Genomic DNA, 115,172 nt, shown 5'->3' on the forward strand with positions numbered 1-115,172 from the left:
GCTCGGTGCTCAGCGAGGCCCTAGAAGGACAGGACAGTGTGGTGCAGCCCAGGGAGCTCAGCTCGGTGCTCAGCGAGGCCCTAGAAGGACAGGACGGTGCGGTGCAGCCCAGGGAGCTCAGCTTGGTGGTCAGCGAGGCCCTAGAAGGACAGGATGGTGGGCATGGGCTGCGGGCAGGCCCAACAGGGAGGGTGTGTGTGTGCATGTGGCTGATTCACTCTGCTGTACAGCAGAAACACAGCATCGTAAAGCAACCAAACTCCAATTTAAAGAAAGACCACACTGTCCTAACCCCTGTAGTTTCCTGGGTCAAAATGGATATTGCGACTTTTCTAACTTTATTTTTCTGTGCCAAATTTGCTTTAGCTATTCCAGCACCTTTACTTTTCACGTAACTTTTAGAATCAGGTGGTTGATATCTACAGGAATTTTGATTGAGACCATGTTGAATTTAAAAGTCAATTTGGGGAGAGATGACATCTTAATAAATATTGAACCTTCTAATTATGAATATAACTCTTCATTTCACTTAGGTCTTTATCTCATCGGTGTTTTATTATAGGTTTGGCATATTGATTTTGCATGTATTTTGTTAGATTTATACACATATAGTTATTTTTGCTACTGCTATAAATGCTTGCTTAGTCGCTCAGTTGTGTCTGACTCTCTGCGCCCCCATGGACTGTAGCCCGCCAGGCTCCCTGTCCATGGGATTCTGCAGGCAAGAACACTGGAGAGTGTAACCGTTTCCTTCTTCAGGGTATCTTCCCGACCCAGGAATCTGCATTGCAGGCGGATTCTTTACCATCTGAGCCACCAGGGAAGCCGCCAATACAAACGGTACAATTTTTTAAAGTTTCAAGAGTTTATTGCTAGTATATAAAAATAAAATTTGTGTTTGTAATTCTGTAGCTTGTAATAATATATAATGGAAAAGAATCTGAAAAAGAATATACGTATATGTGTGTATCATATACATATATGCATATGTAACAGCGTCACATTGGTGACCACCTGAAACGTAGTGAACTGCACTTTAATGAAACATAAGTGAAATGAGTGTTTGTATACTGATGTTGCACTCTGCAGCCCTGGTTAGCTCAGGCGTTAATTACAGCAGATTTGTGGTATATTCCTTTAGGACTTCTGCCTTGCGTGCCGTTCTTCTCTCCTGATCTGTGCACCTGCTCTCTCCTCATTCGCCTTACTGCCCTGCTTAGGAGCTCCATTACCTTGTTGAATCGGGTGATGAGAGAGGGCGTCCTTGTCTTGTGCCCAGTCTAAAGCGTTAGGTCTTCATTTTTTGCTGTTAAGTACGATGCTAGCTTGGGCTTCCCAGGTGGCGCTAGCGGTAAAGAACCCTCTCGCCAGTGCAGGAGACACGAGACTTAGGTGTGATCCCTGGGTCGGGAGGATGCCCTGGAGGAGGGCATGGCAACCCACTCGAGTATTCTTGCCTGGAGAATCCCATGGACACAGGAGCCTGGCGGGCTACAGTCCATGGGGTCACAGAGAGTAGGACACGACTGAAGTGACTGAGCACTCACACACACGATGTCAGCTATACATTTAGTGCAGACACGCTTTTCCACGTTAAGAAGTTATCTTCTATTTCAAGTTTTGATGAGCAACGAGTATTGGATTTTCATCAAATGCTTTTTCTGCGTCTATAGAGATGATAATGTGATTTCTCCTTTGTTAGCTTAAGTGAATTAGAATGATTAGCTCTTGAGCTGAGCTTGCATTCCCAGCATAAACCCAACTAGGCCATGGGGTCCTAGCCTTTCTATGTACCCCAACATTCAACTTGGTGAAATGTAGTGTGTGTCGTGTGCTGCGTCGCTTCAGTCGTGTCTGACTCTCTGTGACCCCACGGGCTGTAGCCTGCCGGGCTCCTCTGTCCATGGGATCCTCCAGGCAAGAATACTCGGGCGAGTTGCCGTGCCCTCAGTGAAATGTTACTGAGGGTATTTGTTTCTATGTTGAAGGAGGACACTGGTCTATGGTTTCACGGAATGTCTTTGTCCAGTTTTAGTATAAGGTAACACTGACCACGTGAAAGGACTTGAAGTTGCCTGGGCGTGAGGCTGGTGCAGGGCTGGCGTGCCCGAGGGCACCTGGAGCTGCTGAGACAGCTGCAGCCAGTGCTGAGGGAAGCGGGCAGATGCTCCCGTGACAAACACCACCTCGCACCTCCTACTCCTCAGGGCTCTCTCCCCTCTCCGCCTGGCCGCTGGGAGGCGCGTGCTGTCTCCAGACACTGCTGGACAGCTGGCCCTGCAGCTATAAGGCCCCAGCAAACAGACCGACGCACGAGTAAAGCCAAGCGGGGACCCTCGGGTCTGGTGTTGCATAAAGAGCCGTTTTATTTCTTAACTGGACAGAGCTTAAGTGCACACACGGGACAGGAGCCAAGAGCCTAACACTCGGGTTCAGAACATCAGGGGCTAATCGGTACATCGGGATGGCGGTCGCGGTGCAGGGGCCACACGAGCACGTATGTACAGGCCACGGGGGCTCGGGGGGCGGCCGGCTGCGGGGGGGCCGGGTCGGTCCCGGGGATGAAGGGGGGGAGCTGACAGGGACCGGAGTGGCAGCCTCGTGCGCGCTGGAACTTCAGTGGCGTTCAGGGACCCTCCTTGGGTGTCTCGCCTCATCCGGCCCAGAGGCGCCGAGGGGGATCAGGACTGATGGGAGGTCGCCGCAGTCACCCTGCCGTGTGTGTGTGTGTGTGTGTGTGTGTGTGCGCGTGCACGCGCATTGTCAGAGAACAAAACGCTGGCTTCTTATGAACAGTCACTCAGAGCACAGAGGCCTTGAAGCGGACAGTCTCTCAACACCTGCCTCTGGCCCCCAGCCCGGTCACCGGGGCCCAGACTCTCCCTCCCGGGGCTCCGCCCAGGGCCGCCGAGGAAGGCGTGCCCCCTCCCTGGAGGGGCAGCGGGGCCGCCCCCAAACTCACGGCAGCTGCAGCCCGAGCAGCCTCAAGCGCCAAAACAAAACTTGTCCGAGAGAGGTGGCTTCCGACATCGTTCCCTCCCCTCGGGGACACAGCTCAACCCCACACCTGACCTCCCAGCCTGCGCCCACCCCTGGGGACCCCCGGGGCCTCCAGACTGGCCCCCATGTCACAGACGGGATGGGGTCTCGGACCGCCTCTGATGGCTCCCATGGCATCCGGCCCAGAAGAGCGGCCTTCCCGACCGACGCGCAGAGTTCTCAGGCCCAGGCTGAGAGGAGGCGGTGACGGGCAGGGGACACCCTGACCGCCAAGCTCCCACTGGGACGGCAGGAGGCCAGGATGCAGTGGCCGTGGGGGCCCCCATGGCTGTGGGGGCCCCGGATGCAGGTGAGTGCCTCAGGCCCGCTCCGCGGGGCAGGGGCTCTGCAGGCTGGCTGGCCCCAGGCACCCTGCCCCCAGACAGGGCCTTGGACCCTGACGAGGCCGCGGCCTCAGGCTGGCTGACCTGAGGGGCTATGGCCCGGGCCCTGCGCCCCAGTCTCCCCGCAGGACAGCGGGGCGCTCAGGACTGACCCCTAGAACTCACCCGTGCATCCTCCCCTGCCCACGACCTCGGCTCAGTGATGGTTCCGGAGCAGCCGTCAGCCTGCTCTCTGCATGGCCTCCAGGGACCCCGGAGGGGCTCAGGCTCCCGGTTTCTGGACGGCGTTCGGTCCTAGTCTAGACCCTCAACCTCTGCCACCTGCTCTGGGTGCCACGGAGTGGACGGGCCGTGTGCTATGGCTGCTCTGCCCTGAGCTGAAGAGGGGCTGGCCGTGTCTCTGGGAGGAGGAAGAGCTCCTCGAAGACCCTGGGCCGGTACGTTTCCCGACCAGACCCTCAGCCCGGGCAACCCTGCGCGGTCCTGGGCGACCCTCGGGCACAGAGTCTGAAGAGGGGACGAGACGGGTATTGTCACAAGAGGCCAGAACCAGACCCGGCGACACCCTCGGACACACGAAAAGGTGCCTGGAAGACGGGTGACCCAGCGCTGGCACTGGCCACCCGCACCGGCCGACTGGACTCTCCCCACCGGGACCCCTGAACACTCCTCTCCCGGTAAAAGAGGGGTCCACGGCTTCCTCCCCTTGGCAGCCTGGGGCTCACCCCGCGTCTCGCCCCTGCCCACGCTGCCCACAGCCCCTCGCTGCCCGGACCACTCGTAGACCCAGCCCCGCCCCCGGCCGGCCTGGACACCGGGCACCACCCTGACCCTCTCACCCCAGACTGGGCGCCTGGGCTCCCCCCGCCTGCTCCCAGGGGCGCGCGGCCAGCGTCCCCGACAGTCACGGCTCAGGGGCTGCCGTCCGGGTGAGACACGCACCCTGCTGGAAGGGACGCACCTGCACTGCTCAGCCTTCAGGCGTCACACCCCCGACACACACGCGCACGCGCACACACACGGGCCCGGGGCCAGGCCGGCCCTGCGTGCGTGCGGACCGGCCTCAGCTCCGGCCGGGGCCGTGCATTCCCGTGGCTCCCGGGGGGCCGCCCCGACCCGTCTGTCCCCAAGAGGCTTGGGAGGTGTGTGGGAACAAGGGCACGGGTCTGTCTGAATCCTACAGGTCTACGTGAAGGCATTAGAAATAAATACTTATAAATAGAACACAGTCTGATCGTTAACGTCTGAGGGGACTGTCTCAACATCACTAACTAGTGTGTGTTAATTATAAGTCTATGCTTAAAAAAATATGAGAACGGCGGCGACGCCCGCGACTCCTGCCCCCCGCCTTTCTGGCGCCTCCCAGCTCCTCCCACCCGGGGCGCCTCCTGCAGAAAGAACGACACGCGTGGCCTCTGCTGGCACAGGTCGTGTGGCAGGTCCCCGGCAGGGCGGGCGTCCCAGGAGGCGGGCGGGGCTGGGCGGCGCTGACAGATGGCGATGACGAAGACGGGAGGCGGGGCCGGGCTTGCGGGGGGGCTGGGCTCAGACCCGCATCTGGGCAGACCTCCTTCTGGACAGCTTGGACCTGCGGGCCAAGAGGAGCGGTGGTCAGGGGGCCATGGGCGCCCGCAGGCTGGTGTGAGGGGCATTGCGGGCACACCCCTGCCTCCCCAACCGCCCGGGAGACAGTACCCTCTGCCTCCTGCCCCTGGGACCCGGTGGGAGCAGCCCTCGCCCCCGCCCCGCCCCCACAGCCTCCTTTAAAGCATCGCCCGCTGGGCCCGGCGGTCCCGACATAGAGGCCACCTCCCGCCGGCCGACTGCGGGCTCTGGAGGCCTCGGGGACCCTCTGTGGGCGGCCATACCGGATGGTCCCGGCCAGCAGGGGGTTGAAGGCGTACAGCCAGTCGTGCATGTCCTTGTCACTGCTGGCCTGCAGCAAGATGCCCCGGTGCTCCGTGCACACCGCGAACGTGTTGGGGGTCTGCAGAGGGAGCCGCTGTGAGGGCCAGGCCTCCCGTTCAGCCTGGGGCGGCCGCGGCTCCGGGGGGTCGGGAAGGAGACCCGCGGGAGGGTCAGGGCCGTCCTGACCTCCCGTCCAGACGCCTCTGCAGGCGGGACACCCTGCGCCTCTCGTCCCGTGGCCATGCCCCAGGCGGACTTGTCACTGCTCCGCATCCCCAGGGTCCCCTCCCTGGGCCCCCGGCTCAGCTGTGTGCTCGGGGCCGTTAATCCCGCCTCTTCTCTCAAGCCTGAGCCCTCGGCGGGGTGGGCGTTGGGGGTCAGGCTGAGCTCACACCCCCCACCTTGAGGAACCCCGGGCCCCAGCCGGGAGGACTCAGAGCTCCTCACACACAGGCCCAGGCTGCCGCCTGCTCGGAGAGGACCTGGGGGAAAGCCGGGGGGCAGGAGGCTGCCCTCCTGGGCCCAGTGCCCTGCTGGGCCTGCAGGGCTCCCGACACCCTCTGTGGGTGTCTCTGGAAGACGCACCGTGTCGTCAGCCATCTGGGGCATCCTTGGCACCAATGCTCGACCCACCCCTCACTGCTGGTCATCACCAGGACGGCGCGCCTCACGGGTGGGCAGAGGGACCCCGGAACGCGAGAGGCTGAGCCCGACACCCCCACCCGTGACATCCACTCACACTGCTTCGGCCGAGCGGTGAGGGGACGCGGCCCTCGGCGGGCTGGGCCCGGCTCCCGCCCTCCCCGCCAGCCCGCGGCCGTGGCGCACCTTGAGCATCGCCTGCTGGTCCTCGCTGTACTCCACCTGGGCGGTGGACAGGTTGAGCACGAAGCGCTCCACGGCGTCCTTGTCGTGGTTGTACATGTAGGCGTAGGGCCGCCGCACCACCACGAAGCGCTTGGCCCAGCCGGCCGTGTGCGGCTCCAGGAAGTGCAGGTAGCCCTTCTTGGAGACGATGGGGCTGCGGGGCGGGACGCGTCAAAACCGCCTCTCCAAGGCCTCCCACCGGCAACACCCCCACTTCCGCAGACTCCCACTGGGCACAGCCCCCCGAGCCCCTGCCACAGCCTCCCACCGGCCCTGCCCAGTCCGCGGCCTCCCACCGGGCCCGCGTGTCCAGGCTCTGGGCCACCGTCCTGTCCTCTATATCAGCTCCTTTTCCACCCCTGCCCTAGGTTTGGCTGGGGCTTGGTCTCCTGATTACAGCACAGAGCTGCCCCTGCCCCACATAGGGTGGAGTGGGGTGGGGTGGTGGGGTGGGGGGAGTCTGTTTGCCCCCAGCACTGCCCCAGGTCGGGGGGTGGTCTCCTGACTGCCTGCACTGCCCCAGGTCGGGGGGTGGTCTCCTGACTCCCTGCACTGCCCCAGGTCGGGGGGTGGTCTCCTGACTGCCTGCACTGCCCCAGGTCGGGGGGTGGTCTCCTGACTCCCTGCACTGCCCCAGGTCGGGGGGTGGTCTCCTGACCCCCTGCACCGCCTCAGGTCAGGGGGTGGTCTCCTGACCCCCAGCACTGCCCAGGTCGGGGCGGCTGCCGTCCCTGCCGAGGCAGAGCTGGGGTCCTCAGGAGCCGGCTGGGCAGGGCCCTCACACACCTGACACGGATTTCCTGGATGTCAGGCACCAGCAGGCGCTGGGGCTCCTTGTCGGCTTCCGCTGCCCGGGCAGGGGAGGGGAGCTTCTTGGCATCTACCTCGGGCAGGGGCTCAGGCTCCGGGCTGGCGGGCCGGGAGCAGGGCTGTGGGGTCCTGGGGAAGCAGAATGAAGCCACTGCAGCGCCAGGGGCACCTGGAGGGCCTGGGAACCTCGGCCAGGCTCCCTGGGGGCCAGCGTCACCCCCGGGACCGCCGGGGCACTCACCGGGGTCCACCTGCCGCCGGCTTCTTCAGGGACGCCCTGGCCCCCCACCCCCACCCCGAGAGAGCAGCTCTGCATCTCATCTCTAAAGTTGGACTGAGGCTGACTCGTCTTCCTCAGGGACCATCTGCCTGGAGGGAGCGGGTGGTCCGCGGCCCGGCCAGAGGGGCCGACGTGCTGGCCGACACGGCCTGTCTCAGGATGGGGCCCAGAGGGCTTCACACCTTTCTCAGTCAGAGAAAAAAGACCCCAAGGAGCTACAAGATCTGGGGGTCAGACGCGAGTGGTGGCAGCGGGGGCCCCACATCAGCAGAAGTCAGTGGACCCAAAGGCCCCGGGCCTCTGCTTTGCCACCGCTTCTCCCACTGTTCCATTTGCCACTGGGAAGGGCTTTCATTGAGCGTTTTGACCTGTTCCCAGCCTCATGGAAGAGCGTATTTTAAATTTATGCTTTAGCAGAAAGTGGCCCGGGAAAGGCAGCGTGAGCCCTGCCCCGCTGCGTGGCCACCCCCAGACGCCGGCACCTCAAGCCGGCCTGCCCCCGCCATCCAGCCCCCGCCCCCGCCCCCCGCCGGCCGCAGTGCGCTCCTGCAGGCCGGCCAGCACCTACCTCAGGTCGGTGGCCCCATACCGGCCCTCGACCAGGGAGGGGCAGGTGGAGGAGGGAGTGAGCGTGGCGGCCCCCAGCGGGGACATGGACGGGTCCCGCAGCAGGGTGACCGACATCTCAGAGAGCTGCAGAGGAGATGGCGTTCTCTGAGCCAGCGCAGGGCCCCAGTGGGAGGGCACCTCCCACCCCAACGGCCGGACCCTCCTGCCTGCCCCACCCAGGGCTTCGGGCTCTGCCTCGGGGGAATGGGAGGACCCCTGGGCGAGGATCGGGGAGGGCACGTGTACTGTCAGCACGTGTAGCCCCACGGCCACGGCGAGAGAAGCTCTGGGCAGAGGGAGAGGCCAGCAAGAGGGCAGAGGGCAGGACCCCCGCAGGGCCGAGTGAGGGCGCAGGCAGGACCCCCCCGGAGGCTCCGTGCAGGGCAGCACAGGAGCTGGGGGGACAGGCCTGAGGCTGCCGGCCCCAATGGGCCCCCGGGTGAGGACAGAAGCTAAGGAGGGGCTGTCTCGCCCAGGACAGGGGCAGTGGGGTGAGGCCAGGTCGGACGGCACTGCTACTGGAAACAGTGGGCAGAGGAGTGCACCTTGCTGTTCCCTGTGCGGCCCTGGCCTCCAGGCCCGAGCTCAGAGGCATCCCTCTGGGCTGCTGGAGGGGTGTCCCTAGGAAAACCCGAGTTCCCTCTTGGAGCCGACAGTCCCTCGGGCGCCCCCGCCCCGTGCCCACCTTGCTCTCGCTGGCGCTGACGCAGACGTGGCTGTGGGTGTACTCTCTGTTGAAGGAGTGGGTGAGGAGCCGTAAGCACTGTGGGCAGAGAAAATGCCTGGTCAGGAGCCCCCAGGACCTGGCTCGGATGTGGATGCGAGCGACTAGCCGAGGGGCCAGGCACCCCAGGAGGAGGTGGGCAGCACCCCACCTCTCCCAGGGGGTGGGGCCATCTGAGGAAGCCTCCTGCGGCAGGCTGCTGCCTGGGCAAAGGAGGGGGTGGGGGCACACGAAGTACAGGAGGTCTTCCCCGTGGCCCACCCAGCGGGAGAAAGGGCCGGCTTTGGGGAGGTGGTGAGCTCCCCGTCAGTGTGCGTATTCAAGAGCGGGGGCACCACTTGGAGGAGGAGGCTGTAAACAGTCCCTGAGTCCCAGTGTGGGTGGGGCGGGGTGGGGACGAGGTCAAGGTGACTCCAGGGCCCTGGGGCCCTCGTTCTCCCAGGTCCCCCGCCTGCAGGCCGGCCGGCCACCCACCTTGACAGCCAGCTCCCGCTGCCGCTCGCTGGGCGCCTCCAGGGATGCTGGCCGGGCCTCAGCCGTGAGCGGGGAGGAGGCACTGGAGGAGCCGTGGGCCTCGGAGCCGTCACTGGCGGCGGGGGACAGCGTCTCGGGGCCGGGCCGCTGGGCCGCCTCCAGCTTCTCTCGCAGCAACAGGTAGTGCCTGGTCTTCTCCACCTGTGCGGGGTGCGAGCACGGCCTCACTCCGTGCCCGCAGGCTGGGGCGGGCGCCGTGGAGCCCACAGGCCTGCCTGCGCCCTAGTGCAAGCGGACGGACAAGCTCCGGGGGCGCAGCCTTGGGAAGGGCCCAGAACGTGGACGGACGCGGACCCGACGCCCTCTTTCCACCCGCTGCTGCAGCCGGCGGCCAGTGCCCGCTGCTGGGCACGGGCTGTCCTGACCGGAGCCACCGAAGGGCTCGCGCCCCCCAGTTCTCTTCCCAACGTCTGTCTCGTCTCTGCTACACGCCCCCTAGTCTGGGGCTGGACCAAGTGCGCACGTCCCGCCCGAGCCGGGGCCGTCGTGAGGCTCTGAGCCCCGTGACAGGCGGGCTGGGCACTCACCTCCTGCAGGAGACTCAGCTTCTCCAGCTCCCACTGGTGGTCCAGGATGAGGCTGTCGCTACGCGGCCTCCAGCCCGCCAGGTTCTCCTCGCCGCGGACGTAGGCCACGGATGTGTCCAGCACCCGCCGGCGCCGCCGCTGCATGCCTGCACGGGCCGCGGACGTGGCGTACCCCGCGGGGGCTGTGCCGGCCCCCACCGTCCTCCAGCCCCCCAGGGCCTCTGGGTGAGGGGCTCCCCGCACGGCAGCGTAGCCGAGGTCACCTGAGTGTCCCCCGTGGAGCCTTCTCCCTGACCTCCATCAGCGCCCCCCCAACCCCCGCCCAGAGGGCGCAGGGCAGACGCCTACCTGGGCTGCCCGCGTCAGCCACGTGGCACAGACTCAGCTCGTACACGCCCGTCACGCGGTTGCTGTGGAGGGGGCGTTGTCACCCGCGTGACAATGGCCGGGCACCCATTCACCATCACATGCACTCTGGGCACGAGTCCCACGGCCCGCACGCCAGGCAGTGGGGGCTGCGGTGTCAGGGTCCCCGTCCCAGACGCCCGCTGGGCCCCCTTTGTCTTGGGACCTTTGACTCTGCCTAGGGCACCCCACTAACCCACTCATGGAGGGGGGCCCACGGTCCCAAGGTGACCTCCTGGATGACAGGGTCACAGGGTCATGGCCATCCAGGACCCCACGCTCTTTCCTCCCAGCTGTGCCCCCCGGGGTGGCCACCCACCACACAGGGTGTGTGAGCATCACTGAAGGTGACCAGCAGGGACCCTGGTGTCCCCGCTCCTGGGGCGGGATCCCTCCACTGCCTTCCTCCCCTCCTCCAGGAACGCAGAGAGCAGTCAGAGTGCGAGAGGACTGTGGGCCTGGGGTCTGACCCCCAGGTGCCAGGAGGCCTGGCTCAGCACATGCCCCTGGGGATGTGACCCCCCAGGTGCTGGGAGGCCTGGCTCAGCACATGCCCCTGGGGTCTGACCCCCAGGTGCCGGGAGGCCTGGCTCAGCACATGCCCCTGGGGATGTGACCCCCCAGGTGCCGGGAGGCCTGGCTCAGCACATGCCCCTGGGGATGTGACCCCCCAGGTGCCGGGAGGCCTGGCTCAGCACATGCCCCTGGGGTCTGACCCCCAGGTGCCGGGAGGCCTGGCTCAGCACATGCCCCTGGGGATGTGCCATCCAGGGTCCTCTGTCCCCACCTCCCTGGGCCCAGTGTTCACCCTGCCCAGCGACAGGGCCCCACGGGAGCCCACCCATGGGAGCCCCAGAGTGGACACACAGGCCTTCCTGCTACACCTGGCAGGTAGGCTCCAGCTCTCTCCCGCCCCCCAACACAACATCCGTGTCCCCACAAGCGCGCCAAGGCCTCTCCCGCTGGTCCAAGCGAGATGGGCCGGAGAGCGCTCCTGGCGGGCTCACCTCTCTGAGGCCCGCAGGCTCCCACTGCCGAACAGGTTGCGGATGGAGCGCGAGGCGGGCAGCTTGGCGTCGCGCGAGTAGAAGACCATGCAGAAGTCTTTGGTGACCACGGCCGGCTGCGTGCAGTTCTCCATCTGCGGGGTCGAGGGTTCAGTGCAGGCTCGCCCGGGCCGACCCAGCCCCCCGGCCTCAGCCCCAGACCCTCAGTGCAGGCTCGCCTGGGCCGACACAGCCCCCCGGCCGTCTCCTCCCAGGGCTCAGCTCAGGCTCGCCTGGGCCGACCCAGCCCCCGGCCTCAGCCCCAGACCCTCAGCGCAGGCTTGCCTGGGCCGACACAGCCCCCCGGCCCTCTCCTTCCAGGGCTCAGCGCAGACTCGCCAGTGCCGACCCAGCCCTCAGGCCTCTCCTCTCTGGGTTCAGGGCAGGCACGCCCAGGCTGACCCAGCCCCCTGGCCTCTCCTCCCGGGGGAGGCCCAAGAGCTGCACCACCCGCAGCCCCAGACCCTCCCCTCTCCCCCATCCCTGGGGCAGCCCCAACACAGGCAAGAGTCTCTGCCCCCACCTTGAACCAACTCCGGCTGGAGATGCCGGGTGTCCCTGCAGGACACCCCAACATCCCGGACACGGGCCTCAGCCTCCTCCCCGTGGAACCGGGGTGACACATGGCCCAAAATGTTTGTGAGGATCTGACTGGACCCTGTCTGTGCACCCACGGGCCAACCCTAAAGGCCACGGGAGGTCACTGCACGACGAGCGAGCCGCTGTCTCAAACAGCAGGTTCTCTTGTGTTCCCGAAACCCCAGGGTGACAACGGACAATGTGGACGTGTCCTGGGGTCTTGCTTCGGCGATGCCCTACCAGTGTTTGCTCAGCCTGAGCAAAGCTCACCCCACGGGGCGGTCACACTGGCCCCCACGTTACAGCCACAGTAACTAGACTCTGGGGTAGGGAGGCAGGGTGGCTGGGTACTTCTGTCTCTACCGCCCCGCCGGCTGCTGCACCCGTGAGAAATGCCCACACCCCCAGCTTCTCCTATGCTTCCAAGGGAGTCACAGCCAGAGACCCTTGCGATGGGGAAAAGAAGGCTTCTGTTCTTGTGCTGTCTGGAACACAGATGCAATGTCTGGTGGTGCTGCAGCCATCTTGCAACCCCAAGGACAAACCCACACACTAAAGATAGAGGAACTGACTACTTCTGAGCATTCCCATTAAAAGTACACAGATTAAACTCAAGGACTCAAGAAGCCCTCTGGGAAGACAACAGGGTTGACTGGGGTTGTGTGGGACTAACAAGCCCCCTTACTGTCCATTGTCCGGCAACTCGGGCTTGGGGGGCAGGTGATTTGGGGGGAGGCCCTGGGCACAGGTTTCTTGCCTCGATATAAGCAGAGAGGGTCATGTAAATCTTCTCTCGGTAAGGGGTGACCCGGTTCAGCAGGAGGGAGTTGTGCATGGAGCTGTCCCACGCAGCCTCAAACTGGTAAAAGGTTCTAGAAGGAAGCAGAGGTGAGGTAGAAAGATGATGGAGTGTGGTGTGCTCTCAGTGGGGACGGGGACATGCAGACGGACACACGGAGACAGACAGACGTGTGGGCCACCTGCAGGGCGAGCCGCTGGGGCCGGGGTCCAGGGAGGACAGACCCCTCCTTACTCAGGACGGGGCCACCGGACGCCCCACCAGAGGGGGCCCTGGAGCGCTCTGAGCGCCACCCCGGGGGATGGGAGGTTTCAGCCCAGGGTTCTGGAGCCGAGGCGGGAACGGGAGGGTGGAGGGGAGAGGAGCTGTGATCACGGGAGAGGCGAGGGACCCCCTGAGCCTGAGTAAGGAGGTGCGCGGCCTCTCCCTGGACCCAAAGGGAGCCTGCCGGGCCTGTAGAGCTCTCTGCAGCATCTCCTCCCCAACTGATCGCCCTGGGGGATGATGCTGGGGGTGGAAACCGGGGCGGCCCCCTGAAGACAGCACAGCCCCTGCCGCTGCGGCCGGGCCCCACAGAGCAGGCGGCGGGTGCTTCTTTCTGTCCCCAGTGTCTAAGTCAGAAAGTAACGACCAGAGCAAAAGCTCACCAGAGTGAGCGGCCAGGAGCCCACGCCACGGGCGGCTCGGGGCAGCCTCAGGGGCCAGACCAGTGGTGGCCTCCACTCCTGGCCGGCTTTCTTGTTACCCAACAGCTTCTGTTCTCAATTGTCCTAAACCCCTGCCTCAGTCCCGGCCTAAGAGTCGAGGACCGTCACTCATGAGCTGGGAATTTGCCTCAAGCCCTAGCGTGGCCGCTCTGCAGGCCCTGGCAGCCCAGCTTCTCCGGTTTCCACCCCGCATCCCCACGAAGACACGGCAGAGAACAGGTCAGCACAAGCAGGGCGCCGCACACGCCCCCGCCCGGCCAGCCCCACCCGGGGTGTGGACGGCAGGGCAGCGACGCTCCAAAGGGGCCGCCCCTTCTTCGCGGCGCAGTCCGGGGGCACAGGAGAAGCAGCGGGACAGGGCAGGGCCAGCGCCGGGCACGTCACGAGGCAGACCCACAGGGAGGAGGTGAGGACAGCGGGGGGACCGGAGGGCGGACGGGGAGAGGGAGGGGAGACTGAAAACCGGAGAGGGCGGGCCAGCGGGCGCGGAAGAGAAAAGAGCTGTACCTAGTGTCACTTCCAAACGAAACGCTAAAGGCGGAGGCAGCCAGGACACACGTACACACACAGAAGAGACCACATGTCAGAACGAGCACCGTCACCCGGCCGGATACAAGCTGACTGACACGGAGCAGGCGGGCGCCGCACCACGCTGCCCATGGGGCTGCTGACCGCCATGCCCGGGGCCAGACACTACCCAGGGGGGGCCCCACTGAGTCCACAGGGTGGGGGGGCCCACGCTGAGCACATGAGGGTGGGGGTCCACTCTGAACCCCCGGGGCGTGGGGGGTCCACTCTGAGCACACGAGGGTCGGGGGTCCACTCTAAGCCCCCGGAGGGTGGGGGGCCCACTCTGAGCCCCCAGCCTGGGCACTGGAGACACCCCCCTTCCCCGTGTCCTTGGGTTCGTCCCCAGCAGGACCAGCTGGGCATACCTGGAGCTGCCACCCAGACCCAGAGAGATGCCCTCTGTCCCCAGGGCCCCCAGATGCCCCAGCTCTGAGGGGCCAGGCCCATGGGCAGAGCCAGAGGCCCACTGCAGCCCAGCTCGGAGCGATGCCACTTCACAGCACGTGACCTTGGGCTGTCAGCAGACACACTACGCCCTGCTTCCTGGTCGGACAGTGGTGGTCACTGTCCTGCCAGCTAAGTGAGCCGGTGTGGAGTGGAGGACAGCGCCTGCGCACGTGGGTCAGGACTAGTCCTCGCCTCAGATGCTCCCACTGGCCCAGCACCTGGCTCAGTGCTGCCCCGTCGGCCTGCCTCAAATTTTGCTGAAGGACATGGAGGGCTTCCTTCCCTTGGCAAGGGCCCAGCCCACCCCAGCAGGGCGGGGCAGCGGCCACCTGCCCGTGTGGGACTCGGGCAGTCACGCAGGGGCCCCGAGCTTGCTGGACAGGGTGTGGGAGGCACTGACTTGTGCCCCCTCAATGACATGGCAAGGAGCTCAGACCCAGCGGGCACAGAGGGAGCCACGGTATACCCAAGCGGCAACTGGGAGGCAGGACCCCTCCCTCCCCGCCCCGGCCCCGGACCCCATACCCAAGCAGGCGTCAGGTCACCCGGGGAACTGCCACCCCACCCCCCACAGCGCCGCTCCCTCTGTTTAAGCAACACTCAGCCAGACCCCGGTGCCACTAAGGGGGGCGGGTGGCCCAGACATGGGGCCTCTGGAGCCACAGCATCCGCTTTACTGAGAACTGGTCAGGAATGCAGATTCCAGGGCCCTCACACCACGGAGGCAGAGATGCCGAGCAGGGCCGCCTTGAGGGCAGACAGTCAGCACTTCACGGTCAGCTCGCCCGTCATCCTGAGGACCCTCTGCACCCAGGCATCCTGGGGAAACTCTGAGCCACAGCAGGGCCAGCCCAGCCGCTCCCCTGGCGAGGCCTCGGGGCCTAGTCTGCCCTGCCAGCCACGCGCCACACTCCGGACCCTGCTTGAAAAGGGGCGGGCGCCCAGGCTGCACCCACAGCAGAGCCCCTGGCCATGCGGAGAATCCCCATCCGCACAGCCCTGCAGCCCTCACACTCCTCCATCCACGTCCAGGAAGCTCGGCTGACTTCCTGACCCCAAGTGAGCCCTCCAGGCGGGAAGGAGGTCCTGGATGAGGGGCCTGGAGACAGGACACCCCAGGTTCAATTCTGGGACAGACAGTGTGAGGCTCAAACAAGCAAGGGCCCACGTGGGGAACACTGGAAACTCAGAAGTTTTGTTGGGACTTCCCTGGCGGTCCGGTGGTTAAGACTCTGAGCTTCCACTGCAGGGACACCGGTTTGACCCTGGTCAGGGAACTAAGATCCCACATGCCATGTTGTAGGGCCAAAATATAAAAATGATTAAAAATAACAAGTTTAAAAAAAACTGTTGACAAAGAAAATGTCATGTGTTGCAAAACATCCTCTCCGCCTCGTTTTCTGTTCAATCAGCGTGACTTTGTGGCCAGGCAGGGGTCCTGCCAGACAGGGTTCCATTCTCCCGGGTCTGTGTCACGGGAGCCCCTTAGTCCTGCCTCGCACCCTCTCAGCATATTCAAAAGCAGAGACGTTACTTTGCCAACAAACGTCTGTACAGTCAAAGCTATGGTTTTTCAGCTCATGTATGGATGTGAGAGTTGGACCATAAAGAAAGCTGAGAACTAAAGAATTGATGCTTTTGAACTGTGGTGTTGGAGAAGACTCTTGATCTCCTTGGACTGCAAGGAGATCAAACCAGTTCATCCTAAAGGAAATCAGTCTTGAATATTCATTGGAAGGACTGATGCGGAAGCTAGAGCTCCAGCAACACTTTGGCCATCTCACGTGAAGAACTGATTCATTTGAAAAGACCCTGATGCTGGGAAAGATTGAAGGTGGGAGGAGAAGGGGACAACAGAGGATGAGATGGTTGGATGGCGTCACTGAGTTGATGGACATGAGTTTGAGCAAACTCCGGGAGTTGGTGATGGACGGGAAGGCCTGGCGTGCTGAGGTCCATGAAGTCGCAAAGAGTCGGACACAACTGAGCGACAGAACCGAACCGAACTGAACTGCACCCTCTTGGGGCTGGAGGCCCTGAGGTGCTCAGAGGCCCAGGGGCTGCCCGGGGGGAGGTAAGAGAATCTCAGGGCTCCCAGCACGACCCCCTGGGCACTCTGAGTATGACCACCACCCCTGCTGCGATGGCCTGACAGGGCTCATTCAGACAACTTCTGACAAGCGTCACAGCCATGGGCGCCCATGGGCAGGCCCAGTGGGCAGCCTGGTGCGAGATTCTGCTGTGAATCTGCACATGAAGCCCCTCCCTCGAGGTGTCAACCAGAAACGCCTTAGGCTCTGGGAAGTACGTTTCTTGAAAGAGTCACCTTTAGAAGTGGCCTAGGAACTCAGGGAAGGTGATCTGAGCCCCCTGAATTGCAGCCAGGGCAGCCCTCCTGTCCAGTGGGGACCATGATCACAGAGTGCAGCCACGCGGCTAAGATCAGGGGAACGGCCTTGAACCTCAGAGACGCAGCTCTGTATCTGGATGTGACTTTTGCACAGCCGAGCGTTGTCTCCTGCCACGCAGAGTGAGCACTCTGACCAGAGGGACGGAGGGAAGGGAGGATCGAGGGGTGAGGGGACAAATGAGCTCCTCAGTAGGCTCTGAGCTTCCTGGAGACAGACTCCCCCTGTTTAGTCTTTAATCCCTTTTGAACAATTGCAGAACATGGCTCACGTGTGACGAATGAACGAATGAATGAGTGGGGTCGTGTCCCGTGTGACGGGTGAATGAATGAATGAGTGGGGGTCGTGTCCCGTCGATGGTGCAGCAAACAGGACAGAGAGGAGACTCTGCAAGTTCCCGACCCGGGCCTGTCCCAGGAGGCTGGGGCAGCAGCCCTCGGGGCACCTGAGCCACCTGTCTGGAGAAATCTGACCCTGTGCCTGCTGGGAGGGGTGAGGGTCACCGTGGACCACCCTCGTCCCCAGCCTCAACACCACCCTACTTTAGAGGGTCTCGTGGCCCGTTTCTGCCCCGGGCACTGGGAGCCCTGGGGCAGGAGAGTGACCCCGGGTAAGACGCACGGACGGGGTGGAAGGTAGAAGGTCTGACCCGCTCTTCGTGGGTCAGGCTGGGTCACCAGCTCTCCTCCTTACTCCCTACCGTGAGAGTGAGAGCGTTTTAATAACTAGGCTCTTTGCTGAGGAGGTTTGTGCTTTAGGAATATTTCAAATTAAATGCTAAGACTCTAGGGAGTCCTTTGGACTGCAAGGAGATCAAACCAGTCCATCCTAAAGGAAATAAACCCTGAATAGTCATTGGAAGGACTGACGCTGACACTGAAGCGCCAATACGTTGGCCACCTGATGCGAAGAGCTGACTCACTGAAAAGACCCTGACGCTGGGAAAGACTGAGGGCAGGAGGAGAAGGGGACGACAGAGGATGAGAAGGTGGGACGGCATCACTGACTCCACGGACAGGAGTTTGAGCAAGCTCCAGAAGCTGGTGGAGGACAAGGAAGCCTGGTGTGCTGCAGCCCATGGGGTCGCAAACAGCTGGACACAACTGAGCAACTGACCAGCAAGGCAGCAGTAAAAATAACCACACGCGTTAACACAGCTCCGCGTGCAGGCCCTCCTTAGAGCTTGTCCGATTCGTCGCATCTAGTCTCACACGCTGGGGCAGCCCTCACAGAGTCCCCGGCCTACGGGCCGGACCGCAGGCTCCAGAAGGCCCTGCCACGCCTGCACATTCACACAGCCAGCCCAGCCAGCTTGCAGCCCCCGGCCCCACCCCACCCCAGACATCCGGGACAGGACCCTCTGCTCATCCCCAGAACCTCCCACCACAGCAGCTTCCTGCTGCGTGAGGCAGGCCCTAGCCCAAGGCTCGGGGCTCTGACCCCTCGCCCCTCCCAGCTCTCTGGGCCTCCTCTTGCAGGCCAAGGCCACTGGGGGCCCACGAGCCCAGGTCTGCAGCTGGGGGCTGGGGTGAGGTCCTTCTGCAGCCTGGGGGCTGGTGCTAAGGCCCTGCTGAGTAGGAGCCCCCCACCCCCACGGCCGTCTCCTCCTGGCCACGGGGAATGTTTCTGTTTCATGAGGTACCTTCAGGGGGTGTCCTGGACCACGCCTCTATCACACCGGGCTGACTGTGGACACACAAACTGGGACAAAACGCCCACACCCCTGTGTGATCGTACTGATGGACTCATCAGGGAAACAGCCCCGAAGTCGGGTCCCCTCCGGGGATGAACCCCAGAGCTCTTTTGAGAACAGGCAGACTACAGGCTGCAGCTGCCACGGAGGGCCCAGTTTGCTTCCAGGACCAGCTGGCAGGCTGCCACCTCCAGGAAGCCCTCCAGATTGCCCAAGAGGAGCAGGTCCCTGCTCTCTGGGCCCCGCGGGGATGTGACCTTCCTCTAGTGCAGCTTCACCACAGGTCTTGACAGAGTCCCCGCCACAGCCAGCCGACTGTCCCCAGGGAGGGACTGATCCTGCCCTGGGTGTGCATGCCCTGGGGACACGCTGACAGGAACCACAGCCTGCTGACCACCCCTTGGGGCCTCAGCTAGAGCTGCCCGGGGCACAGAGTGACCATCCGTCCCAGGACTTCGCGCCAGACCTGATCTCAGCAGGTTGGCTGGTGCCCTGCCCTCTGCTCTGGGCACCCCCCCCGAGAAGGGGCAGGCACTGCCCCACGCCCCACACCCCTTTGAGGACCAGGCGTCCTCACCGAGGGCCTTCCGCTGCCCTCCTCCTCTTCCAGAACAGAGACCCCAGGGCACCGAGCTCTGGCCACAGTCCGCAGGGCCCAGAAGAGACCGCGGCCTCAGGGACAGGGTCCATAACACGGACTGCAAGTCCGTCCACCGCGGGGCCTCCAGGACCCTGCCCCCCGCCGCCAAGCCCAGAACCCCAGTGGGGAGGATCTCCGTGGCTGGCCCAGGAGCCCGTGACTCGGGGGCTGGTCCTGGGACGAGGCGAGTCCGGAGCCGGGCCCTTCGCCCCTCACCACCCACCCGTTTCCTGAAGGGCGTGTGGTGGCTACACCAGGAGCCTGGCTCGGTGAGGGGCCGCGCCCCGGGCGGTGGGGCAGAGTGGGGAGGGCTGGGCTGGGCCGGGCCGTGCCTGTCCGCCCCCGTCCTGTGCCCACTACGCACCCCCTTTGCTCTCTCACTGTGTGGGGAGGGGGCCGGCCAGCCTGCATGCGGGCGCCTGCTCCTGCTGGGGCGAGGCGGGGCACGGGCAAGGCTCGGGGTAGGGGGAGTGGGGAGGCCAGCCAGCATCTACAAGGGCAGAAACTACCGAAGCAGCCAAGGTCAAGAGTGGAGGGCGGGGGGCTCAGCCACGGGGGGAGGGTGATGGGAGGAAGCGGTGTGACGGGGAGAGGAAAAAGGAAATAAAACGGGAGGAGAAGACGGCAGAGACAGACGAGGAGGTGAGCGAGTGTGGAGGGGCCCGCAAGCTGGAATGAGATCTCGGGGCTGTGGAGTGGGGGCAGGCTGAAAGAAACCAGGGGCACGGATGGTACCTAGGCATGTCCGAATCAAGAAACTGCCTGCAAAACACAAACAATCAGAGGTTAGTGGGGGCGGGGGCCGGGGGGCAGCAGCAGCGGAGCAGGCGGGGGGCAGAGCGGAGAAGCGTCCGCGGCAGGCGGTGCCCGTCGGAGCCAGGGGGCCACACAGCCTGGGGACCCTGAGCGGGGGTCGGGGGACGGGGGCTGTGGCAAAGCGGGTGGGCAGCCGAGGCATAGGGCCCAAGGCTGGCCTGGGTCTCCAGGCGGGGAGAGCGCCTGACCTGTCACCCGCGGAGCTCTGAGGGCATCAGCCGGGGTCTAGAGGACAGGAGGGCCCTTGTGGGGGGCTGCTGCGAGGCAAGCAAGCCTCCGCATGCCGCCCGCCTGGGGCCACCTGCTGAGAGGGTCCCCGAGACTCTTCCCAGGGCGGGGCTCGGGTCAGGGCCGTGCTGGGGTCAGACAGCAGGAGGAGGAGAAGTCAAGCAGGGCCAAAGCAGCTGCGGGCAGGGACTCTGGTCCGGGGGCTTCCTGGAGCCCCCAGGGCCCTGACCTCCGGCACCTGAGCTGGCCTCTCGTCCCGCGGTCCCCAGGGCACAGGCCTGGCCTCCTGACTTCCAGGAGCAGGGCGAACCTTTTCAGCCAAAGCCCCACTGACCCGAGATCCAGCCCCCTAAGCTCCCCAGAACGTGCCCCACAGCCACTGTGCCGGCCGGAGGACGGGAGCCCAGAAATACGGTCCCAGAGGCACCCACACCCTCCTCCTCTCTGGCCCACGCGCCTTCTAGCCCAAGAATGGAGGCGTTGCCAGGAGAAAGGGAGGGCTAGAGGCTGGGGGAACGCTGAGGTCACTTTCCAGGTCCCCAGAGGTACTTGGCGTGCCAGAGCCCTCCCTGGTGACACGGGTCCCCTCAGCCCCACCCCCGGGTCCCGGCCTCAGAGGCCCGGGTCCCCGCAGGCAGCCCACGCAGAGGGCGCCAGGCCCTCTGCTGTGTCCCCAGGTTGCGTCCTCACGGCAACGGGCCTGCCGCACGAGCCGCACCCCCGTTCCCGTAAGCCCAGCCTGCCTGTCATGGTGCCCCCACCCTGAGAGAACACCCCCCAGCATCCTCATCCAACCCTCCCTCCTCTGGACACGAGTGCAGGCTGCGTTTCCTCTGGAAGGTTCCGGGGCAGGACTGGAACAGAGCCATGCCTGCCCCTGTGGGTTGCTTCCCACTCTCCGGGGAGTCTGCGAGGAAGCCCAGCTCTGTCTGGACCAAGACCCTTTATTCTTATGGATCCAGCTCCCCTGGCAAAGGGGGCCCCACCCACTCCAGTGCACCCAGCGCTCAAGATACTTCGTACGAACGCGGCACAGGAGCCCGTGGAGACGCCCGCAGCTGGAGCTTGGGGTCAGCTCTTGGCTTCTGCCTCTTAGGCCAGGTCGAGCCTTCAGAACTTGGGAGCCCCCTCCCCATGTCCCCACGCCCCCAGAAAGCAGCGTCTCAGACAGAGCCAAGCCTACCAACGTCCCCCCAGGAGGGCGGCTCTGGCAGGGAGCTGTCTGCCCCAGCCTGGCCCCCAGAGGCCTCTCCCCCAAAACCCCCAAGCCCGGCAAACCCAGTGAGGAGGAGTGTGTGCCAAGCCATGCTGTTGGGCACACCCCCACCCCAGGATGCCAGACCACTGGCCAGCTTGACCCTGAGCTGCTCCAGGACCCTGGGCCGCAGGGAGGACGCCTGCTAAAGGGGACATGTGCCCGCAGCAGCGTGGCCGGAAAGTCCAGCCCGCTCACCCGCCCCATGCTGCCTCCCGGCCGCAAGAGTCCTGAGGACCCAGCTCCTCTGCCAGCAAATGCCTGTGTGCCCCTCCATCAGGTGACCAAGCGACAGCTCACCAGGGGCCCCTCCCTGCACCACCTCCTGGAGGGCCAGGAAGAAGGGCCTGGAGAGCTCAGGGCCCAGCGCAGCCAGGCAGGCCAGGTGGGGGGCTGAGAACACACTCCGGGCCCTCCTCCAGAGAGCACCAACCCCAAGCGGACTCACCGGTCATCCTGGGCTGGGCAGATGTATCCAGACGAGAGGATGCTGAGCGACAAGATATTAGGGTCGATCAGGGACTCGTCTGTTTCCGGGGTGTTTCGGATGCGACCTGTGGGAAGCGGGGCGGGCTGCACGTCACTTCCCAGGAGGGCAGGCGGACACCAGGTCCCCGCTGTCCACCTCTTCCTGGGCAGGAGCTTCCAGCTACAAGGCTGTGCCACAGGGCTCCCCACACAGCCACAGGGGCACCCGGCTAAAGGCAACACCAAGAGGGGCAGGGAGGCCCACGCAGGGTCTGCAGCTGGAATCAAGACTGATGGGAGAAATACCCACAATCTCAGAGATGCAGGTGACACCACTCCTAGTGGCAGAAACTGAAGAGGAACTAAAGAGCCTCTTGATGAGGGTGGAAGAAGAGAGTGAAGAAGCTGGCTTGAAACTCAGCGTTCAAAAAACTCAAGATCACAGCAACTGGTTCCATCACTTCATGGCAAATAGATGGAGAAAAAGTGGAAACTGCAGATTTATTTTCCTGGGCTCCAAAACCACTGTGGATGGTGACTGCAGCCACGAAATTAAAAGATCCTTGCTCCTTGGAAGAAAAGTTATGACAAACCTGGACACCGTATTAAAAAGCAGAGACATCACTTTGCTGACAAAGGTCTGTATGGTCAAAGCTATGGTTTTCCCAGTAGTCATGTAAGGATGTGAGAGCTGAACCATAAAGAAGGCTGAGCACCAAGGAATCTATGCTTCTGAACTCTCGTGCTGGACAAGACTCTTGAGAGTCCCTTTGACAGCAAGGAGAACAAACCAGTCGATCCCAGAGGAAATCAGTCCTGAATATTCATCGGAAGGACTGATACCGAAGCTGAAACTCCAGTACTTTGGCCACTTGATGTGAAGAGCCGACTCTTTGGAAAAGACCCTGATACTGGGAAAGATTGAGGGCGGGAGGAGAAGGGGACCACAGAGGATGAGATGGTTGGATGGCACCACCGTCTCGATGGACATGAGTGTGAGTCAACTCCGGGAGTTGGTGAATGGACAGGGAAGCCTGGCGTGCTGCAGTCCATGGAGTTGCAGAGTCAGACGTGGTTCGGTGACTGAACAGCACCACACGCAGGGTCTGCAGCTGCCCAAGGTGCTGCCTGTCAGGGGGCGTCCTCCCGCAGCCTAAGTTCTGAGCTTCTTGGTTTCTCAGCTATAAGTAACTCTTGCAATATCTCCCCACCCCAGTTGATAGGTTCCAATCACCCAGCCTGGGACCCACAGGCCCTCCTACTCATTGGAAGAGGACATCTTGGCAAGATGAGAAGGAAAAGATGTTTCCCCTCTTTTTATACTTAAAAAAAAAATGAAGAGAAACACTACCAGTCAAAAACGTCTCCTTGCAAAGGCTGTTCCAGCAAAGCCTTCTAAGATGCCTGTACTTGTGGTGGGGGCAAGGGGGTGACTCTGTCTACAAAAGTCACCAGAACTGCCAAGAGTCAGGACTCCCGCCTGGCGCCTCCGTTTCCCATTTCTCGCCCCTGAGTGCATGTGCTTAGTCAGACAGGCGTGTCTGACTCTTTGCAACCCCATGGGCTCCTCTGTCCATGGGATTCTCCGGGCAAGCATACTTGAGCGGGTTGCCGTGCCCTCCTCCAGGGGATCTTCTTACTCTTATAGTAATGGTTAATTTGATCACTCTGCCTCCTCGAGGAATAAACAAGTAATACTGAGTTTTCTTTCTTAAGTCAGAAAGGAATCACTGGGCCTCTCCCCCAGACCACATCTGCAACAGGGGTGTGTGCGCTCGTTCTGCTGTTCTTCTGATTGGTGTGGAAAGAAGATGCGGAACAGCTAAAATGAAACGTTTGTCCTGGGGCCCCCAGAACCCCGCGGTCTGCGATCCTGACCTAGTGACGCAGGACGACGGGACCCCATCACATTCTTGCTACTACATCCTCAGAGCCACTCCCCAGACCCAGGGACAGTGCCCTTGGGCTGATACCCAGGGCCACAGCAACACCCGGGGCGAGGCCTCGGAGGTCCCTCAGCTCCAGGGCCGTGGGGTGGGGAGGTGGCTTCATGCTGAGGACGGACGGCGGTCCATCCTGGGAGGGATGGCGGTCCCTGTCTTTGAACGGAAACTGGGAAGACAGATTCTTTGCAAAGAGTCAGCAAAGGGAACATTTCCAAGACAGAAGAGTTCATGGGAGAAAGCATCTAAGCCCCTGGCACTGTGAGCTGAATTGGGTCCCCTCAGAGATGTGCTGTGGTCCTGACCCCCAGAACTTCAGAACGTGACCGCACGTGCAAACAGGCTCTTGGCAGACGTAAGCAGTTGAGACGCTGTCATGCTGGACTGGGTGGGCCCTCATCTAAGTATCCAGGCCCCGTGAAGACAGAGGATTGGGGTGACGCGTCCACAAGGGGTCCCCACAAACCACCAGAAGCTGGAGGGGGGAGGAAGGACCTCCCCTGGGGCTTCAAGGAAGCATGGCCGAGCTGCTGACACCCTCATCATAGGACTTATCCACAATGTGATGGGATCAACTTCTGTGGTTTCAAGCCATCTGGAGTTTGGGACTTCCTCACGACAGCCCTAGCAAGCTAGCACGGTGATTAAACAGAAGTCTGGAATCACCACCTGAGTCCCTGCGCCTCTCTTCAGGTGAGGGGCTGAGGCACCCAGGTTAAGTGAGTCAGCCAAAACCGCACAGCAACAGGAGTGGAGCCGGGTCTGGGGCTGAGTGCGGCCTGTGTTGCCGCCACACACCTAGCCCTCACTCACCCACCACCAGCTCCCGCACTTCCTTCCAGCGGATGTGGCTGCCCGTCTCGTGCAGCAGGGTCACGGTGATCCGTCTCTGGATGCCCTGCCGGGCACCAGGGAAGAGAACACAGTCAGTCGCCGGTAGGCCGGGTGGGGCGGGGGTGAGTTGGGGGGCGGGGCGGGGTGGGGCCGGGGGCTGGGGGCGGGGCTCGGGGCAGGGGTGGGATGGGGGCTCGGGGCGGGCGGGGCAGCGAGGTCTCCGCACCTGGTGGAGCAGGAAGGTCCCCATGCACGGCATGCCGCCGCGGTGATCCACCACTGCGGGGATGTAGCTGGGAAAGAGGTGGCAGGTCTGAGGGCGTGCCCGGCCCCGCCCCGCCGCGCGCAGCACAGACGGCCGGCCCCCGCGGCAGAGCAGAGGGCAGGTGAACCACCCGCTGCCCTAGGCCCCTCCTCCTCGCACATCCCGCGGACCCCCGCTCAGCCGCGCGCGGGCAGCACGGCTCCGGACTCACTCGCCGTTGGCCTCCAGCTCGCAGATCTCGAAGTAGACCAGCAGGTCGTACTTGCAGTGGCAGGGGCCCGGGCAGGGTCGCGTCAGCGTGCTGAGCTTGGTGGCCGGCACTGGGGGACCGGGAGAAAACGCGGGGCAAACTGACCGCTCGCGGCTGAGGGCGCGCAGAGGAGGCGTGGAGCAGACCCCCAGCAGCGGTGAGAACACTGCCCTCCACGGGGAATGACCCCAGGGTACAGACGGGCCTTGGCCACCACCCGGGGGGGCGGGCGTGACTGAGGCTCATCCATGCCAGGCGGGAGGAGCCGGCAGCCCCACGTAGCTGGGCACAGGCAGTGGCTGGAGCCACACATGCTCTGAGGCCCCACGACCCACCCAGGACCCCTCGGCCATGCCAAGCACCTACCTCCAGCACAGAGAGGCCCCAGCCCCAGGCCCCTGCCCTACACGTGCCGCTGCTCCCAACACACAGGCTCCATGCCCCATGTGCCCAGCCACCTCTGCCCACAGCCCCTCTGCTATGGGCGCCAGGCGCGGGCTGACCTCCCAGGACCCTTCCTCCAGGGACTTCCCGGGCTCGCCCACCTCCAGCCTTGCCCCCGGGAAGCGGCTTCCAGGCCCGCCTTTCCTCTCAGACCGTGTCCGTCCTGCAGGCTCAGTTCACAGGGCCCAGCCCCCTGGGAGCCCCCGGCCCTCATCCCCAGCCGCAGGCAGCCTCCTGGATGTCCCTCTGTGGCCCCCGCTCTGGCATGGAGTCCTGACTCCATGGGGCCTCCGGAGGGCCAGCGGAGGGGGTGGGCAGGGTGGTGCCAGGAGGCTAGGGGGCAGAGACGCCCCCACAGGACTGCACTCAGCCAAGGGCGGCTGGCCCACATGGGCACCCCTGCACCCGGGAGAGCCCCACCTACCTGGCTTGGACAGCGGCATGACCCGTGGGAAGTGGCGGCGAGAGGGCCTCAGGGGGCTGTGCGGACAGAGGTGGGGAGAGTGGGGAGAGTGACCGGGAGTGACTGGAGACTGGTGCCCCTCCCACGGGGCCGGGGAAAGGCCTGACGCCAGGCCTCCACCAGCCGGGGAGGGGGCACCCTAGAACCCGAGACCCCCCAGGAGGCCCCAGGAGGCCCCGGGAATCTAGGCAGGCCCCTCCCGTCCCCAGGACAGGCGAGCCCTGGAACCAGCCCCTCCAGCCTGCTCTGCCAACACTCGCCCTGGGTCCCGCACATCAGCTCAGAGGGTGCCCGGAGGCGGCAACAAGGGGCCCCGATGCCTGTGGGCTGCTCTCCCCACACACGGGGTCCCACCCTGAGAGCTCCAGGCAGGGGAGGGAGCCGGGCCAGTCGCCCCCATCCCACCTGGGGGGGCAGAGGACTCGGGAGCAGGGCAGGTGGTTGCCCCCGCCAGCCCTGCATGGCTTCCCTGAGCCCCAGGACACGACCAAGGTTCTGACAGTGACCCTCTGAGACCCCTCCTCAGCCCCGTGGGGCCATCTCTGACCCGCCCCGTGTCCGGCCGCAGACGGCTCCAAAGCCTGTCCAGGGCCTGTCCAGGGCCCAGCGGCCTGCTGACCTGAGCACGTCCTTGCAGAGGGGCGGGAACGGGTGCTGCTGGTAGTGCCCGAAGACCTCGAACACGAGGGGCTGGCTCTTGATGTACTCGATGAAGGACCTGGTCACCTCCACCGCAATCTGGTTGGGGGGCGGGACGGACAGTCAGGGAGGGGAGAGCTCAGCCTCCGTGGAGCAGCCGGCACCGCAGGCCCAGACCAGAGAGCCCGGGGCTGACCTCGCCTGGGTCTGCCCAGCCTGCTCCTCCACACGCCCTGTGGACCCGCCACTGCGGGCCGGCCCAAGGGCTCTGCCCCCAGGACTGAAGGGCTGAGGGCCCCTGGGCTCAGCTGCTCTTTCAGATCACAGACCTGGAGGATGGGTCTCTGCGAGCCGGTCTGAACCCCCTCGGGCTCTCGTCCACTCGCCCGGCATTGTGGGTTGAACTGTGTACCCCCGGACCCGCCCACCACCCGCCACCCGCATCCCATGTGTTGAAGCATATGTTACAGAAGGGTCTCCACAGAGGCGATCGAGCTAGAATGAGGTCGCCGGGGACCCCAAAGGCCCAGTATTCTTGTAGGAAGGGGACTCTTGGGCATAGGCCCGTGTGGGACACGATGTGAGGATCCTGGGGAAGGCGGCCGTCCACGAGAGGGTGGCAACTGGTTCTCGTCGCAGCCTCAGAGGGAGCATGGAGCCCACCAGGCTCTCGGGCTTAAGCCTCTGGGGCTGAGGCGGGCAGCCCCTGGGCTGAGGGGTCCTGCTGGGCCACCAGGGAAGGAACCCACGCAGCGCCCTGGCAGAGCTGGCCCTGCCTCCCTGGCTTAGAGGCCACCAGAGCCCCTCGTCCCTGAGGGGCAGGATGGGCCACAGTTCACAGGGCCCTTCTGAGCCAGGCCGGGGTGGCTGCTCAGGGCATATCCACAGCTCAGGTCCAATTCACACTGGCCGCCTGGGCCCCGAGGCCTGGTGACCCAGTGGCTTCGGTCAGGGCCTTTTCCCCTCCTCAGAGCAGAGTCCCCTGCTCTCCTGACAGCCTGGCTCGAGTTGCGTGTTGAACCGTGTCCCCCTTGTCTGCCAGTTCTTCCAGGCTCGGGGTTCCTTGGCCTCTCCAGCTTCTGCCTGGCCACCCTGCAGCCCTCCACATGCCCTGCCCTGCCCCGCCTCGTCCCCAGGACCAAGCCAGGGTGACCTCGCTGGGCCCCAGACCCTTCACATCCACATTCGGCCGAGGCTCGCCACAGGGGCCCTCGGGGACTCCGGGCTGCCCCCACCCCCAGTCTTAAGCCCCCCAAAGCCCCTACTGCCCAGCAGGAGCACACGTGCCCGCGCCTGGTGTCCGAGGTCCTCTGTCCTCATGCCCAGTCCGGGGCTGGTGCTCAGGAGGAGAAGCTGGGACCAAGTAAAAGCAACTCGGGGGTTTCAGGGAGGCCCGCAGAGCCAGGGCCCCGGGAGGGTGGGTCACGGCGGGGGCGGGGGGCCCTGAGGACGCACGTTTTGGACGTGGTAGAAGCCGAGCGGGGGTCCCCTCCCCGTGTTCTTCAGGGGCTCCGTAGAGAAGGCCTCGTCATGGCGATGGATGAAGCTGCGAACCAGGAGGAGATGCTCGGTGAGTGCAGGGCCTGGGCACGGGCACCTCAGCCTCCGGGGGGCACCATGTGCCCCCGCCCCCCCCGCACCTTGCCAAGGCCCACCCGCACAGCCTGGGTAAAAGGCTCACTTGAACTGGCAGAAGATGTCGGCATATTCAGCGGATATGCTGGACGCCTGCAGGACGGTCACGCGGAAGGTGAAGGTGCTGCCCAGGCCGAGGTGGTCCAGGGCGGCGTCCAGGGGCCCATCCAGGGCGGCTTTCTCAGGGCTGTCCAGGAGGCCTTCCGGGGTCACCGCTGCTGGGAGCCAAGGGCAGAGGGGCGTGGAGGGACCCGAGGTGCTGAGCCCGGGCTTGGGAACTGGCCTGCAGCACGCATGCGGGCCAAGAGGCGGGCCGCGGGGACCCACCTGAACAGGTGTTGTTGTTGACCTCGTCGGCTGAGGGCCCGGAGTCTGCGGCCTGGCCCTGACCTTCCACAATCCGCAGCTCCTCCTGGGAGGTCCCTGAGCGGGACATGCCCACCCCGGGGCAGGACTCGGCCTGGAACTGTGCAGGCGGGGGCGGGGTCGGACAGAGCGCTGCCGGGGACCCTGAGCGCCCACCCAGGCTCGCCCGTGCCGTGGGCCTACCCCTCCCCAGGCCTCGTTCCCAGGTTCTCAGGGCTATGTTAGTCTAGGAAGAGGGAAAGGAAGGTGGGACACATCTCTGGGGTTCAGTTCTGCCCCCACCCCAGCCAGGACCCCTTCCTCAGCTCCTTCCCCTCCCTCAGCCCCGCCCACCCGAGCCAGGACCCCTCTCTCAGCCCCGCCCACTGCTCCCCCTGCCTGGGCAGGACGCAGGGAGACTCTCCCAGCGGCTTTCAGGGCCTGGCCAGCGCCCCCACCAGTTGCCCACATGGCCCCCACCGCCCCCACCCTGGGCCCTCCCTGCACTGCTGGACGCCCCGTGCCCCGCCTGTGAGGCCCAGCACTGACGACCTCTCTGAGAGGGACTGGGGGGCCCTGGGCCCAAGGCCTCAGAGCACCAAGGTTCAAGGAGCCGCCCGGGCTGGGGGCTCTTACCCGAGGGCAGGAAGGGCGCCTGCAAGGAAGACGCCGTCCTCCCCCCTCCCTGAGGCCCCGCAGGGCTGGGGGCCCGTCTGGTGGCATCTGTGGTCGCACCACTACCTTCTCAAAATGCTGGTCGTCAAAGGAGATTTTGGCTGTTCCCGACTGGCGGACGCCGGAGCCGTAGTCAGGGGCCTCCTCGTCGGCTGAAACAGGACAGAGCGGAGGGTCAGGCCCAGCTTGTCCCCAGGCGGGAGAGGGCATCCAGGCTGAGTGCTGGGGGGGGTGCGGGGGGGGGGCGACGTGGGAACCAGGTGGGGCTCCGACCCGCCTAGGGGCTCCCAGACTTGGCCAAGGGGCCCTGAATGACCAGGGTGTGTCCCGGGCACCCTGAAAGCCCACCTCTGCTGCCCCAGGGCCCAGCGGCAGCCACGTCATAGGCACAGCCGCTCTGAAGGGGCCATGAACTCCAACTTGTCAGAGCCAAGCTTTCTACCTCTGCCCCCCGTCAAGTCCTGCCCCCAGACTCAGCTGCTGCAGAAGAACCTAGGGTCTTCTGGATCCCCTTCCCCCTCCCCCAACACGCAGCTGGATACTCAAAGCCCCCACGCTCTCACACCCCATTCTCCCAGTGTGCAGGGTTCCCTACTGCCTGGGACAAAACCAAACCCTTCTCCTGCCGCCTGAAGGCCCCTAGTCCTGGCCCCTCCAGGCCCCCAAGCCCCCAGCTCCAGCCACTCTGGCTGGACGCCACTGCAGGAGACTTCACAGACGCCAGGGGGCTCCGACCCTCTGTTCTGGGGCCCTGTGGGGGTGCGACCACCACCAGGATGTCCACGCCGGCTGCCTGAGGGCCCAGGGCTCTATCCCACCACCGCCCAGGGTCGGCAAGTGCACAGGAGGGCTCCTGCCACGGCGGGGGGACGCGGCAGGGATGACTGTCTCCTCCAGCTCAGCCACCACACGGGGGATGTCGGGTGTGGCCCAAACACACACAGCACCGACCTGTCTGTCTACGAAGCGGCCGGCAAGGTGGGCCTGCTCTACAGGGGCTGAGGGATCAGGAAGGGCCAGGAAGAGCCCGGGGAGGATGAGGCGTCAAGAGGGCCAGGGTGCCCTCAGGGGAGGAGGGCGGCACTGGAAGCCCCAGCATCGCCATCACCTGGCTCGTCCCTAAAGCCAGCCCACCCCCAGGCTCCCCTTCTCAGCCGCATCCCCAGGGCCCTCAGCACCGTGGTCACACGGCTGGAGGAGCTGGAAAGAGCGCTTGGGATCGTGGGGAAGCGAGAGCCCGGCACAGGGGTCCAGACATCCAGAGCGCGCACTCACGGGCCACCCAGCGGGCGAGCAGGCCCCCCGTGCTGCTCACGCTCCGTGCCCCCGTCCCGGCCTGGGCCCTCGGCAGCCACACACAGGGCATCCAGGGTGCCCGGGCCAAGCCTCAGGGAGGGGAGGAAGAGGCCCGAGGAGATGCCGGGGGCTGGAGGCGGAGAAGGGAACGCTGGCCATCGCAGTAGAGGGACCCTCCAGCCGAGCAGTCCCCAACACGTCCTCCAAGCATCTCTCCACACTCCTTTCTAAGAAGCTTCACAGAGGACCCACTTTCAGAGGGGCAAACCCAGCAAACCCGAAGCCCTCCTTGGGGTGGTTGTCCTCAGCCCGGAGGGGCGGCCGGGAGGGGACTGGGCAGTGAGGGGCATCTGCTTCTCAGTGGGGGGCTGGACCAGCTGGCCGGCAGTGGGCAGGGGCTCACGGCCTCTGGGGAAACAGGTCTGCACCCGAGCGGCCACGCACTCCAAAGGGGGCAGTGCTGGGGAGTCGGGAAGGCTGGGGGACCAAGGGCTGGAGTCTGCACACCGTCCTGGGGCTGAGACCACGGTGGGGGCGTGGGGGGCACTTCTGCACCAGGGTGGGTCTGCAGGCTGCCTGGTGGGGGCCCCGAGCCGGAGGGGTTTCAGCCAGCCCCGGGCTCGGCCGGCGCAGCTCTGAAGGCTCCAGATGACCAGGAGGAGCCCCAGGGGCCCGAGCCGAGTGCCGGGCAGCAGGGCTTCTCTCTCAGGGAGAGACGGAGGAGGCTGGCTGCACGCAGACCACCACGCAAGGCTGCGGAGGCCTCCCCCAGCCCGGGGGCCCCGTCGGAGGAGGGACAGACCCCGCCCGGGCCGCCTGCACGCACCTGAGATGGCCTGCACGGCCACGCGCAGGAAGCCCTTCACCTCGCCCTTCTCGCTGACGACGGCCACGCGGTGCACCAGCGGCACGGGGTACAGCAGGTTGCTGAGGTACACGAAGGCCCTGGGGGAGAGGCCGCCATCAGCGCCGCCCACTGGGCACCGCGCCGGGCGGCGGCAGAGGCGGCAGGGCGGGCTCACGACACAGCACTGCGAAGCAGAGGGGAGCGGGCAGCCAGGCGGGGGCAGCCAGGGCGGTGGGGGCAGGAGCGGACAGGCAGTGGGGCGGGAGGGCGCGGAGGTGAGGGGGCGGTCTGAGCAGAGGACAGGGAGGAGGAGGGCTCAGCCTGCTTCAAGGAAGACGACCAGGGACCGCCTCGCTGACCTACGACCCTCACGCTGGTGCCGATGCCCCCGTCTCCCCTGCCCATTTCCCAGGAGCCCCTGACACTCGCGGACCCCACAGAGGGCCTCAGATGGCGAAAGACGGCTCAGGGCTCCCTGTGAGCCTCTCCAGGAACACAAGGGGCGAGAGCTCCATGACGTCAGCCAGGGTCCCGGAGGAGGGCTGAACGGAGCCCCGAGGATGCCCCAGACGCAGCAGCACTGCCTGGCACGGCCCCACCAGCCCCAGGGCCCAGAGCCCCCCTCTCCCGGCAGCTCAGCTGTTCACCCAGCTAGTGCCAGGACAGGTGGGCCAGAGGCCACGTCACCCCGTGGCACCCCCTCCCTGAGCCGGTCGACCTGCGGGATCTCACGGGCAGCGGAGGACAGAGCCTGTGCTGCCCCGCGGGTGGGCAGGTGAGCACAACTCCCTTCCGTTCAGGGCGCCCTCCTTGCACGGGACACCCCCCTCGTTGGGGGGATCACCCTCCTTGGGGACGTGCCCTCCTTGAGGTGTGTCCTCCTCGGGGGGACCCCCTTTGAGGGAGCACCCTGGTTTCCAGCTGTGCTCTGCCCTCCACTCCAGCCCAAAGGCACAGACCTGGCAACCCTGAGCTCTGGGGGTGGGGGGACTTCAGGGTGTGGTCCTGGCGGAGGGGCAGGATTTGGAGCCGGATGGTGGGAGGTGCTGGGGAGGAAGTGCAGGGGGTGGGGTGAGGGGGCCCAGGGGGGACAGAGGTGCGGGCAGTTGAGGTGGGGGTCTGGGCAGTGGTCTGGGTGGGGTGGGGGCGCTAGGGGACAGGAGGAGAGGTGCATCGTCCGTCGCCCCGCCCCTCATCCAGGCTGGGGTCACCGCTCTGCAAGCCCCGTGGCCGCAGGCTGGGGGCACGGCTGCCCCCAGGGCCCTGCGTCCCCTCTCTGGTGGGCTCCCGGCCTGGCCACCGCCGGCCTTCCCCTGGCAGAGATCAGGACCCTGCACGCCATCCTCGCTTGTTTCTCAGCTCTGCCTCGAGTCTCTCTGAAACCCATCACCCGGCCCATCAGCCCTGGCCTCCCTCCTCTATGGCCTCCACGGCTGCCAGAGGGGACCTGAGATCTGAGCAGACCCCACCCATCGCAGCCTCAGAGCTCTTTGCATCCGACAGGCGCCCCAGCCCCTGCTGTGGGCCCAGCCCCATTCTGGCCTCACACCCCAGTCTGTCTGCTCCCTCTGCACGGCCACCCACGTCTCAGCCTCCGGGCCGCTTTCTGCACAGCTCTCCCCATTGGCCCGAATATACCAGTAGGCACAACCTCTGTTGACTGGTTTTGCTTTCTGGGCCCCCGAAGGCTGAGCTGGGCCCCAGGCGCCCCAGGGTGCAGCCTCCCAGGGCCTGCCATTGCAGCCCCCTGCCCTCCAGCAGGCGGAAGCCCCCTCCCCAGCACACGCCTCTCTGAGGACGCCCCGTGGCCTCTCCCTTCAGTGCGCTCACTGGATGAGGGGCACCTCTGCCCAACCGGGGGCACGCGGGCACTAAGGCCCACTGCCCCGGCCACTATACAGGTAAGCAGAAGCCAGCAAGAGACGCTGGAGCCCGGAGAATGGAAGGCCTCACCCAAGTCGCAGAGGGCATCGCCCGGCACCCACCTCGGACAGGACGGGGAGCCTCCCCTCCCAGGCACCTGGGCTCCTGGCCCAGCTTCTCTGATGGAAACCGGGGGTGGGGGGGGGGGCGACCATGAAATGAGCCAAGTCACGGGGTCCAGAAGGGGAAGCACAAGGCAAGGACTCAGACACAGAGCCGGCTCTGCTCGCCTGAGGCCCAGCCGCCCCGTCCTGCCCCAGAGGGCTGAGGGGACTGGGTGGGGCAGCCCCCAGGTGTGGGGCCCAGTCAGCGCTGCCCTCCAGCCCTGCCTGCCCCTGGGCACAGCCTTCTGCAGAAAGCAGGGTCGGGAGACTTCCCGGAGCCCCAGGCGCTGGGCGGGGGGCCTGCCCACACCCCTGCACCCTGCAGGGACCCACAGGAGGACCCACGGGGAGGGCACACCGCCTCGGTTGTGGGCTAGTGAGGGCACAATGCCTTCCTGAGGCAGAGCGTCAGGCTGTCCAAGGGCCACCAGCCAGGAGGGCCCTCTAGGCTCGGGGCCGCCTCCTGGAAGGCTCAGGGGGCAGCCCCCCGGGCGCTGGCTCCCGGCTCCCTGATGGCCTCTTGCAGCACCCTGCAGGGGACCCGGGACCACCCTGAGGGGCAATGAGAGGAAGGAGGTCAGCCCTCTTGCTCCTGAGCCCATGGAGGCCAGGCCCTAGGCAGTCCTAGGCAGTCACAGCAGGGCCGCGGCAGGCAGGCGTCCCTGCTCCCCGACGGCCGCGCGGCTGCACACGCCCCCTGCGGTCTCCAGGGGGCGCCTCCTGCCACAGGGCCCTCCCATCGAAGGGGGCCGCACCCCGTGAGTCCTAAGGCTCAAACCATCCCACTGGCAGCCTGCCACCGAAAGCTCCAGGGGAGAAACCATGTGTGACGGCCCCTGTGGGCCCACCCAGGCCGGCGCTGGAGCCCCCAGCACCACGCAGCAGGCGGCGGGGGTCCCCTCTACTCAACCTCAACACAGACATTGGGGCTCCCTCCCCAACGGCATGCCTCAGCTGGACTGGGGGCGTTGTCTTTCTAGGGGCTCAAACACAGCACCGGAGGTCTAAGCAGTGGTGCTGGGGCTGGCGAACCACAGCTTCCGCAGCCCGTCCCGCAGGTGGAGACGGAGGCCGAGGGACAGCAAGTCTGGGGGCTCGGCTGGGGCGGGACCAGGCCGGCTCTGGGGCAGCTCCTGGCTGTGGGCTCCGCACCCCAGCGCCCACCGGCTTACTCAAGGTTCGTTAGGCAAATCAAGTCTGTCCCCATCTCCGGGATTTCCCCGCATCGGATCACGGGATTTTCCCACATCGGAAAGGAAAGAAAACCCAGACGCTTAGGGTATGGTAAACAGCAGGGCTGGGGGCTTCAAGGGCCCCCCTGGCTGGAGGTTGGGGTTTCACAGAGAAAAAGACGCCCGAGTCCACGGCCACGCTCGCCCTCTCTGAACCTCACTGCCGGCCGTGGGGGGCTCTGGTCCCCACACTTCTGGGGGTACCAGGCAGGTTCGCACACGTATCAGACGCAGCCCTGGGCGAGGGCTTCCAGAGGGCACGGCAGCCTGGCAGGACCCTCTCTTCTAGCTGCCCCTCTCCCCAGGACGATGACACCACCTTTACCCCGAAGGGACCCCCGGGCCTGACAGCCCCTGCCCCTGGTGCCAGCACCAGCCTCGAGGGTCGGGGCAGGAAGACCCCAGGCCCACCCCGACTGACGCGGATGGGAGAGGGTGGGGCTCGAGGGGTAGAGGCCGGGCCCTCCAGACGCCCAAGTGAACGGCAGCGCCCACCACCCCAGGGGCCGGAGCAGCCTGGCCCTGTGAGGAGGACCCCACCGGCCACGGTGCGCCCACCCGCACACGGTGGCCTGACGCCTTGCTGGAGACCACTCGGGCTGAGCAGCCTGGCCCGCAGAGCACACCCAGGGAGCTCGGCCTCACCGGCCCAGCGCTTTTCTGCCCAGAATCCTGGATCCTACACTTAGTAGGGGGCACCTGTCCTCCTTCCCCGGGACCGTCCATCCCAGACGGTCAGCCCCTCACCTCCTCTCTCTGCGGCTCCCCTGCCCAACCCCCTTCTGAGAGCGAAGGTCCAGGCGGGGAGGATCTCGGGGGAGACTGAGCCCTCAGGCCCACCTCCTCACCCCGGGCCAGCCCACCCCACCCCCCAGCGCAGCGGCACGCAGGCTGACCCTGGACTCGGAGCAGGCCCCCGCCGGGACCCCGTGCTCGGAAGCGAGGGCACCTTGAAGCAGGCTGAGACCCGCCAGGGACAGAGGGGGCGGCAGAGGTGGGGGCCGGGGCGGAGCGTGGGGGAGCGGAGGAGGCGGCGCTAACCACGAGATTGGTGAGGTGCAGACGCATGCTGGGGCCACGGAAGCCTTTCCGGAGGGAGGCAAGAGTGGGCGCCCCAATTTCGCTTAAGCTTTGGAGAGAGAGCCAGCGGCTACCAGAAGGATAAAGGGAACCACACACGGGTCCTTCTCAGGGCTGGGCCTGCACAGCTGCTGCGCGGGAAAAGCCAATTCTTGCCAAACCAGAAAAATCAGGACGTTTCCAAATGAAGCCCCTCGCAGACGGCCGCGTGGGGAGCTGGCCTCTCGCGCGGCTTTGGTTGTGGTTGTTTCGTAACATCCCAGATCACGGGGGGAGTGTGGGAAGGACCCAGCTCTTTCTGGCTGAGACTGCAAGAACCCACCCCCATTTCTCCCAGTGACCCCACACCTGCCTGACACCCAGCTGCCCTGGCCTGTGCAGCCGGGCTTTCTGAGAGGCCGCATGGGGCCAGCCCCGGGGGTCACACCTTCGCTTGGGTCAGTAGGGCAGGAAGCTGGGCTGGAGCATCTCAGGAGAGAGCCAGGGGGCCAGCAGCCCCCACTCAGGGAGACCGAGTCAGAATAAATCCGCGACCCCCTCGAGAGAGCCTGCTTCCTTCCCAGAGGAACCAGAGGGCTTCCACTTCAGCAGCTGCACCCAAGGGCTCCCAGAACAAACCCCGTTATCTGGGGGCCAGCCTCGCCACCGCTTCAGCACTGGCGCTCCAAGGTCAAGACTTCCAAAACCTCCCCTGAGCCTAGCCCAGGAAGCAATCCCAGACTCCTACAAAGGTTGCTGTTGAAGCTATCTTCCACCTCGGCAGACACAGAATGTGTAAATTCAGTCTCTGTGAGCCGAGGTTTCTAGACCTCTCCTCCTGGCTTCTGTTCCGTGTGACAGAAACACAGATGGACTGTGCTTGCCCCATCCGCCCGCAGGGCGAGCCCTGTGCCCCTCCTGGACCTGGTCTCTCTCCTGTCTGGAACCCTTAATCCCTGCCTCTCCTCCACGAAAGGGCACCTCCCCGGAGGGCACAAGGCCAGGAGCGTGTCTCCAGTGCTGACGGCCTGAAGGTCAGGAGGGATGGGGTGGTCTCGATCTTAGATGGAGACTGGCTCAGAGAGAGGCCAGGCTGCCCAGGGCTTCAGAGGGAGGCCCTCCCACTGCCAGGCTCAGCCCTTCCTTCAAGACCCCCCTGCCCCCCGACGGCCTCCTCCAGGTTCTGCTCCTCTTCCCACGATGGTGGCTGGGGGGCACTGGGAGCAGACCCGGACCCTCTGTCTCCTTTGGAAAACAGCAGAAGGAGGGACAGCAGCCTCAGCTGATGGGCGAGGGGGCGCAAGGATGCCTGCCCCCACTTTTCCAAACGTCCCGAGCCCCCTGCACGGGGGTGGGGGCTCCCCCCGGGGTTCCAGAGGCCTCTCTGCAGAGACAGGCCCCCTGCGTGGAGCCTGTGCCCCGGGGCGTCCTGCCTCCTCTGTCACTGGGTCCCCACCCTCCCCGGCTGGGCCTCCCCGGGACGGCCAGGGGCGCACTCGCGGCCTCACTCGCTCCCCAGGGAGGCCAGCCCTTGCCTGCCCCCGCGCCAGAGCGGCGCCCTGCGGTGGCCCACGGTGCCCACAGCAGTGCTCCTGTGCAAAAGAGCTGGTTCCTTCCCAGCATGCCGTCCTCAACCTCACCAACCTTCCTACTAAACTGAACAGGGGGGGCCGGTCGTAAAACGGGTCCCGGCCGTCGCACAGCACGTGCTCCGGAAAGACGTCGTCCTGCAGGTCCTCCTCCTCCTCCTCCTCCTCCTCCTCCTCCTCCCCCACGCTCTGCTCCTCGGCAGGCTCGGTGGCGTCGGAGTCGGGGCTCGAGAAGGTGGGGGAGGGGGTGAGAGCAGCCATGCGCTCGCTCATGCATGTGTTGAGAAGAGGGTAGCTGTTGCAGCCAGAGACGACTGAACTGGGGTTAGTGCGACAAGACAGAGAGAAGTTAACACCGGCTCCTCGGGGGCGGCGGGGTGGGGCGGGCGGGCGGCCGCGTGTGGCCCGGCCGACACAGAGACCACCGAGGGCACCGCCTCCAAAGACGAGGTGGCCCAGGTGCGCCGTCCCCAGGCGTGGACACGCACACCCGCCCGTGGGGACGGTGCGCAGCCCCGAAGGTCCCGGCACGTCCTGGCAGGCATGGTCCTGGCCGGGCATGGACGAGGTCTTGGCCATACTGAAGCCTCAGAAACCACGCCCCGCGGGGGGCAGGGGCTGGGTGCAGCCCCCAGCCCAGGAGGCAGGAACAACAGGCGTGGACTCTGGGCTCTGGGAGCACTCACGCCCCACCGCTGACCCAGAAGGCCCGACCAAGCCCCATTCTCACCCATGGACAGGTGTCGCCTGAGGGCTATGGCCCCGAAGCTGAGGTGGGTGGCAATGCGGAGACCCCCTCCCCATCAGCGCCCGCTGGTGTGTGGAGAGGATGATGGGGTTGGGGGGGGGAACTCAGACCAGGGAGCACCAGGGTTGGGGATTCGGGATGGAGGAGGGCCAGCACCCGCCTCGTGTCAGGGCCAGGGCCCAGGCCCCCGCCACCCACCAGTCTCCCAGTCACCCACCAGTCTTCTCCCAATCTCTCAGCCCGGTCCAGAGGCAGACACCCACCTGCCCACCAGCCGGAACCAGGGGAAGCGGTCGTAGAAGGGGTCTCCTCCGGTCACCACGTTGTCACAGTCCTCGATGATGCTGGAGGGCACCTCGGCCGCCCGGTCATACATCTCCCGCATCAGGTCTAGCCGCTGCCTGCGGGGCAGAGGTCAGCGTGGGCCCGGGCAGACCGTCCTGCTCAGGGTTGCCCTCGGCTCAAGCACGTTTGCCGGACAGACCCTCCACAGTCCTCGGAATCGGCTGACCGTGAGCAAGGGGCTTGCGGTTCAACACACGTTCACCACACACTTCTGTTAACCCCAGTGACAGCTGCAGGGTGTCAGCAGAGGATGCGGCTGGGGCCAGCCAGGGTGGGGGGGACCCGGACTCGAGCACGGAGCCCCGGGAGCTGCTGAGCGAAGGACGAGTTGTGATAGGACACGAGGAACAAGGCATTTCCCAAGTCATCAGCCTGGAAGACCAGCAGGCCGTGGGAGAGACACCCATGAGGGATATTTCCCTTGGGGGGCCCAGGTGCAACAGGAAGAGCCTGGGGGGTCATTCATCTTCCAGGAGTGGCTGCAGCTCGGAGGCCAGGGGCAGGTGCGCCTGCGAACATCCATGGTTGGTGTGCAAGTGCCTGCGTTTGAGGGTGAGCGGGACCACGTGTGTGAACGTGCGTGGCTGCACGTGTGATTGCGTCTGTGTTCTTCATTTCCTGTGTCTCACAGTGTTCTGATGTCTCTGGGGCCTCGCTGCCTGGGAAGACCCTTTCCCCACAGCAAAGACCCCCTTACCCGGCCCAAGCCCACTCAACCAGCCAGTTCCCCTGCCCTAATCTCCGGGTGCAGGGCCAGGCCACCAGGCAGCCCCTGCCCCAAGCCTCCAGCACTGTTCTAACCGGCCGGTCCTCACCCTTCACCTTGTCCAGCTATGCCCACGAACGCCTCGAAGAGGCCGTAGTGAGACCCCCCTTCGTCCCCAACACCTGCACCTCCCCTGCATGCGGGTGTCCCTCCTTCCAGGGGAAGCTGAGCAACAGTAAACTTTTCTCCTGAGGCAAAGCCCCGCCCAGTCACCTTCACCCAGGAAGAGTCAGGCACATGCGGCAGGGTGGGCGCGTGGGGCCCTGGAGGCAGAGGGGAGGGCAGACTGGCCGTCCTCAGGGGACCCGCCCTGCCCTCCGCCATGCCCAGGCTCCGCCCGAGGCAGAGGAGCACCTGCCTTCCTCCCCCCAGCACCTCACCCACCCCTTCCTCCAGCTTCAGCCTGGCTTTGGCAGAGCAGAACACAGATCCCTTCATAAGCCTGGATCCTGCGTACTTCCTTCCAATTTAAAAAGACACTGAAACAGGAAAACTAGCCGCCAGACATCCGCGTTCACCCCGCCTCCTGCGCACCTGAGTTTCTCCAGCGTCCAGTAGTGGGTGGCCCCGTTCTTCTGGTCTTGGACCTCCACGGCCACGATGGTGCGTGGGAAGGGGCGAGTCTCTCGGTCTTTGGCGGCCTCCGGGGGCAGCAGGTCAGGTGGCAGCGGGGAGTAGAGTGTGTCCGTGAGGAGGACAAACTGAAACTGGACCTGTGCCCGGTGAAGATGACACCTGTCAGCCCCTGGAGGTGGAGCCCAGCCCCGGAATAGCCTCCTTCCTGTGGCTGGAGAGGAAGCTCCACTACCCCCGCGCTCCAGCCTGCCTACGCGCTCCCCTTGGTCAGCACTGGCCTCCTTTCAGCCTAGGGAGGCAGAGCCGCTCAGCTGGGGGTCCTACTGGGCTGGAAAGGTGCCCACGGCAGACGGTGCAGATGGCATGGTGGGGGCTTGGCATAGCAGGACGTGGGGCGTGGCGTGTAAGGGACATGGCATGGCAGGGTCATGGCAGGGTGTGGCGTGGTGTGGCACGGCAGGGCCTGCTATGGGCTGTGGTGTGGCATGGCGAGGGCGTGGCATGAGCCTGCCATGCGTGACAGGGGTGTGGCGTGGGCGTGGCATCAACGTGGCTGCATGGGCGTGGCGGGGGCGTGGCAGGGCAGGGCATGGCATGGCGGGGGCGTGGCATGGTGAGGCCGGCCCACCTTCTTCTTGAGCTCCACGCTGATGGCGTTGGCCTCCTTGAGGAAGATGGCGTTGCCCCACAGCAGGTCCCGCAATGATGTGAACTGGTACCACTTCCACTTCCGGAAGGCCCACAGTGCCAGCTCGCACTCTCGCTCGGTCCACTGGACTGTGCGGAGAGGCAGGCCCGGTCGATGGGGGCGGGGGTCTCAGGGCCCCCAGGGTCACACCAACTGTCTGGGTGCTCGGGAAGGGATCGGGCAGGGAGAGCTGCCTCGGGGAGCGGCCCTCGGGCCCCAGAGGGACCGCCGCACCCCCGCCGTGAGCTCGAGGGCCTGAGAGTCAGGCCGGAGCTCAGCAAGGACTGGGGGCAGCAGTGGGGCGGGGGCAGGAAAACGGGCTGCGGCCTGGCACCCTGCCCTCCACCCAGGTAGACGAGTCCAGACAAGGGTGTCCAGGTCACATCCGCGAAAGGGCCAACCAGCTGACCCAAGGCTGAGCTGGATGTGAACCCTGCCTGCGGGCGGTCCTCCGCCCGGCAGCTGCGGTCAGCAGTGGGCCGCCCAGGCAAACGCTCCCAAACCGAGCAGAGACCTTGATCCGGGAGGACCGCTAGAGCCCCTCGGGCAAGACAGGCTGGGTGGACGCAAGGTGCCCGCACGGGACCCCACCCCGTCCTCCTCGTGCTCCAGGCTGCCTCCCCCAGAACTGCACGTGTGTGCACAAGTGTGTATGTGTGCGTGCACAGGTGCCTTCCTGCTGCAGCACAGCCTCCCAAATCCTGCCTGCAGATCGGGGTCCCCCGGGCAAAGATGCAGACCAGCCGACCTGCAGGGAGTGGCTCCAGGCCCATCTCCTCAGGGAGACCCCTCCCCAGCCCCAGGCAGACCCCACTCGCCCCTGCGCCGGACACGACCCCTCACCTTCGTCCTCCGGCTCCTCCTCCTCCTCGTTCACCTCGGGATAGTACCTGGAGTCCATCTGCTTCTGCAGGGCCTCCAGTTTGCTCTCGTAGTCCTGGGCACAGAAGCGCGCCTGTGGCTCCACACGGAGACCAGCCGCCTGTGGCCCTCCCCGCCGGACACGGCCCCCCCGCGCCAGCTCCGGAGGCTGAGCGATGGGCTGGGGGAGTGGGGACCCGGGGTGGGGGCGCCTCACCAGCCGCTGCTGCTCCAGCAGGTAGGTGGCCTCCTCGCGCTCCCGGCGGTACTGGTCCTCCAGCTCCTGGAGCCTGTAAGAGCAGTGCGTGAGTGTGGGGCATGGGGCGGGCGGCAGGGGACTGGGAGGGGCAGTCCCGCCCACCTCTGCTCCATCTCCTGCTTCATGTCAATGCCCTGCTTCTCCAGCAGCTCGCGCTGGGCGAAGGCCCAGTCCACGGGTTCGGCCGGTGTCTCTGCGCAGGGCGTGCGCTCGCGCTCCTGACGCGCCTGCTCAGGGTGGTTGAACCGGAACACGTGGCTCTTGCCCATGATGATGCGGTTTCCTGGGGGACGGGGACAGGGCCGAGGCCCGAGCTGGAGAAGCTTTGGTCTGGGGGGCCTCAGGGGAGGGGAGGGGAAAGGGGAGGAGTCCCCCCGGGGTCCCAGCGTCACCCTCCACAGGGGGCCCCCAGTTATCCAGGAGCCAGCCCACTGTCTCCTCTGACCAGCATCCCCCTCACCTGTCCCCTGCGGGATGGCCTCCTCCCCTACCAGGACCTGAACGAGAGCCTCCTCATGCTCCCTGAGCCTCCCCTGGGCCCCGCTCCTCCCAGCAGCAGTGATGTTTGAGAATAGTCGTGGGGTGTCTCCACCATCCCATCCTCTCCACAACCCCGCACATGCAACTCCCAGGACAGCCTGGCCTCCTGTCCCATGCCCTGGGCGCGGCACCCCCCATCTGAGGGCTAGGCTTGGCCCCTCTGCCGGGCACTTCCCTTCCTGGCTGTCCCCTGAATGGCAGCAGAGCAGGGGCCGGCATGTTTCCAGAGCCAGGCTCCACCCTGTCGGCAGGACCCTCCCAAGGCACACAAGTGCCCCCAGGGCAGTGCCAGCCATCCCGGGACTATCCTGCCTGGAGGCAGGGGTCTCTATGAACCGCCTAGTTTCCTTCTGACTTTCTCCAGGAATCACAGCTCTACTCTGGGGCATGCAAACCCGGCTCAGTCCCACTCCCCACAAGAGGCCCCCAGCCTGCAGGCAGCTCCTCCTCCAGCCCCTGAGTTCCGCTCCCCTCCCAGCCTAGGCCCTGCCCTGAGCCTGCAGGCACTGATCCTGAAGTGACAAGGGAGACAGAAACTGCTCTCTGGACCTGACCTTGCCTGGCTCAACCAAGCGAGGATGCCGGCCACGGGCGGCCCCATTAGGCCCCTGGGTCCAGGATGTGTGGTGCGTCCCCCTTCAAAGCATGCCAGGACCACAAAGGCACGGAGGGCCGTTTGGAGCAGCCAGAGAGGTCTGGATGTCAGGCTGGGGGTGTTCCCTCTGTAACCCCAGCTGGGGCAGAGGGAGAGTCCCTTCGTTCTTAGCAGAGTCACCAGAAATGGTGACACAATGGTCTGTCTTATGTGTCAGCGGAGCCAGGGAAAGTGCCCTCATTCACAGCAAAGTCACCCAGACACAGTGATACAACAGTTTGTCTTATGTGTCAGTTCTGCTGGGGTGCAGAGCCAGGGAAAGTCTCTTCGTTCTTAGAAAGTCACCTGGACAGAGTGACATGACAGTCCGTCTCATGTGTCAGGTGACATGACAGTCCATCTCATGTTTCACCTGGACACAGTGACATGACAGTCCATCTCATGTGTCACCCAGACATGGTGACATGACAGTCCGTCTCATGTGTCAGGTGACATGACAGTCCGTCTCATGTTTCAACCGGACACGGTGACATGACAGTTCATCTCATGTGTCACCCAGACACGGTGACATGATGGTCTGTCTCACGTGTCACCTGGACATAGTAACATGACTGTCTCATGTGTCACCCAGACACGGTGACATGACAGTCTGTCTCGTGTGTCACCCAGACACGGTGACACAACGTCCTTCTCATGTGTCACCCAGACACGGTGACATGACAGTCCATCTCATGTGTCACCTGGACATAGTAACATGACTGTCTCATGTGTCACCTGGACACGGTGACATGACAGTCCATCTCGTGTGTCACCCAGACATGGTGACATGACAGTCTGTCTCATGTGTCAGGTGACATGACAGTCCGTCTCGTGTCACCCGGACATGGTTACATGACAGTCTGTCTCATGTGTCAGGTGACATGACAGTCCGTCTCATGTTTCACCCAGACACGGTGACATGACAGTCTGTCTCATGTGTCACCCAGACACGGTGACATGACAGTCTGTCTCATGTGTCACCTGGACATAGTAACATGACTGTCTCATGTGTCACCTGGACACGGTGACATGACAGTCCATCTCATGTGTCACCCAGACACAGTGACATGACAGTCTGTCTCATGTGTCAGGTGACATGACAGTCCGTCTCATGTTTCACCCGGACACGGTGACATGACAGTTCATCTCATGTGTCACCCAGACACGGTGACATGACAGTCTGTCTCACGTGTCACCTGGACATAGTAACATGACTGTCTCATGTGTCACCCAGACACGGTGACATGACAGTCTGTCTCGTGTGTCACCCACACACGGTGACACAACGTCCTTCTCATGTGTCACCCAGACACGGTGACATGACAGTCCATCTCATGTGTCACCTGGACATAGTAACATGACTGTCTCATGTGTCACCCGGACACGGTGACATGACAGTCCATCTCGTGTGTCATCCAGACATGGTGACATGACAGTCGTCTCATGTGTCAGGTGACATGACAGTCCGTCTCATGTTTCACCCGGACACGGTGACATGACAGTTCATCTCATGTGTCACCCAGACACGGTGACATGACGGTCTGTCTCACGTGTCACCTGGATATAGTAACATGACTATCTCATGTGTCACCCAGACACGGTGACATGACAGTCTGTCTCGTGTGTCACCCAGACACGGTGACACAACGTCCTTCTCATGTGTCACCCAGACACGGTGACATGACAGTCCATCTCATGTGTCACCTGGACATAGTAACATGACTGTCTCATGTGTCACCCGGACACGGTGACATGACAGTCCATCTCGTGTGTCACCCAGACATGGTGACATGACAGTCTGTCTCATGTGTCAGGTGACATGACAGTCCGTCTCGTGTCACCCGGACATGGTTACATGACAGTCTGTCTCATGTGTCAGGTGATATGACAGTCCGTCTCATGTTTCACCCAGACACGGTGACATGACAGTCTGTCTCATGTGTCACCCAGACACGGTGACATGACAGTCTGTCTCATGTGTCACCTGGACATAGTAACATGACTGTCTCATGTGTCACCTGGACACGGTGACATGACAGTCCATCTCATGTGTCACCCAGACATGGTGACATGACAGTCTGTCTCATGTGTCAGGTGACATGACAGTCCGTCTCATGTTTCACCCAGACACGGTGACATGACAGTCCGTCTCATGTGTCACCCAGACACGGTGACATGACAGTCTGTCTCATGTGTCACCTGGACATAGTAACATGACTGTCTCATGTGTCATCCAGACACGGTGACATGACAGTCTGTCTCATGTGTCACCCAGACACGGTGACATGACAGTCTGTCTCATGTGTCACCTGGACATAGTAACATGACTGTCTCATGTGTCACCTGGACACGGTGACATGACAGTCCATCTCATGTGTCACCCAGACATGGTGACATGACAGTCTGTCTCATGTGTCAGGTGACATGACAGTCCGTCTCATGTTTCACCCAGACACGGTGACATGACAGTCCGTCTCATGTGTCACCCAGACACGGTGACATGACAGTCTGTCTCATGTGTCACCTGGACATAGTAACATGACTGTCTCATGTGTCACCCAGACACGGTGACATGACAGTCTGTCTCATGTGTCACCTGGACACGGTGACATGACAGTCCATCTCGTGTGTCACCCAGACACGGTGACATGACTGTCTCATGTGTCACCTGGACATAGTAACATGACTGTCTCATGTGTCACCTGGACACGGTGACATGACAGTCCATCTCATGTGTCACCCAGACATGGTGACATGACTGTCTCATGTGTCACCTGGACACAGTGATATGACAGTCCGTCTCATGTGTCACCCAGACATGGTGACATGACAGTCCGTCTTGTGTGTCACCCGGACACGGTGACATGACAGTCTGTCTCGTGTGTCACCCGGACAAGGTGACATGACAGTCTGTCTCGTGTCACCCGGACATGGTGACATGATGGTCTGTCCATGTGTCACCCAGACACGGTGACATGACAGTCTGTCCATGTGTCAGCTTGGCCAGGGAGCGGACCCAGTGGTGTGCTCGGGCACTGATGTAAGTGCTGCTGGGGTGGGGGAACGTCTGTAGCTGAGGTGGCACCTCCAATCACGTGACCTCAGGACAGGAGACCACCCACAGGATGTGATGGGCCTCGCCCCTTGGGAAAAGGCCTTAAGAGCTAAACAGAGACGTCCCTGAGGAGAAAGTTTCACCTGCAGATTGCAGACCTGTCTGTCCAGCCCCCACTACCTCCCGAGCCAATTCCATGGAATAAGTCCCTCGGTAGATGGGTAGACAGATACAGCAGTATATACACGTCTGTGTGTGTGTGTACATACATCTTCCTCCTGCATGTTTTATAACACCAGGGCACGAGGCCCAGCCAGGGGGCCAGGGTGTGGGGGTCGTGCAGCCCACACCCCGGTGGCTGCTCTACCAAGGCTCCCCGCCATCCCGCCAGGGCTCTGGGACAGGGCCCCTCGTGGAGTTCCACCTCAGCGCTGCCGCCAACAGCCTTCAGCCCACCACCTCCAACCCTACGGTGCAGCCGGGGTGCCTATGAGCTGGCCAGGTGCCTGCAGCCCCACAGCCTGGGAGCAGGGGTGCATAGGCGTGGGGAGTGGGGCGACCCCCCCCACCACTGTACCTGACCGCAGGACGCTGGGCTCCGTGACTTTCTTGCCATTGACATAGGTGTCCGCCCCTTCACAGGGCTCTAGGGTCACCACAGCTACAGGACAGGTAAGGGACAGAGAGGAGGACTGTGAGGGGCTGTCACCATGGCTGTTTCACTGAGTCCAGCAAAAAGCTGGACTCAGTGCGAGTCCAGCAAGCTCTCAGGGTGGAGGGGGGCTCGACCCACCTGGGCACCTGGCACCCAACTGTGGCCCCCCACAGGTGCCTCCTTTCTGCGGCACCTTGACTTGGCCTCAAAGAAGCCGGTGGGGCATCTCAGCCCCTCACAGGCAAGGGAGGTGACACCCAGCAGGGAGGCTCTTGGACCCCAAGTCAGAGCCAGGGAGGCCATGCCGGGCACCCACCCTGCCCTACGGGGTCTCCAGGAGGGACGGTGCTGGAGTCCCAGAGCCCCTCCTGTCTTTGTGTCTACCCCCCCGAGGGCAGGGAGAGCTTTGGGGACAGAATTGTGGGAGAACCAATGTCCTCAAAACAGCTTACGGCCACCTCCCTGAAGTGGCCCGATCACAGAGAGGTCAGTGGTCTGCAGCCCCGAGGCTGGCCGGATGCCCACCAGGGAGCGTGCACTGAGCTTGGGGGCCATGGCCGCTGTGACAGCAGGTACCTCCTCAAAAAGGAAGACTGCAGCGGTGACGGAGACCCAAGGGCAGGCCGGCCAGGGAGATGGACAGATGGCCATTCCCAGCCCGCGGGAAGCTGCGGCCTGAGAACAGTTGTCCCCTTGACCTGGGCTCACTGCCCTCCCACCTGTGAATGCCCCGACTGGCCCCCCCCCATCTGAGGAGGGAGCCCTGGGTCCCCAGCCCAACTGTCCAAGCACCTTTAGAACCGGGGTGGTTCCTAGTACTGACTAGGAAGCCAGAGCGGGGGAGGTGGTACCTTCACTTCCCCCACATGAGTCGCTCCGGAAGACACAGTGCTCCTCCTTGATGAAGTGCCCGCTCAGAACAATGTCCTGCCGCTTCTCCGCGTCCTCCCGGCCCACCCTGCGTGCAGTTGGCTGTCAGCACCGCAGGCCCAGCACACCGTGATGCCGCCCCCCGGCCCACGCCACCCCCCACAGCCTCCTGGATGCCCAGCCCTTACAGGGAACGGCTGGAGAGCACACAAGTAGGGGCACGGGTTACCCCCCGACACGGCCTGGCCACGGGGAGCCGCACTGCCCAGAGGGGCCCGCAGTGTCGCCACCAGCGCCCCTCCCCGTGCCCCGCCCTCCCTGTGCCCTGCCGACCCCCACCTGGTGATCCCATCCTTGATGTAGTAGAGCAGGCACTCGGACATGAGCGGGTCCTCATTCAGGTTGACCAGATGTGGCGTCTGGGAAGACAGGGGGTCACCTCTCTTGGGGAGGGCAGGAGCCTGGCCCTGGCCACCTGCTGCCCTCTCTCTGCCTGGGACCACCAGCCCTAGGCCCGGCCTCATGGGGACACAGTGTCCCCTAGTTTGGCCTAGAGGACGAGGGGAGACTCTGATGGGAACCCCAGAGCCTTGGGGGTAGCACTCAGGGACGCTGGACCTCTGGAGGGGCTGGGAGTCCAGCTCTGAGCACTGGAGGCGCGCGGGGCTTGGATGTGCAGGGCAAGTCTGGGCTCCGTGGGGCCTGGGCCCAGTCCTCCACTAAAACAGGACCAGAGGTCCCCATCCCAACCCAGGGGCTGAGGCCCCAGGGGGACCCAGGAGCCAGGAAGGGGGCGAGGGTGCCAGGCAGGGGGGCTTGGGACCTGGAGGCCGAGAAGCAGAGAGGCTGTGAGCCAGCCGGGTCGGACGCCCCCAACCTGTCCTCACCAGGGGTCTACCAGAGCGCGAGTCACGGCCAAGGGGAGTGCCTCCCCCATGGCCCTGTCTAAGCACTGCCCACCCTGTGCCCAGAGCAGCCACAGCAGGCTCCGCCCCTCCTCCTCTGCTCTCCCTCAGGCTCTCTGGGCCCCAATACTTCCCGACCTCCACCCCGTCCCGGCAAGGACTCTGCAGCATGGCGAGGCTGGACAGCTTTCCGCTTCCCACCTGACTCCTTGGGGCCAGCTGTCCACACCCTCAGTACAAACCCCTGGGGCCCCTCAGTACTCAGCACAGGGTCAGGGCGACCTGGTCATCAGACACAGGACAGACCATCTCCAGCCACCCTGTTCCCGGGAGAGTGTCCTACGCGTCTCCAGAGGAGACATCTGGGGCAGTCTCCAGGGCCAGCCCCCTCCTGGTCAGTGTCCAGGCCTGTGCCACCAACAAATCCCTCTGCCACCAACAAAGCCAAAAGACTGCGCAACTGGTGCCCCGAGGGCCTGTGTACCCTGTACCCCAGCTCTGCACACTTCCCAGGGCACCCCCCAGGGACGGGGCATCCCCCAGGGATGGGGCATCCTCCCATGAGCACTCTCCCAGGGACAGAGCGCCACCCCCCATGAGGGACAAGGCACCCCTCCCATGGACAGGGCGCCCTGCCACATGTAATGAATCCCAAATAAAACTAAAAGCCTATCTGGACAGATGTGAAGCACCCCCAGGGCGCCACTGCCCCCCGCCCAGGGCCCCATGGCCCCAGGCACCCTCCCTCCTGCCTCTGGGCCTCCACACGTGCTGCTCCCTGGCTAGCGGGCGGGGTGCAGACACAGCCTGAGGGGGGGCCCAGCTTTGTCCCCAGGGAGCAGCCACCCTGAGGGATGAGCCCTCACACAGGTGCCCCGTTCTCCTCTTCCCTTGGGGCCCCAGCGGCACAGCACTGGCTTCATGTGCCGCCAGCTCCAAGACAGGCAAACACAGAAGCCCTTTTGTGAGATAAAAAGTCAGCCAGGCACTCCCTTGCTAAAGAAGCGGCAGGGCCAGGGCCTGAGGAATCCTGTGCTGGGGCCACAGCGGGCTGCCACTGCCTCCAGGAAGGCTTCCGGGCCTGAAGCGCGGCTCCTAAGGGCTCTAAGGGTCTAGCGATCTTTGGCAGAGGAGGGGGGGTCTGTGTTCTAGAACCACAGAGACTTTTCCCCAGTGCTCATGCTCTGCCCCACTTGAGTTACAGAACAGGGGGTGGGGCTTGGTTCCACGTGAGGTCCTGGGCCATGGGCAAGCCGGGCTAGGTGCAGAAGAGGAGTCCCTCCTGGGACGGCTGGATTTACTTCAGCTAACCTCCAAGAGGACAGCTGGCTCCTGGCTCGTGTCCCCCAGCCCCACCCTGCAGGCTCCTGAGGGGGTGCTGGCTCCCACTGTTTCAGGAACCCAGTCTCAACCTAAGGGGCCCAGCCCACCCCTCAGGCAGCTAAGTGACCTCTCTGATGTCCTTCGGCCACAGAGACATCCCGTGGTGAGCAGGGGTTGGGGGGCGGCGAGGGGCCACACAGGGAAGGAATGGCTGTGGGTGAGCGTGGCCGGGTCCCCGGAGCCCGCTTCCCTGCCCCCAGGAGCTGACAGCTGCCGAGGGCTGCAGGTCCCCCTTCCATCCATGCTAGGGCAGCCCAGGGAACGGATCGGCTCCTACCTTTTTGGGAGAGAACACCCCCAGCGTGCCACCGTCCTCCCGCATGGCCACGCCCATCTCGGCCAGCAGTGCTTCCCTGGGGGTCAGAGTGAGGGGTCAGCACCCACACAGGGCTTCATCTGGTCTGTGGGTTCAGGTGCCCCTTGCAGGGACTGCTCCCCTGATTGGGGGTCAGGTCAGTGGGGCCACTGGTGACAGGCGTGGGAGCCCTGGCTGCAAGACCCCAGAGCTGGGCACAGAGTCCCAGCCCCAACCTCCCACCTCTCCATCAGGTGGCCTGGTCCCCCACCTCCCACCTCTCCATTAGATGGCCTGGTCCCAGCCCCACCACCCATCTCTCCATTAGGTGGTCTGATCCCCAGCCCCCCAGCTCCCACCTCTCCATCAGATGGCCTGGTCCCAGCCCCACCACCCACCTCTCCATTAAATGGCCTGGTCCCAGCCCCAACCACCCACCTCTCCATCAGATGGTCTGGTCCCCAGCCCCCCAGCTCCCACCTCTCCATCAGATGGTCTGGTCCCCAGCCCCCCAGCTCCCACCTCTCCATCAGATGGCCTGGTCCCAGCCCCCACCACCCACCTCTCCATCAGATGGCCTGGTCCCAGCCCCACCACCCACCTCTCCATTAAATGGCCTGGTCCCAGCCCCAACCACCCATCTCTCCATTAGGTGGTCTGATCCCCAGCCCCCCAGCTCCCACCTCTCCATCAGATGGCCTGGTCCCAGCCCCACCACCCACCTCTCCATTAAATGGCCTGGTCCCAGCCCCAACCACCCACCTCTCCATCAGATGGTCTGGTCCCCAGCCCCCCAGCTCCCACCTCTCCATCAGATGGCCTGGTCCCAGCCCCCACCACCCACCTCTCCATCAGATGGCCTGGTCCCAGCCCCACCACCCACCTCTCCATTAAATGGCCTGGTCCCAGCCCCAACCACCCAGCTCTCCATCAGATGGTCTGGTCCCCAGCCCCTCAGCTCCCACTTCTCCATCAGATGGTCTGGTCCCCAGCCCCCCAGCTCCCACCTCTCCATCAGATGGTCTGGTCCCCAGCCCCCCAGCTCCCACCTCTCCATCAGATGGCCTGGTCCCAGCCCCCACCACCCACCTCTCCATCAGATGGCCTGGTCCCAGCCCCACCACCCACCTCTCCATTAAATGGCCTGGTCCCAGCCCCAACCACCCATCTCTCCATTAGGTGGTCTGATCCCCAGCCCCCCAGCTCCCACCTCTCCATCAGATGGCCTGGTCCCAGCCCCACCACCCACCTCTCCATTAAATGGCCTGGTCCCAGCCCCAACCACCCACCTCTCCATCAGATGGTCTGGTCCCCAGCCCCCCAGCTCCCACCTCTCCATCAGATGGCCTGGTCCCAGCCCCCACCACCCACCTCTCCATCAGATGGCCTGGTCCCAGCCCCACCACCCACCTCTCCATTAAATGGCCTTGGTCCCAGCCCCAACCACCCAGCTCTCCATCAGATGGTCTGGTCCCCAGCCCCTCAGCTCCCACTTCTCCATCAGATGGTCTGGTCCCCAGCCCCCCAGCTCCCACCTCTCCATCAGATGGTCTGGTCCCCAGCCCCCCAGCTCCCACCTCTCCATCAGATGGCCTGGTCCCAGCCCCCACCACCCACCTCTCCATCAGATGGCCTGGTCCCAGCCCCACCACCCACCTCTCCATTAAATGGCCTGGTTCCAGCCCCAACCACCCACCTCTCCATCAGATGGTCTGGTCCCCAGCCCCCCAGCTCCCACCTCTCCATCAGATGGCCTGGTCCCAGCCCCCACCACCCACCTCTCCATCAGATGGCCTGGTCCCAGCCCCACCACCCACCTCTCCATTAAATGGCCTGGTCCCAGCCCCAACCACCCACCTCTCCATCAGATGGTCTGGTCCCGAGCCCCCTAGCTCCCACCTCTCCATCAGATGGCCTGGTCCCAGCCCCCAGCACCCACCTCTCCATCAGATGGCCTGGTCCCAGCCCCCACCACCCACCTCTCCATCAGATGGCCTGGTCCCAGCCCCAACCTCCCACCTCTCCATCAGATGGCCTGGTCCCCAGCCCCCTAGCTCCCACCTCTCCATCAGATGGCCTGGTCCCCAGCCCCCAGCACCCACCTCTCCATCCGGATGGCTTCCGTCCGCCGCAGCTTCTCCTCCCAGGTCTCGTTGAGCTCAGCGATGATCTTTTCTGTCTCCTGGGAAGGGAGACAGAAAAGAATGAGGTCAGGGTTGGGGGCAGGCAGTGCACAGAGGCTTGGGTGCCAGGCAAAGGGGAGATGAGTAGCCAGGGCCCAACACCCCAGTTCTGGTCCATCTAGGCAGCACGAAGTCTGAAAGATCAAGGTGAAGGGCTGAGGGTCAGCACATGCAAAGAAGGCACGTCTGTCCTGTGGACAGAAAACAGAGCGGAGGCTGACTACACCTGGAAGAGAAGCACATGTCGAGATGCCAAGTTGCTGGTTCCGAGGCTCAGGTATCCCCTGACTGCGGACAGACGGACGATGCATCCCATTTCCATGCCGTCTCCCCGCTCCCTTCCGGGACCCCCAGCCACGGTGGGACCCCCATGTCCTTGGTGGAATCCCACACCGCAGGTGAAACCCGCACTCTGCTGGTCCCCCAGCATAAGGGGGCCTACGCCCCAGGGTGACCGCACGCCCCCGCGTCAGGCCGGGTCCGGCCCCTGTGTCTTTGTCCCCTGAGTCCCTTCGGTCTCCACGGTGGGCTCACCATCCACTGCTCACAGCCGGCACTGAGTACCCATCTGCTGAAGGAAGCCAGTAACCAGAACCCTACAAGCAGCTTGCCTATGGCCAGCCAGGGGGTGGGTGGCTATGCCAGGGCGGGTGCGAGCATGGAGACCCAGGAGGGGACGCAGAGGCTCTGGGACACCCGCCTGCCCTGCTCAGCAGATGGGCCCCGCGATCCTGGACAGGGAGCACTGGGTCCCTGGGCGGGCACCAGCAGGTCTGGGGCCAGGATGCAGCCGCGTCTCCTGGCACTGCTCACGCCGCCTCTGACCCTCTGCCTGTGACCGTCCGAGAGGAGGGGTCTCGGGCCCCGTGCTCACCACCTGAGCCCGGCCCTGCCTCACCTTCAGCCTTTCGATGGCCTCCTCGCTGCCCGGGGCAAACAAGATGCGCTCGTGCAGGCTGGACACGGAGGCGGCACGGCTGGACAGGGCCGAGAGTGAGGACGAGGGGCTCATGCCCACCAGGGCGCTGGTCACTGTGGAGAGATTGTCAGGGGCTGGGTTCAGCTCCACCCCGCCACGGCTACGGTTATTGTTCTCAAGGTCGGACACGTCTATGGGAGGAAGGGGGGCAGACAGACGGGAGGAGAGAAAAGAAAGACCGAGTTGGGAAAAAGCAGGAGACGGGTGGGAGGAAGGCAGCACACGAGGACCAGGAAGGAGCTGGGCGCCCGGGCGAGCGCATGCAAGGCTGCCCCCGCCGCCACCCCCCTCCCGGGGCCTCTGCTCCCCTGCCCGCTCACCAACCCCCCTGCCCTCCTGCCCACCGCCCCTGCTGTCCCCAGCCGGCAGCCCCCTGAACCCTGGCCCTGACACTTATCCTCACCTGCTCCACCACCCTACACGCCCACTGGAGCCCCGAGCTGTGGGGGCTGGGCTGCACTGCCGACCCCACTGAGCTCCCTGGCAGAGAGTCAGCTGTGGGACCTCCAAGGGGGCTCCCGCTCCTCCACCCCACACACTGCTCTGAGACCCCCGTGGCTGGGAGGCGGGCGCTGTGACACCCCCTGGGGCGGGAGGTGCCCGGCCCCTCCTGGCAGAAGCAGACACACAGCAGAGAAGCGGCAAGCGTAGGGCAGCACGGGGTGCCGGGGAAGTCCAGGGCGGCCTACGGCTCTTGGGTGGGGAAGGGGCACCCAGCTGCTCTCCTGCCCAGGGCCAGTGGGAGACGCAGGCCAGAGGGGCCTGGCAGCAGACTCCTGCATTTCCAAGGGAGGGGGCTTGGGCTGGGTGAGGTCAAGGGAGGCCGGGACAGAGCCAGCCACCGAGCTGTCCTGGTCTCTGTGCTGATGTTCAGCATTTCCCAGGCCTCTAGAAACATGGGGGTCAGAGCCTGACCTCAGCCATGCTCAGCCTCAAGAGGCCTTGGCTGCTCCAGGCCTCCCCGTTGCCTTAGTCACCCAGCAGACAAGGGGGTGAGCCAGGAGCACGGCCCGCAGGGCGCGTGAGTAAGAGGACGCTGGTCCTCCAGCCCCAAGGAGGGGACGGCTGCAGAGAGGGTGCGCCCGCCCCGTGCTGCCCTACACCCACAGGCCGGCGGAAGCGGGGTGCACAGAGAGCAGGGGATACACACATCTGGGTCCTCCGGGCACAGTGCCGGCTGCGGGGCAGGCGTGGGAGAGACAGAAACAGAAGACCAGGTTTGCCTCCAGAGGGCGCGTCCTAGGCCAGGCCTCAGGCAGGGCGGTGGTCCTCGGCGGGCGCGGGGGCGGCCCGGCGCCTCCTGCCCATGCGGCTTCCAGGAAAGCCGTTGCTGGCCTGCTCGGGCCAGCTGCAAACCCGAACACGCCGCCCGCCAGGTCCCTCCAGGACCAGGACCCTGGCCCCCCACCCAGAGGCCACTCAGCCCTAGAACCCGCAGCAGAGCCTGGACCTCGGGCCACAAGGGCCGCCGTCGGCGGGTGGTGGGCCCAGGAAGGAGCTGGGGCCGCAGCCCCACTGCCCTGTGGGGACAGGCGGGCACAGACACTCACTGTCGGTGATGTCGCCCAGACCCTGGGCGTAGAGCAGGTCCCGCAGCCGCGTCACCTCGTCCTTCAGCTCTCGGATCAGCTTGTTGTTGGGGTCCTCGTTGATGACAGCGTTGCAGCGGATCTGCTTGGCCCGGTCGGCGTACCTGGGAGGCAAGGGGCACTGGGGGCTGCGCGCCTGGCGGCCGAGGGCACCTGGAGCCCCGCCTGCACCCACCTGTGGGGCACCGCCCTACAGGGGCTCAGCACTTGGGGAAACCAAGGCCCCAGGAGGGGAGGGGACCGGGGGGGATCTTCTCCCCACGGGGATCTTTTCCCACTCGGCCCTGTGGCCCCGGGGTGCACGGAGCAGTCTAACCTGCACCCCAGCTCTATGTGTTCCCTGCCAGGAGGCGAGAACGCCCTGGCCAGCAGGACCTGCAGACACGCCTGTCCCTGGGGGCTCATTAAAGACCCCCAGTGGCTCCATGGCCTGCAGGTCGGGGTGAACCACTCAGCCGAGAGCACTGCTCTCCCAGCTTCGTTTCGGGGTCCCGGGGCCACTCGAGGTCACAAGCGGTGGGACACACAAGAGGCCCGTGAAGTCCTGGGGGCCCTGCCGGCCACTGGGAGCCTTGAGGGGCCCAGCGGAGCCGGCCCACTGGAGGCGCCTGCAGGGTCCGCTCCCGCCACCCCAGCCCCCTCGGGACACACCTCAGGGTGCTCAGCGTCTCGTCATAGTTGATGTCTGCGGGGCTCAGCGCCGCCACCATCGCGGTCCTGGAGTTCCCGCCTGTGGGAAGAGACCCGTCGGTTGCCACGAGGGTCAGCCCCGCCCACCCGTCCCATCCCCCACCCTCCTGGTGCCCCCCCACAGCGGGCCACTGGGAGGGAGCAGACGGCAGGAGGCCGGCCTCCCTCTCAAGCCAGGCACCTGGCTTGCTTGTCTTCTACATAAAAAAACGTTTTTCTCACATTTGGGGTCACGTTACAACAAGCAGCCACCCCCTCCCTATGATAAAGAAGCACGTTGCGGGGGTTTTACGGCATTTACTAGTGGATAAGGACTGTTTGTGTCCAATAGAGATTTCACTTTGGTCTCTGTCATCTGGGATGTGTTTCCCATCAGACTCCCAGCCTGGTCTCCCAGATGCAGCGTGAGGACACGCACAGCATGAGGCAATCGGCCATCTGACTCCGTTCTCCTCTGGGCAGCAGGTCCTGTCGGGCCAGGGCTGGGGCGGCCCCAGGCTTGCTCCTTGTCCTGCCCTTGCTGGGGCTCTGGACACACTGACCCCAAGGACCTGTGTCCCGGGGCAGCGTTCTGAGGGTGCGGCCCCCCAGGGACTGCGGGCTGGCAGTGTGAAGGACTAGGGGTGCAATGCCCACCCTGGGGCGGGGCCTGAGTGTGGCCCCCGGGGAGAGGCCGGGTGACGGGACACACACTCCTGAGACTCTCGTGTCCCCCCCCGGGGGGCACTTTCACCCCGTCTCCCACCTACCCTCTTCTCCACCAGGAGGCCTGGCGCTGCACCTGATGAGGCCCACACCAGAGAGCAGCCAGGCTGCTTCTGGGGGTCAGGGTCATGGCCCTTGGTAGCCATGCAGCCAAGGAAGGCCCCAGAGCCCCAGCCGTCCACAGCAGCCCGGGACTCAGCTCACCCTTCTGGACATCAGTCCCCCCAGCCCCTGCACCCTGCTGTAAGGGTAGGCAGCGCGGACCCCAGGGCCAGTTTGGGCGGAACACACGGGTGTTGGGGTGTCTCAGGCTCCATCTCCCTCTCACTGGCTCAGAGCTCAGCTGGAGGGGAAGGCGGGGAAGGAAGCCAGCTCCGGACAGCCAGCAGGGCTCCCAGGGGTCACAGACAGGGGGAGGCAAGTCCCTGTGACGGTCAGGGCGCCAGTGCCCCGAGCCAGGGGCACCGACGTGGGGACTGCACGTCTGCGGCCCCGAGGGCCACCTGCCCCCAGCCTGGTAGCGTAAACCCACTGCTGACATCGCTCTGGTCCCCCGGGAAGAGCCCCTGGGCTCACCGCTCAGCCAGGGAAGGATGGGCGCCCTCCGAGACAGAGCGGGGGTGAAGGTGGTGCCCGGCAGGTGTCAGGTCCCAGGCCGGGCGAGTCCTCACCTAGGTTTTCCCGGAGGAGCCACGTCAGCACCGAGTCTCTGTAGGGAATGAAGTCTGTCTTCTTCTTCTTCTTGTTCTGTGGGGGACGGGCGTCCAAGGTCAGCCCCGAGCCCACCTGAGGTGGGGTCAGGGGGGCACAGACGGGGAGCGCGGGCTGGCTGCCCAGGGCTCGCGGCTGGGTCTGCCCTCACGGCCTCTCCCCCCAGACCCAGGGCGCCCCCGCTGGAACTGGAACTGGGGACCTGCCAGCACATTCCTCAGCCTCTCCTTGTCTGTCCCAGGCCCCTCGGGAGCCACACAGACACGGGCTGCTGCTCTTCAGGCCCCGAGGGGAGCCTGCAGGACCGAGGCCTGGAAGTCCTGGCTGTGGGGCGGGGGTTACTGAGCGGGTTTGAGAGCATCCAGCCCCCAGAACTCCTCCTTGGCCCAGGGAGGCCTTCCTTTGCAAACTTGGTGGTGACAGACTCGATGTCCACCTTGTGTTTCTATCACTTAATCCTCAAGGGTGAACCTCTGCCGCCTCTGTCAGACTCGTTTCCACAGTAAATGCCCCAGTCACGCAGTCACCCCACGAGGGGTCCTGGCTGGCAGCTCCCTCAAAGGCTGTTCCCTCTGCTCCGTCTGCATGGCCCGAGCACCTCAGCCCCGGGACCTTCGCCCCTGACCCTCACTGTCCTGCCTGCCACCCGGCCACCCCCCGCCAGCTGCTCCCTACATGGCAGCCCAAGGGCGCGTCCAGATGCCGCCAGCCTTCACCAGCCCACAGCCAACCTGTGGCTGCCTCCCAGCACGTCCCAGCCAGCTGCTTCCTGACGCCGCTGGGGAGCAGGTCAGGCCGGGCCCTCGGCCTCATTACCTGCGGGCACCCACGCTCTTGCGTCCAGGGCTGACCCTCAACTGGCTCCTCAAAACCATCTTGCTCAGCTCCTGGAAGTCACAGTCCTTCCTCGGTCCTTCGCGCGGCGCCCCACATGGCTCCTCCCGCTCCGCTCACCGAGCTACGCGCCGGCTCATCACACGGTTCTTCAGTGTCTCACCTAAGCTCCGCACCTCCTCACAGAGTTTCTCGTGTTTCCCCAACAGCTTGTCACCATTTGTCACGGGGTCCCTCACACTCCTCACAGCTCCCACAGGTCACACACACGTGTCCACTTGTCTTCTCACGCATCCCCACACAACTCCTCACACGGCTCCTCTCATAACTCACCACCACGCACACACCCCTCACACTCCTCACAGCATCTCACACACTTTCTCTAGTCCCCACACAACTCCTCACACGGCTCCTCTCATACTCACCACAGGCTCCATGCACACGCTCCTCACACTCCCCACAGCATCTCGCACACTTCCTCTCACATCTCCTCAGCTCCCCAGCATCCCCACGAGTCCTCACAGTTTTGCACGCAGTCTCTACGCGCTACTCACACCTTGGTGCGCAGCCCCCCTCGCCGACCCTCGCGCTGCCCCCAGCGCCGTGCCACAGGGCTGCCCGGCTCTCCCGGTGCCCCGCGCCCGCTCCCGCGTCTCCGCACGCCTCTCTGCACACAGCGGGTCCTCATCTCGTCCCTCGCACGGGCGCTCCGTGGCTCTCAGAGCCGCTCCCCAGCAGCTCCCGCTGAGCCGCGGCTCCACACGTGTCCTCACACGGCCCCGCACAGCGTGCCAGCTCTGCACACAATTCCCACGCCTTCCACACACACTGTCTCGGTCTCCACACAGCTTCTCACGACTCCCCAGAGCCCCTCCGTCTCCGCACAGGGTCACGTCTGCCTCCCCGGCACGGCCTGCGCTCACCTGCGGCTCCTCAGCAGCCGCGTGTGCGTCGCCTCACACTCCTCCTCGGGCCAACAGCTGCCCAGAGCCTCTCTCGGCTCCTCACAGTCCCATTTCCCGCTCGCTCTCACGCCCTCACAGGGCTCCTCACAACCTCTTCTGGGTCGCCTGCCACGGCACGCGCCTCCTCCACGGCTCCTCACACACATCCACACAGCACCTACACGCTGGGCTCGCTCCTCGCAGATGCTTGTGTGGCCCCTCTCCTGCCTCCTCACGAGTCCTAAGCCCGTGCCCTCCCCTCACACCAACCAAGCTCTTCCGGCTCCGCCTCAGGACTCAGGGCCGCACAGCTGCACAGCGGCGCCGCCTGCCCGCTCGGCTCCTCCACGACCCCCAGGCCCCGACCCCGGGCCGCCTCTCCCGTGACGCCCCCCAGGCCATGCCGACAAGAGGCTCCCGCTCGGGTCACGCTCACAACCCAGCCTTGTCCTGTACGAGGCTCATCCCTGTGCTCGTCCCTGTTAGCTCCCAGGGATCTCCTGGTCTCCTGCCGCCTCTCGTCCGCCCCACAGCCTGCTCTCCGCTCACGGGCCCAGCCCAGCTCCGAGCAGGGCTGCTGTGTGCTGGGCTCCCACGGCTTCCCCCTCCCACCAAAGGCTGAGACCTTCCCCAGAACAGGGGGAGCCCTGCTTACCTTGTTGGGCCCAGAATCCTGCAAAAGCGAAGACAGAGTCTGAGGACAGAGCTCTGGGCCTGGGGCGGAGACCCCAGCTCTGCCCACAGCCCCCCGCACCCCATTGCTGCCCGTCACGGCCACCGGCCCTTGCTCTGCCCTCTGCCCTCAGAGCAGGATGGCGCGGAATCTGAGTTCACACCCCCACACATCCTCCACCAGGCCGAGCCATCACTCGAGGGTCTCAGCTCCTCCTGCCGGGCGGCCTGGGGGGCACCCAGGATCACAGCACCTGGAGCCCAAGGCCACCCTCAGGGCCCGTGAGGGAGATGGCACGTCCTGGTCTCACAGGCTCCAGGGAACGACAGGATCCTGGCTCCACCTCCAGCCGGAGACTCCGTCCCCACACTCTGCAGCTTTTCTGTGGGCCCAGCCCCACAGAACGGACAGCACCAGGACAAGGGGCGGTTCCCAGCGTCCCCCTCCCCTGCCCCATCCCCCAGGCTGCAGCACCCGGGGCTCACTCACCATCTCGGCCAGTGCAGAGATGACCTTGCCCAGGGTGGTCAGGGACTTGTTGATGTTGGCTCCCTCCTGCACGGGGATGATGTGGCCGGGTGTCAGGTGGCCTCGGAGGCCCTCGCTCCCGTGGGACCCCGACCTGAGCTGAGCTGCCCTGATGGGAGGCCCAGCGCCCAGCCCCCCAGCCTGGGGGACCTGTGAACCCTCCCGCCCTCCCCATCCTATGAAGGCAGGACCAAAGTGGGTGCAGGAAATCAACTCCCCTTCCGTCCACCCTTTGCGGCCGCCCCCACTGGGTGTTGGTCCATTTTCCCCTGAGCTGCGGTCTCCCCCTCCCCTCAGACCACCCGGGCATCAGGCCCCGCTGGGCAGTCGGTGGTGGTAGGTGAGGACCCTCGTGGGGCGGCCCTACCTTCAGGCGTGTGCCCTTGGCCCCTGTGGAGTCGGCCCGCTCACTCCCAGCCAGGTCCACCAGGCTGACTTTGCTCACCTGTGAGGACAGGGGCGTCACACGCAGGAGCCGCGATGCCCGATGGGGCCTGCCCCCCGGGTGCAGCCGGCAGGGCCCACCCTCCCGGGCCAGTGTCGTCCGTCAGCTCCTCCTGCTCTGCCGTGCGAGCCCAGCGCCCGGGGAGGCTGCCCCCCAGCCCCCGCCCCCCGCTGCCCGCTGCGTGCTGGCTGCTCTTCACCTACACATCACCACCACTGTCACCCACTCCAAGGCCAGGCTCACTGTATGGTGGGATCTGAGCCCAGTTCCCAGAGCCCCTCCGCCACTGGTCAGCTGCCCTGTGGGGGTGCAGCTGCCCCAGCAATGGGTAGGGACCCCGGCACTCGCCCAGCCTGGGCAGGCCGCCACATGCTCCTGGGGGAGGCTCACGCCCTTTGGAGCCACAGAGGCTGCAGGCAGGAACCCCCAGTGCCCAGAGCCTGAGGGATGGGAGCGGCAGCCCGTAGCCAGACCAGCTCAGGCCCAGTTCTGCGCTCCTGCCCTTCCAGGCCCCCGGAGGACAGCGCCAAGCCGAGGCGACCCTGGCATCATCAGGGACTGAGGGGCCCCTCTGCCGACTGTCCCGGGCCTGGATGGCAGGATGGGCGTGGGGGCCGTCAGAGAAAACAGGGCGCTGAGGGTCAGGGCCACAGTGGGCGCCCGCCCCACCGCCCCTTCCGGCACCTTCAGTCAGCGTGTCTGGCAGAAGCCCCAGAAGACGAGGCCCCTGTCCTGGCCCACTCACAAGGCCTGGGTGCGTGGGAGGGGCCTCTGGGGCGGGGCGCGTGGGAGAGGCCTGCGTGTGGGAGGGGCCTCTGGGGCGGGGCGGGAGGGGTGTTCAGCACAAGCTCTCCTTTGTGCTCACAGACGCCGGCGGCCAGTCAAGGGGGTCGCCCCCAGCCTGCACCGCGGCCCATGGTCAGCCTGTGATGGGCGCTCACTCAACCTGAGGCCTTCAACTCCGCCCTGGGAGGGCCCTGAGGCGTCCCCGGGCAGCGGGGCTGCCCTGCAGTGCAGCCCAGGGGACACCCTTCCCGGGCCCCGTGGGCTCCACCATAACTGCCTGGCGGGAGGCTGATCTAAGGTCACGGCCCCTCAGCTGAGTCCCGCCCACTCCCAGGTGGCACCCAAGGCCCAGATGAGGGGGCCTCTCAGGGGAGGCCCAAGCTGGGCTGTGGACGGTCAGCGCCCCGTGAAGGCGCCGCCTGCACCTTGCAGGCTGATACCCAGCTTGGTCTCCTTGCCCGCCTGACCGCCGCCCCGCCCCGCCCCGCCCCGCCCCGCCCCGCCCTCACGGCCGGCTCACTTTCTCTGTGGTGATGTTGGTCTCCGCGTCATGGCGCTTCTGCGTGAAGATGATGTTGAACACGGCGTGGGAGCGGCTGCTGGTCTCGTTCATGTTCGTGGCCGCCACCGTCCTGGGGAACAGAAGCCACATATGGTCACCTGGCGCCCTGCGGTCGGACGTGAGGGCCACTGGTGGTGCCAGCCTGCTTGGCGAGGACATGAGACGTCTGTCCTCGGGGCCATCTTGTCAGAGCTCGGGCAGAGCCCACGCCATCTGCCCACCTTGGCCACTGTGGCTCCTGCAGCCCCCAGCTCGAGCCTGGCACTCGGGGTACCATGGCTGGGGGGTGGTCTCTCGGCTTCCAGGGGTTCAGCAGAGCCCAGCTATTGCTCACTCAACGCCTGGGGCAGTGGTCTGTGGACGGTGGCGTGGAAAGGCCCCCCAGGAAGGGAAAGAGGGGTCCACTGTCACATCCCATCCCAGTTGCTCCAGGAGAAGGCTTGAGGCTGCCTGACCAGAGGCCAGGGTTGGACCCAATGCCACCGACATGCAGAGCCCCCGAGGAAGCCCAAAGGCTGGGCTCACTGCTGGACAGCTCCCTGCACAGAGAGGCCCCTGCAGGGCCACGACAGAGTGCCGGGCGTCGGCTGCAGACCCAGTCTTCCTCACCCTCCCGGGAGCCCCTGGGTAGCAGATGGGGGGCTGTCGCCACCACAACCAGGGCAGACCCTCCTGGGCTGGGAGGTCCAGGGCATTGCAGCCATGGAGACCAATAACTTGTGGCTGGCAGTGCCTTGAGGCTGGCCATCTCCACACGCCTCGAGAAGGCAGAGCTGGGCCTCCCAGCCTGGCCTCACCCAGGGCAGCCATCACCAGACCCTCTAGGAGGAGCTGACCCCGTGTAGGTGAAGGCATCCTCTGCACTGGGCGAGCTGGAGGTCCCTCGCAGGCTGTCATGTGCCCTAAATGGCCTTAGGCCCAATGGGAGCCCCAAACAACACCACGGGGACACCAACAGGCGCCCCAAGGCCCTGTCTCCCTTGGAGAGACTCGAGGCTGCGCTTGTGGTGGGGTGGGCAGGGGGTGTGGGCACGTCACCCGCACGCACCGGGCCTTGTTCCCTGAGTCCATGAGGTCTTGGATGTCATTGTAGGAGGTGACCGCCAGCTTGGACAGGTCCTCCACATAGGGACCCAGAAGCGGGTGCTCCCGCACACGCAGGTTGCCCTTGTTCTTGGGGTTCAGGAGGTCACGGACACGCTCGCAGTAAATCTCCATGTAGCTGACCTGCAGGACAGAGTTGACATCAGGGACCCCCAAGGCGGGGGAAACAGGGTACACCATGTACCCAAGCCACCCACTGGGACCAGGGCCCCTGCTGGAATGTGTAAGTAGAGGTATCCGCCCACCCCCGCCTGCCTGGCCCTGCCCACACGGCCATGCTGCTGGCTGGCCCAAGGAGGTCACACTGGGACCACCTTGGCCACAGCCCAGCCAAGCCACGCAGCTCCGAGCAGCTGCGCAATAAACACCATGGAGATAACACTGCCCCTTCCAGCGTCCAGCGTGGGGCGGGCATATTTGCAACATACATGCGAGAATGACAAGAAAAGGGCACCAACCAGTGGGGGGACTGGCTTTAGGTCAGAAAAGCCACACTCCAAGGGACAGGCAGTGGGGAGCCCTACCTCCACGGAGTAGGACATGTTATCGTTGGTCGTGTCGTTGATGCGGGAGAAGAGGTCCTCGCAGAGCTGCCGGGATAGAGGATACAGTCAGACGTGAGGCTGGGCTGTCCCCAGAGCCCTGTTTCTCAAGGTGCTGGGCTCCTGCACCCCAGCAAGGATTCTGCTCCCCAAGCGCCTCCCACACCCTCACGGTCCACATTAAAGGCACCAAGAAAGCCTGCAGCCTAGGAGTCACTGTCTTCTGATAACTCAGGGGCCCCCCGGCTGACATCTGACCCTCTCCTGCTCCTCCCACCATCCTCACCTGCATGAGGGAGAGGGTCTACCATGCTGCAGACCGCCTGAAATTCTCCCCTCCCTGACAAGTCCAGTACTGACCAGCTCAGATTTGGAGACCTGCCTAGCGTGCACCTCCTGTCCTGAGCACCTCTCCCTGCCTGGACCACCAGCCCTCACAGCTCTCCCCAGGAAAAGCTGCCCCCACCAGCAGCTGTCCCAGCCTTCCTGTCATGGGTATGACCGTGGTGGGCGCTGGGCAGGGCTGGGCAGCTCCCGCAGCTCCCCATCCACGGACCTCAGTCTTCAGCTTCTTCACAGCCAGTCTGCCCCATGCTGCCTCCTGCCCAGGCCTTACCCTCCTCCTGGTTTACCTTTCTTCCTGGTCCCGGCTCTCCGGGGGGCCTGTTCCCGCCCTCCCCAGGCTCCACCCTCCCCGGGCCTCGCCCCGCCCAAGGCCCCACCCCACCCAGCTTCAGACCACACCCATCTGCACAGCCTTCTTTAGGCCCCTCCCCAGCCAGCTTCAGACCACACCCCATCTGCGCAGCCTTCTTTAGGCCCCTCCCCAGCCAGCTTCAGACCACACCCCATCTGCGCAGCCCTCCGCAGGCTCCGCCCCAGGCCCCGCCCCGCCCCGCCCCGCCCGCCGCGTGCCTGAGGGATGATGCCCTGCTGGTCTTTCTCCTGCTTGCCCATCATGGTGTAGGACTTGCCAGCCCCAGTCTGTCCGTAGGCGAAGATGCAGACGTTGTAGCCTTCGAAGGCGTGCTGCAGCATCTCCTCACCAATGTCGCGGTACACCTGCTTCTGTGAGGCGTAGTTGATGTCTTCCGGCTGCAGGAGGAGAGGGGAGCAGCTGCAGGAGGCTGGGGTGCCGAGCCCTCCGCCCACCAGGTTCACTGAGCGCCCGCATCGCACCAGGGGCCTCCGGGGCCAAGGCCAGTGATGTGGGAAGGACACCTGCCCGCCCACCCTCTCACAGGACACCTGGAGAGGGGAAATAATCTGGGAGGGGGGCGGCTTCCGGAGGGAGCGGTAGGAGGAGCCATCAGGCTAGGGCCCGACAGAGCGGAAGAGCATTTCAGCAGAGGGAACAGCATGTGCAGAGGCTGGGAAGTGGGAGTACATGACGTGGTGCCTGAAACCAAGCTTGGTGTGGCGGCCGTGGAGTGCAAGATGGGGCTGGAGAGGCAGCAGGGTAGGAGCTCATGGGCTGGGCTATCGCCCTTGGACACTGTTCTGAAGACGGTGGTCTCTTTAGGCAGGACCGGGGGTCACCCTGACTGTGGGAGAGGAGGGGCCGGAAGGTGAAATGGGGAGCCCTGGGACCAGGCTCTCAGAGATGTGAGCCAGGGTGGGCCCTGGCCCAGGGGCAGAGGGCCTGACGCCTCCTAGGATGCAGGAGGCTGGGGGATGCAGGACTGCGTGTGGACAGGATGGAGGAGGTGGGGGTGAAAAGCCCAGAGGCCTCCTGGCTCCCAGGGGAAGTGCAGTGGAGGGCGTGGGCGGGCCAGCGTCAGGGGGCGGGTTCAGCTTCGGACACTGAGCTTGGGATGTCTGGGGAAGAGGAGACGTACAACTCAGACCCTGGGAAACCGCCCCTGGTGGGCTGACAGCCCCTGGCCCCTGTCACAGCAGGGGACAGCGCCCCTGGCACCTGCACTATGAGCTGTCACACACAAGGCAACTGCGGAAAGCAGGCCCCTCCCCACAGGCCTCCACCTAGCCCACACCTCCCGCATCAGCCCTGCAGGGGAGCGGGTGGGTCCCTCACCCCACTGCCTCAGAGAGATCAAGGGACTGGCGGACGGCCACACAGCAAGCAGGGCGGAGCTGGCTTCCACCCCCCCGGAACCCCAGCCCTGGGCTTACCGAGGTGTGTGACCAATAGGAGTAGTCGAAGCTGAAGCTTTTGGGCGTCTCCTTGGGCTGTTTGGGGTTAACGATGGCTAAGGAGAGGGAGACAGACATAATGTTTAGCGCTGCCCTGCAGGGACACACTGACCCTGGACATGCCCGAGAGGAACCCCAGGGCAGGGAGGCAAGGTCCTAAGAGACCTCTAGCCTCAGAAAATCCAGCCTCCAACCCCAAAATGGGCAGGGACGAGCCAGATAATCCTCTGTCACCAAGGCAGTGCAGAGTGATCCCTCTCTGCAGGCACTGGGTCGGAGCACAAGCCCACGGCCCATTCCCTCCTCCTGGGTCCACACTCTGCTCGCCTCCCCAGCCCTGGTCTCTCACATCTGTTCTGCACACACGTGCCCTAGGAGGCCCGGAAGACCGTCAATCACAGCCGCGTCCTCGCTGCTTTGGAGGCCCATCACACTCATGTGCTCATCCACGTCCAGGGTGTGCTGGCTGTCCCTCTGCGGGGACACCACACATTCCTGCTCCTGCAGGGCCTGTGCGTCCACTCTCGGGGCCGTGGGGCAGTCTTCACCTCAGCTCCTCCCAATCCCCCTCCTCCACCAGCCACACCTGGGCCAGCGGGAGGCAGCTCTCACGAAATGTCGGTTCATCAAGGGACGAGCAATACCGCTGGCAGGCCTCCCGAGGCCTGTGTCCAGCCCAAGGCCACAGCACCCCAGGGATCCCACGCCCTGGACAGGCCTTGGGTCCCGGAGGCCTGGGCTTGGCTGGCAGCATGTCTGCTGTGGCCAGGCAGCAGGCACTGAGGCTCCTGGGACATTGTCTGAACCCCGATGCCTGTGTTGATAGAGGACCCCAAGAACCCCTGAGAGCCCACCTGGCCGGGGACAGACGCCTCCCTGGGGCTTCACCTCCACCAGGAACTCGGGCCATCCTGGTGCGAGAGGACTCCAGGCCACTCCCCGCCACAGCATCCCATCTGAGGAGCGCGGCACCCTCCTCCCTATACTTGGAGATTCGGGCCATGCTGCCCACCCCTCGGACCACTTTCCTCAGCTACCGGGGGCTGGGGCCCTCGCTTCCTGAGCTCCAGGACCCCACACCCTGCCCCGCCAGCCCATGTCCTGGGTGACCTATAACTCTCACTGAGAGAGCAAACCGCACCCCTGAGGTGGGCTGAGTTACATCCCTCAGCACTCACACATCACTGAGTCCTAACCCCCCTCAGAATTCATACATGGAGTCCTGACCCCAGGACTCAGGATGTGACCTTATTTGGAGACAGGGTCCTGGCAGGTGGAACTGGTAAGGAGGAGGTCACACTGGAGTTGGATGGGCCCTGATCCTACGGGGCTGGTGTCCTTTTTATAAGGGGAATGTGACACAGACACACGCATGGGGAAGGCTGTGTGAAGACGGAGGTGGAGGCCAGGACAGCGCTTCTCCAGGCCAGGAGACACCAGCATCTCCAGAAACCGCTAGAGGCGAGAGCCATGAAGGCTGAGTGCCAAAGAACTGATGCTTTTGACCTGTGGTGCTGGACAAGACTCTTGAGAGTCCCCAGACTCCAAGGAGATCAAGCCAGTCAATCCTAAAGGAAATCAACACTGAATATTCCTTGGAAGGACTGATGCTGAAGCTCCAATCCTTTGGCCACCTGATGCAAAGAGCTGACTCATTAGTAAAGCCCCTGATGCTGGGAAAGATTGAAGGTGGGAGAAGAAGGGGACGACAGAGGCTGAGATGGTTGGATGGCATCACCGACTCGATGGACGTGAGTCTGAGCAAACTCGGAGATGGTGAAGGACGGGGAAGCCTGGTGTGCTGCAGTCCATGGGGTCGCAAAGAGTCGGACACGACTGAGCAACTGATCAACAAGAAAAAGAGGTGAGAGAGATGGGGAGTAGCTTCTCCCCCTCAGAAGGAACACCTTGATGTCACAGCCGGTGACTCCTTGATCTGGGACTCAACAGCCTCAGGACCTATTGTCTAAGCTGCCCTGTCTGCAGCCCTCTGCTCTGGAGCCCTGGGACACTGAGACCTGCACCCCAACCTTGGCCACCCTGGCCTTGACCAGCTCGGCAGGCAGGCCCCCCACTATGCGCTCCAGAAGGTCTTGCTCACGGCCCAGGTGTAACCAGAAGCCCGGTCCCTATGGCTGACCCGGCTCCGGGCCCCAGGCCCCAGGTTTGAGGGGTTCTAGGTGATGGCTCGGCACCCTGGGGAGGCTGGTGGGAGGGAGCAGGTGGCTGACCATCACAGCCCTTTCTTTGGAGCTGAAAGGGGGTCACGTCATCCATGCTGCCTCGAGGAGCGAGGCTGAGAGGAGACCTAGCTGCCTGGGTTTCAGCTCCTGCTGGACGTGGGGACGCGGCCGCCGGAACCTCGGCACAGATAATGCCAGCGCCGTGGAAACAACAATCACAGTGCCCCACCGAGCGCACACAGGCCCTGGCACCCACCAGCGCCCCAGCTCGGCCCACCCTGTCACCCCACCCCGCCCAGCCCCCTCTCCTTCGCCGACCACAACCCCTGTCCCCCTGGTGCTGATGCCGTCCGGGCGCTGGGGTGTCTGCCTGCACTGGGACCCCCGGCCCCCCTAGGGACAGGGCACAGACATGCTCAAGGAACCTCGAGTGGGCAGGGGACAGCCTGCTGCCAGGGTCAGGGAGTGGGGAGTGGGCCTCAAGGAGAGCCTGCCAGGGAGACCAGCGAGCAGAGTTGCTCTGGCTCCGGACCTGCTGACACCTGCCCCTCCCACTGGCACAGAGTCCGTGGTGTGACTGTGACCCCACACTGTTCTGACCCCGGGGTCCTGTGGTGTCCCCATCACAGACGGTCCTGGGCTCCAGAGGGGACGGCCCTCCCCAGGGTCCAGCCCAGGCCTGCTCTCCACCGATGCCTCTGAGCCCTCACCAGGGTAACCTCCCTGGGCCAGGGGCCACGGCAGCACCCACCCGCCAGCACCGAGGCGACCTGGTGGAGGGAAGGGGCTTCCTGTGTAGCCTCGTGTCTCCTCCTGAGGCTCTGAGGAGGGGCCAGGACCTGGGCTTGTCGGGGACTTAGCACCTCGGCCCCTGCTGCGGGCACACGGGGGACAAAGACGGCGCCGTGGGGCGGGAACAGCAGGGCAGGGGCTGAGCCAAGGTGAGTCGGTTTCTCAGAGTCCGAAGGCCTCACATGCCAGGAGCAGCCTCCGCTCCTTCTAGGAGCGTGTGCTCAACACTGAGGAATTCTGTGAATCTGTGGCTAAACCCTGGGGGTCTTGGAACCGACATGGGGACAGTATTTACACCACGGAAATGGGCAAACAGAGGGTGTGTGTGTGAGTGTATGTGTGTGAGAGTGTGTGTGTGTGTGTGCATGCCCAAGCAAGTGAGGGGCTAGTTTAGTGACAGGCCACTGCTCACCACCTGCGAGATTTAGAAAGTGGCCTCACTGAGACGCAGACAGAAACATCAGTTTCAGGGGTCCGGGTGACTTTCTCTCAGCACTGGGCTCGTGTCAGGAGGGCCCTCCGGGTAGCAGGAGGAGTCATCCTGCCCAAGGCCCCCACACCCCCAGCAAGGCCCTCCCGAGGCTCCGCCAGCCATGGCCCTTGTTCCCATGGGAACATCAACCCCAGGGCAGTGAGGGCCTCGGTCCAGCTCCCCAGGCCTGATGTTGGGGTTGCTGACCAGGGCCCCGCCTCTGACACCACATGTCCGAGCCACTCCTCCAATACACAGGCCCACAGCCGTGTCACCGCCTCCTGGCCACACCCATGTTCCCTTCTGTGGGCTCCCAGGCCCAGCCTCATTCTATTTGGAGCCCAGAACATTCTAGAATAGTGATGGGAAGTGGGGCCAATTTCTCTGAGGACTTGGGTGTTGAGAATGCACACGAGCTGCTGGTCAACAAGGGCCTTTGTGCAACTAGCAGGGTCTGTGTGGGCCGAGGAGGCTGTCAGGGGGGTCCCGATGGACCTTCCAGAACAGCAGTCCATTCCCTGAAACACACAGCAAGCCCAGCTAGCCAGGGTCCAGCCTTGCAGGCAGGAAGGCCAGGCTGGGTGAGGGCCTGTGGGGCTTTGCGGGGCTGGAGGGCCTGGCCTTGAAGGCATCCTCCCCACCACAGGCACTGGCCTGGGTTGAACAGTGTCCTCCCCAAATTCATGTCCACTGGAACCTAAGAATGCAACCTATGACTTTACAGAAATAGGGTCCCTGCTGTAACATCTTCTCCAGCCTCAAGGGGGCCAGACTGGACAGACCCCCACCCACATGGGGGCCAGGCTGGAGATATAAGAGAGTCAGGTCCTGGACAGGCCCTCTGCCTGGATGGGGGCAGTAGCTGGACAAGACCCCAGCTTCCCGGGGAGGACGCCCAGAAGTGCGTCCTGTATTAACAGGGCTTAACAGGCCCCAGCGAGCTGGGCCCTGTTCCTGCTGCCTGCGGTGGCCACCTGCTCACTAACGCCCCTTCGCAGCTTCTGTGCCCCGACAGTGAGACCAAGGACCACCTCCCAGGTAAGCTCTCGGCACCCGAACCCTCACCTCAGCTCTGCTTCTGGGCAGCTGGTAGAGACAACACCATTCATGAGAGTCACTATGAGCCCCCGATGCACCTGGGTGCCATGCTCAACAGTGCCCCCTCACAGGCCTCTGCAACATGCCCCCGGGCTTCCGCAAAGACCCCCAGCCCAGAACCCCCTTCCACAGAGCCCAGTGGCACCCCAGGACACCCCCAGGACAGGACACCCCCAGCCACGCCCAAATCCTCAGCCCTCACAGCCCCGGGAGGCAGCCAGCATCCGCCCCGCGTGCTCCTCCCCTGGGGCAGACCCTCCCTCCAAGGCTGTAGACGACAGAAGTTGTCCCCCGCCCACCTCCCCACCCCAGGGCTCCCCGTGCTCCTCCTACAACCTGAGGACCACTGGGCGCAGGTTCCACCACAGAGCTGCGGGCGGCAGCTCCAGGTGCAAGCTGCCCTCTGAGCCCGCCAACCACACAGTGCGGGGAGGACGCCAAATTTCCGCCTGACACCAGGCGTGGGGCTGGGCTCCCGATCAGCAGGAGGTGATCCAAACACTGGTTCCACTTCCGGGGTCCCAAACAAGCCTGCTGGTCCCCAGTGTGAGAAGCAAAGATGCCTGCTCTAGGGGTCGGGGCGGGGGGGTCTCCAGGTGGCAGCAACACCCTGCTTCTCAGTCTGGGTGGGGCTGAGTGCTTCCCAGAAGCACGTACTCTGTCCCCTCTCCCCGGGAGCACGCGCCCCGTCTCCTCTCCGTGGGATCATGCTCCCTGTCCCCTCTCCCCGGGAGCATGCGGCCCATCCCCCCTCCCCGGGAGCAAGCCACCCATCCTCTCTCCCGGGGACCATGCGCCCCGTCCCCTCTCCCCAGGAGCACGCTCCCAGGGAGCGTGGAGAAACGGGGAGATGAGAAATCAAGAATCTTGTGTCCTGGGCTGAAAAGTACCCTCCACAAATTCACGTCTCCCCTGAACCTCGGAATGGGAGAAACAGAGTCTCTGAAGATGTATGTGTTGTTGAAATGAGGTCACACTGGATTGGGGCTGCTCCTAAGTCCAGCGGTCAGTGTCCATACGAGGCCAACAAAGACCCAGACACGCAGGGGAGAAGCTTCATCAGGACGCAGCAGGGGGAGGGCGTGCAGGCGTGGCCGTCGTTGGAGGCCACCAGAGGCAGGAAGAGTCCTCCTCCGGCACCGCCACCCGGAGCCCCGCCCTGTCAGCACCTTGGGTTTGAACTCTGGCCCCTACGACTGCGAGACAACATACTTCTGCGCTTTTAAGCCACCCGATTTGTGGCCTCTGTTCCTGCAGCCCCAGGAAACCGTGCACCTGTGGCCGAGGGGGCCCCGGGGCCGCGCAGTACTCACTGGTGGTGCTCCCCGACATCTGGATGATGCACTTGGACTCGCGGCTCATCTCCCGGGAGTTGAAGGGGCGGACGCGCACCGCCACCTTCACCGAGGCCCCGGCCATCTCTGCGGCCTCTGTGGGTCACTCCTGGCAGTGGTGGGAGCCCCGGCGAGCAGGGGAGACACCTTGGGGAAAAGGGAGACGTGAGTTAGAAACGGTTTCCAGAAAGGCGGAGCAGGCGTTTCTGGCAATGGGACCCTCTCTGGTCCAGCCCCCGTGACACCTACTCAGATGACCAGTCCAGGAGGAGGAGGGACAGAGCAGGCGGCTGCAGGCGAGAAAGGCCTTGAGTTTTAGGAAAGACAGTCAACGGGATGAGAGGAGCCTGAGAAAGCGGCAGCCTAACAAGAAGCAGCTAATTCACTCCAGGACCCGGAAGGACTCCGGGTGCCTCTGGAGGTCACTGACTGAGTGGGCCTCCCCAAGGCGACTTAGTGAAGTGCACATGGGGGAGCACCACTCAAAGAAAAGGGGGGTCGGCCACCTGAGAACCAGGCGAAAACCACCAAAAGGCAGGGCTTTGCTGGTGGTGCGGGGTGCCGGGACCGCAGCCGCCAGCGCAGGAGACCGCAGCCAACGTCCTCGCCCACAGCCTCAGAGGGAGCCAGCCTGCTGACTGACCCCTTGGTCCGGGACGCCCAGCCTCCAGACTCGGAGACAATACACTTCTGTTGTCTAAGCCCTCGGCCTGTGCTACTTTGTGACAGCAGCTGTTAGCTTCAGCAGAGTAATGAAGACCCCGAGACCCCCACCCCACCAGTGAACATCCAGGACACGCCCCACCCCAACCCCACCGCCCCCACCAGGCAGGAGGCCAGAGGGGACCCTCAGGGAGACTGAGGCTCTGTGCAGCCTGGGGCTCTGAGGACCAGCTGAAGGTGGATGTGAGGAACCCAGCGAGATGGCTGGCAAGGGGGACCCCAGCCTCCCGCTCCTGCTGCGGGGCTAGCGTGCTGGCCGCCAGGGGAGACTGAGCAGGATCACACCCTCTATCGAGATACACAGAGACTAAAACAAAGACGGGAGCGCAGTAGGAAGAGATGAAGCAGGAAAGTGTCAGTCGTGTCTGCCTCTCCGTGGACTGCAGCCCCCCAGGCAAGAATACTGGAGTGGGTTACCATTTCCTCCTCCAGGGGATCGTCACGACCTGGGGATGGAACCCAGGTCTCCTGCATTGCAGGCAGATTCTTTACCTTCTGAGCCACAAATTTTAAATGCTTTGTAATTCATATTCTTGGAAAGAAAGTTATTCATCCATGAGCAAGTAAAGGATACTATTTTTAAAAGGAACTTTCAATGAGTAAGAAAGAGGTCTTGGAAATTAAGAATATGAAAACAGAACCTTTAAAAGTAAATAAAAAGCTTGGAAATACAATTAAGTAATTTTCCACACGAAAAGAGAAATGGAATTTGAGGATCAATGAAAAGAAACTATTAGAGAAATAATTCAAGAAAACTTCCCAGCATTGCCAGTCATGAGTCTCCAAATTCAGAGGCCTACCTACCCCACCTGCTATAAAAGGTCATAAACCACAGCAAATGGTGAACTTTCAAGAGTTGCGGGCTAAAGGGAAGATTCCACAGAGAAAGGCAGGCCACAGAGGAGGGAGCCTCAGAAGGGCACCACAGAGGAAGAAACACTTTCAGATTGCTGAGCGGCAGCAGCAACATTCAGCCTACAACTCTGACCTCAGGCAAACCACAGCCAGGGGAGGGTGAAAGGGAGACCCAGGAAGACTCTGGAAGAGGCGGGAACCTGTGCTCCACGTGAGGAAGACGTGGGTGGGGTCCCAGCCAGAGGACGGTGAAGGGGTCCCAGGAGGGCCCTGGGGCTGCCTGGAGGGGGACACCCCCAGTCAGAGGGCAGTGGAGGGGACCCACCCGGGGCCAAGACAGCGCTGCAAGGCCGGAGGGTCTCCCATGCAGAGAAGCGTCCCTCCGAGGGTTTGATCAGAGATCAGTGATGAGCCCAGGCGTCAGTCGGTCATTTCTGATAACGTCTTCTACAAGAAGGAGACTCTAGGCACTTCCCTGATGGTCCAGAGGGAAAGAGTCCGCCTTCCAGCGCAGGGGATGAGGCTTTGATCCCTGGTCAGAGAACTAAGATCTCTCAGGCCACGTGGCAACTAAGCCCGAGCACCACAGCCAGAGGCTCTGTGAGCCCCAGCGAAAGATCCGCGTGATAAACGAAGATCCACATGTAGCATCCAAGACCCGACTCAGCAGATTAATAAATATTAAAACACACACACACACACACACAAGCAGAGTGCACTCGAGCAGCAGGAGAGACTATACCAGCCCCGCTGTTGTAAACAACACACTGCACTAATCAACACACAGGAAGCATGGCAGGAAGACGGGAGAGAGGTGTCGAGTGCCGAGGGGTCGCTGATGGTGCGGCGGTGCAGACAAGCTGACTGTCCCGGGGGGAGCTGAATGGAGCAGGCAGACCAGGACACAGGGACTCCAGGGTCGGGGGCACGGGCGGGGCTGCTTCTCACGGAGAGCCCCCCAGCCCCCACGGAGCTTGATGCCGCGTCCACAATGTGTCACTTTGGTAATATTTTAGGAACAAACAAGAGAAAAGCCAAAAAGGAAACTGAGGTTTGGAGACCCACGGTGAGACCCGGCTCGGGGCCAACGCCTGAGGAAGAAGGGCGGGGACACGGCCAGTGTCGGCCACCACCCCAGGTGTGAATGTGAAGCTGGCTGTCATGTCCACTTGCGGTCACACTCACACGGAGCAGGCAGTCCTCCGGGGGACGTGGGCCCTGGGCAGGCTCCTATCTCGGTCTGTGCCAGCTCGACAGGGCTGACCCTCCCTGGGCTGGACGCCCGCAGGCAGGAGGTGAGTAGACGGAGCAGCACCCGAGACCCGGATGAGGGGGGAGGGCAGGCAGGAGGGGCTTGGTCTCCAGGCTGAAGAGGCGGGGACCCGGGCAGAAGCAAGGCCTGTGTGTGGCGGGGGGCCCACCTGATGCCCCACCCTTCCCCTTTAGGAGGGTGGCCCGCAGGCATCCACCTGTGCACCCGACTCCCAGGAGCGGGCGCTGGGGCAGGGCAGGGCCTGCACACAGGGCACCTGCTTTCTCCCATCACCCCCCTTCCCAGGGGGCCCTGGAGCCCATCAAGGACAAGTGAGCTCTGTCCAGGATGCGAGCTGAGGCCCACTCCCCTCCACGGCATGGTCAGGGGAGCGGCCTGGGGCCCTGAAAGGCCAGGAGACAGGGGGTGTGGTGAGGCATCACCCCCGGTTCCAAGGCAGCAGCACACGGGGCCGAGTGTCCCTGTGGACAGCAGCCCAGTCACTTGCACGGGGCCAGCCCGTGACGCTGGGCACACAGAGCCTCAGCCCCGCCTGGCAGAAAGGCAAAATCCACGGGAACCAAGTGTGCCCCGAGGCTCGGCCTCTGCAGAGCTGTTTCACCTCTTTCCGAGCTCCTCGAGCCCCGACAGTGCCCCTGCCCCAGGAGTCCCTGAAGGAGGCCAGTGCCCAGAGGCTAGTGCTCGGGTGCCAGTGCTCAGAGCTGCCCCCAGGCAGCCTCAGCAGCGCAGAAGGAAGAGGGTCGGGCAGCTTGGGGCCAGCCGCCAGCCCGCGTGAGACCTAGCACAAGCGTCCTCACCTGCGACGGGCAGTGACCAGCTGGGCTCTCTGCAAGTGAGAACGACCCCCACGTGGCCGGGCCTTTAAGTCACCAACAGGGCAAGGGCATTCACAGCAGGCTGTCCGTGCGCACCCTCCCCTGGGCTCCCGCAGGCGGCCACGACTTTGTGTGATCTCCAAGCCAGTAGGAAAGGAGGAGATTTACTCAGCAAACCAAAAGGGTGGAGTAGACTGCCCTAACCAACAGGACAGATGTCTGCACAATGCCGCCTGTCCTAACTCGCGTAGATCCCGGGGTCGAGTCCCGAGGCCACGCCCAGGGTGGAATCATGTCACAGTGATTCGGCGCAGGCCTGGGGTTGGGGCCAGTCCCAGTCCTGCCTTTATCTCAGCTGTGTGACTCAGCCCCTGGGCCTCGCTTTACCCAACTGCACCATGACCAGGTTGAGGAGGTTGACCCCAAAGTGATTCCACTCTGGGGTCCCAGACCTCCAGGGAGAGTGACTTCCCCAGGGCTGCAGGGAGAGGCCGTGGCCAAGTCACTTGGAATAAGCCAAATGGGGAACAGCTTCCCTAATGGGGAAAAAAATGCATGATTTTTCATGCATTATTAAAATGTAGACAAATCACTTAGCACAAGGCCTGGCATATGGAAGGAATGAAATAGAAAGCTGATACAAATTTCTAGTAAGTAGGAGCTTTTCCTTTCCCAGGGCTGCAGGGCAGCAGCTGATGCCATCGGGGACTCGGGGCTGAGGAGGGGCTCCCGGGAAAGGGGAGGGGGCCGGCTACGGAAAGCGAGCTACTGGTCATGGCAACGGCCAGGAGCTCCAGGAAACAGGCAGCTCGGAGTTCTGGGGGCTCCTCCTCCTCGCTGTTGTTCAGTCGTTCAGTTGCCGGGTCTCCCCTACTACTGTCTGAAATGAACTTGATGCCCGTTAAGTCCTGAGCCTCCTGTCACCAGAGGCATCCAAGTAGGGCAGAGGCCTGGGGTCTCTTTCAGACCCTCCCACACTGAGGGTCTGTGACACCTCTGCTTCTGAAAAGATCTGCTTCAGCCTCCCCTGTAATCATCACCCTCTGGACAGTCTGACAAAAAGACCCCCTTCCAGGGTGGGGGGCGCCTCTGTGCACGGACCCAGGACCAAGAGCAGGAGGGGCTGCAGAGACCCAGGTGCCCCTCTCTGTACAGACAGGGGAGGGTATGGGCAGGGCTGGGGTCAATCTTGCAAACTCCCAGGTGCCCCAGGACTCCCCAGAACAGGCTGGACAGGAGCAGAACTGTCCTCTCAGGCGACATAGCTCATCCAAGGCTACAGGGAGACGAGAAAGTACCAGGCCAGCCAACAACCAAGGCCGAAAGCTCAGGACATGAGCAAAAGCCCAGGCGATGGGGGCCGAATTCAGGGGCTGGACTCAAGCCAGCTCCACCCCGCAGCCCCTTCCAGCCACCTGCGCGCCTCCATCCACACACCACGGATGTTTTCTCAACACTCTCACCTGCTTATGTCCATGGATGGCCATCCAGCGTGGACTGGAAGGTGTACCTCTCTGAGAATGCATGTTGCCTTACGCGGGAAAATCTCTGCACTTTTGAAACTGAGAAAAGTCTTAGGACATTCTGGGTGGAGTGGGAAGAGTACAACAGCTGGTGAATTCCTAGTGAGGATGCAAATCAGGATGAGGATTCTAACGCACCTTCAGCAAGAGGCCCTATGCCTGAGACGTAAAGGCTGGGTCCTTTGAATACGTGATCCCAAGTCCTCGAACAGGTGATAATTAGAAACAGATGTTCAATTTGATAATGCAAAATTTTCAGCTCTCCCCAGATTTAGCTATATTCATTCAGTGCAATTCCAATAAGCAAAATATTCCAACAGGATTTTCAGTGACATCTGGCAAGAGTTTGGAAGAGAGTTTTGAAAGAGAAGAAAGAGGGGAGCACGCCCTACCAGCTATCATATTTACTCTAAAGCTGCAGTAGTTCCCAAAGTCTAGTGGTGTCGTGAGGAGAGAGGAAAGTGGGAAAAATGAAGCTGGGCCACAGACACACACACAGACAAACCCAAAATCCAACAGTGAGAAAGCAGCGTCGCACGATGGGATAAAGTCAGTATCAGACAACTGGCTAAAGAAAGAGCTAGACCTTAGTCTGGGAAAGCATTTACAAGAACACACCGGAGACCCTGCTCATGGCCCTGGGGGGAGACCCGTGCACAGACATCAAACAGGAAAAGCAAAGCAGGGCTTGTGCGTCCAGGTCGGGGAACGCTGGAGGAAGACGCTGGTTCCCTCCTCCGCCTCCGGCCCGCCCACCCGGCGTTCACAGTGGGAGGAGCTGCACACAGTTTTTGAATCTGCTTGAAGGAATCCAAGAGCTACAGAAGCCATGCAGACTGGCGGGCGGAGATTCCAGGGATGGGGCTGCTGTGGGGCAGGGGACGACTTCGCCAGCACATTCTCCCCCAGCGTTTTGCATTCCAGTCACAGGCACAAGGCTGGGAGTCCAGAGTCTTCCCAGGCAGAGAGCCGTTGCTGAGGGATGGAGAACATGCAGAGCTTTTTGGTTGAGAAAAACAACACTTAAGAGGCCAAGATCCCAGGAGAAAGAAGCAGAGACTTAAATGGAGCAAATGGTCAGTTCTCCCCTTAAGACACTTGCCAAACTCCAAAGGCAGGAAAGGGCGGAAGTTTCGAACTCAAGCAGAAAGCCTCTGGAAATCAATGAGAGTTCTCCCATGGTCTCAGGTGCCAAGGAGACAGAGGTCAGAGTTCAGGTCCCCTGGGAGAAGGGGCCTCAGCAACCACACCAGGACCTGATCTGAAAACCCTGACAGGCACAGACTGTACAAGCAGGGCAGAGCCACAGGTGGGATTGTTCCACCTCCTTGAGACCCACAGGCTGCAGCATGCCAGGCCTCCCTGTCCTCCACCGTTTTCTGGAGCTTGCTCAAATCCATGTCCATCAAGTCGGTGATGCCACACAACCATCTCATCCTCTGTCGTCCCTTCTTCTCCTGCCCTCAATCTTTCCCAGCATCAGGGTCTTTTCCAATGAGTCAGTTCTTCGCATCAGGTGGCCAAAGGATTGGAGCTTCAGCTTCAGCAACAGTCCTTCCAATGGATATTCAGGGTTGATTTTCTTTAGGATTGACTGGTTGGCTCTCTTTGCAGTCCAGAGTCTTGTCCAGCACCACAATCAGGAAGCATCAATTCTTCAGTGCTCAGCCTTCTTTATGGTCCAACTTTCACCTCCCTACATGAGTACTGGAGAAACCACAGCTTTGATTTGACAGACCTTTGTCGGCAAAGTAACGTCTCTGCTTTTCAATGTGCTGTCTAGGTTGGTTACAGCTTTCCTTTCAAGCAGCAAGTGTCTTTTAATTTCGTGGCTACAGTCACCATGCTCAGTGGTATTTTGGAGCCCAAGAAAATAAAATCTGTCACTGTTTCCACTTTTTCTCCATCTATTTGCTATGAAGTGATGAGATCAGATGCCACGATCTTAGTTTCTTGAATGTTGAGTTTTAAACCAGCTTTTTCGCTCTCCTCTTCCACCCTCATCAAGAGGCTCTTTAGTTGCTCTTCACTTTCTGCCATAAGAGTGGTGTCATCTGCATATCTGAGGTTGTTGATGTTTCTCCTGGCAATCTTGATTCCAGCTTGTGATTCATTCAGCCTGGCATTTCCTGTGATGTACTCTGCATACAAATTAAATAAGCAAGGTGACAATATACAGCCTTGATGTACTCCTTTCCCAGCTGAGAACTAGTCCATTGTTCCGTGACTGGTTCTAATTGTTGCTTCTTGACCTGCATACAGGTTTCTCAGGAGGCATGTAATGCTATGCTATGCTATGCTAAGTCGCTTCAGTCGTGTCCGACTCTGTGCGACCCCATAGACGGCAGCCCACCAGGCTCCGCCGTCCCTGGGATTCTCCAGGCAAGAACACTGGAGTGGGTTGCCATTTCCTTCTCCAATGCATGAAAGAGAAAAGTGAAAGTGAAGTCGCTCAGTCGTGTCCGACTCTTAGCGACCCCATGGACTGCAGCCTACCAGGCTCCTCCGTCCATGGGATTTTCCAGGCAAGAGTACTGGAGTGGGGTGCCAGGTAAGGTGGTCAGGTATCCATCTCTTTAAGAATTTTCCAAATTTGTTGTGCTCCACACAGTCAAAGACTTTAGTGTAGTCAATAAAGCAGAAATAGATGTTTTCCTAAAATTCCCTTGCTTTTTCTATGAACCATCAGATATTGGTCATTTGATCACTGGCTCCTCTGCCTTTTCTAAATCTAGCTTGTACATCTGGAATTTCTCAGTTCAAGAACTGTTGAAGCCTAGCTTGAAGGATTTTGAGCATTACCTTGCTAGCATATGAAATGAGCACAATTGTGCAGTAGTTTGAATATTCTTTGGCATTGCCTTTCTTTGAAATTGGAATGAAAACTGACCTTTTCCAGTCCCGTGGCCATTGCTGAGTTTTCCATATTTGCTGGCATATTGAGTGCAGCACTTTAAGAGCATCATGTTTTAGGATTTGAAATAGCTCAGCTGGAATTTCATCACCTCCACTAGCTTTGTTTGTAGTAATGCTTCCTAAGGCCCACTTGACTTACACTCCAGGATGTCTGAATCAAGGTGAGTGATCACACCATCGTGGTTATTTTGGTCGTGAGGATCTTTTTTGTACAGTTCTTCTGTGTATTCTTGCCACCTCTTCTTAATATCTTCTGCTTCTGTTAGGTCCATACCATTTCTGTCCTTTATCAAGCCCATCTTTGCATGAAATGTTCCTTTGGTATCTCCAATTTTCTTGAAGAGGTCTACTATAGTTTTTCCCATTCTATTGTTTTCCTCTTTTTTTTTTTTTTTTTGCATTGTTCACTTAAGAAGGCTTTCTTATCTCTCCTTGCTATTCTCTGGAACTCTTCATTCAGTTGGGTATATCTTTCCCTTTTCTCCTTTGCATTTGCTTCTCTTCTTTTCTCAACTATTTGTAAGGCCTCCACAAACAACATTTTGCCTTCTTACATTTCTTTTTCTTTGGGATAGTTTTGGTCTCTGCCTCTTATACAATGTTGCTAACCTCCGTCCATAGTCCTTCCTACTTTACCTCCAGACAGTGAATTAAAAAGCAGAGACATCCCTTTGCTGACAAAGTTCTGTGTAGCCAAAGCTATGGTTTTTTCCAGTAGTCATGTACAGATGTGAGAGCTGAACCAACCATAAAGAAGGCTGAGCACCAAAGAATTGATGCTTTTGAATTGTGGTGCTGGAGAAGACCCTTGAGAGTCCCTTGGACTGCAAGGAGATCAAACCAATCAATCCTAAAAGAAATCAACCTTGAATATTCATTGGAAGGACTCATACTGAAGCTAAAGCTCCAGTGTTTCAGCAGCTGATGAGAGGAACTGACTCACTGGAAGATTCTGATGCTGGGAAAGATTGAAGGCAAAAGGGGAAGGGGGTGGTAGAGGATAAGATGATTAGGTCGTATCAACAACTCGATGGACATGAATCTGGGCAAACTCAGGAGATGGTGGAGGACAGGGGAGCCTTCTGTGCTGCAGTCCATGGGGTCACAAAGAGTCAGACGTGACTTAATGACTGAACGACAACAGCTATTTCACTGGCATTTCAGGAGGGAGAGAAGATAAATGAAGATAAATTAGAAATGACGAACCAAACACTAAATTCTATATAATTCTATTTACATAACTTCTAAAACAAGCCAAAAATGAGCAGAATAAGCACGTTATTTAGAAATACAGAGCTAAATAGCAACAGTAACAACAAAACAGCTAAAGGGAGTTGAAAGTGGTTGGGCACAGAGAGCAAAAATGCTGATTTTCAAAATGAATCTTGTAGGTATATTTGACTCTTCTAAATGATGTTCATATTTAACCTAAAAATTATTTTTAAAATAATTATCAAGTGGTTCAGGGAAAGTGGGAGAGACAGAAAGCTAGCTCACCTTGGTTGGCAAGTGCCATGTGCGTGAAAACAAAAATTGGTTTTGTTCATTAAGATTATTATTTCAAAACTGATGGGGGGAAATGTGAATGAAAGACTCCCATATCTGGCAGTACGATGGATGAGATATCCTCCCATTAGAAATCACCATTAAATTTGGGATATATAACAAGCATCAGAATAAAAGAAGGGAATTCTGGAAAGGGGGAAAAAGGAAAGGAGCTGAAACGAACGTGGGGAGCCCATTCCACCAGCTCACCCAGGAGGAAGACGCAGCAGAAAGGCAGAGGAGTGGGTTTCACCTGCTGAGTGGGGGATGGGAGGCGTGACCTCAAAGACAGGTAGTCAGAAGTGGAACCAAGTGTCACAAAAATCTGGATCCTCTGGAACTCGGGGAAAGCCACTGGCCATCAGAGGGACGTGGGAATTGGTCTGAATGGCCCTCAGCTCCTGGTGGTGAGAAAGCCAGTGCTTCTGAGAATTTGAGGCCACAGACCTGACCTCACACAGGTTTGGGTCTAAAATTCACAAAGCCCCTGTGATCAGGGAAGCCCAGGGTTGAGACGTTAGCTCACAGTAGTCTCAGATGTTTGCACCCAAAGTATCTCACAAAAGCAGACACAAACCCCCCTTGAGAAGAGCTTCCTCCCCTAGGTGCCCCAATATTCCCAGAGACGAAGATCAGCTACATGGGTGCTCACGGTGGCACACCACCCAACACCCGAGATGAACTTCACCACTAGAGTCAGGGGGAAAATGCAAAGAAAACGTTAGATCCTCAAGGATCTCAGAGGCTGCGCTGTCAGATCCAGATCACAGTGAGTGCACGTAAAGTGTTCACAGCAATAGCGGGAGGGAAAGAATGCAGCAAAATACGGGGTGAACCATGCAGAGCTTAAAACGTAACCCTTTAAATTTCAGAGTTTAGCTGACATTAATCAGCAAATGAAATGGAGCTGAACAGGGAATTAATGAACTGGAAAATGTCCGGAAGAAAATTACCCAGAATGGTCCCAAAGAGACAAAACGATGAAACCAGAAAACCAAGGTTAGAGGCCATGCCACATGGAACAGTTCGTAATCCATCATGGCAGGAGGTTTAATGCACCTCTCACCACTGACAGACCATGCAGACAGGTAATAACAAGCACGGAGACGATTCGAACAACAAAACAATCATGAACTGATGAAAACCTGTGCTCTCTCTTGCCCTCAAAAATTAGAGAAACATTCTTTTCTAAAACATAGGGAACATTTACAATGTTTTACCATGCGGACTCTGTATCAAATGGATCGTGTAATTTGAATAGAATAAAATAAAAAAATCAATAAAAGATCATTAAAAATACATATGTTAGGAAATTTTTTAAAATAAACTTCTTTTTTAAAAACGTTTCTGGCCATGACACGAGACATGCCAGATCTTAGTTTACCGACCAGGAATCAAACCAACGCCTCCTGCAGTGGAAGCGTCAAGTCTTAACCAGAGAACCACCAGGGAAGTCCCAACATCCAAATAACCAACACACAAAAGAAAAAACCACTGCAGAGTTACAAATAAACTCAGTCGTAAATGATCATGCAGATACTACCAGCAAAACCGACAGCAGTTCCATACCCAGCCATGGCGGAGTTGTCAGGACCACGCTCAGCCTCCCACTGTAAACAACTAGCAAACTGGCCCCAGCAGATGCAAATCACTGTTTTTAGACGTGGCAGAAAGGCAGGGAAACACATGGGGATGAGCCCTACCATCGCCAGATCTGCCCAGAGGCGACTTACAGACCTCAGGCACGGGCAGGGGGCGCTTGAACAGCTCAGCGACTTTGATGAGTTGAGGAGATGAAGGTCAGAGTTTGGGTGGGTGGCAGCAGCTGGAATGTGTGGCTCAGAGTCTGGAAAGGAAAGCATTACTTGGTAACAGAGCTCCAGAAATCTTCTAGGGATTCACTTGTCTCACTACCGCTGGTGTTTAGTCGGCCAGTCCTGTCTGACTCTTTGCGACCCCATGGACTGTAGGCTGCCAGGCTGCTCTGTCCATGGGATTTCCCAGGAGAGGGTTGCCATTTCCTTCTCCAGGGGATCTTTCCAACCCAGGGATTGAACCTGCATCTCCTGCACTGGCAGGCAGATATATTACCGCTGAGCCACGAGGGGAACGCGTAGACCACGTCCATGCGCAAGCGGTCCAAGCAAAGAAGACTGAATAATTCCCAAAGCTCAAAATCAGCAGACATCTGTGCTCCCACCAGTCAGAATACAATTCTTTTGATCCCTCCATCCCAGAATCTCCCAGCCCAGATTCCCAAATAAATCAAGTTTATTCTGGGCTTAAGTATCCCTGGAGTGACATCTACCCAAAAGTAATTCTAGAAAAGCTGAAAATCAGGCCTTGAAGGGTCAAATAAGTCTTCAAACAATTTAACTGCCTGACAAAACAAAGCCCACATTCTTCACAGAAGAAAGCATAACTCAGATGCTCCACACTGTAGAAATGGCCCGAATTCAATTTTAAAAACGACTCCACACATGCCAAGTCGCAGGAGATGACTACACACACCAAGATGCAGGAGAAGATGATGTATAACTAGGAGAAAAATTCAGTAGGAATTTTTCTATAACCATTAAAGACATAGATTCAAAAGTTTAAAATTGTAACCACCAAAAGAAAATCAGAAGACTCAGATACTTTTATAAGGGAGTTCTACCATACATACAAAAAAAAAAAACCCCAGATATTTCCAATCTTATACAAACTGTGTAGGAGAACAAGAAAAAGACGGGAAACAGAAGGAGAAAAATTCTATCCCTAACTCATGCACTGAGGCTAAAACGACCTTGGTATCAAATGAGACACAGAAAATTTAAGAAATTAAGATTTAGACCAATGTCCCTGATGAACATAAGATACAAAAGTTCAAAATCTAGCAAGAAAGTCAAACAGAAAACAAAAATGATAATGTGATAGGTTTATTTCAGGAATACCAGTATGGTGATATAATGGCTTAACATTAGGATAGCTATTAATAAAATTCACCACATGTCAGATTAAAGAGGAAAATAGGTCAAGTGAAGTTCTTCATAGATACTGAAGAAGCATGCAAGAATTTTCAAAACCCATTTACGATAAAACTCTTGGCAATGTGAGGATAAAAGAAAACTTTAATCTTATAATGTGTGCGTGCCAAGTTGCTTCAGTTGTGTCTGCCTATGCGACCCCATGGACTTAGCCCACCAGGCTCCTCTGTGCAAGGGATTCTCCAGGCAAGAATACTGGAGTGGGTTGACATGCCCTCCTCCAGGGGGTCTTCCCGACCCAGGGATTGAACTTGGGTCTTCTGTATTGGCAGGTGGGTTCTTTACCACTGAGCCACTGGGGAAGCCAATCTCATGATATGCATCTACTAAAAATCTACCCAAATACCATACTTAACGCTGAAATATTGGGGACACTTTCTTTAAATTCAGGAACGAGTTCAGGATACCTACTGTTACCACTTTTGTGTAAGATTGTAGCAGAGGTTCTTGCCCGAGTGATAAGGCAGGAAGACAGGATAACAGTGGCAAAAGATGGGCTGGACTAGAGTAAAACACACTGTCATTATATGCCGACCATCTGCTTATCTCCACAGAAATCAAGAGGGCCCACAGACAGATTATCTGATTCAGTGGGAAGGGTCAGCAAAATTGCTAGGAACCAATCATGTTGGTACGCACTACAGACAAAGAGTTTTAAAAGTATCTTTTAAGGTACCATTTAAAGAAAAACCGCAAGTACTAAGTACGTCTATGGGAATAAATGCAACAAAGGATACATCACATAGTACAGAAAATCTAAATAAATGAAGAACCATAATCTGTTCTTAAAAAAGAAATTTCAGTATCTTAAAAATGTGTATTTTCACCCAAATGAATCAAAACATTCAGGTGTAACTTCAAACAAAATTAGGTGGGTTTTTGTGTGTGTGTGAAACTGGACAGATTGCTTCTAAGAATTTCTAAATAGTAAGATACTACCAATACCAGTAACAAGCTTGAAGAAACACAGAAGGTAGAGAGCATGTCTGATAACAAGACTTAATATAAAACTGAAGTAATTAACACAGGTGGTTGGGACAAGTAAGTCACCACAATTGTAACAGAAGGGACACCAGAAACAGGCCGGCACACACAGCCTTCTAACATCAGATAAAGGAGGCTCTGCAGACTGATGAGAAGAGAAAGGGGCGCTGAGAAAACTGGTGTCATGGACTGAATGCCTGTGTCCCCCAAAAGTCCTATGTCGAAACCCTACCCTCCAGTGTGACAGCGTTAGGAGGCGGGGCACTTGGGAGCCTCGTGCCTTTAGAAAGCTCCGAGGGGACTTGCTTCCTGTCTCTGCTCTCAGCCCTGTGGAGACACAGAGTCAGCCATCTGCAGCCCAGAAGAGGGCTCTCCCCAGAACCTGGCCATGCTGGACCCTGACCGCGCTGCTGCCTTGATCCTGGACTCCCAGCCTCAAAACTGTGAGAAAGTAGCTTCTGCGGTTTGTAAGCCCCCAGTCCGTGCTGCTGTTCTGTTACAGCAGCCTGGACAGACTAACACAACTGGCCAGTCATGTGGAAAAATACACTGTGAGATCCCCTTTCATCCCCAAACAGAGTCCACGTGGACTGAAGATCTAAATGTGAAAACACAGTTTCGGAAGAAAACAAAACGTGTTCTCTCCATGCTCACCTTTAAGAAGGATTTCGAAGCCCATGAAAGATGCCAAATGGAAAAGTCCAGGCATCAAAATACTATTAAAAGGAGAAGAGAAGTCCACCCACCCAGCCACACGATCAACAAGGACTCACGAGCAGAACATGCAGAGAACAGACAAAGTCAAAGAGACACAAAAGGAAAAAATGGGCAAAAAGATATGAACAGGCAAGATACTTATTTTGCCTTAAAGGACATGATACTCAACCACAACAGTAATTAAGAAAGTGTTGTTTAAAACCACATCCATCAGGTCAGCATTAAAATGTCTGCAACCCCAGCTGTTGTGAGGATAGAACAACAAGAACTTAGGGATCATGGGGGAAAAGTTTGTTGGTTCAACCACTTTCAGAACAACAGGGCAATTTCTAGTAAGGCCGCAGACCCTGTGGCCAGCAGCTGCACAACTGGAGATGCTGTACACGAGCCCAGGAGGCAAGACGGAGGGAACGGAGACACCTAACTGTCCCCGGACCGGAGACCACTCAGTCACACAGGAGCGCTGTCCAGACGTGAAAGTGGATGAAGCGTCCTGGGGAATCCGACAACTCAATTCAGAGAGGAGCAGACAAATGTGTACGGTGAGGTCAGCCCACAGAGCCTCACGCCCTGGCACACTGCTGAGAGCAGGGGAAACAACGGCGCTCCGAGAACGCTGACACTGAATTCAGGATGGTGGGGACGCCCCAGGCCAGGGGTCCAACCGACTGACGCTGAGGCCTCGGCGTGAAGCCCCAGCATGTCAGCACTGGGGACAGAGCCCTGCCTGCCTCTGTGGGCCCGTCTGCAGGGTGGCTAGGACAGGCCCTCCTCCTCCCCCACCCCGTGAGGATTAGGGGTGTGGGCCTCTGCGGCACAGCAGTGCGGCTCTCAGGGCTCATGGGCCCAGTGGGGGGCAGGAGTGGGGAATGAGGCTGAAGAGGGGCCCTGGGTGCAAGTCTGCCTGCAGAACCTCCACAGCAGTGGGGACACTCTCACCCCCTCCACGCCCCCACCCCCAGAGGCCCATGGCCACCAACACTTGGGGCAAACAGCAGCAGGTTCTCTGCAGAAATGGGAGAAAACACCCAGGAAGCACGGCTCCTCTGTGTGGGTGCGGCCCTCCAGATTCTGGCACCGGGGGCACAGCCTGGCTCGCAGCTGCCATCCCTTCACCTAAAGCAGACCTGCTGGCGGCACCCCAACTCTCCCGGCAAGACGGGGGAACACATCCACTCCCCAGCAGGGCCCCTAAGATGAATGGACCAAGGCCCACCACGTGCATGAGGGATGTAACAGCTTCAGCATAAAATAATGCAGCAGAAAACAGGCCCTGTGAGAAAGAGAAAACAACTCAACAAGCAACAAACCTCTCTAAACTTATCAGAATGTTTCGAGAACACACTGCATTTTCAAAACAAGAACAGGGTGCTATGAAACGGGAGCTCACAGAGACAAGGCAGATGGTGCTCTTAGTGATAAACTGTAGATGCTGAAACACAAAATTCCCCCAGAGAACTCCAAAATGAAGTCCAAAAATTGTCCAGAAAATAGGACATAAAAGAGACAGAATGAGAGAAAACACCAGAACACCGAAGACCAACGCATGAATCCAAGGAAGAAAACAGGAAAAAGGAAAGGGGAGAAATGTGCACAGACAGGAGAATAAAGCCTGTCTTCCGTTGGAAGGCCCTGCTGAACACCAATACACACAAAAGCCCACACCGAACCCGTCCACGGCTGGTCGGGAATCCACAGATGAAGAGAGGACGCTAAGAGATCCAGGGAGGGAAGTCGAGTTGCTGACAAAGACTTCTCTTGAGCACCTGGTGCTGGTGACGATGACAAAGCCTTCAGCATGAGTTACTGACAAGGAGGGCCCCAGACGGAGCAGCAACCCAGTGTGAGGACAGAGCGAAGATGCTCTCGAGCAGCCAAGGACTCACCACCCTTTTCAGGAAGTCACACAAGGATGTGCTCCAGCAAAAGCAACACAGGAAGCCAAGAAAGCAGCCGCTCTGGGGCCCATCAAACAGGGAGCTCCAGCCCAGGGGATGCAGAGAGCAGCAGGAAGGAGGCGGCTTCCGGGGCGAGGATGCCAGGAAAGAGGGCACTCAGCAGAAGAGAGGGAGTGACTGAGAAGCTGGGGGAGGGGAGGACAAAGCAGATGCACTCAGACACTAGGGAGAGCTGTGCTCTGCTCCGCCCTGACCCCTGCCTGGCCCCACATCACCACTCAGCCTGGAGCTGCCGCCCTCCCGGGGTGGGTGTGGAGGCTCCCGGGGAGGAGGAGGACCAGGGAGGAACAAGCAGGTAAGGCCTGCAGTCTGTGTGTGCGAGCGTGTGTGAGGATGTGTGTGCAAGCGTGTGTGAGGATGTGTGTGTGAGTGTGTGTGTGAGAGAGGGTGTGTGCACGCAAGTATGTATGTGTGAGGGGTGTGTGTCACAGTGTGTGTGAGGATGTGTGTGTGAGTGTGTGTGAGAGAGGGTGTGTGCACGCAAGTATGTATGTGTGAGGGGTGTGTGTCACAGTGTGTGTGTGAGGATGTGTGTGTGAGTGTGTGTGTGAGAGAGGGTGTGTGCACGCAAGTATGTATGTGTGAGGGGTGTGTGTCACAGTGTGTGTGTGAGGATGTGTGTGTGAGTGTGTGTGTGAGAGAGGGTGTGTGCACGCAAGTATGTATGTGTGAGGGGTGTGTGTCACAGTGTGTGTAAGAGGGTGTGTGTGTGAGTGTGTGTGTGAGAGAGGGTGTGTGCACGCAAGTATGTATGTGTGAGGGGTGTGTGTCACAGTGTGTGTGAGAGGAGGTGTGTGTGTGTGTGAATGTGTACGTGTGAGGGGGTGTTTCTGTGAGAAAGAATGTGTGTGGGGGGGAGTGTGTGTGTATGTGAGTGTGGAAGAGAGTGTGTATGAGTGTGTATATGTGAGGGGGTGTTTGTGTGAGAGAGAATGTGGGTGTGTGGAAGACAGTGTGTGTGTGTGTGTGAGTGCGAGACTGTGTGTGTACGTCTGAGTGTGTATGTGTGGGGGTGTTTGTGTGAGAGAATGTGAGCGTGTGAGCGTGTGAAAGTGACTGTGTCTCCGGGTAGCCCTCCAGTCTGCCCAAGCGCGACGGGGAGCAGAGTGACCGGCCCGGCGCCCGGCCCGACGTCTCCCACCACCGCACAGACCCCCAGCAGCCCTGACGGCAGGAGCAGCAGGGCCGCCGCCCGCCCACCGGCGCCCTGTGTGGGCGGGGCGTGAGGCGGCCGGGGGCGGGGCGTGGAGTGGGCGGGGCCGGGCGGGGCGGGGCTCGGCCCAGAGCTGAGCCGGGATTAGCAGAATAAATCCCAGGGATAGAGAGGAGCGGACGGTGTGTCCCGCTCCGTCCGGTGGCACCTACCGGACTGCCAAGGGGCCGGGCAGGGGTGGGGAGCCAGCTCGGGTGGTGTGGGTGGGGAGCCAAAGCCCGCAGGGGGGCTGGCGGAAACGCAGAGGGCTCAGGAGGCTCGGGCTCCGCTGACCGCTGACCTTGAGTGTGTCCTCCCCCCTCCAACACCGCGGCCCCCTCACCGGGGCCCGGAGGCGCTAAACCGGGGGCGCTGGGGGAGCTTGGGGTCACCGCTGGACCAGAAGCCAGGGCCCTGGCGGTGCTCCGGAGTTCAAACGCAAACCTGCTCGAGCAGGTGGCGCAGGAAGCACGGGTCTGCCAGTCGCCCCATCTGCCATCTCGCCCTCCCCCCAACCCTGGGCTGCCTCTGCGGGTGGCGCCAGGTGGGAAGGGTCCCCTCAGCGAAGGGGACAGCCCAGCGGCCTGCCCGTGTCCCTGGGCACCCCAGCTGAGGAGAGCTTGGGGGAGGGCATGGCCCTCAGAGTTCTCAGAGGGGCGCCTGGCTGTGGGGCGGGGGCGGGGGGAGACGGTGCAGGAGGCACACGGGGCAGGCGTGGGGAGCCCGGGCCTTTCGGTCTAATACTAAGTTTAGAGCGCTCTGGGGAGCACCAGGGACTGGGCACGGGGGTGACCCCAGCCAGCTGCTCTCCATCCCAGGGGAGGCGGCCCAGGCCCCTCCAGGCTCGGAAGGGTCTCAGGCCTGAAGAACTAAAGGCCAGGGTGGGGTTCCCAGCCCCCTGGCAGCAGGACCCGCGCCCTGCTCACCCACCTTGGCTGGCTATTTGAGCTGAAGGGACCTGCTCCTGAGGCTGGGCACCCCCATCTCCACCTCCCACTCAGGTCTGTCCCCCCATTCTTGGTCCCTCCCCCAACCCCATCCCACCTCCGCAGGGCCCACTTCCCTGCTCTGCTTCCAAAGGATGCGGTCAGCCCTGGGTCAGCAGCGGCGACACCCAGGGACTAAAGGGGGCCAAGGCTGGTGGCTGGGGCCCCTCGGCCCGGTGTGTCCGGTGTGACTCCCAGCTTGCTGCACACCAGCCTCCACCTGGCTGTGTGTGGCCGGCCCCGCGGGAGGTCGCAGGAGGGCGGTCTGTGGGAGGACACGCAGGAGGGGCACGCCCGTGGCGGGCAGCCGCAAGCCCTCCTCAGGACCCTGACTCCACGCCGGACGCTCAGTCTCCCTGTGGAGCACACCCCGCGGACAGCCCTCCGCCGCCCTCAGCTCCAGGCCCAGCACGGGATGAGCTCCGAGTCCCCGCCCTGGCTGGGACCCGGCCCCCTCAGCAGCTTTCACAGCCCGGGAAGCAGACTGTCCCCGTTCACTGCATCTCCCAGTCAGTGGCCTCTTTGCAACGGTCAGCCCAGAAGGTTCCTGAGCCTTGACCGCAGTCGAGTGCAAACCTGAGACCTGACCCAGCCCGCAGCATCCTCCACCCTACACTGCAGACGCTGCAGGCGCCGCCCCCGCCTCACTCCTGACCCCCGAGCCCCGCGGCCTCAGCCGGGGCGGGTGGCCAACCACACCTGCAAAATGGCCGCCGCAGGTACGGCCCCCGCCCCCACTCCAGACCCCAGCGGCTCGCTCAGGGAGATGGGCACGCGTCTCGGTAAAGGTCCCCCTTACAGTCCGAGAGCGGGGGGCGGGGGAGGAGGGAGGCGGAGGCGGCGGTGCTGCAGAAGCGCGCGGGGCGACTCCCCGGGGTTAGGACGCAGACGGCCCTGCGCACACTGGCCTCCCCGCACCACCGCCTCACCGCAGCCGCCGGGGCCAGCCAGCCCTTTGCCCTACGGTCTTCTACCCCAGCAACGTTGGCATCCCCGGGAGGGGCGGCCGCCTGGGGTGGGGTCCGCGGATCTCGGCGGGAGAGCCCCCATCCCCGGGAACGTGGGCGCGCATCGCGCCCGCGCCCGGCGGGCCCCATGACTCGGCATTCCCTCCTTCCCTCCCCCTCCCCGCCCTGCGGCCCGCGGTCCCCCGCCCACCCAGCGCCTGGCAGACGGCTGACCCTCCCTCCCCACCGGGATGCTGTCCGGGCCCCTCCCCGAGCGCGAGAGATGCCTGCTGGGTTGGCCGGAGAGCTAGGGAGGGAGGCAGCTTAAAGGACGAGCCAAAAGGGCTGCGCGGCGGCGCCCCTGTCACCCGAGCCCCGGCGTCCGGGAGCGCCTCCAGCCGAGACGTCGCGGTCCCGCAGCCCCCTCCCCTCCTGCGGCCGGGCCACACCTGTTACTGGGGCGCCGGCTGCGTGGATGCAAGCCGTGTCCGCAGGCGTGCCCTCCCAAACCGTGAGCCTTTCTGGAAGGGAGAAGGGGTCTCTTGGGAGGAGGACGCGACCTGGACTGAGCGCTGGGCACTCCCGGCGGCGCGCACCAAGCCGGCGGCCAGCCCTCCCGCCGCAGCCCCCGCCCGCCCGCTTGCCCGCCCGTTTTGCTCCCCGCTCCAGCATCCGCCCTCCCCAACCCCGGGGACCAGGGCCCCTGCCTGCGCCCCGCCGCCCGGGACACCCTCCCTCCGGCCGGGCCGCGCCAGCCGCGCCCCCTCCCGGGTGCCCCTTCCGCCTCTCTCCCCTTTGCCCATCCCTCCCCTCCCCCGCCGGTGCAGTCCCAGCCCGGGCCGCTTCCCGGGTGTCGGCTCCAGCCCGGGCGAGTGGAAGATCCGGGAAGCGGAGAGGGTTTATCGAGATGCTGCCTGCGCCCTCCCCGCAGCGACCCCGCCCGCGCCAGACCAGCGTCCCCCTGCAGCCGAAGCCGCAACCAAAGGGCCTCTCCAGAGGGCCGTGCCTCGCTGCGCAAGAAGGGCGGACACTCCTGAATTTGCCCCATTGTTCTCCGCAGGGACGGGGGAGGGTCGGGGAAGGGAAGGGGCCGCGCCGAGGGCTCCGGGCGCGAGCTCCCCGCCGGGGCGCTGGGCGCAGGTGCGGGATGCGGCCCTGGAAGCCTGGCGAGCCGCGGCCCTACCTCTCCGGCGTCACTGGTGGCGGTCGCGCGGCATGAGCACCGGCAGGGGCGCGGGTCCCGAGCGAGCGCAGAGCGGCTGCTGCTCCCCGGCTGCGCTGGGCGCTCTGACGGCGGCACCGCGTGACGGCTGCGGGCCCCCGGCCCGGCCCGCCCCGCGCCCCTCCCGCCGCGCTGGTTGGCTGCGCGCGGCGCCAGAGCCCCAGCCGCCAGCTGGTTTGTCGCGCGGGGAGAGGGACGGGCGTCGCGGCCGCCGCGGGGCCGGAGGGGGCTGGGGCCAGAGGGGGCTGGGGCCTGGGTGTGACATCACCGCTGACGGGCGGCGCCCTGGTGGGGAGGTGGGGGCCGGGCAGCGCAGCCGGGACGCGCCGCCCCCTCCTCTAGCGCAACCCCAGCTCACGGGGCAACCCCGAGGCCCCGCGACCATCCACCTGCATTTGCCAGCGTGCCCCGCGCGCCTGGCCCTCCCCAGCTCGGAGCCCTTTCGCGTGAAACCACTAAATCCCTACCTGCCCCACCCGCGATGCTGGCAGGACAAACGCGTCGACGAGGAGAGACAAACTCGGGTGGGCTCCTCTCTCGGGGAGGGGGCGTGGGGGTGTAAGGGGTGTGGGGACACGGACTCCGAGGTGTAACAGGTGGGTTTTTCGATCGCGCCTGGCGTTCGGCCAGAGCATCGCAGACAGCCCTCAGCGCGGGGATGATGCAACCGGCCGGCCAGCGGGCCTGCCGCCTCTCCTCCCGGCATGCCTCGGGGGGAGACCCCCACCATCCTCTGGCCCCCACGCCCCCGTCCCCACACCCTGTTTCTCCAGCTCAGCTCGTTGAGACCAAGTCACTGGCGGCCCTCGGTCCACAGCCGCAAACCCCAGCCTTCGTCAGCCCCCCAGCCGGAAAGCAGGTCACCAGGGACGGACTGGCATCTCTGCCTGCCACCGGCCTCCATCCACAGCCCCACCGCTGGGCATTTTTGACAAAGCCTCCGGCCAGCTCACCCACCGGAACTGCGGTGACGTCATGCCGCCCCTTCCCACGCAGCCCCTGGCGCCTGCACCCTTCCTCCCCAGGGCCAAGCCTCTGCTGCGTCCAGCAGGTGCCAGGCGCTACCCTAAGGGTTTGCTCCGTTAACCATTTAATCCCCACCCGGCGTCTGAGGGAGATGCTTCACCTCCGCGTGCAGCGTCCGTGGGGCCTGGGCCTTGAAAGTGGCAAGGGCGCAGGCACATACAACCACCCTACTCTCCAGAGTCCCAGAGAGCCTCTGTTTCCTGGAACTACCTACATAAAAGAGGAATTATTGTTCTTCCAAATTTTTGGTGGAAACGGCAGAACTACGTGGGCCCCAAGGAGGTGAATCTTTCATCACTCCCTGTGTTTCATACTTATCCCTCTGGTCAAGTGCTCTATTTCTTGAGCTAAATCTGGCATGTTTCTAGGAATTAATCCATTTCACTGCAATTTTAGAATATTCTTATATCTACTGCTTTGAACCTTTAAACCATAACTTTGTAACCCTCCTAAATTTCTGACCTTTTTAAAGCCACAGAATTCCTCCTGCAGCGCTGCCTCAGCTGGGCCTCACAAAATCTGGATGAGCAATGTTTTCATTTTCTTCAGATCTGAATATTTCTTTTAAAAATATTTATTTATTTGGCTGCACCAGGTAAACTTGACAGGTTCAGAATGAAGGTCAAGGAGTCTCCCTGTTTCTGGCTGGAGGTTGCTGCTCTTCTTCCTTCCTGCAGACAGGTTTTGAAAATGATCAGACCCGTGTAACAGAAATGTCCACAGCAGAACAAACTTCCTTGCGGTCACCTCATTGCATTGTGGAAAGGAGGCCACCCTCAGAGACTGGGAGCCACACACAGCTTGCGATCTAAATAACAGTAAAGTGATCCCACACCTCGAATGAATTTTCTGGAATGCAAGGATGGTTCAGTATTAAGGACTCCATCAGTATAATCTACCATTCTAGTAAGTCAAAGGATAAAAAGAAATAGGATTATTTTAGTAGATATTGAAAGGCTTTTGACCAAAGGGCCACCCACTTTTTGGTTAAAAAGCAAGTAATTATACCCTTTGGGGAAAAGATGCCTTCTTCTTTCACTCGAGGAAAAGCAGCCCTTCAGGGTCTTGGAGGACAAGAGACTAGCCAGAATTAGTGTCTGGCTTCATTCTTCATCAGCTGTCTGACTCCAGGCAAGTTCACCAGCACCTGGGTCTGTCACCTCTCCTGCAGGTGGGATGAGAACAATGCCAACCTCAAAAGGCAGTGGTGAGGATTCGTGCGTGCAGTGCTAGGTCCGGGGCTGGGCACACAGCAAGCCCAGTACCAACAGTAGCTGTAATGGTGAAGCAGCAAAAGAATTCCCGTTTAAAGAGGGATGTTGTCTCTGGTTTATTTAGAAGTATCAGCCAATGCAATTATAAAGGAGAAAAAAAGGTTAAAACATTGAAGCAAAAGAGAAACAAAATTATCAATATTTGCAGATGATGTAATTCTCTACTAAGAAAATTTCAGGGATGAGTGAAGAGCTATGGGAAGCAGTATGTTAATGGGAAGGTAAGAAAAGTTATCACCAAGAAGACAACAGTTTCCATAAAAACAGACCAGAACCAGTTAGAGCTTATAGTGGAGGAATCCAATCACAACAGTATTAAGGGAGGGAAAATGCCGGGAAATAACAGGAAATGTGCAGGCTTCCTGTTCATAGAGAAAGTATACAGGAAAACTCTGAAAATTCATGAAAAGAGAGCAATTAATGGAAAAGCATTATATACTCTTGGAAAGGAAGAATTACATTGTTTAAGGTCCAGTTTTCCCTAAATTATGAGACTGCTGCGCTGCCTACTGCGCTAAGAGGGCAGGTCAGTTTTTCTAAATTAAAGCTACACATTTGTTGCAATCTCAGTCCAGTGTTCTTGCCTGGAGAATCCCAGGGACAGGGGAGTCTGGTGGGCTGCCATCTATGGGGTCGCACAGAGTCGGACACGACTGAAGCGACTCAGCAGCAGCAGCAAGTTAAAGAAGAAGCAAAAGTGAAAGACTAGTGGGGAAGTTTGTTAGAAAGAAAAAGAGTGAAGAGGATTTGCCCAATTAGGTCTTAAACATATCGTGAAATTCTGAAACATATCATGTCATCTAAAAAGATGACAGTATTAAAGGAAACAGATCAAAAGTTTATGATAAAGGCATCATTTCAAAAAATTTGAAGAAAATAGATGATTTTTATAACTAGTGTAGGATAATATGGGAAATATATAAAGTTGGATCCCCCTTGACACAACATCAAGATAAATTCCAATGAGGTAAACATTTATCTGTAACAATGACATTTTAGGAGACTAGAATGCATTGTGAATGGATGCACTCAGCATCTCGGTGCACAGAAATCAGGATACATAAGCTGATTGCCCCAAAGAAGACAGAAGGACTACATAAAAATTAAGCATCAACTGATAAAAACAATAATTAAAAAAAAAACAAACATCTACATGGCCCAAACATCATAAACAAAGCCAAGAGACCAACCCCACCCTGGAAAAACATTTCAAAACATATGATGACGAAAGGAACTTCCTAAAGGAGTAAAAAGCTTATGTAAACTAATAACAAAAATTGTAAGTAACCACCAGAGAAATGGCCAGGAACTATGAGGGGGTGGAGGGACACTGCAGAAAGAAAATTGCTCAATAAGCAAAGAGAGTCCTACTTAAAGAAATGCAGGTCAAAACAGTGCACTATTTTTTCTGACCTAGCACACTGTACAAAAGGTGAATGTTGGGTGACACGTGTGTGGCGAGGGAGTGGGGAGGTGAGCTCTCCGCACTTGGCCGTGGTTGGCATCAGCTATTTGATTTCCCCGAATGTGTCTGCATTTAAGGCGCCCCTCTCCTTGATTCAGCAATCCCATGGCTAGAAATTTGCCCACGGTATCTACATATGAAAATTTGCCCCAAGAAACAAGATAAGCAAGGGGTTCACCCATGGGCACTGGCTAAATGCATCAGGGTGAACAGGAGAGATTTCTCTGGTGCTACTGAAAAGAACGAGTCTTAAAAGTTATGCGCTGATGTGGAAAGATCAGCAAGATGTTTGTTAAATTATGTAAAAGGAGCACAGGAGAGTGTGCATAACATACCCCACCAATCATAAGAAACTGTTAGCCGTGTTTGCCATGGTGGAGGCTACTGTTGGGGAGGGAAGCCAAGGATACATTCATGTATATATTCCTGTATATGTAGTTTGAATGCTCTCATCATATTCAGGTATATTTTTGTAGGTTAATGGCACTGAACTTAAGAGTAGACATTAAGACCCATTTTCATTTTTCACTTTTTGGGGTACCATTCGCAATACTAATAACTACTACATTAAATTGTTTAAGTTTTAAAAATCTTATCAAAGCTGTAGACTTCCATAAGGCTGAGAGACAAAAAGACTCCAGTCCATCCAAATACTCGTTAAGTCATATAAAACTGCTGATGCTCAACTAGTTTTGACTATGAAAAATAGTAATTTTAAGTGGTTTAGCCTCATAAGAATGTTGTAGAAAAAATATATCACAAAATTCAAAAGACACAAACCAAGTCCTTGCAAAGAGGAGAGAAAAACACCCCAGGCATCACAAACCAAAAGGGAACTACAAACCGTGGTGGTGGCTACACCAAGGGGAGCTGCTCCAGGGGTGGGGATGGTAAGGTCTGGACAGCAACATGCGGGTGCAGAGGGGACCAGGGGAGTCAGGTGGATAAGGGGTCCAGCCGAAGGAGCTCTGTGGGCAGGATGAACGACTGTCCAACACGGGTCATCCTTGGGGCGTGAACCTGCTTGAGTCCTCTGAGCAAAGTTGGGAAGAAAAGGGTTGGGCCAGGGCTCCTGCCTGGCGGGCAACCAAAATCTAGGCCAAGTCATGGCTCAGCAGAAAAGCCAAGGGTCGGTAGTGGGGTTGGGGAAGCAGGGAGCTAGGTGGAGCCTGTGCCCTGTGCTTGAGAAGGATCCCTGAACTTTCAGAGGGAAGAATAGAGTATTGAAACAATATTTGCAGAAGTACTGGCTTAGACTTTTCCAGAATTGTAGATAGAAGTGCTTAGTGAGGAATCAGTATGATCCCAAGTAGGAAGAAGAAGACCCAATCTGCAGAAACCAGAGACAATGAATAAGTGAAATGACGGGGTCAAAAGACAAGTCACCTGAAAAGAAGCCACAGTCGGGGTGGGTGGGGGATGCGCGGCTATGGAGCCAGGTGGGAGCCCTGGAAGAGTCTGAGAGGACACGTGGAATGTGAACTGCTGCGCTGTCTTATCCCCGGCCTCGTCTACCCAAGCCCTCTGCGCCGCGAGGACCACAGAGCATCTGCTGTTTTTACGGCCCAGGCCCTCGAGACCCCGCCCCACTGGAGGCCCTGCTCAATGGAGGCCCGCCCATTGGAGGTGCAGTCTGGTTGCCTTGGCAACCCCCCCCGCGGCAGAGTTCCGGGCTTGGCGTGCCGCAGGGGAACGCGGTTGCCACAGCAACGGTGGGGCGTGTCCGGCCTGGCACCGGGAGCCGAGTGTTCATCCCCGCAGACACAGATGCTGTTGCTCCTGAGACGAGAGGGCCCTCGGGGTACCGAGCCAGACGCGGAAGTGAGGCCAGTTCGCGCGGTGCTCTGTGGGCTCCAGCTGCCTCGCGGTGGGGTTCCAGATCCAACGCCGCAAGGCCCTTAGCGGCACTTTCGGTTCAGTTCAGTCGCTCAGTCGTGTCCGACTCTTTGTGACTCCATGGACTGCAGCACGCCAGGCCTCCCTGTCCATCACCAACTCCCGGAGCTTACTCAAACTCATGTCCATGGAGTTGGTGAGGGGAAACTGAGGCCAGAAAGGGAAAGACTTGCTCCAAGTCAAAATGCTGGTGTCCAGGCAGGATCCTGCCAGTCCAGCCAGGACCGTTTTCGTCCCAACATTGGCTGCAGCGTGTCCAGGCCCCAAGGTGACCTGTGCGTCAGTTTCCCCGATCTAGTGCATCCTGTGTCCACAGAGTGCTCCTATCTGGTGGAAGCCCACCTGTCCCCCATTTAGCCCCTGGAGGCCTCTGCCCCGCTCCACCAGGGCCCACCCGAAGTCATGCTCTCTCTCCAGTTTCTGCAGCCTTCCCATCCTCCAGAGTCCCATCTGGAAGCCCCTCCACGCAGCCTTCCGCCTTCCCCCACTCCACCCCGGGCTGGAACATCTCCCCCCTCCGAGCTCTCTCTTGCTTCATCCTCAGAGGGTCTCATGTGGTTGTGTTTAAAGTGGACCCATTGCCCTCCTTGGGGTTCAGGGAAGAGCAAAGCCAGTGTGTCCACACTCAGGTGTGTAAACTGTCTGAGAACCAGGCTGTCTGGTGCATCCCAGGCAGGAGAACACAACAGATCCCCCAGGCTGGTGGCAACACCCGTGCCACCACCCAGGGACTTCAGCGACGGTGCAGACAGGACTCCTGCATGACCCGAGGGGCTGCTGGGATGGGGTAGAGACCAGACACTGACCACTGGCCTGGGTGCTGGGAGAGGCCCAGCAGAGACCCTGTCATACTCAGCACAGGCAGGGGCTGGAGTCCAGAACTGGCTGGAGACTACAGTCCCAGGGCTAGACTCTGCAGCAGGCTGAGCCCAGGGTGGCCCGAGGCTGAGCACACACAGACACAGAGTGGCAGCCAGGCAGAGTCTCAGGCCCACGTTCCGACACCGCTCCGGGTGCAAGTGACCTGGGCCCCGCCAACCTTTGTGTCACGATGCAGAACTTGCAAAGTGCGTCTTTTCGAATATCTGTGAACGTCTGAGCTCCTTACACACAGGTCCCTCTGCACAGGGAGGCACAATTGTCAACCCCACTTTGCAGATGAAGAAACTGAGGCTGAGATACTTGGAAAGGCCCTGAGGGTTCCAGGTGCCTGTGGTCAGCCTGAGCCAGAACCCTGACTGAACACTTTCCATGACTCCAGTAGCTTCTCTGGGGCCAGGCAGCCCCTGAGCGGGTGGGAGGAAGCAGGCTCAGGGTGACCGCCCATGCCCTGCATTGTTAATGGAGGCTCTGCTTAGCTGGACCCACGAGCGCCTCTCCGGGAACTGGGGCAGGGCTGGGGTGCAGCCCAGGAGTCTGAATCTGCAGGAAGGCACCTGCACCCTGCATCCTCAGCCCCGTGTCGCTACAGATCACGGGGAGGAAGGCTCGGTGTTGTCAGACTTTATGAAGAAGGGAACCGACCTGCAAGAGAGAAGCAGTACTGAGTCCCAGATCTTGAACCTGGAGCAGAGCTGGGGGACCGGCAGCCTGTGGGAGAGGAGGCAGGCGAGACCCCCAGGCTTCGGGCTTGAGAGGCCCGGGGGGACCTGCCCTGCGTGTGGACAACTCTGTGGGCACTGTGCGTGGGGCGCTGGAGGCAAGCTGCTGACTCAGTGTCTGGCCTGCAGCAGCTGGCAGCCGGGCGGCTGGGCTGGGCCAGAGTCCATTGTGGGGGGCCACGTCCACAGGCCAGCTGCTGTTGGTCGCTCCCTCCATGACCCAGAGCAGGAGGAAATGCTGACCTTTTAAAGGTCAGTCAAAACCCCCAGCACCCCTCTCTGGCCCCTCCACCGTTTCCCCTCCTCTGTGCATCTGCAAAGACCCCACAGGCTCTGAGCTATGTCTGGGCTTTGGGGGCGAGGGCACAGGAAGGGGATCCTTCTCTGTGTCCTGGACATGTTACTCGTTAGGAGGGCTGCTCATCAGGGTCTCCTGCTGCCCACCGCAGGTCAAGGGTAGGAAGGCTGGGACTCCCCAGTGGCACGGCAGGGATTCTGTCAGCCTGCTCCTAAAGCCAGGGAGGGGCTGGGGGCTACAGCCGGTACTCGGGTTCAGATGAGGAGGGTGTCCCGCCTGCCGCTAGACGCTGGCGGGGGCGGAGAGACACTGTCCTGCCCAGGGCAACTTTGCAGCCTTAGAGAAGACAGAGCCATCCTCAGGAACTTTCTGCCAAGTGGGAAGGGCTGCCGTGGCAATGTCCAGGGGTGTACAGGGCACCCTGAGCCCCTGTGTCCCCACTCTGTCCCTGGAGGCTGACAGCTCTGGGCTCTGCTTTGGTTCCAGCCAGTGGGAAGGTCCCGCAGGAGGTGGAAGGGCAGGAGGAGAGGGTGGGCTGCATGGCGGCAGGTCTCCCTAGCGTCTCCTTTTCAGAACCCCCATGTGGGACACAGGCTGCCACCCGTGCCGAGGACTCTGATTCCCTAGCCAGGTTCTGGTGTGGAACCTCCTTGTGCCCCCCAGGCCGGGCAAAGACACCCAGCGCCACTGACTCCTGGGGCTCCCTCCCTCAGGGGGTGCTTAGCCCTGCCCCCCACCAGAATAAATAGCCCTTCGTGAACTGTCTACAGCTACCCCAGAAGTTTCCTGCTGGAACCCTCACCAACCCAAGCTGTGCTGTGCTGTGCTTGGTCGCTCAGTTGTGTCCGACTCTGTGACCCCACAGACTGTAGCCCGCCAGGATCCTCTGTCCATGGAGTTCTCCAGGCCAGAATGCTAGTGTGGGTTACTGTTTCCTTCTCCAGGAGATCTTCCCAACCCAGGGATCAACGCTGCACCTCCTGCCCTGCAGGTGAATTTGTTTACCACTGAGTCACCGGGGAAGCCCAGATAATGAGTAACGACAACAAAATTCAACAGAGAGTACAAGAAAGAAGTTAAGGTAAAACCTGATGTTATGAAATAGAAAATAAATAATTTTTAGAAAGAAAAAAATGATTGGTTCTTTGAAAATGAGAAGAAAATATAACTACAGAAAAAATGTTTAAAATGCAACATTTATATAAAAAGTGAAAATCTAAATAAAATTGATAGCTTTCTAAGAAAATATTACCCACCAAGACTTTCTCATAAGGCATCATAGGCTGGATGCTTATGCCCCAACAAATTCATATGTTGAAATTGTAACCACCGCATGCGGTGGTATTATGAGGTGGGGCCTTGGGCAAGTGACTGGGGCCAGAGGGTGGAGCCCTCACAAAGGGGGTTAGTGCCTTAGAAAAGAGACCCCCGGGGGCCTGCCACGTCCCAGCACGTGAGGACACAGGAGTGCTCGGGTGTCTATGAACTGGAGACAGACCTCCCCAGACGCCAGATCTACTGGCACTTTGGCCGTGGACGTCTAGCCTCCAGAACCGTGAGAAGTAAATGCCTGCTGTTTACAAGCCCGCGGCCTGCGGCGCCCTGTTACAGCAGCCAGAGCGGCCTGAGGCACAGGGAGAGAAGCCCTGCGTGGTCCATCACGCGGGGGGAGGTCAGACGCAGTAAAAGGCCTGACTTCCCTCACACGGGCTCGGGCGTCAGGGACTGTTGCAGGGGCAAGTCCTGCCAGCTCCTCCAGGAACATCATACGTGTTATTTATAATGATCTAAAGCAGAAGCAAACAGGGCACCTTCCCTGGCTTGTTCTCTGGAGGTGACACAGTCCTGAGATTGACAGCAACGGCAGCAGGAAAGGGAGACTAAAGACGACACCGCTTTCTAATGCCAGTGCAGAAATCTTAGGTGGCGTTGAACAGTACCGTTGTCTTGACCATGTGGAATTTGTTCCAAGAATGAAACGATGGTTCAATATTCAGAAATCTTACAGTGAAATTCATTGCGTTAATAGTATACAATAGGAAAAATCATGTTATATTGATCAATGCTAAAAATAGATTTGATAAAATTCAACAGTTACTCCTGATATACATTCTTAAACTCACAATAGCATGAATCTTCCTAACCTCAAAAAAAAATAAATCAAATCTTAACATCAAACACAGCCTTCATAACTCTCAGACACCGTGTGTGCGCGCTCACTCACTCAGCCGCGCCCACCCCTCTGTGACCCCGTGGACTGTTAGCCCACCGGGCTCCTCTGTCCACAGGATTCCCCAGGCAAGAATACTGGAGTGGGCTGCCATTTCCTACTCCTGGGGATCTCCCCAACCCAGGGATTGGACCCATGTCTCCTGCATCTCCAGGATTAGCAGGCAGATTCTCTGCCACTGGGCCACCTGGGAAGCACCTCAAACATGGTACCCTACTCTATTTTCAATGTGATATTTACACGTCCCTGAACTTGCTTTATTTATTTTCTTTTTTCTTTTTTAAATTATGAAAATATGATAACACGTTTACAGGAGACTTGGAAAATACAGAACAACATCACGTACAGTTCTACTCTATATTGCAATTGTTTGCTTTATTTATTGTTTACTTCCTTTCTTCCATGGTCGAGGATTTCGTTTGCCTTGTTCATGGCTGTTCACCCAGAATCAAGAGCAGCGCCTGGCATGAAGCACAGGCCAAAGAATATTTGATGAATGGCTGAATAAATGAATATTGGGAGGAACAACTCAACATATTTCCAAAAAGGTTAAAAATCAAACAAGGATGCGTGGTATTGCTGTTCAAGTTCAGCATGATTATGATTCTTCTATTCCATGTGAAGACAAGAGGGAACGACTGTCAGACCTAAGTGTGGAAAACAAGAAAGTTACACTTTTCAGATGAGGTATTTTCACTACTTAGAAAATTTAGGAAAACAAGGAATTTAGTAAGGTGGCCAAATGGCAAATCGACCAGAAAAAGTTCCAGCTGTAAATGTGAGCGAGCGCAGTGCTGAGAAGGATTCTCGGGGAGAAAGGCGGGTGACCAGCAGACACAGACGCGCTGGAAAAGGTGCCCAACCAACAGTCACGGTCACGGCAGTAACGACAGCACCCACGGCCTTCAGGTCTACGAGCACCGTCTGCGCGGCCCCAGGGGGCCAGCCCGCCTGCCGCCCTGCTCTGGGGCTGCGGCTCGGAAGGTGAGTGATGACACTCAGGGTGTCACCCCAAAGGGCGATCATCACGGAACTGCTCGACACCCCAAAATGAGCAGCCCCTGAGTGCACCCGTGGACGGGTGGGTAAGTGAAGTGTGCTGTGGTAAGTCCTACCAGGCAGGGTGAGGAGGCCAGATCTGCACACAGTTGCTGGATCAACCCCCAAACACGCCGGGTCAAAGAGGCAAACGGCCAGTGTTCCCCAAGTGCATGCGTCTACACGAGAGTTTTACCTGTTGTTTGCCATCCATGCAGGCGTAGTAAAATTATGGAGGCATGCATTTAGTTCTACTGACCTTGGAGTTGAGTTCCTCTGGGGAGGGAGGAAGGAGAATGGGGTTAGGGAAGGGTCATTAGAAGCTTCGACTGTCTGTGAGATATTCATGGCTTTGGTCATTAATGAGGTGTGAATTTGCACACAGCGAATGCTCAGATGTGTGCTGGTTGGTTTCGACAAATACGCAGCAAGCCAGGCCCCTTCCCGCCACTTCCAAAGGTTCTCACGTGTCCCTCCGTAGTCCATTCTCCGCCCCAGACGCGACCTCGGAGCTGATATCTAGTGTCAGAGGTTCCTTTGCTGATTCGAGAATCTCGGTAAATGGAATCGTACGCTTCCATGTCTGGATGGTTCCAGCACAGTACTTCTGAGCTTCCCCCACGCTGTTAAGACATCAGCAGGCTCTCCCTTGTCACTGTTGAGCAGGGATCCCTTCCGCAGCTATGCGGAAATTGGTTTGCCAGAGTCCTGCTGACGAACATCTGGGTTTCTAGTCTCTGACTAGTATTAATAAAGCTTGAACATTCTTGTACAAGGCTTTGGAGAGGACATATATATTTTTAGTTTCTCTTGAAACTAAAGGGGAAGTGCTGAGTCATAGAAAAAAAATCTGTGTGTAGATATACATATATATATACTTTCCAAGAAACTGCAGTACAATTTTTCACTGCCATCAGAAGTGTAGGAGGTTCACAACCTTGCCAACATTTGGTAGTGTCAGCCTTTTTCATTTTAGCCATCCTATCTTCCTTGATAGTCCCTTGATGACTAATGATCAGCACTTTTCATGTGTTTTTTGACCACTTGTATATGTTCGTGTGTGTGAGTGAGAAGTTGGTTCAAGTCTTTACCCATTAAAAAACAGTTGGATATTTCTCTATTATTAAGTTGCAGGATTCTTTATGTAACACGGATGCAACTCATTTGTCAACCGTGTGCACCTCGGATATTTTCCACCAGTTTGTGATTTGGCCTCTTTATTTCTGTGATGATGTTTTTGATGAGGAGTGTCGAGTCTTTCTGAAGCTCTCTTTCTCTGTGTGTGTGTGGTCAGTCTATGAAGTCTGTGAATGTTTCCTCCTGGGTTTGCTTCTAACTTTTACCTGTTTGTTGTTTTTGCTTTTAGCTTTAGGTTCATGATGCAACCTGAAATGACGTCCAGTGGTCCGAGCAACACGCACTGAGCCTTCCTCTCCCTGGCCAGCCACACTGGCCCTCGACAGAAACCGCTGGCCGTGTGTTTTGGGTCCGTGTTTAGACACTCTGTTGTGTTGCATTGATTAATTGGTCTTTTCTTTTTTCCAGTACCATGCTTTCTTGATTACTGTAGGCATCGGTACATTTTATTATTTTAAAAAACGGGAGCTGAAGCAAAAGGAGGAAAATGTTAACATTTGTTAAATCTAGTGGTGGGCACAAGGGTTTTGAAGCCTCTCAAAACATTTAAAAACATTAACATGTAATGGAAAACAGGTTCCAGTCACAAGAGCAACAAAAACTTATCAGTTCCTAAGAACAAAGTAAGTGGACAAGCTCTTTATTTAAAAAAAAACAAACAAACAAGGTTATTGAAGATATTGAATTTATATGAGTAATTGAAAGATAGAATACTTTCCTGAAAGGAAAGACTGAGTATTATAAATTTAATGTAATTTCTATAAAAATCATAGGAGTATTTTAGGAAGGTAAATTCATCCTCAAGTTAATCTAGGCAAAGTCAATAAGAGTGAACAGCAAGAAAAAATTGAAATGAGCAAAAGTAAAAATGCTAAGGGAAATTGATCTACCTTATGGGAACTCAACTTCAAAGCTATGATAATGATAATAATTCAATTCTGGCAAAAGATAAATCAAACAACGGACAGACAATAAATGAAACAAAACAGATATAAATGAATTTAGTTTGTGATAAGGTCACACTTCAAACAAATAGGGAAAAGTCAGTCTATTTTCTGAGCCATGTTTGTTGAGTAAAAGGATCTATTTGGGGGAGAAAAAAATAAGGTGTCTTCCTCCCTTTACATATACACAAAATCCCAGATGGACTCAAAACCTAAAATAAGAGCAACAACTTCTGGTTATTTTTGTCCCACAGAAAAATACAAATGCTATTTTTCATCTCCTTGGGCTATGGAAGACCTTTCCACAAACCATAGAAGGAAGACCTGACAGATGGGGCCACCTCAAAACCTAGAGCTTGAATGTCACAAAATTAGCCACAGTCAGAGTTAAATTTAAAAAAGATTCGACCAGGAGGAAAGGCTTATAACATACACAAAAGATGTGACTATGTTTCCATAACGTCGCTGCTGCTTAGTCGCCAGGTCGTGTCCGGCTCTGCGACCCCCTGGACTGTAGCCCACCAGGCTCCTCTGTTCATGGAAATTTCCAGGCAAGAATACAGGAATGGGTTGCCATTTTCTTCTCCAGCGGATCTTCCTGACTCAGGGATCGAACCCTCATCTCTGGCATTGCAGGCAGATTCTTTACCGTCTGAGCCACCAGGGGAGCCCAGCAGTGTAATGCTTGCTGTGATATAAGTTCTGCCAACCCTGTGGGCTCCCAAGGGCTTTGAAGGCAGAGACTGCCATGGTTGGTGGCCTTCCTGGTGGCCCAGGTCAGCGACATGGCTTTGGGTCATTCCTGGAAATTTGAGAAGGTCCTGATGGTCAGGAACGGTGACCAGCACCCCGCGATACACCCCTTTCTGCTTGAGCCAGCCGCAGTGAGTTCTCACTGAGCCCTGGCTGGTGTGACCCACAGGGTGTGGCTCTGGTGATGTTTGACACTTTGTTGCAATATTCTATGATCGTGGACCTCACCCATGTCTGCATTTAGAGCCCCCAGGAGCTGGCCCGAGACTCACAGAGCTGACTGAATCAGGGTGGCTGTGAAGGCGTCCGCCCCAGGCCGGTTGACAGGCTCGCCCAGCTGACTCCCGGGTGCAACCAGGCTGAGAGCCACGCTTTGGGCGGCTGTGTCTGCAGCGGTTTCTGTCCCGCTGAAGTATGGTTTATACCATCCTATACCACTTCCTCTATCGGCTCCGCGGCCGCAGCGGTCACCGCCAGCACGTCCCCGAGCTCGTCCAGACGACCTTCTGCCAGTGGCATCCAGTGGTCCGTTCACGCTCCACACTGGCTCCCAGCAGCCCCTGCTCTAATTAGGCACTTCTACCGGCCCCTTCAGTTAAGTTCCCAGACTGTCTGCATTCAGAGGTCCTTCATCTCCACGCTTTTTGCTCTTGGTATCTTCCTGTCTGTTTTTTTTCCCCTTGAACTTGTGTTTCTCTCCATATGAAGGTGTGCTTGTTATTTTTCTAGAGAATCCATCAATCATCCGGGACCCCTTTGGTGCAGACGACCCTGTGGATGGTCGACAGGGCGTGGGTGTCTCCAGCAGAGGGGCTTCAGCCCGAGAAATCGTGGCTCGCAGAGGGTTTCCTCCCGCCCGGAGGTCAGAAGATGACATCGCAGAAACAAAATTGGCAGCAAAGTGGCTGAAATGAGATCTTTTCTTAGATCTTGGCAGAGGAGAGGCTGCCCTTGGAGGAAGGAGTTTGGGGATCGGTCCCTTGCTCATCTGTTTTTCAGGAGCAGAAGGGAGGGAGCCAGAGGCCAGCCTGCACCCCACGAGGCTGCTGCTTGCTGAGCTCACCAGGAGCGGCCTGCGGCTGGGGTCCCTCCACCCTGAGCCTGCTCGTGGAGGGCCGTGGGCTCCCAGTCGCCCCCCACCTGAGGGGCACTCTCTGGGGAAGTGGGTGACCCGAAGGGGGCTCTGTGCAGGGGTCTCGGGCAGCAGTGAGCGGAGGCAGCCTGGCAGCCCTGGAGGACAGCGCGTTCCCTGGGACAGGGCGGCAGGAGCGAGATGCCAGCGGCCCCGTGGTCTGAGCCACATTCTGGGCAGGGGGCAGGGAGAGGAAGAAGCAGAGCGCACCCAGAAATGACAGGAAGGCCAGCAGAGCACCCGGGGGGCCAGCCATCCACGTAAGCTGCGGCACCCAGTCCCGCCTGCCGGGGGGAGCTGCCCCGGCCGGGCCCCGCATACCTGCTACACGAGGACCAGGGCCTTGGCAGAGCTGGGGGTGCCAGAGGGCCTGCCCACCTCCAGGGGAGACCCAGGCCGCGGCCCTGATGGCAAGCCCCCCCTAGAATGCCCCAGCGTTTGCCTCCTCTGCAGGCCCACCTGGCCGGCATTTAGGAGGACGCTTCTCCTCCGGGCCAGCCTGGCCACCTCCCCGTCTCTGCGCGCTTCCCCGCTGTAAGGGAACTGCCCTGGGGAGTCAGGTCCCTGCTCCAAGCCTCAGGATCCTAATTCATAAACAGCCTGATTTCCTCAAGGGGTGCCAGGCTCGGCTGAGTGAAGTGCTGAGAAGTGAGGACAGGCAACCCCAGAGCCCACCCCCCACGCCTGGGCTTCAGGGTTCAACCCTTCCTGGATGGACCCGGCAGAGGACGGGCCCCGTCACCCCAGGACCCCCCAGCTGTGCTCCTGGAGGGACCGTGAGCATGGGCAGCCTCTCGGGGTCCCAATGCTCCCCCAACCCCTCCCCCAGCCTGGTCTGCAGCCTCCCGGGCCAGGGCAGGAGTCCTGGGAGCTTGGCCGCCCCACTCCCACTTCCTGGGGGGCAGGAGCACAGGGGGAGGTCAGCAGAAGGCCCGCACCCCAGTCTTCCCTCCTCCCACCCTCCCGGTCTGGGGCCGGGTAGCACAAAGGGGATTGCTGACCTTCCCAGAAGCCGCAGGGCTGGGCAGAGGAGGGGGTGTCCAGGTTAGGAGCTGGACCCGTCTTTCCCCAAGACTGGGCAAAGGTCTGAGCTGGGGTCCCAGGGGAGGAACCCGAAGAAGGGACCACTCCTGACCTGGAGTGCAGGGCAGTCTCACCTTCCCCACCTGGAAACCAGGTGACCCCACACCTCACGGGGTCAAACCTCAAACCCTGGAGAAAGGGACCCTCCTGCCGGGCCCCCTTGGTCCCTCCACTCTGCCCAGAGGCTTCTGGGACAGGAAGTCTGTGCCCTGGGGGTCTGAGGTGCCTATGAGTGAGAGAGATTCAGGCAGAGGAGGCCAGCCAGCTCACCAGGGAACAGGGGGCAACCAGCCAAGGCCTGGAGATGCAGAATTCTTCCCCACACAGGGAGTTCTCATACATGCAGAGCCTCGGGCCCTACCCGGGCCCCCTGAGTCAGGATCTGCTTGTAGACAAGCTTCCCACTGAGGCCTTTTCCACAGAAACCTGAGAGACGCTCACCCGTCAAAATAGACTTGAACCAGCAGCATGCGACGCCGGGACCCAGTCTCAATCCCAGCTCGAACAAACTGCCTTTGAAAAGTGGTCTTTTGGACAGTAGGTTAAATCTGTCTCCAGGCAGGTGACGTTAGATACAATCATGGCATCGAGCTCAGTAGGAAAATGTCCATTTTTTAGGTGCAAATTGGAAGGTTTGGGGGAAATCACATAAGGTCTGTTCCCCGCAGGGCCAGGCCTGCCGCCTCACCTCCTCTGTCCCAGCCCCAGGCTGGAGGCTCGCAGGGTGGGCCCCAGTGCCAGCTTCACAGCAGGTGACCTCTGACCCCAGCCCACCCGCTCTGAGCCTCCCTGTCCTGCGGGTCCTCTGGGACTCCTGGCCACCTTGGGCTTGCCACGGAGCGTCTCCGGCGAGAAATGCAGGTTCCCGGCCACAGACAGTCTGGGGGCTCACACGGGGACCCGCTGCCCTCTACACACAGGTCACGGGGGAGCACCTCTCCCCTGGCTGGCTCACAGAGCACCTTCTTCGCCACGTTGCCAGAGCTGCAGGTGACTTCTGAGAGTCCGCAGGGCTTTCAGGATAAACCGCCAAGGTGCCCTCCTCTGCTGACGGTGCCGGCTCCTGGGGCTGCCCTCTCCGCCCTCCATCCTCATGCCCTGGTTAACTTTTCTCTCCGTCAGGTTCAGAGAGCTGCCCCCACCCTGTCCGCACCTTGGACCTGCTTCCTGCCGCCCCCTGGACAGTCATCGCCAAGCCTGCTGCTGCCCTGGGCCAGCACGCTGGAGTCGTGAGCCCGGGGGTTTCCTCACCACCTTACTCACAGTTTCTTATTCCCATACGGCTGACACAGAGAAGACTCTCAGTCAAGGATGGTGAACACACAAAAGCACGAATTGAGGGCTCAAAACGTCAGGACCTCTCCCAGGACGGGAAAGAACCGAGGCTGAAGTTTGCCAAACAGAGGACAGAAACGGGGATCTAATCGCAGAGTTGTCAGCGGTGAACACTCAACTCCGAGCTTAAAGAAATCAATATGACTCTGTCAGGGCCCCCGAGACCACCCCCACATTCACTCAGGGGACCCCCAGGACTCAGCAGAGATTCAGGACAGAGAAAGGATGCAAAGTAGCGTCAGTGAGAGGAAGAGGCAGGCGAGGACAGGCCGGGGACCAGGCGTGAGCTTCCAGAGCCCCGCCCCACACCCACACACACCGTCCCTGCTGCCAGCCAGCAGGGCCGTCTCCCGGGAGCCCAGTGGACACGCAGCGCCCAGGGTTTTTACTGGGGGGTGGTTCAAGCACACCTGTGCCTGGGGAAGGTTCCAGACCCCCAGAGGAAGAGGGGCTTGGCTGGCAGGAGCCTCACTCTGCAAAGACATTTAGGCCGGCAAGGCCCTCTCCTCCCCGAGGGCACTGGGGACCCTCGGGAACTCCAGCCCCGGGCAGCCTCACAGGTGGCCCTCCGGAGCAGGCTGGCCGCTCTCCTGGGGCAGGGTCGGGGGAGGGGGCAGGCAGGCCTGTTAACCCTTTAGTGCACAGCAGGTGGAAAACAGCTCCCGTCAAGGAGAGAAGCGAAAAGACTTCACGCTAGAAACACCGAGTATATGACTCTAGCTGCCGAATCACACACACATGCTCATTGGACACACACTCATTCAGAGGATCCACTCTCTGCCCCTTTAATGGCTATGAAATGACTTAAGAAAGTTTCTTCTCCTGTTCGTTAAGAAAAAACCTGGAACCGAGAGACTGACACACTCTGAACATCCAGACGATTTCGCGAGTGAGAGACAGCGGTGGCTCTGGCCTGCTCTGTGCTCTTCCATCAGGGACCCACGAGCTGTCTGTGTTAACTCCACTCACATATCCATGTATAGTACAGCACCTCAGGGGCGTAGAAAAAAGCCTGGCAAGATGCATGTGAGAGGATAAAAGTGGGCTAGTGTCAATGGAGGGGCTCCAGGGCATTTCATTTGCTTTCAGTTCAGCTCAGTCGCTCCATCGTGTCCGACTCTGCGACCCCATGGACTGCAGCATGCCAGGCTTCCCTTCATTTAAAGGGAAGCTTTACTTGCTTTAAATTTATTTTACCCTTTTAAAAAATTATTCACAGTGAGCACATAATGCTTTTATGTTTTAAAATTCAATTTAGAAGGTGACTGTCTGGGGGCTTGCTTGTTGGCTCAGTGTTAAAGAATCTGCCTGCCAATGCAGGGGCACGGGTTCGATCCCTGGTCCGGGAAGATCCCCCATGCTGCGGGACCCACAGGCTGCCACCACTGAGCCTCCATGCCTAGAGCCCGTGCTCGGCAACGAGAGACGCCACCGCTGTGAGAAGCCTGAGCCCTGCAACTGGAGAGTAGCCCCGTTCTCCGCAACTAGGGAGCGCCTCTGCAAAGCAAGAAGACCCAGCGCCGCCAAAAATAATAAATCTAAAAAGAAAAACGTGTCGGGTGGGCGCCGAATTCATTTTCTTGGGAAAATTCCTGAGAACAAGTCCCCCAGGTTCTCCATCACATCAGGCTAAGCTGACTCACGGCAACAGTTGGCAAAGTGTCTTCCACGTATGATGTCTTTTGAGCCTCACTAACCCCCAAGATGTAGGCGTTCGGACGCCCTGCCACAGAGACAGTCCAGGTCGGGGAGGTTAGGTGACCGATGAGGCCAGATACTGGGAGGACAGGAGTTTGCGGAGGTCTCCCAGCTGCCCTCACAGCGTTAACCGGCCCCAGAAATAACTGAGTTTAGGGAGCTCTCAGTGAGGTCAGATTTGTAGGGAGCTGTGGGCATGAGTTCCAGGGCACATGGGCCATTTCTCAACCTCTTTCCGTAAGAGCTGGGGTGTGATCGGGGCTGGCTCAGGCTGGCGGCCCGCCGGGAGGGTCTCACCAGCCCGCTAAGATCCCACCGGGGCCAGAGAACAGCCTCCACTTCTGCATGTGCTAAGCCAGGGGTGCGAGATGGTGGAGCTGGGTGAGGGCTCATGAAGGAGACGTGATGCACCTCGGAGGGGCTGTGCTCAGGGCCAGGGGCAACCGGGGTGTGGCTGTGCTGATGGCCCACAGCAGGGAGCTGGGGTGCCCGGCTCTGAGCATGGCGGCCGGTGGTGCCCTGGCACACGGCACCTGCAGCTGTTGACGGCAAATCCCGAAAGCAATCCCCGGGCCTGGGGGACTCCTGACACCCGAGCATCTGGGAAAAACCCCACAACCTGGAGCATCCTGTGCCAGGGCTGGACCAGACGTCCAGCGCCGAGGCCGTGCTCCTCCGAGGCCTCCCCACACCTCCGTCTCACGGCCGCCTCACTGCGCCTCTGCCTCCGTCGTCACACGGCCCCGGCTCTGAGTGTCTGAACCTCCCTCCTTGTAAGGACACCTGTCCCTGGAGGGGGCCCATCTGAGGGCCGCCCTGTCTTACCTGGCACCTCTGCAGTGATCTGTCAGAGGCTGGAGGCACAGACATCGGGGTTAGGACCCGAACACGTCTCTGGGGGAGGAGCACCACCCAACCAGAGTGTCTGAGAGCACGGAGCTGCGTGGACTGGGCCTGTTTCCTGGCACCGGGGTGGAGTTCCTGGGGCTGTGGACGCCAGCTGCCGAGAAGGCACGGGGCGAGGGAGTGGGGCCAGCCCCCAGAGCCCCGTGTGGCCTGCCCTGAGCAGCAGGTCCTCGCGGACTGCCTTCCCACTTGGATCCCGCGGCCGCCTCAGCGAGGAGAGTGAGGCTGTCCCGGCCCGGGGCTTGGTGGGGGCCTCAAAACTCCCTGAGATTCTGACTCCTGCGGCCCAGAGGCTTCGGGGCGCTTGGCACTGTGGCTGGGCAGCTCTGGTCTCCCTGCTCACCGAGGCCCCGATGCCAGTGCATCCCTGATTCGTGGTCCAAGCAGGGCCAGCAGCTGCTCAGGGCACCCAGAAGAGGCGACTCTAGGCACCCCACCCCAAGCCCCAAGGAGGCCAGACCTCTCTTCTCCGGGGCCCTCTCAGTCTGTTCACCGTTCCTGTGTGGGGTCCCCAGGGTCCCGAGGATGTGGTCAGGGGTCTTCTCTCTTCTGGGAACCCAGACTGGACTCCAGGAGGATAGTGCTGGGTGCTACCCCTCCCCCAGCCCTCCCCCCAGCACCGAGGAAAGCTCACGTCAGCCAGCAGCAGGCCTGATGCCAGGGGTGGGCACCCGTGCCCACCCCCCCAAGTCCCAGAGATTCTGACCCCTGAGGCCTTCCGGAGGTCAGGGTCATCCCCAGACTCCGGGAGGCTGCCCTCGGAGGTATCCCCAAGCACCCGCCTCCTCAGCTTCGTGGGGGGTGGGCAGGGCATGGGCAGTGTTCGGCGGGATCAGAGCCTGGACAGGAGAGCCTGGGGTCCTGGACGCCCCTCCACATCTCGAGCCTCGGTGGGCAGGTGCCCTCAGCCCGTGCGCAGCCTGGAGGATCACAGAGGGGCACAGGGCCCACAGCCAGGGGGCGGCAGGCCTGGGCCAGGGGACACCAGCCCTGGGGCAGCTCCCTCCCCACAGGGCACCTGCGTTCACGGCCTCCAGAGGACCCGCCGGACAGGCTGTGCAGTCCCTGACGACATGTGAGCCCCTGGACTCCCCGGCACGAGGGGCAGGGCGACATTTCACCTTGTGAGTGTGTGCTAAGTCGCTCAGTTATCTCCGACTCTTTGCAACCCCGTGGACTGTAGCCCACCAGGCTCCTCTGTTCATGGGATTCTCCAGGCAAGAATACTGGAGTGGGTTGCCATGCCCCTCTCCAGGGGATGTTCCAACCCAGGGATCGAGCCCTCGTCTCTTACATTTCCTGCGTTAGGCAGGTGGATTCTTTACCACCAGCACCACTCGGGAAGCCCTTTCCCTAACCTCACATCTAAAATGAACCTTCCAGATAGAAGGGAAACAGTCGGAGAGCGCTTGCTGCCAGCGCCACGGTGACTCGAGAGAGGCGGCGCCAGGCGCGTGCGCAGTCAGCGGGGGACGCGCCACGCTTCTCCAGGAAGCCCTGAGTCCTGGGTTCTGACGTCCTCCTCTCGTGCTGAACTTTAAACTGAAGTTAGCGCCGGCGCTCCACTTATCTTCTGGCTCACCATAAAGCCTGGGTCCACTTGTCTGACATTTGTGAGGCCAGCGAGTGCCATCTCCCGAGGTCTGTGGGCGCAGCGCACAAAGAGCCTCTTCCTGGGTTCTGGGGTGTGAGAAGGTGGGGCGCCTGGGAGATCCTAGATCAAGGTTCTGCTGCGTTTAAAGCAACGCTTTTTTAAAAAACCTTTTTATTCTGTGTTGGAGTATAGCTGATAAACAATGTTGTGATACTTTCAGAAGGACAGCAAAGGGACTCGGCCATCTGTACACATGTATCCATTCTCAGCCATCCAGATATGTGTGCATGCCAAGTTGCTCCAGTCGTGTCCGACTCTGCGACGCTAAGGACTGTAGCCTGCCAGGCTCCTCTGTCCATGGAATTCATATACCCACTTTCAAAAGCAGGGTTTTCAGTCCAAATGTTAAAACACAGAATGACAAGAGCTACTTGGAGTATCTCTTTACTTCCTGGTAAACTTGGCCCGTGGGCACCCAGCTGTGCCCCCGGGACGCGGGCTGGGAGGCGGCGGGCACTCAGGATGCAGCCTGGCCAAGCCCTGGCCTCACGGGGCAGGTGGAGGCTCCCGGCGCAGGAGCCCCAGCCCATGTCCTCTCTGCCCATCAGCACTGTCACCTTACGAATGACAGAGTGCGCCGGGGACCCAGAGGGGGAAGGCGCTGAGCCCCTCTGAGGCCCGAGACTCACGACCACAGAGCGGGCACCCCGGAAGCCCCCGGCACACAAGGCTTTTCTGCGAGCCCACCTGCTGTTGTGACTGATGCGTCCCCATCACCCTGTGGCTGGGGCGCTCTCGTGCTGCCCGCCCGGTGCCCAGAGAGCAGGGAGGACAGGCGAGACCAGGGTTCCCGGGGGTCCTGGCCACCTTCATCACGGTGGGCATGGAGTGCCCAGGACCCCTCAGCCCTGCTCTCCAAGGCTGCCCTCCGCTGGGCTCCTGGCCCTTCGAGGCCTGGCATCCTCGCCCACGGTGCCCTGACCACAAGGAAGCTGCACAGTTGGACCAGGAGAGGGGCAGGGACAGTTGACAGATGGTGTCCGGAGCCCAGGCCTTGTGGCGCCTGCCAGGGCACGACTAAACAAACAGCTGTGGACCTGACATCTCCACAGGGCTGCTCCACGGGACAGGCTCCAAGTGGCCTGCTCCTGGCAGAGACCCACCCCTGCCACGCAGGTGGTGACCTGGCCAGGCTCTACCAGCCCACCCACCTGCCAGCCAGGACTTCAGGCCAGGCTTCCACGTGCCGCACTGGGCATCCGCAGCACTGCGTGGAGGGGTCCCGCCTGAGGCCGTACACAGACAGGGTGACCCACGCGGCCTGCGCCAGGTGACAGGCCTCTGAGGACCTCCGGACAGGAAGACTCCCTGGGCAGGAGGCTTGGCCACCGCTTGGACAGAAGAGCAGGAGGGCTGAGCAAACACAGGGACAAGCATCCAGGGAGGGAACAGTACATGCAAAGGCACAGAGGCCCCTGTTAGACTGGAGTGAGGGTGGCAGGGGCAGGGGAGGCCCAGTGAGTGGATCCAGGTGGGCAGACGGTGGGCCAACCGGGACGGGGCTCGGTCACCGAAACCAGGAGCCCAGAGCCCTGAGAGGCTGCAGGCAAGGAGGCCAGGGCAGAAGCCAAGCCAAGGGGGGCTCCCCTGTGGGCCGGGGTGCCCCTGCTCCCAGCAGGCAGGAGACCCCCAGAGTGGACACAGCTGTGACCTGGGGTCCCCTCAGGCAGAAGGCTCCTCCCCTGTGGCAGGTCAGGTCAGCACCAGGCCGGGCAGGGCTGACACACCTGAGACCCCGGAGGCCCAGGCTGGCACCAGGCCCCAGATGCCACTCAGGCCGGACCTGACACTGCCAGCCCCCACAGGAGCCTGTGCCTCCGTGTCCAGGCCCCGCAGTTCACTCTTCCTGGCAGGCCCTGGGGTGGGCCCGCCTCTCCCTTTAC

General features: G+C 60.7%; 1 protein-coding gene and 1 long non-coding RNA gene across 25 annotated transcripts; both read right to left on the minus strand.

Annotated features, from left to right (window-relative positions):
- Positions 1-2,341: 2,341 nt before the first annotated feature.
- KIF1A (kinesin family member 1A) lies at positions 2,342-91,895 on the minus strand. 24 transcript variants are annotated; one of them, XM_070787043.1, is made up of 51 exons: positions 91,781-91,895; positions 71,114-71,281; positions 65,235-65,311; positions 64,017-64,196; positions 63,084-63,149; positions 62,504-62,682; positions 61,414-61,525; positions 60,030-60,107; positions 59,624-59,689; positions 59,117-59,134; positions 56,644-56,719; positions 55,229-55,307; positions 54,539-54,681; positions 54,139-54,165; positions 52,908-53,041; positions 51,929-52,008; positions 49,809-49,884; positions 47,583-47,662; positions 47,225-47,331; positions 46,296-46,379; positions 41,592-41,772; positions 41,448-41,520; positions 41,213-41,306; positions 40,310-40,458; positions 39,640-39,818; positions 38,258-38,395; positions 37,302-37,565; positions 31,319-31,437; positions 29,263-29,348; positions 28,504-28,642; positions 28,223-28,391; positions 27,997-28,087; positions 26,522-26,640; positions 25,864-25,919; positions 24,957-25,065; positions 24,707-24,773; positions 24,460-24,544; positions 21,684-21,789; positions 19,672-19,698; positions 13,686-13,709; positions 12,430-12,544; positions 11,055-11,188; positions 9,991-10,052; positions 9,643-9,788; positions 9,056-9,256; positions 8,543-8,620; positions 7,817-7,941; positions 6,945-7,097; positions 6,120-6,312; positions 5,252-5,370; positions 2,342-4,971 (listed from the first exon to the last, which is right to left on the minus strand). In XM_070787043.1, exons 2-51 carry the CDS (start codon positions 71,217-71,219, stop codon positions 4,929-4,931), a joined length of 5,412 nt encoding a protein of 1,803 aa, XP_070643144.1. In that variant the 5' UTR covers positions 71,220-71,281; positions 91,781-91,895; the 3' UTR covers positions 2,342-4,928. The 24 variants fall into 24 exon arrangements, with proteins under 24 accessions (XP_070643144.1, XP_070643137.1, XP_070643138.1 ...); XM_070787036.1 differs by having other exon boundaries at positions 52,908-53,119; XM_070787037.1 differs by lacking the exon at positions 91,781-91,895 and adding an exon at positions 82,522-82,542 and having other exon boundaries at positions 52,908-53,119.
- A 1,462-nt stretch (positions 91,896-93,357) lies between these two features.
- LOC139182321 (uncharacterized) lies at positions 93,358-97,436 on the minus strand. Its single transcript, XR_011565985.1, has 3 exons — positions 96,971-97,436; positions 93,854-94,010; positions 93,358-93,516 (listed from the first exon to the last, which is right to left on the minus strand). It is a non-coding gene; the product is annotated as an uncharacterized lncRNA (long non-coding RNA).
- Between the last annotated feature and the right edge of the window lie 17,736 nt (positions 97,437-115,172).

This window comes from Bos indicus, chromosome 3, assembly GCF_029378745.1.
Source record: "Bos indicus isolate NIAB-ARS_2022 breed Sahiwal x Tharparkar chromosome 3, NIAB-ARS_B.indTharparkar_mat_pri_1.0, whole genome shotgun sequence".
NCBI classification, from domain to species: Eukaryota; Metazoa; Chordata; class Mammalia; order Artiodactyla; family Bovidae; genus Bos; species Bos indicus.

Excerpts from the sequence above, each read along its gene's own strand:
- KIF1A (XM_070787036.1), bottom strand. The coding sequence starts at position 71,219 with ATGGCCGGGGCCTCGGTGAAGGTGGCGGTGCGCGTCCGCCCCTTCAAC. Across the intron at positions 54,682-55,228 it reads GAGACGCTGAGCACCCTGAG|GTACGCCGACCGGGCCAAGC; the intron begins GTGTGTCCCGAG and ends CTTGCCTCCCAG. Across the intron at positions 12,545-13,685 it reads TCGTTTGGAAGTGACACTAG|AACCTTTTACCAGTTTGAGG; the intron begins GTACAGCTCTTT and ends GCTTCCTTCTAG.